General features: G+C 41.1%; 5 protein-coding genes across 5 annotated transcripts in view; all 5 read left to right on the forward strand.

Moving 5' to 3' along the window:
• The first annotated feature begins 2019 nt into the window (after window positions 1–2019).
• Window positions 2020–7540, forward strand: thap11 (THAP domain containing 11). Its single transcript, XM_003225353.4, has 2 exons — window positions 2020–2850; window positions 4233–7540. The coding sequence occupies exons 1-2, from the start codon at window positions 2155–2157 to the stop codon at window positions 4368–4370; spliced, it is 834 nt and encodes a 277-aa protein (XP_003225401.1). The 5' UTR covers window positions 2020–2154; the 3' UTR covers window positions 4371–7540.
• A 1960-nt stretch (window positions 7541–9500) lies between these two features.
• Window positions 9501–23677, forward strand: nutf2 (nuclear transport factor 2). The gene is made up of 5 exons (XM_003225374.4): window positions 9501–9658; window positions 15507–15625; window positions 16471–16542; window positions 16933–17031; window positions 23144–23677. Exons 2-5 carry the CDS (start codon window positions 15527–15529, stop codon window positions 23255–23257), a joined length of 384 nt encoding a protein of 127 aa, XP_003225422.1. The 5' UTR covers window positions 9501–9658; window positions 15507–15526; the 3' UTR covers window positions 23258–23677.
• Window positions 23678–29282: 5605 nt separating this feature from the next.
• Window positions 29283–76376, forward strand: edc4 (enhancer of mRNA decapping 4). The gene is made up of 29 exons (XM_062961517.1): window positions 29283–29443; window positions 33271–33427; window positions 34917–35028; window positions 35681–35780; window positions 35934–36123; window positions 37482–37629; window positions 38608–38712; window positions 40279–40388; window positions 40744–40827; window positions 41728–41823; window positions 42622–42724; window positions 43047–43227; window positions 44762–44834; window positions 45818–45909; window positions 47772–47968; window positions 49053–49141; window positions 50286–50439; window positions 53178–53641; window positions 55361–55456; window positions 56874–57026; window positions 59283–59325; window positions 60621–60801; window positions 62668–62823; window positions 64541–64656; window positions 67642–67807; window positions 69485–69671; window positions 72475–72694; window positions 73907–74070; window positions 75970–76376. Exons 1-29 carry the CDS (start codon window positions 29368–29370, stop codon window positions 76160–76162), a joined length of 4206 nt encoding a protein of 1401 aa, XP_062817587.1. The 5' UTR covers window positions 29283–29367; the 3' UTR covers window positions 76163–76376.
• Window positions 76377–81707: 5331 nt separating this feature from the next.
• Window positions 81708–103711, forward strand: nrn1l (neuritin 1 like). The gene is made up of 3 exons (XM_008117665.3): window positions 81708–81844; window positions 99067–99232; window positions 100785–103711. The coding sequence occupies exons 1-3, from the start codon at window positions 81790–81792 to the stop codon at window positions 101068–101070; spliced, it is 507 nt and encodes a 168-aa protein (XP_008115872.1). The 5' UTR covers window positions 81708–81789; the 3' UTR covers window positions 101071–103711.
• A 15934-nt stretch (window positions 103712–119645) lies between these two features.
• Window positions 119646–119655, forward strand: part of pskh1 (protein serine kinase H1) — a 22948-nt gene continuing 22938 nt past the window's right edge. Inside the window, exon 1 of the mRNA XM_003225372.3 lies at window positions 119646–119655. This exon is cut by the window's right edge and continues 146 nt beyond it. The gene's annotated coding sequence lies outside the window, so the exon portion shown is untranslated.

Consider the following 119655-nt stretch of genomic DNA (forward strand, 5'->3'; position numbering starts at 1 on the left):
GTTCTGCTGGCCTGTTTATGTTGGATAAGTGAGACTCTACTGTATTTGTAAGTTGTTCTGAGTCCCCTTCGGGGTGAGAAGGGCGGGATGTAAATGTCATAAATTAATTAAAAAAATATATTCCAGTTCAAAGCAGATAATGTGGGTTTTTTATTCAGCTGTGTAGAAGGCGCTCAAGACCCCAAGAGGGCCGAAGTTCGCTCATTTATTATTATTTCATGTCAAAAGCATTGCATAATAAATAAATTTAAAAAGTGATGAAATAAAGGAAATAACAAGCAGCTAAATACAGTAGTCTCTCACTTATCCAAGCTAAACGGGCCAGAAAAAGCTTGGATAAACGAATATCTTGAATAATATGGAGGGATTAAGGAAAAGCCCATAAAACATTAAACTAGGTTATGATTTTACAAATTAAGCACCAAAACATCATGTTAGACAACAAATTTGACAGAAAAAGCAGTTCAATACGCAGTAATGTTATGTTCTAATTACTGTGTTTACGAATTTAGCACCAAAATATCACGATATATTGAAAACATTGACTACGAAAATGGCTTGGATAATCCAAAAACTTGGATAAGCGAGGCTCTACTGTAGTTTTAGAGCAAAAGCGGGCAACAGCGTCCGCATTGTCCGTAGCTTTAAACAACTCCTCCGTACATGAGGCAGGACATTGTGGGCAAGCATACATATGCGGAGTTGTTTGTTCTGCTCCACAGTCACCCAAGGTGGAGGATTCCTCCAGGTCAGGGGTCCTCAAACTTTTAAAGCTGAGGGCCTGTCCACAATCCTTCAGACTGTTGAGGGGCCAGATTATCATTTGAAAAAAAAAATACAAACAAATTCCGATGCACACTGGATATGTCTTATTTGTAGTGCAAAAAAACAACAAGAACAATGAAAGAACAATACAATATTTAAAAATAAAAACAATTTTAACCAACATAAATTTATCAGGATTTCAATGGGAAGTGTGGTCCTGCTTCTGGCCAATGAGATAGTCAAGTTAATTAGGGTTGTTGTTGTGTGCCTTCAAGTCATTTCAGACTTTGGGCGAGCCTAAGTCTAAAATTTATTTATTTATTATTTACTGCATTTATTTACTACATTTGTATCACACCTTTCTCACCCCAAAGGGGACTCAGAGTGGCTTACAAGTTATATGTACATACAATATATTATTAGCATAGTACAATGTTAGCATTATGTATTACTATATTGAACTATACCACTATACTGTAATATTATTAGTAATATTATATGTAATATAGAATATATAATTAATATTATTATATGGTATTATTATTAGTGTTTTATTGTATTACATTATAATATTATCAATATTATATGTATACACAATATATTATACAGTAGAGTCTCACTTATCCAACATAAACGGGCCGGCAGAACATTGGATAAGCGAATATGTTGGATAATAAGGAGAGATTAAGGAGAAGCCTATTAAACATCAAATTAGGTGATGATTTTACAAATTAAGACCAAAACATCATGTTATACAACAAATCTGGCCGAAAAAGTAGTTCAATAGGCAGTAATGCTATGTAGTAATTACTGTATTTACGAATTTAGCACCAAAATATCATGATATATTGAAAACATTGACTACAAAAATGCGTTGGATAATCCAGAACGTTGGATAAGCGAGTGTTGGATAAGTGAGACTCTACTGTATTATAAAACTGAGGGCGGGGGCCAGGTAAATGACCTCGGAGGGCCACATCTGGCCCCCGGGCCTTAGTTTGGGGACCCCTGCTCCAGGTAGTGCCACCTTGCCAAGTTGTTTTTTGATCTGCCCACTCCGCTTCTTAGTCTGTTCAGTTCGCTCATGATCTTTGGGCCTCCAACTCCCAGAAGCCCTGGCCAGAGACTCCAATAGTCAGGCATTCTGGGAGCTGAAGTCCAAAACACCCGGAGGGCGGCGGGCGGAGGGGGAACGGAACGCCTGCGATTGGCTCGCCTGGGCACGACGTCAGAGGCGCGCGCCGCTCCTCGGTCCCCGCGGTGCCTTGTGGGGCGGGTAGTTCCGTTTCCTGCGCGGAGGGCGCGTCTCCTGCGTCGTGGTCGCCGTCGCGGCGGCGGAGGGGCCTGCGGGGCCTGTGGGTCCGGGAGCGCGCGCCAGGCGAGGCGAGGATGCCGGGCTTCACGTGCTGCGTGCCGGGCTGCTACAACAACTCCCACCGGGACAAGGCGCTGCACTTCTACACCTTCCCGAAGGACGCGGAGCTGCGCCGCCTGTGGCTGAAGAACGTGTCCCGGGCGGGCGTCTCGGGCTGCTTCTCCACCTTCCAGCCCACCACGGGCCACCGCGTCTGCTCCGAGCACTTCCCCGGCGGGAGGAAGAGCTACCTGGTGCGCGTGCCCACCATCTTCCCGCTGCGGGGCGTCAACGAGCGCAAGGGCGCCGGAGGAGGGAGGAGGCCGCGCGGGCACGCCCCCGTCCACGCCGCCCAGGCCGCCCAGGCCGCCGCCCAGGCCGCGGTGCTGCTCACCCTCCAGGAGGCCGCAGCAGGAGCGGGAAGTGGCGGCGGCGCGGCGGAGGCGGCGCAGGCCTTGAGGGCCGGGATGGGCGCCGGCAGCCCCGAGGACGTCAAGCCCATGGACCTGACGGTGCAGCTGGAGCTAGGCGGGCCGGCCGCCGCCGCTGCTGCCGCCGCCGCCGCGCTGGTGTCTCCCATGAGCCTGGCCAGCTTCCTGGCGCAGAACGGGCCCCTGGGCGCGGCCGAGGGCGGGCCCCCCGACCACTCCTACTCGCTCTCCTCCGGCACCACCTCCGAGGAACTGCTTAGGAAGCTCAACGAGCAGCGCGACATCATCGCCCTCCTGGAGGTCAAGATATAGATAAATATATATTTACATTTATTTCTAGACTAGCTTGGTTACTCAGCGTTGCCTGAATTATTTTTTAAATTTTACAGAACGCATAAGGTTGTGGGTGAACTACAACTCCCATCAAGCCAGGTGAACCCCGAGAAACTCCATCAGTAATTAAAGTTTGTTAGGTCGGGCAAGTTTGCTCTAAATCAGGCATGGGCAAACTTCGGCCACACAGGTGTTTTGGGCTACAACGCCCACAATTCCTATTTTTTTCCCAAGTATACTTCCTATAAAAGCTGCTGAACTTACGGACCAAAAGGTCCCGGGTTCAAATCCCAGGAGCGGAATGAACGCCCGCTGTTAGCCCCAGCTCCTGCCAACCTAGCAGTTCGAAAACATGCAAATGTGAGTAGATCAATAGGTACCGCTCCGGCAGGAAGGTAACGGTGCTCCATGCAGTCATGCCGGCCACATGACCTGGAGATGTCTATGGACAACACCGGCTCTTCAGCTTAGAAATAGAGATGAGCACCAACCCCCAGAGTCGGTCACGACTGGACTTAACGTCAGGGGAAACCTTTACCTTATACGCCAATAATTTCTTATAAATTTCCTTTCTTAATTTGGTTAAATTGTTTTTAATTCTTTTGTGATATTTATCCTTAAATATTTGTTTCTTTAATTTTTATATTCCCCTCCAATTTTATTTTTTATTTCTTCTTCTCAATAGTTAAATATCACCAATTCTGATTTGTTCTAATTAATTTGTAGACTTGTTATTAGTCCAAATTCTGTTAAATGAGCCTAAATTTCCTCCCATTAGTGCAGTGAACTTTAGTAAAATGCTGAGCTGCTGAACTTACTGACAGAAAGGTCGACAGTTCGAATCCGGGGAGCAGAATGAGCTCCTGCTGTTAGCCCCAGCTTCTGCCAACCTAGCAGTTAGAAAACATGCAATGTGAGCAGGTCAATAGGTACCGTTCCGGCAGGGAAGTAACGGCGCTCCATGCAGTCATACCGGCCACATGACCTTAGAGGTGTCTACGGACAGCGCTGGCTCTTTGGCTTAAAAATGGATATGAGCACCAACCCACAGAGTTGGACACGACTAGACCTAATGTCAGGGGGAAACCTTTACCTTTTACTTTTATTGGATGTTTCATTGATAAAAGGGTATCTATAAACGTATTTATTTTATATTTCTCTTTCATTCATATTCCTTTTATATTACTCTCTTCTCTTATTATGTTAACTAATAATTCTATTACAATTGTGAATAAGATTGGGGAAAGGGGACATCCTTTCCTTGTGCCTCGTGTTATATTTTTTTTCACTGTTAAACCATCATTCACTATTACTTGGACATAATTTTTTGAATATAATTTATCAATTAGGTGAAGATGAAGGAGATGAAGGGCAGCATCCGGCGCCTCCGCCTGGCCGAAGCCCAGCTGCGTGAGGAGGTCCGCGAGAAGGACCGCCTCCTCCATGCCGCCACCATGGGCGGCCACCGCAAGCGCCACGGCCTCTGAGCCTCACCAGCCCCTTCTCCCTCCGGAACGCGGGAAGGACAGAGCCGCCCACTCTTTCAGGAAGCCTCTCCCACTATTCCTAGGAGAACTGCGCACCTCAACACCGGTATCAAAAGGCGATCCTCTGCCAGCCAACTCCATACTCCTTGCATCATTATGTGCGATTACAACTCTGAGACAGACTTCGGATGCTGCAGTGTGGGCGATGCTGTTGCCACGGATGAGCGCCACTCTCCTGCTCTGCTCTACGTTTTACCGGCGGGACGCCGCTTTTCCCTCTCATTTCAAGAAACCCCAGCTGCTGTGTCCACCAGCGCATGCCGACCCTGGCTCTAAAACTCAAGTATCACCATGAGAGTGGCCCATCACGGCTTCCCTGGAATATTTTTTAGGAAAACAGTCTGGGCTGTTGTTCATTGGCTTGTACTCCTTGTATTATGATGAGTGATTACAACTCTGAGGCAGACCTTTAATGCCGTTCCATCTCTAGCAACAGCAGGAAATGCCTCCTGAAATGGAAAGACACTGGTCAATGTTTCCCTTCCCTATGTGTCCGCTAGCACAGACTGGGCCAGACCCAAAAACTCACTGTTCACATTTATGCCTATGAGACTTGTGCACTAAGACTTGTTAGAAGGACAGTCTGGGCTATTGTTTGTTGGCTTGTACTCCTTGTATTATTATTATTATTATTATTATTATGTCTTATTATAAGTCTGAGGCAGACGCCGGATGCTGTTGCAACAGATCTCCTTTTAGCATCATTAAGGAAATGTCTCTTGATCCCTTCAGCTCTACACTATGACAGACAGAATGCCAGTGGAAAGGCACTGGTCAACTTTTCCCTCTTATTTCAGGAAGCCTGGGCTGCTGTTTCCACCATGGCACATTGTCCCAGACTCAAAAATTCACTTTTCACGTCCACGCCTATGAGACTTGCCTGCCAAGGCTTCACAAACATATTTCTAGAAGGACACTCTGGTTGATCGCTGGGCAGCTTGTACCCCTTGTGTTATTATGTGTTATTAAAAGTCTGAGGCCGATGGTGGGGTCTGTTGAAACTGGTCCATCTGTAGCATCCATGAGGAAATGTCTTTTGTAAAGCTGGATAGTTCCATTCCGGTCATGTAGGACTCTGAGCTGCTGCCAAATACTGAGTACAAAGCCAATTTTGAGGAAAGATAGGTTACATATTTGATAAGCTCACGCTTGAGTAGTTTAAACTGCAATTCTCATTATACCAGGATTATTTTAGTAGATTTTTTTTTGTTTAACAGCACCATGGAAAATATTTTTTTTCTTTATCCTTCCATAATATGAAGGACCAGGAGGAAAATGGGATTGCGGATTTTTCTTCTGTCTCTCCCAATCTCTCAGAAAATTACTGATGGAGATTACTCCAAATATGATGTCATTTCTGGTGTGCAGATTCTGAACAGTCAAAGAGGGTAATAGACACATATGGCCTACATCACTATATTGCAGTTGTTGTTGTTACTGGTTTGCCTTTCTTCTGTAAACGGATAGGAGTTCTTGTGTTTGTGCCATAGTTGGATGGTCCCGAGCCCTTCAACAGTCGTGTCTTGTGTCACTTTTGCTAATGTTTTATTTAGCTTGATTTAAATCAGTACTGTGCAGTACATTTCCTTTTAACTTAAGTTGCAGTGCAGTCTGGCTAACATTAATGGAATTAGATTAATTTCTGATCACTGTGTCTGTATGTTAGCGCAGATGATCAGACCACTTTAATGGCACAGGTGTGGACTGACAACTCAGTTTGCAAGATTTTCAGATTGAAACAAATCCATGCTTGGAATGGATGAAAGTGAAAGAAGAGCCCGTCTTAATCTGATTCACTTTGATCAAAAAAGGATGGCACTCTTCAATCTGTTACTACATATATGTACAACTAAATAGATTCTTCTGTTTAATACTTTAGAGCAGGGTTTCTCAAACTATACCCCTCCAGGTGTTTTGCACTTCCACTCCCAGAAATCCCAGCCAGCTTCCCAGCTGTTAGAATTGTGGGAGCTGAAGTCCAAAACATCTTGAGGAGCACAGTTTGAGAAACACTGTTTTAGAGCATTTGATAAGAGTCCATTCACATAAAAGCCTACCACTATTATTACTGCCCAGCTTTTTAAAGAATGCCAGGTTCCATCCACTAAGAGGAAGGGAAAAATAGAACAATTTCTCAGATCCTTCTGTTTTAATCAAAAATCAGATTTGTATAAAGGACAATTGGCTCATCTGGTTTGATGGACTTCCTGTATTTTTAGTGTATCTTCAGTTGGAACTATTGTGACTTGCTGGAGTTGGCTAGTGTCAGGATGATGTTCTTTCCAGTTCATTCTTATTTTGGTTAAAGTGCTTTTTTATTTCATGTAATAATAATCTTTAAAAACCTACAAGCATATATTGCTTACATATATTGTACAATGAAGAAGAAAAAGAAATTACTTTGTGCAAATTAAAATGCTAGGTAAAGCACTGTATAGAATCCTCCGTGGGTTTTATGTGGCCCTTGTTCTTCTTTACCATGTATAGATGAGAAGACCTGTAAGCCTCTTTCTATAGTTCGGAGCTCGTGTCATTAGCAATGCAGTTCATTGGGAAATGTAGCAGCAGAATGTAAATCCTAATTGTGTTGGATTTTGTGGATGCCCTGCAGTAGGTATTGGGGAATTGATCTGTTCTTTGAACAAGATAGTAGACTGTATCCAGTTATTTGAGTAGAATTTGCAAGAGTATTGTCCATTATATACTTTTATTTTTGGAATTAATCTCTAACTTTTTTTCTGCTTGCTGTCTTGTGCTTCTTAGATAGGGAAGTGAAATGCAGGCACCCTGGTTACAGAGTGTGCCCTGAGGTTGTCTTTGGTCACACAGTTTTCAGTTTGGTCTGTGTGCGTCTGTTGAAACCTTAGAGAGCACGCCAGCTTTCTGACATTGTAAATAAGACTGCATTCTACTTGGATGAAAATGTTTCAAAGATGTGTGTCGTGACACTTGTGGTACTTTTCTACCATCATTATGCACTAAAATATGTTCAGTTGATTTAATTGCAGGACTGGTTATTTCCTGGACTGTTCTATTCTTGCTGGTTATCCTGAGGTGCTAACAAACAATGCTTAATTTGAATAAAGTCTATTTTGTTTTGTTATGCTACAGTATGTCGTTCATCTATGATGAATAACACATCTTCGTATACCTTTTCGTCCTCTATGACAATCTACTTGACTCTTGAAGAAAATACATTTCATGCATTTTACCTAGATTTGAATGCCTTATTTACTTGAATCTAATGCTCACCTTTTTTGGCTAAGTGACCTCGCCATCTGAAGGGTTCCATGACATTTTTGGTCATGGAACCCTTCAGAATACGTTTATATTCTGCCTAACCCTAACACTATCCCTGATTGGTTTAATCATAATATATTCCAAATCTTTTTACACTACTTCCAATACATTTCCCAATTTCCTATAGAACATCAGATTTCTGAGTAAATTTACTCTGATGTTTTATGGATTATTTATTTATTTACAGTATTTATATTCCGCCCTTCTCACCCCAAGTGTCATTTATCTTAAAAACCTTTCAAGAAAGAAAAAAAATCAAAAAGAAATGTGGAATCAACATGAAAAATCTGACTATGCAGGAGTTGTTCTCGATGTAAAATGTTGAAATATGTAGCCAGTATATGTATATGTGATAAAAATAGCCGTGCTATGAAATAGCTATTATGGAGACTGTTAATCCAATTGTTGGCCTCATGTAGTTTTATTTTAAAATCCATTTTAAGTTTGGAACCCCCCCCCCCCCTTTCTCACCCAGAGGGTACTCAAGGCGGCTTTACATACAAGTAATGATTGAATGCCTTAAAACACAATGTACACTTAAATAAATATTGAAATAGAAATTATAAGTACATTAAAACAATTAAAAATATAAAAACAAAACCATTGGACCAAATCACACCAAATTTGGCCACTAAATACATAGTCATCCAATCAATGCCGCATGCAGATTGATTGGATGATTATGTATTTTGTGGCCAAATTTGGTGTGATTTGGTCCAATGGTTTTGTTGTTTATTCCATGGGAATTATGCACATTACATTATATATATATATATATATACACACACATACACATATATATATATATACAGTAGAGTCTCACTTATCCAAGCCTCTGGATTATCCAAGCCATTTTTGTAGTCAATGTTTTCAATATATCATGATATTTTGGTTCTAAATTCGTAAATACAGTAATTATAACATAACATAACTGCCTATTGAACTACTTTTTCTGTCAAATTTGTTGTATAACATGATGTTTAGGTGCTTAATTTGTAAAATCATAACCTAATTTGATGTTTAATAGGCTTTTCCTTAATCCCTCCTTATTATCCAAGTTATTCGCTTATCCAAGCTTCTGCCGGCCTGTTTAGCTTGGATAAGTGAGACTGTATATAATTATGTCATTCTATTATTATTCTATTATTATTGTAGTATATTATCATATTATTACTAGTATATTGTTATTATATTATTTATTATTCATGACTATATTGAAACTAGAATTGAGAGAAATCAGTGTGGAAAGTGCACGAGGTACCATAGATTGTTGTACATGGAAATAAGGGTAATAAATAGTTTTTGATTTATTAAATACAGTTATATATTGCAATTATACATTTTTGTTATTTAAACTATACATATTGCGAAATTATGTTTTTTTTTCCTCAAAGTGACACACCACCCAAATTATGCTAGGGGTTTTTTTTGGTGAATTTTGACACACCAAGCGCAAAAGGTTGCCCATCGTCTCATAGACTTAGCATGGGAATTTGGTTAACCAGTTAAAATTCATGAGTAAACCAGGTTTTTTTTTTTAAATTGAAAAATTTCGGGGGGGGGGTTGAACTCCTAACACACACACACCCGCTACAGGCCTGCCCTTCCTTTTCCCCCTCAGCCGCTCATGGGCCTGAGGCTGTTAGGAATGGTGGGAGTTGAAGTCCAAAACACCTGAGGGGAAAGCCCACGCCTGCTCTGAAGGGAAGGGTCCCAGAGTGCCTTGCGGCCGATTCACCTACCAAAAGCTTGCTGGGAGCTGTAGTCGCCCCTCCCGTTTCCTCGGAAGCCGGCGTATGCGCATGTACGGCGGCCGAGGGGGCGTGGCCGGAAGAGGCGGGCCGGGCGGGGAGCGCTCGGAAGGTTTGTGCCGCGCTCGGTGCCTTCGCCGCCGCGCCTGCCGCCATTAGCCGAGTTGGAGCTGCGAGGTGAGAGAGCGCGGAGGAGCGGGGCGGGGGGAGAAGTGCGCGTGCGCGAGGGGCCCGAGCTCTCCCGGGGGGTCGCCTCGCCTCGTTCCCGCCTCGCGTCCCTCGGAGGGGAAGGGCGTGTCGCGGGCGGCGGGGCCTACAAGGCCCCCTCAGGAAATCGGGCGGGAGGCCTTTGCCGAGGGCTTCTCTCTAGGCGTCCCCGGAGGTTTCCTCTCCCTTTGTGCGCTTGGCAAAGCACATGTGCAGTCATAGAATAATTGAGTTGGAAGAGACCCATGTAGGGCCATCTAGTCCAAACTCATTCTGCCATGCAGGAAAACCACAATCAAAACATCCCCGACAGATGGCCATCCAATCTCTGTTTAAAAGCCTCCAAGGAAGGAGTTTCCACCACACTCCGAAGCAGAGAGTTCCACTGCTGAACAGCTCTTCTTACCGTCAGGAAGTCCTTTCTAACCTTCAGGTGGAATCTCCTTTCCTGTCATCTGAACCCCGAGTCCTACTTTTCAGGGCAGAAGAAAACAAGCCTGCTCCCTCTTCCTTATGACATCCTTTCACATGGCTTTCATGTCTCCTTTCAACCTTCTCTTCTTCAGGCTAAACATAAGTCAACTCTTTAAGACACTCCTCAGAGGGATTCATCATCTCCAGACCTTTGATTTTTTTAGTCTCCCACCTCTGGACACCTTCCAGCTTCTCAATATCTCTTTTGAGCTGTGGTTCCCAGAATTGGACACAGTATTCCAAGTACTTACTTACTTAAGCGATCCCTTGTAGGCCGAGGATGATGGTCCTCCAGTTATAGAGTCTTGGGGGTGAGTTCTTAGGTGGCTGAAGAGACCTATTCTTGATCTGCATGTTCTCCCACAATGAGGACATTGGTTTCCAGGTGGAAGGCGGTCCTGGTCAGGGTTGGCTTGACGCTCCTTCCTCTTGGCACGTTTCTCCTTTAAGCCCTCCATTCGTGCCTCTTCGAACTCCGCAGCACTGCTGGTCACAGCTGACCTCCAATTAGAGCGCTCAAGGGCCAGAGCTTCCCAGTGTCTATGCCACAGTTTTTAAGGTTGGCTTTAAGCCCATCTTTAAATCTCCAAGTGAGGTTTGACCGAAGCAGAATAGAGGGTCACTTTGACTTACCTTGATCTAAAGACACTACTCTCCTTTTGATGCAGCTCAAAATCCCATTGACTTTTTGAACTGCTGCATCACACTGTTGCCCGTGTTGGCTCAGCGGGTTAAACTGCTGAGCTGCTGAACTTGCTGACCGAAAGGTCGCTGGTTAAAATCCGGGGAGCGGGGTGGGCTCCTGCTGGTAGCCTCAACCAACATAACAGTTGGAAAACATGCAAATGTGAGTAGATCAGTATATACCACTCTGGCAGGAAGATAATGCAGTCATGCCGGTCAAATGACTTTAGAGGTGTCTGCAGACAATGCCGGCTCTTCGGTTTAGAAATGGAGATGAGCACCACCCCCCAGAGTCAGACATGATTAGTCTTAATGTCAGGGGAAAACCTTTACCTTCTATCATACTGTTGGCTCATGTTCACCTTGTCCACAAAGACTCCAAGATGTTTTTCACATGGACTGTTGTCGAGCCAGACATCACCCTTCCTGTATCTCTGCGTTTCACTTTTTTTCTGCCTAAGTGAAGTATCTTACATTTGTCCTTGTTGAAATTCATTTTGTTAGTTTTGGCCAATCTGATCTGTTAAGGTCATTTTGAATTCTGAACCTGTCCTCTGAAATATTAGCTATCTCTCCTAACTTGGTGTCATCTGCAAACTTGATAAGCAGGCCCTCTAAATGTTTGTCCAAGTCATTAATAAAGATATTGAATGGTATTGAGCCCAGGACTGAACCCGGCATTCCACTCGTCACTTCTTTCCAGGATGAAGAGGAACCATTGGTGAGCAGCCTTTGGGTTCCTGGGAGGGAGCTCTTGCCCTGCAGTTCCTAGCAGCCCCAGCCAGAAAGACCTATGGGGAGGGAGGGATGTTGGGAACCATAGCTGAACAGCACCAGGGACCTCATCACTAGAACAGGGCTCCTCAAACCTTTCAAGCCAAGGGCTAGTTCATGGTGCCTCAGTCTGTTGGGGGGCCAAGCCATAGTTTGAAAAAAGCATGAATTAATTCTTAGGCACACTGAATGTATCTTATATTTGGTGCAAAAAAACAAAACAAAAACGTGAGAGAACAATATAATATTTGAAATGAAGAACACTTTTGACAGACATGGACTTACCAATATTTCAATGGGCCTGCTTTTGATTGATGAAATATTCAAGTTAATTAGACTTGTTTTTGTTGTGTTTCAGGAGGGTGACCCTAAGTATAAAGTTTAGGGCAAGAGGCGGTCAATGACCTTGGAGGGCCACATCTGGCCCGCATGCCTTAGTTTGTGGAACCCTGGCTTAGTCACATGTATGTTTTAAGTTGATTAGGGGATAGAAAAGAGGCAGGGTACCTTAGACACCACCTACCAAAAATCTGTGGGTACTCAGGTCCCATTATATACAACAGTGTAGTAAAATTATGTCCGTTATATGTAACGGACATAGAGACTATGACATGGAGCAATAGATTCAAATTGCAGGATAATAAGAGTCCGCCTAAATGCTAGGAATAACTTTCTGGCAGTAAGAACTGTTTGACAGTAGAATAAGCTGCCTTGGAGCCTGGTGGAGTCTCCTTCTCTGGAGGTTTTTAAGCAGAAGCTGGATGGCCATCTGTTGGGAGCACTTTGATTGATTTTCCTGCACGACGGGATTGGACTGGATGGCCTTTGGGGTCTCTTCCAACTCTATGATTCTATGAATGTGAATTGGGAAATAATAGAGGGATTAGTCTGAATCCATGATGCATACAAATCGCAGTGTCATTCTTCTAGAGCAGTGGTTCTCAACCTGTGGGTCCCCTGATGTTTTGGCCTTCAACTCCCAGAAATCCTAACAGATGATAAACTGGCTGGAATTTCTGGGAGTTGTAGGCCAAAACACCTGGGGACCCACAGGTTGAGAACCACTGCTCTAGGGCAATGAATTAGAATTTGTAAGATGCTTTTCCTTATTTATATCTTGGTGACGAGGAATTATATCAATAGCACAATTCCTTACCTTTAAAATATTTTCAAAACTGGTTTTCTTCCTACTTGTCCTCGAAAATAATGCTTTTGGCAAATTGAGCGATATCGGGGGGGGGGGGGGTCTACTCAAAACAAGAAGAGAAAACGAGTATTTGGAAAATCTTTTTATGAGGGCCATAGTCACAGTATGAAACATATTGTACAAAATGTTCTTCCCTTCACCTTGCTGCTTTTTCTATTTTACCCACTGTTTTCATGGTGAGGCAACATTTGAGTGGATTTGTATAGGCTCATAGATTTCTGAGTGGGCTGGCTTCCCAAGTAGGACCCCGCTGTTAGTTAGAATAATGTTTGTGGCCAATTCATACTAGATGCAGCTATACCAAAATTACTCATTTTATTTTGAGCTCTGTGGTGAAAATGCAAGTGTCCTTCATATACTTTGAAAACAACATTTGAAGTTGAAAAACTATTGGTTGAAGTTATACTTGTTTATGTGGATGGTGTGAAACTTATTAGCGAAAAGGTGTGGTTGATGTTAGGAAATCCACCTTCACTGACCCTATCTTTGAAGGGAGCAACGAAAACTTGCATTGAAAACCACTCTATTTTTTCAGGCTGTCAGACTGTATAGAAATGGTAGCTGCCCATATACATTGAAAAACATTTTGCATTACGTTGGAAAAGAAGTTTATGAGGGTTAATATTTTGTTTGAATACTGTATATGGATTGTAATCAAATTATTTCTGCCCTCCTTTATATTTATGTGGAAAGATATTCTGGGGTAATGTTGTAATATCTGTATAATAATTATTGGTGTGTATATATACATTTTTAAATGCTGTCTTTAGAGCAGTGGTTTCCAACTTTTGGTCCTCTAGGTGTTTTGGACTTCAGTTCCCATAATTCTTAACAACTGGTACACTGGCTGGGATTTCTGCGAGTTCAAAGCAACTGGAGGACCAAAAGTTGGGAACCACTGCTTTAGAGGGTTTATGATTCCATATCAATTGGGGCAGTCTTTTTCATATTGTTGCTGAATAACGTAATCTATTGAAAACTTTCAGTAATATTTCAGAAAGACAGAAAAGGATGCTTCTTATATCCTATTGGCTGTATAATCCTAACTTGCCTTGTTGGCTCAATTTCAGTATGGAAACATTGTTTTTCCTTTTTACTAATGGGAAAATGGCAAAGAGGTTGAAATTTGCTCTTAATACTATTGTTATTTAGAAAGAACAGCCACTTGTCTGTGATAAACATGAATCTTCTGCAGAACACATAACGAAGCATAATGAATCTTGATTGTTATTTACAGAATCCCCCTAATCCCAAACTCGAAATACTTAAAAGCAACCCTCAAAAACTTTTTACCACCAGCTGCTTAGTCACATGCTGAGCTTTTCCTCAAGGAACTCAGATGAGGGTAAGAACAATGTGGAGGACCCGCTTGCACAAGACCTTTGTAAAAAAAAAGCCCAGATGCCTCTGTACTTGTCTCCTGTCCAACCAAAGGTGGGATGCTGACTCTAGAAAACAGTTGCAAGGGCCAGAATGGAGTGACTTCATTAGCCACTTCCTGTATCCAGCTCAGAGAAAAGGAAAAAGGCTCATGGGGCAGTGTGTATTTCTGACTACTTTTCTAAAAATGTGGACAGACATCTAAGATTTCTTCTCGCAAGGGCCTAGTAAGGTGGAAAACATTCAATGAATTCTAGGTATAGGCTATATTTCAGAGGAAGGAACTAGCAAAACCATGTCTGAAAAACCCTAAGAAATTCATGAGGTTGTCATAAGTTGGCAGCCAAGTAACTTGAAGGCACATACACACCTCTCCTTTTTGTGGTGCATCTGGAAAGGTTTGCCTCTAACCTTGGTATTGTGTTAACCTTGCTAATGTATCATAGCCTTTTTTTACTGTTGGAATTATTATTAAGCAAAAATTATATTAAAAGTTAAGAATAAATAACTGCTAGGGTACGAATACCAGTACCGTAGTCTATGTTTCAGAAAATGGAAAAGGCAATCAATCACTGAGTATATAAAAACCCTGTGAAATTCATGGGGTTGCCATAGATGACTTGAAGGCACGCACACACGCATACACAGGGAGGGAAAATTGTATAGCTGTTAACAATTTCATACAAACATTCTAAAAACTAAGTTGAAATGGAGTTCTGCTCTCTATAGCATGTCAAATGATAGTCCCATTCAAAATCCACAAACTCCTCTGAACTGCCTATGTTTCCATGGTCACATTAATCCCTGATTAAAATGAACATGCAAGTCAAGCTGAGTATAGTTGCTTTTGCAAAACATGGGACTGATGATCTCTCTGCTCTGAGCTTTCCCTCATCAGCATCATGTTCCTTTATGCCTAATTGCTTCTGGAACAATTTGCCACAGATCCTTTTTTCAGATAATAATGCTGGGGTGTTTTATTGTACACCCATATGGCTACTCAACAGGGTCAACTCTGGTTAATATTTCGGTGAGACCCCAACAGCAAATACAGGTTGAATCTCCCTTATCCAAAATGTTGTTTTTCTGATTTTTCTTCTTCTTTTATATTTGCATATGCATAATGAATGAGGGAAAGGGGGCTGTTTTCAGATCCAGACCCCACTGGGTTTCTTTTAAGGAGCTGTCGCTTCATCACAGTCAGAAATGTGCTGGGAGAAGGGGGGTGCTCTGGGTTCTGATGGTTTCAATCCATACTGAGTCACATTTCACTGGTCTCTCTTGTACTTTCATTGGCAGGCTCCAGCTAAGGATTCAGAATGGGAGACAAGCCTATTTGGGAACAGATCGGTTCCAGCTTTGTACAGCATTACTACCAGTTATTTGATACAGACAGAACTCAATTAGGAGCAATATACGTAAGTAGATACTAGAACAGGATTCTTTACTTATTTTAATTCTTTACTTATTTTTCGGTACTGCTTGCTTACATCTCTTTCATCCCCCAACCACAATTCTGTATATTTCCTTAAAATATCTAGGAATGCCTGTCAGTTATTGTGAGCTTGAGAAGCAGAATTACATTTACAATTATGTCACTAAAGCTTTTGCAGTGTGTGCTAGTTCTATTTACTCTCATTTGTTTAGTTGAAAACAGCCCAGAGTCCCTTTGGGGAAACAGGGCAGTCTACAAATATAGTATTATTGTTATCATCATCATCATATTGGAGTATCTCCACCAGATCAAAGACACCATAAAACTGGTGATCTCTGCAGGTGGTGACTTCCCTCTCGGGTGCTTACTAAAGGTAATGGCAACACTTTGCCATCTTGCAGAGAGGTTGCCCTTTATACAGTTTTCCTCCCTCTCATCGATTTACTAGATATTTGTTAAGATTTAATTTATTAACATGAGCACCCTACCCATTCTATTTTCCCTACCATATCCTCTGGGAAAAAATATTTGGAAATGACTAATAAAAATTATATACAAAAAAAGGGCTGAGGAGCAAAAGATTGAATTAGTGATCTCACAGCATTCTGGAGTAAGGAGCAGCCAGCATGAATTGTTAGGAAATGTCTCTTGAGGCATGTTTTTTGGCATCTGCCTGAGTTAGCTAACTTTGTGCTTAAGAAGCAATTGCTGTTTAATAATGGCTTGTATAGAGCCATTACATTTTCTATGGGGGATCAAGAATGGTTTGTACAAAGCAAAACCTTTCAGCCAGACTGTGACTGGATTTTCTTACTGTTATTATTTCAGATAGATGCCTCATGCCTTACGTGGGAAGGACAACAATTTCAGGGCAAAGCAGCTATTGTTGAAAAACTCTCAGTAAGTATTTGCAGTAGCAGTTAATGTGTGATAGATTTTTATTCAGTCTGAAATTTGATAGATTTGCTTCTCTGGGCGAGATAATCTCTAGCTTTACATCTGATGTCATATTCATTGCACATTCCTCATACAGTACAGTTGTCACTTCCTACGTGGTGGTTTCAATAGTGTTTATCTGTATGATTTCATTAACTTCTATAGCATCTCATGTAAGCAATACCTAGCTTTTGTGTGTACCTTAATCCTGAGGTTTTAATAAAAGCACACCTTTGGGTCATTGAATACCATATCTCCTTGTCTTGAACTTAGTCAATCAGATACACATTTCTTTCACATACAGAACTGAAATTGTGTGAGAGTGAGTTAAAGAGTTTCTTGTTTCCATTACAGAGCCTTCCCTTTCAGAAAATACAACACAGTATCACAGCGGAAGACCATCAACCCACACCTGACAGCTGTATACTCAGTATGGTAGTAGGGCAGCTTAAGGTATGTGCTACTTTCAACCTTGAACCCTATGAAATGGTGTTTTAGAGCTCCGTTAAGGCCCATTTTGGGTATAAACCATAGTTTGGGTGCCATAGATAGGATGTGGGCTTACATGTTTCCCTTTCATTATTTGATGATCTTGGCAGAAAAAGAATGAGTACCCATAGAGAAATGTGTGTAAAAGTTTGAAGGAAAGCTGCTGCTTTACATTTAAATCTTTGATCAATCTGGTATCAAATATCTACCCCCACTACCCCAAGCGAGACAATCTGTTTTTGATTGAATTGTGGAAACCAAGTGGCTTTTCCATTTGGTTGAAACAAAGGTGATAAACATTATGACTGAGGTATAAAGTTCCTCATAACCTCAGTGGTAGCTGTTGAGCAAGTCCCATCTATTGGTTGCAAGTAACTGAAAGTGGGACCAGTGCTTTTATATGCAGTTGTTGCCTCTCTGACAGCAGAGTTTAAACAGAAACCTGAACAAATATTGTAGGGATTTTGGTAAGAATGTGTCATGTAATTGTGAGCCTATGACTCAGACTGTAGACAGCAGCCATTTGGGAGCTTCGTTCATTCGAAAAGCTGTGTGATGCCTATGGTCACATCCTCTCACTTTATTTCAATGGGTGCCCTGTGAAAAAAGAAAACCAACAAAGAATCTTGTGTTGACAGTTTCAAAAAAACAAAGCATTTATGATGTGAAGAAACGACAGCAGCAGCAGTTTTAGCACATCAGAAGCTTCTTGAGCTAACAAGAGTGGAGTGAATGAGCTTCAGCAATATAGGAGCAGAGTCAAGCTTTAAAAGTTATAAAAGACATTATTCAAAGATCTGCATTTCTATATAGGAAAGTTAGGACCTAGTTATCTAGCTATATTGAGACATCTTGTCTCTCCATACTCACAGGAGAAGAACAAAATGGGATTGCCATGCCATCTGAAAACTTTGAATGAAAAGAGGCATGTCCCTGAGAAGTATCAGTACAAGAAACAAGAGAGAGAGTAGAGAAGCAGGCAGAGAGCAATGGGGGAAAGGCTTTCCCTGTCGGCTAACTCATTTGCCTTTCTATTTCCTTAATAAGGGCTATAAACCTGTGCAGGATATAGTTGAGTTCCAACACCTTGTAATACTGCAAATATTTTTTTGGGGGGGGGGGGGGGGGAATGGCAATTATAACCTTTTTGAAAAAGTTATTCAGTTTGTTTTCAATTGTCCTTTGCCCTGCTGATACTGCAAGGTCACAAATTCCCAGCCGTGAAACAGTGAGCAGGGGGAAACATAAGCACAAACACATTCCCTGACTGATAAAAGACTAGGGCAATAAACTACTTGGCTAATAAAAACAAGTAAATAAAATTAAAGCAGGAGCGCTCTGCCGAAGCAGCCTGCCTCGGCTCACGCCAACCGGAAGTCTGCCACCTTTTTGAAAAAGAAAAATGATGTCATATCCGTTTGGCAAATGTGAATCTCCATGAACATCTGAAGATACCTTTTGAAAACCACTAGTCAAGGAAAGGCATGACCTTGTTAGAAGTCAACCCTTTGAACAAGTGATGTTTATAATCATTCACATAATGGCACACAGATAACTCGGCTGTTAAACTGAAGAATCATGTCTTTGAACTACCAGGAAACAAAGACATGCCACTACAAAAATATATTTGGTTAGCAGAGTTTTCAAGATGTTTCTTTGAAGTTGAAATTGGAATTGTAGTTGCAGTTGCCCAAAAGATATACACTCCCTTGAAACTTATTAGTTTAAAATATGCATTCAGAGATTAAAAAAACAAAAGTCTTCCTTAGAAAAATAACGTATCTTGTTTACTCGCAAACATTTTGTATTAATTCACCATACATGCACATTTCTTATTAAAGTTCAGTTATAGATAGGATGTAGTTTCTCTGTGTTGAGAAACCATAGTCCAAAGTATAATTGTACTCACTGCTTCTCAAATTAAGCATATAGTAAACTGTTGCTGCATAAATTCAAATGACAGCTGCTTCCATTGAAGTCCAAACACATACTGATAACAAAATGGAGTTTTGAGTCTAAACATGCTCAATACAATCACATCTCTATCCCCTCCCACACCAAAGAGGTCAGTCAAACTGGAAAATCAACATATACATATAATACAGATTAGCAAACATACATTAACAAATAAATAGTGAAGGCTTAAAAAGTTGCTATTTCCAACAAAAATCACTTTGTTATGACCGAGAAATTTGTGCTGATAAATTAGTCTTACTGTCATTACAATTCTGTAATTTTAGTGCTACAGATATAACACAACTGCCTCTCTGGAAATTATTAAGACTGTAGTACAGCTCTGGGTGTAGAAGACTATCTTGTTCTCTGGAAGCAACTAGAAGCAGTGTTAAAAATCAGAGAAAACAGGTTCTCCCTCCATGCCTCTTCTCCCATTTTCCATCCGCAACATCTGTCCCCTTGAAAAAAATTGTTTAAGAAAGGGGGTATTTGATTTTTATTCTTGTTACCCAGTTTGAGTGACATAATTTGGACAGAAAAGTAAGTTGTATATTAAATAAATCATGTACTAACTGTGAAGCATTTATGGAATTTCAGGTCAGTATGGAGAGCAATGTATTTAGCTTATAGGTGACATATTTAACTGTGTAGAGTCGAGAGGTATATTGCAGTTTACCTAGGAAGACTGAGGAAGAATTAGGAATGAAAAGCATTGTATGAACATCCTTGGGACACAGAGTCCTTGTAGGTCTGTAAGTGGGCACTTTTAGCTAGCAAGACACATCTGTTGTATAGGTCCATTAATTTTGCGAAAACTGCCTTTAAATGACCTCACAGCTCCTTCTGCTCACTGCTAACTTCATCCTTCTGATAATGATGGTTCTGGCTGTCCTTTGATAAACTGCAACCTTCTCCTCATTTGGCCTGTTATTCCAAGGAGAGGAATGGCTTTTCAGCCCGCAATTCTCATGGCAACTTCTGGCCTCAGAGGGAAAACCAGCAGCATGTCCTTTGGTTGGGAAAAATACATGACATGACCTGGTATATTTTGATAACTAGTGTGACCACATTTGTGAGAATTCTTATCCATCAGTTAAAGGATGTTTATTTGTATTCATCTGTAATGTGCATCCATTATAATCTGTGTGTAATCAATAAAATCTGTTATTTTATCACACAGTCTTGTTTCGTTTTGGTAATTCTGTAATTTCTTATTGACTAGTGTTCAGTTTGTATGAACAGAAGGATATGCCAGCAGAGGATATGCCAATCTTGCATACAGAAACTAGATGAAACTTATTATCTCAAAGTTATATTTCTTCCTGAGTTTGTCCAAATATAATGTAGTAGAAAAGAGCTTGTGCTTCTGCAGTTTGTAAGAAATTTGTTTAATACATTTTCTCAGGCAGATCTAGAGAGGATGAGACAGCAGAGAGCATTGGTTTTTCCTTTACTTTCTGAATGTTCAGTTGAACACTGCCTCTAACGTTATTCATTATGCATTGTGTATTTATTGCATCACTAAACCTGGTTCAGTAGATCAGAAACACAAAGAAGGCATGTAGACAGCTGTTCAAAATGAGAAACCAGATTCATATCAACATACCAGAATATTAGTGTTACTTGGTGTATCTTTACAGATAAACAATTTTTAGTAGGCTTAAAACTCACTTTTCAGTTTATTTTTTTAAGTTAGGACCCAGTTCCACTCAATGGCATTTTATTTTTTAAAAGTTCTCTTATGTAAAGAGCTATGAAGAACTTTGGAGAATATATGCCAAATGGAGTAGATACTGCACTGTGCAAGAATTAACAAAAGTAATGCAGATTTATGTTTTCATAGTTTCAGAGAACAGAAGCTGCTAGTTTTTGCAAAATTGGTGGTCATTATTTAAAACACGAACAACCCATTATATAGGGAAACCTCTTGCAAAACAGTTAAGATGAAAAGATATAGCTTGTAGCTGTGATGTAAATATTAGACTAGTAAGTAACTGAATAGATTCCCTTTCCACTTGTTACATTGCTTCTTGTCTACTTGTCCATCAACAGTTCAAGTATCAGTGTGGCACATTCTGGGTACACACAGTAAATGCACTCTTAATAAACCCCAAGTGAAACAGGCATCCTGTGTTTTCAGAACCTGTCCATTTAATGGTTTCTCTCCTCTTCTGCTCAGGCAGATGATGACCAAGTTCTAGGTTTCCATCAGACCTTTTTGTTGAAAAGCTTGCAAGGTGCTTGGGTTTGTACCAATGAAGTCTTCAGGCTAGCGCTCCACAATCTTTAGCTTCTTGCCTCCTCCTCCCTCTGAACTCTGCAGTCCTCACTGAGTAAGAAGCCTTCTGCTTGCTCCTGTCTCCCAGTTGACCTTGAAGCCTGAATAGCATGACTGCTGCTTGTGTGTTATCAATGCAGGACTGCAGAATGAAAACTTTGCTTGACCCAGAATTGTGACTCCTGAATTAAGAAAGGTGTGGGTTCTCTTAGGAAGCAAATGCTGCAAAATTAATAAAGCATAACTGTTTTGTTTTCTGCCAGTCAGTTGCCTGCTTAACATATGCCAGACTTTAGAAACGTGGGACATACATGTGGCATACAGTGAATGCTTACCTCTATATGTCTGGAAATTTCTGTCTTCTCTAAAGCCTGTAGGCATATTTGCAGTTTATCTCGCAGAGCGAGGCAACAATCCACAAACAAAGGCAGAATACTTTCTAAAGTACCAGATGGTCCATGAGTAATAATAAAAAGTCAAGTCTCTGCTCCAAAATACCTAAATTACAACAGTACTTTAGAGATGGGAAAGCAAACAAAGGAGAAGCATCAGCATCAGAGCTGCAAATATACAAACTTTACTTGAAGTAAAGATGAAAATTAAAGGTCTAACCCAAAGGCTTCATAAAAAGTTGGGTTTTAAATAAAGAGTTGGCCTAGTGTTTTCAAACTGTAACTCTAAAAATATTATTGAATCACACAGCATGAATATGTGGTTATGCTACATTTATCTGATTTGAATTTTAATATGTAAGGGAAGGAACAAATGGTATCATTGTGTGAAATGCTTGCTTGTGAAAGGACTTGCTTCTTGGGAAGTAGTTTTATTTTTCTCCACCGCTCTATCAAGATGCACTTGTAAAGGATTTTCACTAATTTCAGTCTTAGCGGAAGTAGTTTACCTGAACTCTGGGTTGGGGGAAGAAAGGGGCCATGGATGGGCATTCAACACCTAAAAATTGCAATGGAATTCAGATCTAACAATAGTTTTTATAACAATATTTTTATAAGATAGACTTTATGGATGCAGTACAATATTTCCATTTCAGTGCAAGAGACAACCCACAATTAACTTGGAGAAAGCATGATATTCATGTGCAGATGTAACTGATAGTTTCCTCTTGTCTTTTCCAGAGTTTATGTGGTAGCCTAACAACAGATGTATTGAATTATTATCCATCTTTTGTAATTATGCAAAAAATACTATGGGACCAAAAAGTTATTTCAGGCATCCTTCTGTCTTATTTTTGGAAGCAGAAGCAATTTAGCCGTTTGCTTTTGTGATGACCATGGTAGAAGTCCCATTTTGTGACATGTGGTAGTGGAAAAATATGTAGCAGACTCCTCCTGTATTTTTTTATAATATATATCCTCTTGTACATCATAATCTTCAAGCTTGAACAGAAAATTATTATTTGTTTTAAATGACACTCTCTTGTGGAACTCAGAGCAAAGTGTTTCAGAATCTTAAGGCACAAAGGGAACCCTAGTTGATAAATTCTGTTTAAAATTTACATTGCAAAAAGAACAACACTTTCAAATTTCAATAAGCACAGATTATAGCTCAGTAGTAATTGCTACTGTGAGAAGGGATCACCTCTAAGTTTGCTAGTAGCTTGAATATTGTCCATGACATAATAATGATGCACTATTCAAACTGAGAATGCACGCCCAAATCCTAGGATATATTAAACCTTTTTGGTGGGTTGGCGGAAGGGTGTGTGATTGTTTTATATTGTTTTGCTGAATGGAGTCGTATGCATGACAAATCTGTCACTAGTGCCAGAATTCTCCTGCTAGAATATATCTGTTTCTAAAGTGTATTTTTCTTCTGTCTTCACAGGCTGATGAAGATCCTATTATGGGATTCCACCAGATCTTTCTATTAAAGAACATCAATGATGCTTGGGTTTGCACCAATGACATGTTCAGGCTAGCATTGCACAACTTTGGTTGAGACAGCATCCCTGAGGCATCTGTCCTTTTCTTTTCTCCTCTCCTCTTTGCAGATATTACTCACACTCATGGAACATTCCAAATATCATACACAAATTTGCAACACTATGGCAAGCCAGCAAGACCTGTGACGTGCCCCTCCGAAGAGTTTTTGTTGTATCACTAGAAGAGCTCCTTGTGCATGATGTTTGGAAGTTAGACTTAGCTGCATTTGACAAGGGAAATCTTTGTGTCACCGGCATGTCTTGGGAAGAATCCATAACACAAAAGGTTGTGTTTCTGTACTGACAAGTTTTCTAATACTCCAAAGAAACAAAAGGAAAGAAAAGAACAGCAGCTCGAATCCAGCTCAGATATTTTTTTTGTCGTTCAGATGTTTCAGTGCTACATAATACAATAAAACCATGCAATTTTCCTAACAGTTTAAATTGTTGGATGTTCAGTCTGTAACTAGAGAGTCCTTCATCTCCAACTATATCCAAATACCTGGTTTGGGAGCAGGTGGCTGGACATACATTTGAAGTTGTGAAAAATGTTCATAGCTGTTTTGTAGGACTTTTTTGGTAGTTGTGAAAGTTTTGGATATATCAATTGATGGATTGTTCAAGTACTGAACATTGCGTCCTCATGAAAATCACAACATGGATTTATATTGATTATGTGTATGCAGATCAGATCATTACACTGAAACTTTAGTATTTTCTTTTGTTTTTAGTACCAAATGGATTGAAAAGTGATGCATAAAAAGTGACAATGCAGGATGTACTGTGGATAGGTTTCCTTTTTATGGACTGTTTTCCAGACTACCATATTTACTGTTTTGTTCAAGAGCTGGGGACCTTTTTTCAAAGTAACGTGTAACTTTGTCCCCGAAGACATTGGCAACCACATTTTAATGCTCACCTGTGTCTTGCTCTGGGTAATATCCTGAGCTGTCCTTCAGATTTTTTGTTGTATCAGGGGCATGCATCAATAGTAGTGTCTTAATTAGTTAAAAAGCCTCAATACATATAAACAGCTCAAACAACTCTAGAAAAATATTCTTTCCCTCTGTGGAAAGCTTCAGAGAGGTAAATAATCCCCCCCTCCCCAAAATGGCCAGATCCTGGAAGGATATTTATTCAAGCATTGTTAAAGGCTTTCACAGCCAGAATCACTAGAATGTTATGGTTTCTGCCTATGTGTGTTTGTTTGAGTGTTTATTAGCGGGAGCTGAGCAGTCTTGTATTCACAGGCCTTTGACATTATTGTATTTTCTACAGAGCAGTTCCAACATATGCTGGGGACCTGAGCTGGCACACAGTCTTCTATTCAAGATGCTGATAAATACCAGAAGAAATGTGCCGTTTTTGGCTCTGCAAAAGAAATCTGTTTGATGTGCTCATTGATGATCTTGCATAAGGGCAGCTCTTGTCTGTACCTATATGGCTACAAACAATTCAAAGCAATGTTTTAAAGTGTGTTCAAATACAGAAGTTTATTTCTATACTACCCGAATGATCCAAGCTTTTTAAAAAGTCACTTTTGGATTTACTCTTCAGTGTGTCATGTAGATTCTTTGCACTGATGCTTCTGCATCCTTGTATTTTCATGGTGTTGTTTCCTTACTCAGGGAAAATCCAAATAATGGCTACTCTTCCCAGCAAGGACGCATTCTGAAGAACAACGGCTGGATCTACACTGCCATATAATGCAGTTTGAATCTGTACAATATGGTCAGTGTCGACCTATATAATGCAGTTAAACTGTATTGTATGAGTCCCCACTGACTATATAATTCAGATTCAAACTGCATTATATGGCAGTGTACATTCAACGTATAGCTCATACCACTAGCCCTGCTTGCCAGTGGTGTTGCTGGCCAGTTCTGGAAACTTGTTTGGGCAATGAGGCTTAGGCTGGCATCTATGTCTTAATATGTGTGTAGACTTCATTTGTGACCATCCCAATATTTGTGGAATATATTTCCAAGCTTGTTAAGGATTACAGCATTTTGGTCTTCAAAGCAGATGACAGAAAGAAGAAGATTTTCTCCTTGCAAACTCACTAGTAGGACACAGGCGTCTTCTGTGTGAATCTCAAATGACTTCACCTTGTAAGAAGGTTGGAGGAAAGAAGGTATTGCATTCTTCTGTGTTTTGAACTAATTGTTGTATAGGCCTTAATAAGAGCAGTGTCCAATAGCCATATAGACACAAAATGCCTTACAAAAATTAGTTAAATGTGACTTTCACGGGGAACACATTTTGTTTAAAAGGGGGCCTTACTCATTCTTTTTGATGGAACAGCTCAGGTGAGCTCAGGTGAGTTGTCCTGTTCACATGATCTTCAGCCTCCAAATACCAGCATGTGCTACTGTCTTCAAAATAATGTTCCTACTAAAGGAAATACTAAGGACTGTAGATGAATAGGTTATTCAAGAAACTAAGAGAGGCCATCCAGCCTGCTCTACTTAATCATAGAATCATAGAATAGTAGAGTTGGAAGAGACCACATGGGCCATCTAGTCCAACCCCCTGCTAAGAAGCAGGAAATCGCATTCAAAGCACCCCCGACAGATGGCCATCCAGCCTCTGCTTAAAAGCCTCCAAGGAAGGAGCCTCCACCACGGCCCCGGGGAGAGAGTTCCACTGTCGAACAGCTCTCACAGTGAGGAAGTTCTTCCTGATGTGAGAGCTGTTCGACAGTGGAACTCTCTCCCCGGGGCCGTGGTGGAGGCTCCTTCCTTGGAGGCTTTTAAGCAGAGGCTGGATGGCCACTTGTCGGGGGTGCTAATGGAAACCATTGCCTTGTAAATTGTATTCTTTGTAGGAGAGGGAGAAAAGCTTCCTCCAGAAGGGATGGTAGTGTTTCTGCTCTGAGATAATGAATGATGTCTAGATTGTGGCTATTAAAACTGCTGGTTCAAATAATGCAAATTCTTTCACCCGGATACAAATGTTAAATGAAATCAAATCATGTATTGGCACACAGAAACCTGTGCAGTTAGTGACGCTGCTTATGTGAAATAGTCTACCAGCCATATATTGACTTACTACTGGGTTGCCAGTTTTAGTCATTCTTGGAGAGCAGCAAAACCAGGACTATTTTGCTCCTTTTAGGACAGTGTCAGTCTTGGTGAGTCACAAGTTGTATAATTCTTGGGCTCATATGAGCCTTCTGTATAACTCCTACTGCCTGCTTCCTTTTTGGCTATGCAAAAACACATTGCATATTTTGCTTATGGATATGTATTTCAGCATGGGAGAGCCGTGAACTGTAAAAAGATTACATTTAGGTAAATACATTGCCTAATGCGCTGCATAATTGCAGTTTATAAACGGAGTGGAGTGCAGTCTTATTTTAGAGCTTGGATTGCAGAACAGCAATACATAAGCTGAAGTTATATATAGTAAGACTACCTATCCTTGTATAATTTTGCTTTGTCACGATTGTACCAGTAGTAAACGTATAAATAAAGGATCTTTAACTAATAGTGTTGCTTTAAAACTAAGCTTAAGGAATGGTGAAAACTAAGGAAGCAAGGTAAGATTGGTATTAAACTTCAAAAATCAAAAACAGTAGGAATAGGTGACCATTGCTATGTTTTGTTCATTAAGTAAGAGCCATTTGGTTCAGTGATAAAAGGGACAGGACAAAATTTCAAACCATCAGAGTATCCATATTGTTTATTGGGGTGGCCCTCTCTTCTCAGCTGAAAAATACCTGTCTGTTTCATTTTGGAAAGAGGCTTGTACTTTCAGAAGAGATGGATAAAAGAGTTCAAATCTTCACAGTTTAGTGATTTCTGGAAGGAAAGTAGAGTCTTGCTAGACTAGAGAAAGACATTTCCTTTTTTGTCATTGATGTATGTAAAAAAACAAAAACCCATGGAGAGTTGTTTTTCTTCGCCATTTACATCCTTCTGAGAGCCGGCATGGCGTGATGGTTTGAACACTAGGGTCTACTTGGTGGCGGGGTATAAATAATGTTTTATTATTATTATTATTATTATTATTATTATTATTATTATTATTATTATTATTATTATTATTATTATTATTATACACTGCTATAGGTAAAGGTTTCCCCTGGTGTTAAGTCCAGTCGTGTCTGACTCTGGGGGTTGGGGCTCATTTCCATTTCTAAGCCGAAGAGCCAGCGTTGTCCATAGACATCTCCAGGTCATGTGGCCATAGGCATGACTGCATGGAGCGCCGTTACCTTCCCGCCGGAGCGGTACCTATTGATCTACTCACATTGGCATGTTTTCGAACTGTTAGGTTGGCAGGAGCTGGGGCTAACAGCGGGTGCTCATTCCGCTCCCGGGATTTGAACCTGGGACCTTTTGGGTCCCTGGGATCTGCTATATAATCCAGATTATCAAGATAATCCACATTATCTGCTTTGAGCAAGATGATATGAGTCATTACTGCTAGATAATCCAGTTCAAAGTAGATGATCTGGATTTTATTTGGCGGTGTAGAAGGAGCCTCAGGCTGGATCTGCACTGCTCTATATCCCAGGATCTGATCCCAGATTATCTGATCACCCCGGATTGTCTGGCAATGTAGACTCGTAATCCAAATCAGATAATCTGGGACCAGGTCGTGGGATATCGGGTAGTGTAGATCCAGCCTCAGCCTCCTCGTACTCGGCAGGCCTTGCTCCCCAAGAAATACAAATCTCTCTCCAATCTTCATGGAAGGAGGATGGGGATGATGATTTTTTTTTGTGTGTGTGTCAGGAGCAACCGGAGTTGCTTCTGGAGTGAGAGAATTGGCCATCTGCAAGGATGTTGCCCAGGGGATGTTTTGATGTTTTACCATCCTTGTGAGAGGCTTCTCTCATGTCCCCGCATGGAGCTGGAGCTGATAGAGGGAGCTCCTCCACACTCTCCCCGGGTGGGATTCGAACCTGGCAGCTTTCAGGTCAGCAACCCAACCTTCAAGTCACGAGGCTTTTATCCCCTAGGCCACCAGAGGCATGAAAGATAGATGGCAGGAAAGAATGACAGATGGAAGGAAGAATAAGTGTAAGGAAAGAGGGATGGATGGATAAATAGAAGGCAAGGAATGGAAGGAGGGAGGAATGGAAAGAAGGCAAGAAGGTGGGATGGAAGGATGGAAGACAAGAAGTATAGATGGATGGAAAGAAAGAAGGGCCCGGGCTGTGGCGCAGGCTGGAGAGCAAGCCAGTTGCAATGAATCACTCTGACCAGGAGGTCATGAGTTCGAGGCCCGCTCGGAGCCTATGTTTGTCTTGTCTTTGTTCTATGTTAAAAGGCATTGAATGTTTGCCTATATGTGTAATGTGATCCACCCCGAGTCCTCTTCGGGGTGAGAAGGGCGGAATATAAATGCTGTAAATAAATAAGGAAGGAAAGAAGGCTAGATGGAAGGAAGGAGGGATAGATGGAAGAATAGATGGTAGATTAGATGTAAGGAAGGGAAAAAAAATGATAAATTGAAAGAAGAATAGACGGAAGGAAGGAGAAATGGATGGACGTAGAAGAAAGGATAGATGGAAGGAAGAATAGGTGTGAGGAAGGAAGGAAGGAAAAATAGATAGAAATAAGGAAGGAAAGAAGGCAGGCAAGGATAGATAGATAGATACGGTAGAGTCTCACTTATCCAACACTCACTTATCCAACGTTCTGGATTATCCAACGCATTTTTGTAGTCAATGTTTTCAATGCATTGTGATATTTTGGTGTTAAATTCGTAAATACAGTAATTACTACATAGCATTAATCTGTAATGAACTACTTTTTCTGTCAAATTTGTTGTCTAACATAATGTTTTGGTGCTTAATTTGTAAAATCATAACCTATTTTGATGTTTAATAGGCTTTTTCTTAATCTCTCCTTATTATCCAACATGTTTGCTTATCCAACGTTCCGCCGGCCCGTTTATGTTGGATAAGTGAGACTCTACTGTAGATAGAGCCGGGATGATGATGATTCCTGTGTTAAGCATCTGCTTTGAAGCGGAACTCAGTAGCCGTGCTGCTGTTTGCGGGGGGGAAGGAGCGGGAAGCAGTGACCGGAAGCGGAAGCGGGCTGCGCGTCGGGGTTTGGCCTATCTGGGTCGGCGAGAGCGGTGTGTTCCAGGCGGCCTGGCGAGGGGCTCCATGGCCTCGGCCAGCATCGACATCGAGGATGCGACGCAGCACCTGCGAGACATCCTCAAGCTGGACCGGCCCGCAGGTGAAGCCCGGGCCGGGAAAGAGGGCGGGAATGCGGCGGGCGGGGGGTCCGGGCCTCGCGGCCTTGCCTGGAGGCTGGAGCCCGGGAAGGAGAGGGAGACCCAAGCACGTCTGTGGAGGGAGTCCAGTCAGGCCTGGACTGGAGGAGTCGTGTTCCTGGGCTGCCCATTGGAGGGAAGGCTGAGAGGAGACATGACAGCCATGTACAGTATAGTCTCATTTATCCAACATAACCTGGCCGGCAGAATGTTGGATAAGCGAATATGTTGGATAATAAGGAGGGATTGGGGAAAAGCCTATTAAACATCAAATTAGATTATGATTTTTACAAATTAAGCACCAAAACATCATGTTATACAACAAATTTTACAGAAAAAGTAGTTCAATACGCAGTAATGTTATGTTGTAATTACTATATTTACAAATTCAGCACCAAAATATCATGATATATTGTAAACGTTGACTACAAAAATGTGTTGGATAATCCAGAACATTGGATAAGCGAGTGTTGGATAAGTGAGACTCTACTGTATAAATATGTGAGGGGAAGTCATAGGGAGGAGGGAGCAAGCTTGTTTTCTGCTGCCTAGAGACTAGGATGCGGAACAATGGCTTCAAACTACAAGAAAAGAGATTCCACCTGAACATCAAGAACTTCCTCACTGTGAGGGCTGTTCAGCAGTGGAATTCTCTGGTGGAGGCTCCTTTGGAGGCTTTTAAGCAGAGGCTGGATGGCCATCTGTCGGGGATGCTTTGAATGTTATTTTAATAATAATCTATATCAGGGGTCCCCAAACTAGGGGCCGGATGCGGCCCTCCAAGGTCATTTATCTGGCCCCTGCCCTCAGTTTTAGACTAAGTCTGAAATGACTTGAAGGCACACAAAAATAACAACAATCCTAATTAACTTGACTATCTCATCAGCAAGAAGCAGGCCCACACTTCCCATTGGCATCCTGGTAGGTTTATGTTGGTTAAAGTTGTTCTTATTTTTGAATATTGTATTGTTCTTTCATCATTTTTTGTTTTTGCATTACAAAGAAGATGTGCAGTGTGCGTAGGAATTTGTTTGTATTTTTTTTTCAAACTATAGTCCGGCACCACAACACTCTGAGGGACCGTGGACCGGCCCTCTGCTTTAAAAGTTTGAAGACCCCTGATCTATATATATAAAAGGAGAATGGCATCACTCCACCGGGCAAAACAACAAAACTAAAGACTCCCCAACCTAGAAAATTGACAACACAACCCCTCAGCCACGTCTCTACGTTCTTACAAACAAACTAGACATCCCCAACCTCCATGGGGCCTAAAAAATCCCAAAAACTGGAACGCTCCATCTGTGCCAAAGGCCAGCTCACGCACGGACAGAACAACCCCAACCCCCCCTCCCTCAACTGCCGACTGAGAAGGAAAAGGAAAGGCCCCGACTCCATCAGGCATGCTGGGAGTTGGAGTCCAAAGACACCCGGAGAGGCCTAGCCTGCCTTACCTCCTTCCACCCCTGCTACTTCAGGCTCCAGCAAGGCTATTCAGTCCTGTTCAACCTGCCCAACCAAGATTTCCCCTACATGGAAAACCCTCATATTTTGAAGCCATCAGGCCATTCCATCCCATTCAACCAGCCCAAGGAAGGAGGCCCCTATATACAAAGCGGCCAGACTTTGAAACAGCAAGGCTATTCAGTGCAATCCCAATTGGCCACAGCAACGCGTGGCAGGGCACAGCTAGTAATAATAATAAGTTTATTTATATCCCACCTCCATCTCCCCCAAAGGGGACTTGGGGCGGCTTACAAAATCAAAATACAAGTGATGATAAAATATGAAACATCAAAGGACAACAACAAGAACCAATAATAAAATATACACAATAGGCGAAAAAACACAACACAGAATTAAAACATCAAATTAAAGGCCCTCTCTCTCGTCCCCACCAACCGCACTTGTGATGCTGGCGGAAGCGAGAGGCATCATCAGAGGTTTTGAGCTTTGTTGGAAACTAGCCAAGCGGGGTTTATATATCTGTGAAATAATGTCCAGCGTGGGAGAAAGAACTCTTGTCTGTTGGAGGCAAGTGTGAATGTTTCAATTGGCCACCTTGATTGGCATTTAATGGCCTTGCAGCTTCAAGGACTGTCTGCTTACTTTCTGGGGGAATCCTTCTTTAGGTGGTGTAGCTGGCCCTAATTATTTTCTGTCTGGAATTATCCTTTTTTTTAAGTGTTGTTCTTTATTTACTGTCCTGATTTTAAAGGTTTTTTTAATAGTGGTAGCCATATCTTGTTCATTTTCATAGTTTCTTCCTTTCTGTTGAAATTGTCCAGTAATTCAACCAGAGAAGTCAGCCATAGCAGAGCAATTGATGAACCAACCTGGACGCAGCATTTTAATTGAGAACAAAGAAATGCGGGGCCACTCTGACAGCCATCATGTCAGACTACACAGAGAAGCCATTGAAATCCACAAGCATGTGGACAATTTCAACAGAAAGGAGGCAACCATGAAAATGAACAAAATCCTGCTACCAGTATTTAAAAAAACTCTAAAATCAGGACAGTAAAGAACAACACTCAGAAAACAGGAGAATTCAAGACAGAAAACAATCAGGGGCAGCTAACAACTCCTGACAAAGGATTCCCCTAGACAGTAAGCAGCCAGTCCTTGAAGCTGCAAGGCCATTAAATACTAATCAAGATAGCCAATTGCCACATTCACGCTGGCCTCCAAGAGTTCTTTCTCCCACCCTGAACATTCCACAAATAAATCCCACTTGCCTAGTTTCCAACAGAGCTCACAACCTCTGAGGATGCCTGTCATAGATGTAGGTGAAACGTCAGGAGAGGATGCTTCTAGAACATGGCCATACAGCTGGGAAAACTCACCGCAACCCGGTGATTCCAACCATGAAAGCCTTCGACAACACATTTATTCTAGTTGCTCAACTTTTTATAATTTATACTTTTATGCATTTTATTCCTTTTATGACTTTCATTTACATACTACTTACGAAATAAGAGTAAAATGTTCTGGAAACATTCTGAGTAAACAAATACTTTTGTAGCAACTCTGAGATTATGCTGGCCTTTTAATACTGAAGTATCTCTTTCCCCAACGGGAACCCACTCACCAGTTAAAGCCTTGTTTTATTTCCACTTCCAGTCTTTATGCAGGCCAGAATCACAGATGAGTTAAAGATGAGTTTCAGTTAAAATTTCAAATCCTTGGGGGTGAGGTATGGTTGCATTCTGTTTTTTGCCACATAAGACCCACTTTTACTTTAAGGTTTCATAGAGGACATAGAACCTGCTTCATCGTAGTCTTGTTTACATTAAACTTTCTGTGTTTTAAAAAAATAATGTTATTTTTGTTTGTACTATTTTTATATTTGTGCTTGTAACATTTTCCCGAATCCAACCTACATTGAACTACGAAGAATATTGTTGCTGACATATTGTAATACATTCTGAACTCATCTGTGTTAACTTATAGATTCAGTAGGTGAAGTCACAGGCTGAATTCTAGATGTTATTGGTTTGAAGTGATTGCTTAACTGACAGCCTGTGGCGTACAATAGACTAGTCAGATAGGATTACAAGCCATAGTTTGAAGTGTGTTCAGAAACATTTGTTTGTTTATGTTCCATAATTTTCCCAAGCTTACAAAACGTAAAACAGACAAAGCAAAAAAAATAATCTTATGTCCTATGCTAACTATGATTTCATTTCAGTTTTTATAACCTTGCAAATAACTTCAAAAAGGCAGTGAAAAACCTGTTGATACTGTCTTTGGTGCCCATGTAACCCTTGTTTTGTTTCATTTCATTCAGGTTCTGTAAATGAAAACCAAAGATCATCTAGTTCATACAATGGAGACCTCAATGGTTTGTTGGTACCAGATCCCATAGCAAGTGGAGATGGTGTTTCCTTGGCCAAGCCTATCCCTCAAACAGTTCCTCTGGGAGCACTGCAGGAGAAGCAAGTCATGTAAGTATCTTGTTGGATGGAAGATAGTCAAGGCTGAGAGCACTGTTTGTGTTTAACCTGGGTCTGTTACAATGAGCTTGGTTCGGAGTTACCTCTTCTTCAAATATTTCACTTCCAGCAGTATCCTAACTTCCTGTTCAACACATGTAGCTTTTCTGGAGAGCCCCAGATTTACATTATTTTGCTGCCCCCACAAATGAGCAAGGGTATTTTGACTGTTCGCCTAATGGGGGTAAATCTGTGCAGTTATAGATACTGTAATTCCAGGTTGGGTTTGTAAAATACAGTTATATTAATAGTTTACAAAATATGTTTCATTATACCTTCCACCATGAGTCCAAGTTGAATCAGACAGTTACTATCAATGATGAACAACAGCAACAGACCATAACACTATTTAACATGACTGCAAAAACATTGCTTTTGTGGGACATCCTACAGCACATTTTGCTATAGTTTTTCAATGGATATCTGATAGTCTCAACCAATTCATAATAGGGTTGCTGTGAGTTTTCTGGGCTGTATGGCCATGTTCCAGAAGCATTATCTCCCGATGTTTTGCCCACATCTATAGCAGGCATCTTCAGAGGTTGTGAGGTCTGCTTGGAAACTAGACAAGTGAGGTTTATATACCTGTGGAGTGTCCAGGGTGGGAGTCCAGGGTCTGTTTGAGGCAAGTGTGAGTGTTGCAGTTGGCCACCTTGATTAGCATTGAATGGCCTTGCAGTTTCCAGGCCTGGCTGCTTTTTGCCTGTGGGAATCCTTTCAACATAATTTGTGCCAGCCACAAAAATGAACTTTCTGGAATATAACAACTACTTTCAAAGTAAGTACCACATAATAAAACAGGAAATAACGCTTTCAAACTAGAAACAGAAAATCTTTCAAATTTTGTTATATAGTGTAATCAGTATCTAAAATGTACTTATCGTGATAGCTTCCAAAATGTAGTGTGATTCAGTGGTTGGCTATGTTTAGAATTTGCATATGTCATGTATGTTATAAGCAAATGCCATGTCATCTCAAAAGTGTCTTTGCTTGTTTTATCACAGTTTAGGCAAAGTTTGGATGTCAGTAGTTGAGTTTTTTGGTCTAGCATTATTTTCACGAGTGGGCTAAAGGAAAATCCTCTGCTAAATGGTCCCATCACAGTAGCACAAATGCCTTTTCAGTCTTGAGACTTTAGTGACCACCACCCAGATTTTTTAAAACTGTTCTCTTAGTATATTTATTTGCAAATAATTATATACATTAATAAAATGTAAAAAAGAAAACCCAAAATACCTGCCATTCAAGGCACATTCTTTTTGAGGTCCAGGAAACAAGTGTTGTGTTGGACCAAATCAGGAAGACTTGCTCAAATAAACATGTTTTTTAACATGAATGAAAACAAAACCAGTGGTAGCTGGAACATAGCAAACTGTACATAGCAAAAGTGTTACATACTTAAAGTTATTTTATTTGACTTTGTTTGCCTCTCCCCATTTAGCTGCCTCTCTGGAGATGATAGCTCCACTGGAATGGTTATCACTGCTAAAGATGTTGAAATAGTTGCCAGCAGTGACTCCAGCATCACCAGTAAAGCTCGAGGGAGCAACAAGGTAAAAATCGAAACATCTGTCTCTTCAGTATTATACTAACTGACTTTCCCCAGCCACTGCCTTCCAGATTTGTTGAACAGCCAGTTTACATTTTAGGTCCTATCAGTCAATAATTTATGAACGCAATAGTTTGAAGGAGCAAGCTTCTTTTGATTTTTAAGGCTCTTCATCCAGTGATCTATTCCCCCACGTCCAGCTTGTCTTGTGTACATTTCTTCATTGTTGCCAGAATAACTTCTGCTATAGATTTAGTTCTGATAATATTAATTAGGCATAGTAAATTTGACCAAGTTTATATTGTACTGTTTGAAACATTACTCATATCATGGTAAACTAAGCATTAGACATTTCCCCTCTCTTTCTGTATGCTTGTCTTGAAGGACATATTGTGGCTCTGATGACCGTGATCAGGAACACATGATTCTCCATAATGTTGTTAGACAGTAATTTCCATCAGCGGTAGCCAGCAGTGAGGAATGGTGGGGCTGCATTTCAGCAGCTTATAGAGAGCCACATGTTGTCATCCTCCTCCTCCATCCCCCACACACATACAAACACTTCTTGCCATAAAACTTTCTGCCACTATTTTTTTGCCAGTGTTGGAGTGACTTTGACACTTAGTTTGGTTTTGTGTTCCTTGTCCCCCACTTAGGTAAAAATCCAGCCAGTGGCCAGATATGATTGGGAGCAGAAATACTACTATGGGAATCTAATAGCTGTGTCAAATGCCTACCTGGCATATGCCATTAGAGGTAAGTCAGCTGTCCCACACTGCTTACCATGCAGCATAATGATTTTAGTTCATCTTTCTTCGCATTGTGTTTCCTTGTAATGGCCTTGTGTTGGGCTGAGGACATTGCTGTTCCTTCCCCGTGTTGACAAGCATTTTTCCTATTCCACAATAGGTGCCAGCAATGGCTCTGCCATGGTGCGAGTCCTGAGTGTCAGCACAGCGGAGCGGACTTTGCTGAAGGGCTTTACTGGTGGTGTTGCAGACTTGGCTTTTGCTCACCTCAACTCCAATCAGCTGGCCTGTCTGGATGAAGCTGGCAACCTTTTTGTTTGGCGCCTGGCCATGGAAAATGGAAAAATTCAGTATCCCAGTTAGGATTACACTTTGTGTGAAAGTGCTCTAGTGTTGGTAGATATGTGGGTCAGTCAAAGCAGCTGTCCAGTTAGCAAGCAGCAGCAGATTCTCGCGACTGGGAGTAGCTGGGGGAGCTTTGGAGGTCAGAGTTATATGTGCAGTGCAATTTGTCTTAGACCTCCTTAACTTAGGTATAGGAATGACACAGTTCCTTCGCTTGACTTATTGTCAGCTTCTGTACATGGGATGGGGAGAGTTGTCATCTTGCCATTGTCCTTAAGCAGTTGATTGTACTGTCCCTGCCCTGATCAGCTGATGCTATTTATAAGCAATAGCACCCTACTCATTAAGCAACATAGTGATGTATTAGAGTTCTAGCTATTTCTGTCAGCTAAGATCAGAGTTAAGACATGTCATCTACACAGCAAGCAAGACTGATTCACTGGTTGTCAAACTTTGATCCTCCAGATGATTTGCAGTGTTAAATCCCAGGAGCCCCAGGACAGCATGTTCAGGGACTCTGTTGAGCTGCGCTCCGTAATATCTGGGAAGCCAAAAGTTGAGCAGCAATGTTCTCAGAGAGTTGGTTCAGGCCTAACATTTTTGGCTTAATAAACCATGACCTGTTGAGCTGAGAACAAGCAGTGAGCTGATAACCAAATTTGAGCATTGTCTAGGAATGCTTAAAACACATTTATCTGTTACATTTGAATTGGGAAAGTGTGCTTTATTTCCAGTTTACTCACCAGCATGTTTGCTCCCATGCTGTTTTAGTAAAATAGCATTAAACAGTATTGGCTTAGTTCAGATATAAAAGAAATTATGTTTTGAATAAACCGAAGTACTGTAGATGCACCAAATCCAGTGCATGGACAAGGAGAGGTGGAGCCTGTAAGACTGGTAGAAAGGAGACAGCAGTAGAAAGGAGACACCAGTTGCAATCCATGAGTGGTTGTAAATTTTGGATCTTTAAAAAATAATGGGTCAAGCTAGTGGAAATCTAGATATTTTGAATTTGTTTTATGTTCAGTGAGTTGGGAGCAGGAAAGTATTGGAAGTGAGGAATAGCAAGTGGGCTGCTTCTGATGGGTTTGGGAGGGCATGAGAATGTTAGTAGCATTTAAAGCTAGATTATCATTAGAAGGAGTATTCCTCAAGGTCTTATGGTATATGAAGATTTGACAGAATTATAGGGTCACAATGCTACTTGCTGTGACTGTTTGGAAAACTTGATCCAGTTTGCTCTTGTCTGGATTAAGTGATGGGAAGTGTTTTAATAAAATTCCAAAATATCTGAAAGTTACATTTATTGGAGGTTTTATATATAAAAAAGAATTCTGTAGCTCTTCCTAAACATATTGCTCAGAGAAGAAATTTTAGTGAACATCAAACGACCCGATGGGACTCCTCTGAATAGCTTCAGGAGGATCATATGGTGTCCTTTCATCCCTGATGAGAATGAGGACGGCTGTGAAGAAGGCAGTCAAACTCTGGCTCTCTTGCATGAGGATCGGGTAAGTGGCTCTAATCTCCCCAAATCTCGAGAGGATATTGGGATACCAAGAAGAACAGTTCTGTGTAACACAAAGACTAAGTCAGGGCCCAGTATGCTTTAATTAAAGGCAAGGTTACTGTTAGAGCCGGCTCAAAACTGGTTAGATCTCAGTGGATTTTTTTCAACATGGCTTCAGTCATATTTAGATTCCTTTAAGGAGTATACATGAGGACCCATAGATTCACCCAGCACTTTACATGACTGATATTGATTATTGTTGCAGCTAATACCTGCAGCTATTGCTGTTTTTTTAACTGATTTTAACCAGGGAGTTTTGTGAAGTTAGATATTTATGTTGGCTGTTATTGTTTTCTGTTATTGTTTCTGCAATTTTTGTATTTTGTGTGTTTGTACCTTTGAGTGTTTTGTAAGACAGCCCAAGTCAGATGGTGGTGGGGTATAAATTAAAAAAATTGTAATTATTAATATTAATATTGCAGGTTAAACTTATGTGGTCCGAGGAGTGAGTCTCGATCATTCGTTGACACTTATACATAGACTGCATATGTGCTTTGTAAAGACAATTGTGAGATTATATTAAGTTAGTTTGTTCTTTGCTCATCTGTGTTTCATCAGGACCTGGCAGAACTAGAAGGTTCTGAATTCCCTCATTCTTACATTTTTAATTTTAAAAAAATCACATTTTTATAACTCAAAATGCTGTTTCTTACCTAAGGTATACAGGAGGAAATGGGGAGGAGGCCTCCAGGGTGCTTTAGGGCCAGGAAAAGGACTATTTGCTTAGGAAATGCATCTCTATAATTTGCTATTTTGTTTATGACCACATATGTATAGCAGAAAAAAGTAAGGATAATACGACTTCAAACAAACCCAGTGCTCTGTTTGCAATTATTGCAATGCAAGGCAATAACTGGGATGGAACACCCGATAGAACTGTAGCATGTGCTATGTGTCTATATTGCTCTCCATTCTGTAGGCAGAAGTCTGGGATCTTGATATAATCCGAGCCAACCATAACTCCTGGCCAGTGGAGGTGACTAACATCAAAGAAGGCTTCATTGTGGTGAAAGGTCACAGCACGGTAAGAGTTGTGCTGCTTTTCTGGTATAAGGGCTGATATTCAGTATTGGCATATGTGTACTTTAATTCTTTAAACACATGACATCCGATGTTCTATTCATTTGGCTGCTGAAGGCAGTAGCAAGAGGTTGTGTGAACTGGTGTCTTACTTGAGAATTAACAATATATAATAAGCCAGAAATCCTGGCCCATTAAACTGCAGTATAGATTAACTATCTGCTGGTATACGTAGCCTGCTTGTTCTGTATTTGTGTATGCAGAAGAATAAGCCAAGGAAAGAGGGTGGATGGTTTTGAACTTTGAACTGGAATTCTGAACAAGGGTTCCCAAACGAGCAAGTTTTATGTCTCCCTTTCTTTCTAGGCTGAATTACTGTTCATTTGTGTTTGGATGTCATCCAAAGCTTGTTTGTTTATCATTCCACATCAAAGCAGGAAAAGACAGTCTGTGTGTAGTAGTATGCAATATAAGTTCATTCACAGCGAATCTCTATGAAGACAGAATTCCTTTATTATTATGTGCAGACACAAGACTTTTGCTTTGACTTTGAACTTTAATATTCCCAAGAGCAGGTACCATAAGACACAAATCTCCATGACTAGACTAGCAGAGGGAAATATAGTTTCTGTCATTTTCATCTTGCACGTGCTGCAAAGTAATTTGCACCAATGTTTTTTATTGTTCTGATAATCATATGGATAGCAAGCTGGACTTTCCTGTGTCTCCTCATAGGGCTGGATAGTACAGGTTTATATCTTGGCTTAACTCTATTAATTGTACTGGGCATAAAATACAGCTTTTGAAAAATGGAAAGTCAGATAGTAGCACCCTGTAAATACAGTAGAGTCTCACTTATCCAACATTCACTTATCCAACGCATTTTTGTAGTCAATGTTTTCAATATATCGTGATATTTTGGTGCTAAATTCGTAAATACAGTAATTACTACATAGTATTACTGCATATTGAACTACTTTTTCTGTCAAATTTCTTGTTTAATGTGATGTTTTGGTGCTTAATTTGTAAAATCATAATTTGGTGTTTAATAGGCTTCTTAATCTCTTCTTGTTATCCAACATATTCGCTTATCCAACGTTCTGCCGGCCCGTTTACGTTGGATAAGTAAGACTCTACTGTACAAGCATGGCGATACTCAAAGTTATTGGTACAGAATGAAGTTACCCACTTTATTGGTGCAAATGTACTTCAATTATGGACATCAAAATCAGGGTTATTGATGGCAGCGATGTATCAGATGACACCAAAATGAATCTGGAATAGGAAAAGGGCTGATGCATTCCCCACCCCCATCTCACCTCCCCTCAGTTTCTGGTTTTATTTTCAGTTTTAACATTTGGATATCCTTTGAGATGCATTAGCAATTAGTATCACTACTAAAGTAAAGCCAGACTACTAATCTGTGAGAGAAATTGTATAATTAAACCAGTATGTTTAAGCTTTGCATCGAATATCAATTCTTTCATTGTATTCTCTATTGCCTCCAGTGAAGTTGCATTTCTAGGTTAAAGGTTTAAAAAAAAAACTATTTTTTATCGTTTCTGTTCAGCGCCTCAGTGAAGGAGCCCTTTCCCCTGATGGCACTGTCTTAGCCACAGCAAGCCATGATGGCTTTGTTAAGTTCTGGCAGATTTACATCGAAGGACAGGATGAGCCAAGGTAATTTCAGAAGCAGAGAATGGGCACCTGGTTGGTATGGCCCTGATTTTCCTTGGGTTACAGGGAAACTCTACAATAATTTATTTGGTTTTAAATGCTGTTTATGTTTTATTTTATAGATGGTTTTATGTGGTACATATATTGATTTTTGGATTCGTATAGTTTTTAATATGTTGTAAGTCGCTTGGGGTGCCTTTGTGGGAGAAAGACAGAATACAAATAAAGATTATTATTATTATTATTATTATTATTATTATTATTATTATTATTATTATTATTATTATTGCAGGAGGCTTTCAGCACTGCAGCTAAGGAGGAGCAGTCTTGTCAAATTGTCTTTTTGTTCCTTGCTTAGGTGTCTCCATGAATGGAAACCCCATGATGGCAAGCCCCTGTCTTGCTTGCTGTTCTGTGACAACCATAAAAAACAGGACCCAGAGTAAGAAGTGATCCTGGCTTTTTCCCCCATTTTCAGCAACTATTGAAACTGGCCTGCTTGGGAAAGTAGCTGCATGCATCTTGCATTTTGTCCTGGTGGTGGAGTGTTTGTGTCATTGTTTGTAGCGAAAGAACAGAATGTTGAAATGTGGGTTTTGCAGTGGTGATGCCCACTCTGTAGCCTTAAATATCCACAGTTGCTCTGTTTGGCCTTCAAGTGGATGCTTGCCAGAGAAGACCCTTTCTATTTACAGTCAACATTGGATGATATCTTTCTGTATTTCCAGTCTCCTGCTCTGCATTTAGCTTCAGTTCTGGATTAACATTGCTGATTTTGCAACAGAGATGGGGAACTTCTATGTGGCAGGTTATATTCCCTGAAGATTAGTCTTTTCAGCGGGCTGAAACCTGTAATCATAGAATCGTAGAGTTGTAAGAGACCTGCCAGTCAACCCTTTTCTGCCATTGAAGGAAAAGCTTAATTAAAGAACCCCTGAAAGATGGCAATACAGCGTCTGCTTAAAAGGCTCCAAAGAAGGCGCTTCCACCATACTCCAAGGCATAGAGTTCCACTGTTGAACAGCTATTGTGGACAGGAACATCTACCTAATGTTCAGGTGGAATCTCCTTTCCTGTAATTTGAACCCATTGCCCAATTGGTTTTGCTAGTTCCTTCCTCTAAAATATAGCTTACTGAACCTGGTATTCTTTCGTAATCGCCCATCTAAGTACTATATTTTTCATCTTGCTTAGATTTCAATATCAGATGGGATCTGGTGGCCTTGAAATATTTGTCACAAAATTTATGTTAGAATTCTGAGAAAAAGGCAGAGTTGAAATTAACACAATTGCCCTTTGCAATCTCCCTCATATTTTCCCATGCACCCATTCATTTCTACAGAGTTCCATTTTGGAGGTTTCTCGTCACAGGAGCAGACCAGAACCGAGAGCTGAAAATGTGGTGTACCGTGTCATGGACTTGTTTGCAGACTGTCCGGTGAGTATTGTCATGATCATCAAGCTATGTATTATAGGTGCCATTACTTTGGGGGTGGGCTTCAGTAGGCAAGGCCTTTGTTGCTATCTCTTTCTCCAGTGACCTTTCCCCCTTTTATGCTCAGTATTAGCATTGATCAGAATGAATTTCTATCTGTGCAAGTTCTGTTGATATTGCCCAACTTAGCTGCTCCTTTTAAAATGTGAAGCTACTCTGAGTGGCTTTAGTACATCTAAAAATATGCTCCTGGATGTGTAGAATCTTTCCCTAGCTTTTTTAGCCCTACTTTATATAAGAGCTAATATAGTGTAATTGCTAAAGCTAAAGGAAATCTTCAGTTCAAACCACAGCTTGGCCACAAATGTATAAAACCAGTAAAGAAGAGCACGTATTTTATCTCCTCCTTGTTGATATAGTGATATCCAAGGTGTGTTTCAAATGTGACACTGCTGGTTGTTGATTTGGAAGCAGTTTGAATGTTAAAGAAATGCTGTTTCAATGATTAGTTAAATGATTTATTTTCAGCTGTATAGGAATATACATTTCATAATAAATGTTGAGACAGAAGCAGGAAATTCTAGAATTACTTGAATGTTTTCAGGCTCTATTCAGTCTTGGAATGAAAGCTTGGATTTTAAGAGAAGCAATAGGAGGCAATTTTCATCTCTTTTAGACATTTATCAAAATTCTGAAAAAGGCACATATGTGGAAATTTTGACAGTTGGCACAGTTGCTTCAATGGAAAGCGATTGCAAACAACAGCCCAGAAATAATGTGTGCATGTTGTGTCAATTTCAGATTTTCGCCAGATATATTCAGCTCTATGAGTGTCCTACCTAGCCTGAAGGCTTGCCTGGATCTTTCTGCTGAGTATTTGATTTTGAGTGATGTGCAGCGAAAGGTAAGCATTAACATCTGTTCACTTACTTGGAGAATGCCTGAGTCTGGTAACAGCTTCTTGATTAATGTAAATACTTTCATTATTTTTACATTTTATATTTTAAGAGGCAACATTTGCTCATAGTATAAACTTTTCAAAAGTCCTCTTTTTGAAAATAGGAATAGATAGCCATCCAGAATTGATCTAGATCTGTTGGATATCTGAACTGCTGGTTTAGGGGCAGTTGTGTGTGTGTGTAAAGCTGGAGGTGTGTGTGTGTGTGTTTGTGTACTATTTGCAGCTTATATTTCCACAAGATGCCTTCATGATGCCTTCCTCCTAGGTCTTGTATGTGATGGAACTTGTCCAGAACCAAGAGGAGGGCAAAGCATTTTTCAGCTCCATCTCAGAGTTCCTGTTGACTCATCCAGTCTTAAGCTTTGGTATCCAGGTGGTCAGTCGCTGCCGGCTGAGACACACAGAAGTCCTGCCAGCAGAAGAGGAGAGCGATGGCCTGAGTTCAGGTGAGGGGCAGGGAAGCTCCCATTTCGAAGTTGGGGAAGGACAAGAATGTAAAGGAGGGTAGAGCACATAGAGTTGCTGTGAGTTTTCCGTGCTGTATGTCCATGTTCCAGAAGCATTCTCTCCAGACATTTCACCCACATCTATGGCAGGCATCCTCAGAGGTTGTGAGGTCTGTTGGAAACTAGGCAAGTGTTGTTTATATATCTGTGGAATGTCCAGGGTGGGAGAAAGAACTCTTGTCTGTTTGAGGCAAATGTGAATGTTACAATAGGCCACCTTGATTAGCATTGATGGGCCTTGCAGTTTTCAAGCCTGGCTGATTCCTGCCTGAGGGAATCCTTTGTTGGGAGGTGTTAGCTGGTCCTGATTGTTTCATATCTGGATTTCCCCCGTTTTCAGAGTGTTGTTCTTTATTTTTTAATACTGCACATACTTTTTATATAGAAGGACGCCGACTTAGTTTCTGGCATAAAATCCTTCTGCTTTATAGAGTTGCTGCCAGTCGGTATCAGCCATACTGAGCTTGATGGACCACTACTTTTAGCATGTTGTTGTTCATATTCTATTATTAGTGTAAATACCTGGCCTTATCTGAGTATACCTTTTTTCTTCCACTCAGAGGCGTCGCTTTGCCTCTCCCATGGCCCTGCCCAAGACACGGAAGCCAGGTCAGAGGGGCCACTTCCCACTCACTTCCATCTTTGCCTGGCCCTCTGAGAAGTCCTCCATTAGAAAAGTTTCCATGGCAAGAGAGGCTCTCTGAGAGGGACTCCCTGCTGATGCTTTAACCTTCTTCCATTGATCACTCTTTCTTTGAGCACTGCAGCGTGAGTGTCATCAGCTGCCAGTTTGGGTCATGTTAAAAATAAGGCAACAAACAAAAGGCATAGGTTTTTTTCCCATTTAAAACCTGCCAATATTTTAAATTATCCATGTACTAAGTTTGGTCAAGATCCATTAAACCATGTAGGAAATTTTGCACTTCAAATAATACATACATATATTATTTCTTGGCCTTAGCCATTGCAAAATACACTCAACACATTCTCTGTTCAGAGCTCTTAACATTCTTGATGCGTTGTGATATCCATTTTGCTACACCTGCCATAGATCTTGATGTTTCTGCTCTAAGCAGAACTACATTAATGTTGGATTTAACTCATAGTCTCTTTCCAAATACTGCAGTGGTTTGCCTTCCATTGTTTGATAAGGTAAATAGGCTTGTAGGACAAATATTTTGGACATGTTTTGCAGAATGTGCAGCTCTGTCATACCTGTCATGGGAGAACAACTAGGTTTTATTACTAAAGCACTTGTGGGAAATTTAGCAAAAAAAAAGTTGAATTCCTTTAAATATTACCCTGATTGCACTTACTGTGGTTGTATGTAAAAGATCCCATTTGATTTTAAGGCATTATAATTGTTTGGAAAGTCGAGGTCCTGTTATCATCTGCAGTCTTGGCTGGTTCATGCTCTGCTGCTGACAGCAAGCTAAGTGAGGAATCGAATTACATTTCTACTTATCTTTTCCAGAAGGCACGCAGGGTACAGGAGCAGTGGAATCAGCTGCAGGAGTGCTTATCAAACTCTTCTGTGTCCATACTAAGTGAGTGTTTTGATACCAGTTTCTGATTTCTTCGTTGACTTCAGGCAAGGAGACCCTGTCTGTGCATCTTCTTTGGTTTTTGACAGCCAGCAGAAAGGACATCTGCCTTTCAGCTTCTCTGATTTTTCCTCTGCGTTCCCTTCAGTATAGGATGTAAAGATGGCTTCCCCTAAAATAGAACAGGTCTGGCTTTGTATGTGTGGAATGTATACCATAAGTTTTGGGATATTATTTCCAAATGCAAACCACTGAATTGCATAGGATGTCAAATGAATACATCCATGGAAATACTCTGGAGTCATATCTAGTTCAGGAAAAATAAAAGCAAATTCTTCACATTTTCAGTTAGATTAGTATTTTTAATTTATTTGTCTCCCTTTCTCTCTGAAACCTTTATTACTGATATTCTTCCAAACAGAAAATTTGAGCTTGTTCCATTTCTATCAATCCTTATCTGTTCCGTTTCAACTCTTTAGATAATTATCTTGGAACACAGTTGAGTTTGTATTTGACAATATTATGCATAAAATATTATGGAGATATCTAATTTTCTGGATTTGAAAACCAGGTATCTCCATCAATTTAGTTTTCTCTTGTCAGATTCTTCATTTTAGTTTATTAATTTTTAAACCTACAACCTCATTATATTCTTCCAGCATCCTTAATAAGGGCCTCATACTTTCATTCCAACACTATCATTAAATTATGTGCAAAAGCTCTTGAATACACAAAAGTTATTTTATAATAAAATTCATTTGAGATCTAGAACCTCTGACTGTGGTCAGTGGGCTAGATGTAAGCTTTCCTTTCCACACTGCCTTATGAGGCAGTGCTGTGTACTATAAATATTCTGTGAAGCAGATGTCCTAGAAATATTTGTCCTGGCATGAAACAGCATCACAAATTTAGCAAAATATTGATGGGAACTTTAGCAGATTCAGGAGAAGTTTGTAAACTGAAAATATATGCCTGATTTTTGACAGAGCCCTTCAGGATGTACAGATCAGGTTCCAGCCTCTTCACAGTCCAGACACAGCTGCTCCAATGCCTTCCCATGGCTCCCACGAAGATTTTGGTGAGTATTTTTCTTTCAGTCACTGATTTCTGGGTAGACCCTTGTACGTGAGCCTGAACTTGTTGTCTGAACTTATACTTACAAGAAATTCTGCAACTGGAAAGCTGGTCAATTTTGTATCCATTTTTGTTTGCTTGACTACAAGCTTTGAGTTTGAGAGTTCATGTTTCTAACCATATACTGGGGAAGACATGTTCAGAAATTGAAGAAGTGCTTTAGCCTAAGGGAAGATTGTATGTTGTGATATCATGTAAGAGCATTCTGCTTTTCAAATCTTCCTTCTGGATAGATAACTTGTGAGAGTCCCCAATACTGCATTTCTCCACATCAACCTCCTCCTGCTTGGTGCCCTCCAGATGTCACGGGCTATAATTCATATGATGCATGGCCAGTGGCTTCATTGGCTAGCATTGATGGGACTATATATAAAAGCATGTGAAGTTGAGCAGGTTGAGCAAGGCTGCAATACCAACTTAGCCAGAAGTGTGTGTAGGCCTCATGGGATTCACTATGGCTTTCCTCTTGAAGGGACATATGAAGAGTTGTACTTTGAAGTTTTCATTTTAAAAGTGTCAGTCACTGAAATCTAGAGAACTTGTTCTTTATGTTAATTTATCTTTTTTGTTGGCAGTGTTAGCTTCAGGATCAGAGGGAAATCTTATGACTCCCCCATATTTCCCTTGCTGTCTTGCTTAGTAGAGTATAATGACAAATGTTCTCAACATTGGGGGTATAGTTAGTACTGCCTTTGATGGCTTCTAGAACACAGGCCTTGTGGCTTTTGTTCTTCAGGATTTTGTTGCCAAATGATCTCCAGCATTGCCAATTGAGATGATCATGTAGCAGTGTACGTTTTATTGATTAGCTTATCGGCCATATCAAAACATTTGACAAACACATTTAGCACATACAACCCACATTACAATCAAAGTTTTAAAAAGCTGTTAACAACAGGGGGTCAAGATCCTGAACCAGATCAAATATCTACATCACCCCTCCAATTTACACCAATTGACTCCAGATATGCTGTTCTCAGCTGAGTTGCTTTAAATATTAAAAGGACCATTTTGTATGTTATTTTAACATTCTGGTCAGCCAATGAAATGTAGTTTTAATATAATGATCCTAGTGTGTCTTTTGTATAATGTATGACCTGAGGGATTGGTTTCTCTCTTTCTTATGCAAGTTACAACTAAACAGTACAAGTGTGATATCTTCCACCTCTGCCACTCCACAGATACAAAATTGTTCATTATATGGAACTTGATTAAACCTTACATGTTTGAAAATTGCATCCAGCTGTTCAAAACTAATTCTGGTAAATACCCTCCTGAGGTGTTTAGACATTTCTGTCTATAGATATTGAGCTGTTTGAAAAGTATGTTTAAAATGACTCAGCCATTTCAATGAGCCAGCTTTCTGAGCTTCTATATCTAATATTTGTTGTGCAACAATATTTGGATCTAGTTCTTCTAGGAGATTTGGATTTAGGGTTGGAAGTCCACAACTCCTAATGTGTTTTGTCAGTTGAGCTAGCCAAGAGGTCTGATGTTGATTTTTTTTTTGTCTGCTCTAATCATGCAGCAGTGGTGGGAAAGGCTTTATTCCGCCCGAGACCTTAGGTTGCCACTGCATCATTACTGGATTGAGCAAGGGGTGACCTAGCATAAGACATCTTCCTACATTCAATATGCCATTTACTTAACCCTGACTTCAGCTACTGAGTATCCAGTAGCAGCCAGGGGGTGTATTTAATATGATTTTAGTTACATGCTAGCAGAACAGTGTGATTGTAAATAACTCCGATTTCTCTCCTTGCCCTTGGTTTGAATTGCTCTTGACCTGTATGGTGTGTTTTGAAGCATTCCCAGACCACCTCACTGACCTGGGTGCAGAAGGCCTGGGGTCAGAGAGAGGATCCGTGCATGGCTCACAGCCGGATTTACATCGCATTTCTGAGTTATCTGTGCCTGTGGACTTCCTCTCCCCGTCCAGCGATACCAAACCAAAGCTCATGACTCCAGATGCATTCATGACTCCCAGTACATCTCTGCAGCAGGTATCTGTCTTGGTCTGGCAGGATCAGAGGGGAAATTGTGTCTTCCTGCATACTTTTCTTGCTGCTTTCATTAGGAGGGACCGTGACCGTTTGCATATTTTCTTTGCTTATCAGGGGATTTTAACATTGTCTTTACCTAATCAGTGTGCAGACAGAATTCCAACTTCAAGGGTTTGTACTTGATTCGGTAAAGGCTTTAAGGGACTTGGCAGTTGGTCTGAGAAAAATAGTGATTTCAGATATTTTGGAGAAGGATATTGATCCAGCTTCTCTAGTAGTTTCCAAGTGCAAATACAGAAAAAAATATATGTGCTTACAGTAAAGCAGAGCTTGAATGGAAATTTGAATAGCATTTACCCAGAAAAAAATATTCTGAATAAACATTTGTTATTGTTTGTCTAAACATAAAACCTCAAGGTCATAACATAATTTTTTCCAAGATTGTACTGGTGTGGTTAGACTTGTGATTTTCTAGAACAGATGGCTATGAATGTATCTAAACAGGACTGGTATCATAATTTTAGATTTATTATTTTTATTTATGCTGCCCAAATTTCTTTTGGCACCTCACAAAATAAATATTAACAACCATATAATGAAACAGTTAAATCTTAAATTTCAGGAGCTACAAGGTAAATTCAACAGCAGAAGAGCAACATGCAGAAACCTAAGAAACACAAGCACATTTTTGAAACTGAAAAAAAACCCAGGAGAATGGTTCCAAAAAAAATTATATCGTAATCACAATGCTGGTTTTCTTAAAATTCTCTCTTGAGTTCATAGATAAAAGAATTTGGGAGAGAAAGGTTGACTCCCCATTGAGCTCAATGGTGAGGAGCTCTGGCCATTGAAGCGCACTGATCTTTGCAGGACTGCACAATTCCCAAGTGGAAATAGAAATAAGAATGTAGATTATGAACACTGAAGATTATTTTGGGAAGCACACAAGTCTTTAATTATTCTAATAGTGGTTGCAATCATGTATGTAATGCCATCATAAAGGGTAATGGTAGTTTTTATGGTGGATAAAAGTATGTTTACCTCAATAAAATGACAGCTAACCCTAATGCATTCCTTGCACCAGATCACAATGTCGCCTGGAAGCAGCATTAGTTCCCTCACAGCTGTCACTTCCATGAGCAGTTCTTCAGTCAGTGATCCTCCAGTTCCTAGGTGAGTCCCAGGTGAAGACTTCTTTCTGGTCTCTTATTGTTTTCTGTTACCCAGGGGATGAATATTCATTCAGAAGCCCCACTCAAAATGAACTAATTCTGTAGGATTCTGTTTAATGCAGATTGTTTCTCTTAGCCAAGTATTACATTGTCAAATATGCTGCCCTGGTCCCAGAGAGTAGTAGCCTTTCTATCCGGCCTCATTCTCCAAACTTTTCCTAGAACGAAGGAGGAATGGACTTTAAAGTGGAGGAATCTTGTTACTTATAACCTAGCTGTAATGCAAGAAAGAGAACATGATAATATGAGAGCGACTTGTTGTTAAACTATAATTCCCATCATCCCTACTGAGTAGAGCCAATAGTTAAGCGTCATAGAAGTTGCAACCGACAGTCTGCAGAACTGGCCTGATACAGTTGTTAGTTGCCCATCTCTGATACAGAAGAACACTGAAACAATTAGACATTATTTATCACATAAGGAATTTGTGAGCAAACAGACTAAGACTTGTTCGTGGTTAAGACCAAGTATCGTAGTTACTAGATTATGCAGTGATTGATTTAGATCTGCCACGTCTATTTAATTACTTACCTTTTTTGTCAGTTACTATAAGTTTGCATTGATGTGTCTGTTTACTGTTTTGATTTAGTTTGGTTTGTTTCTGTTGTTTATTATGTCATTGAATGTTTGCCATCTTTTGTTGGAAATCTTCCTAAGTCCCCCCAGGGAGATAGGACGGGTAATAAATAAAGGTTTATTATTTTATTATTATACACTAGCATTACAATGCAGATTTAACTGGATTATATGGCAATGTAGAATCATACAATCCAGTTCAATATTTTATTATATGACTTTACACTAACTATGTAATGTAGTTCAAACTGCATCATTTGGCAGTGTAGATGGACTTTAGGGGCAGGTTCAGCTCCATCAGAAAAGATGAAAGGCTCTCCTTCCCTCCCAACTGCCATCAATGTGGTCCTGTAGAAAGAGAAGAACTGGCAGTATCTGAAAGACTGAATGCCCTCCTCCTTGTGTGTCTTATTTCAATTGTAAGATTAAGAGAAAGCACCTCTTGTGTTTGGATTCCTTTGAATGCAAGCCTGATCTCTGTAAGTTTTCTGGCTTTGTTCCTACTGCAGGCCATCTGAAGAAGTATCTTCAAGTCCAAAGATGCAGTTGGATGCCAGCCTTGGATTGAGCAGCAGTAGTGGGAATCTACAAACAAGCCCACGAAGTCATTCGGTTCTTCTCCCTGGTCTTTCTGACAGGCTGACCCCAAAGGCCCCCATCTCGGTAAGGTGGCTTCTTTCTCTCTTGTTTTTTCTACTGTCCTTGCTGCAACTCTGGGAAACATCTGCTTCTACACTTTGCAGCTGAATGTGCTAGTCTCAATTTTACCCACTGATTTCCAGCCCACTAATCCTACCCACCTGCTGTTGCCACCTCCCTAAAGGAGCACTTTTAAAGCAGTTGGTCACTGCCTTTAAAAAAAATAAAGATCACATAGATCATCTAACCTGTCTCTTAGCACACAGCAACATCAAACTACAAAAGTGACCCGGGTTGCTGTACCTTTACTGTCCCTCATTGCATATTTACTTCTGTGCTTTAGTAGCTGCTGGTTTCCTCACCTATTGGTTAAAAATAATGTTTAGCCTATCTGCGAAGGTCAGAGGATCAACTTGGGTTAATCTCCCCTTCTTGTTCTGAAGATGTATGCACTGCTCTTGAGATCCAGATCAGAAAAACAGAATAAAGACTTTGAAACCTTCCCATCTGCTTAAGCTGTATAAATCTTTAAAATCTTGTGTTTTTGTATTGAGTTTTAATTGTATGCCACTTTGTAACCATCTGATTCTAAAGGCTATTACATATTAAAGTAAATACAGGATACAGTCAGTCCCCAAGTTACAAAGAGGGATGAGGGAATAGGAAGTGAGAGAAATCTACCGCTAGGAAGGGAAATTCATTCCCCCACTCTGTCCACCTTCCGCAAGGACTTGAAAACCTGGATGTTCCAGTGTGCCATTGAATAATGGTTTTAGTCTCTGATCAGTCTGCTCAGCCCTAATTTATTGATTAGGTTTTCTCAGCACTTTACCCCCAGCCCCGGACCTATACTCTGTCTTTTGCACAAGTCTTTGCCCTGCCCTCTAGAATCTGATCATGCCCACCATGTCCTGGTTTACTGGTTGTTGATGTTGGTTGATGATTTTTATGATGTTTTTACTCTGCTGTTTTTAATTATTTTAATTAGATTGTATTAGGTTTTTACTTGTGTTTTAGCTTGTAATCTTTGTTTATGCTGGGCTGGGTCCCCATGTGAGCCGTCCCGAGTCCCTTCGGGGAGATGATGGCGGGATATAAAAATAAAATAATAATTATAATGATAAAAGACTTATTATGGGAAAAAGGTGTCTTGGCGGAAGCTTTATCGTCAATCCTTTTTTTTACAACAAGTCAAATCTTTGAAAATCCAGTCATCACAGGGACAGAAAGTGAGGTGAAATCTCCTGAATAAGGGCACAGACAGCAAAATGAACAACATAGGGGTGTTAACCCTTCCCTATGCTATCCAAAGCTAATCTAAATCTAATCTAATCTAAATCCATAATAAAAGCGAAAATCCTTATGTGTGTATGTGACACAGGTGTCCGCTCACACAGGCAGCTTCCGTTCTCCACAAACAGGCTCCAGTTCCCAGGGCTCAGAATCCAGCAAGTCACTCCCGTCCACTGACATTGCGGTTACAGCGAGCTCCATGAACATGTAGCCCAAACCCTGCCAATGTCCTTCCCAAACACTACGACCAACCACCCAAGGAATGCTTTCATTTGGGGACCATTTCATCCTAGATTTTGCTTTTTCTTCCACCACAGGCAGGCATTCCAGGCTTCTCCATTGGTGTGGAATTTGCATGGCCCCGCTGCCCTTCCCTTTCAAATCTGTCTGCATAACAAACACAGCAGAACAGAGCAGCAACTAAACTTACTGGAGGACTTTCAGGATTGACTGCACATGGTGGAAGTTGTAGTTCACCCTACATCAAGTCACACCACTGTGACTCCTACTGGGAAATTAGAGGAGTTGTAGTTCACCTACACCCAGAACACTATGAACCCAAACAATGATAGGTCTGGGCCAAACTGGCCATGCATACCTGATATGCCCAGATTTGAATACTGGTGGGTTTTGGAGGGGAATTGCCCTAAACATTTGGGAGTAGTAGGTATTGGGATTTATAGTTCACCTGCAATGAATGAGTACTTCTAACCCTACTGATGATGCACCAGGACCACACTTGGCACACTGAGCCCCCATAACCAATACAACATATTGCAAAGTTTGGGAAAAAGAAAGTTATAGTTCACCTGTATCCACAGAAATAAAGCCCCCATGACTTACTTTACATCCGGGCAGTGTTGGGAGGGGGATGGGCTGTGTATGAAGGAACTTGCATATGGGAGTTGTAGTTTCCTGCACCAACTGAACCCAGCTGACACTGGATCTACACCAATGGTTCCTTGGAAAAGTGGTTTTAAGTAACTATATGTTTTAGCTGACTAATGTATTTTATGTATTTTATGTGTTGTATTTTATGAATAGTTGTTAATGGTTTTAAATGTGTTGTTGTTTTATTGATCTGTTTAGCATTGAATTTTGCCAGTTGTTGTAAGCCGCCCTGAGTCCCCTCGGGTGAGAAGGGCGGGGTAGAAATGTTGTAAATAAATAAATAAATAAACTTTGAACACAGGCAAACAATGCTTTTCTCAAATGACCCGGGCACCGCTGGGTCCCCAAGCTAGTGTATATATATATATTTGGCTGGAGTTACATTTTTAAAATGTACCTTTTCCAACTTACATGCAAATTCTACTTAAGAACAGAACCTATCTTGTTCGTAACTTGGGAACTGCCTTACATACAGTGGTGTGGAAGGGTTTAGCAAAGAAGGCAAGCAAGGAAGTTGGGTGTCTAATTCTTATGTGTCCAGAAGTATTGTTGCAAAATCTTGTGCTTCTCTGTTGAAGATTTCCCCAGAAAATGCCTCACATGCACTGGAGCGACAAGAAGTGGAGCCTCTGGTGGTCCCTCAGTCTTCTCCTACCCGCGAACGCTCCCCAGATGTCATTTCCTCAGCCTCCACGGCCATGTCTCAGGACATCCCCGAGATTGCCTCAGAGACTCTGCAACGCAGCTTTGCCGCTGCCCCTTCAGGGCTCCCCGTGGAAGTCCTGGACCCCAACCATCACACAGACAGCATGGCCTCGGCAGCATCAGCCTTGCACTTGCTGTCCCCCCGAAACCGGCACAGTTCCGAGCACAGCCACCACTCCTTAGACATGGCTCCCAATGAAGTGGACATGCTGACAGCACCCTCCCTGCTGGAGACAGTCTTGCCTCAGGAAACTTCAGCTTCTGACCCTACTGTGAGCCAGCCGTGGCCAGCTGCTCCTGACATCACCAGAGAAACTAGAAACAGCATGGCAGACAGGTAGTCTGTCCCTTCCTTCCTTCCTTCCTTCCTTCCTTCCTTCCTTCCTTCCTTCCTTCCTTCCTTCCTTCCTTGCCGATCCAAGGTGGTGTTCAACAGTTCTCTTTTATTAATTAACTAGCTTTGCCCAGCCACGCATTGCTGTGGCTCATGGAAATGATTTGTTGGTGAGGTGGAATATCAGTGAATAGCCTTGCTTCCTGAAATTCACCTGGCTGTTTTGTTGTTATGGAAGTCCTTGTTTGGTGACCTGGATTGCAATGAATAGTGTTGATGCGGCTGGTATGAATGGTGTTATTAGTCATTTTGATTAGCATTTAATAGCGTTGTAATCTGAAAGCCTATCTGCTCTGTGCCTGGGGAATTCATGTGTTTGGAGGTGTTAGCTGGCCCTGATTGTTTCGTGTCTTGTAGCTCCAAACCGTGGTTGATTCCTACCTGGTGGAATCCTTTGTTGGGCAGTGTTAGGTGGCACTGATTGTTTGGTGCTTTGTATGTTCGAAGTCTGGCTGATTCCTGCCTGGGGTAATCCTTTGTTGGGAGGTGTTAGGTGGTACTGATTGTTTGGTGCTTTGTATGTTCGAAGTCTGGCTGATTCCTGCCTGGGGTAAGTAATCCTTTGTTGGGAGGTGTTAAGTGGGACTGATTGTTTTCTGTCTGCGGTAGACCTGTTTTCAGAGTTGTTCTTTATGGGTTGCTGTAGGGAAGTGTGGCAATGTGGTGGTGGTGGGGGTTTGCTGGGCATGCGCCAGTTCATGTTTGACGCATGCGCAGATTGATTTTTTCCTGTTTTTTTGGCTTTTTTGGGTCCTTGTTAGTTTCCAGATGTTGGGTTTTGTTCCAGGAACCTAGCGGCAAGGCCGCTGGGTTCTGTTGCTGAGTTTCGAGGTTCTGGGGCATTTAGTTTTGTTGCTTACTTCACAGCCCCCAGGACATTACCTTTTTATATATATAGATGTTTTATTGTAAATACAGGTACAACAATATCCAAATCAGTCACCATTTCAAAATACATACAGAACGTTGTTGTTTTGCTGATTTCACATTTATCTCCCATCTGTGTCTTTCGATATTTCTCCCCCCTCTCCTCCCACTCTCAGGGAACAGTACTTTCCTTTGTTCAAATATTATTTTAATTCATCGATCGTGTAGAGAATTTGGTTCAATTTTTTATATTTTCCTTTTCCTTTGACTTTTATCAACCAATCTTCCACATTTCAGGTCCCAGTTCTTCTTGATTCGGCCTGATGTGATCCTCTTCAAGGATGTAATCCTGTAGCGCAAAAACCTCTAGATATTTGAACCATTTTTTAAACTTCCCACTTCCTATGCTCTTTCCAACCCAAGGCCATAGTTGCTTGGGTGGCGACTATCATGTATTTTATAATTTCTGCCCAATCCTTAGTGTTTTCATTCTTGTTTGGTTTCTGGGTGAAAAATTAGGAAAAATTCCTAATAATTCTCCTATTTCTTTCTTTACCTTGTTATAAAATTTTATACTTTGTCACATTCCCACCGCATATGCATACAAGAGCCAATTTGTCCACATCTGTGCCAACACAATTTTGAAATTGATTTAGATACATGAGCTAATTTAAATGGGGTGCTATGCCATTTAGTCAGTATTTTCCTTTGTGTTTCTTTAGTCCTTATGTATTTAATTTTTTTTAATTGAATTGATCCAATGGTCTGATGGAACGATCCCTTCTTTTTTCTTAGCCCCAGGAATGAAGTTGAAGAAAAACACAAGGGTCCTTATCACAGGCACAGTTACCACCTGTTGCATGATAGTCAAGATGCCAATGCTGAGCAAAGGTATGAACATGAAGATCTCTCTATTTCACCTCTCCTTCCATGTAGCAGTACTGAATTCAGTTGAAGCTAATGAACTTTGGGATTGTACAATTCAGAATCAAACTAAACAACACTGAATACATATGCTTATAGGTATGATTCAGGATCTTAACGAGTACGAACTTGGTTTTTAGTTTTTAAATGTAACTTCCAAGATGTAAGTTTTTCTTTCTTTACCAAAGACCTTAAGAATGTTTGTCTGTTGTGTGACAATGGCCAGGGAAATTGTGACTCTTTCATTACAGTCGAATCATCACTGGGGATTCACTGTGGGCACTAGATTATCTCTCTTTGCAAATTCAAAGTGAGGGGCTTGTATTAATTGCATTTATTCTATGCAGCCCTTATGCCACATATCTATACACGTAATAAAAGTGAAAATATGCATGTGTTTGTATGGCTGGGTTGTCCACTTAACACAGACAAGCTCCTGCTTCCACAAACAGCTATAGCTCCCACTACTTGGGAGACACCAATGGCCCTCTCTCCAATGACATTGCAGGTTATAGTGAGTGACATGAACATGTCCAAGGCCCTTGTCAGTGTTTTTCTCAAGAATCATCCTGCCCCCGAACCAAGTGAAGGCTTTCATACAGGGACAGTTTCTTCCTAGATTTTCTGTTTTTCCTCCACCACAGACATCCCAGTGTTTCTGACTCTATTGGTGTGGAATTTGCATGACCCCACCCATATCCTATATCCCTTTCCTATTCTTTTCTATGGCACACAGTAAACAGAGGAATTGATCAGCAATTGAAAATACTAGAGAGGTTTGGGGAGTATTCACCATGTTTTATAGGAGTTGTAGGGACTGGGATGTATAGTTCACCTGCAATCCAAGAGCACTCTGAACTCTTATCAATGATGGACCTGGAACTAACTTGGCACACAGCCCCCATGACCAAGAAAAAATACTGCCAGTCTTTGGTGGGATTTATAGGGGTTGTAGTTCACCTACATCCAGAGCTCACTATGAACCCAAACAATGATGGATCTGGACCAAACTTGCCATGCATACCCGATATGCCCAAATTTGAATACTGGTGGGTTTTGAGGGGAATTGGCCTGGACATTTTGGAGTTGTAGGTACTGAGATGTATAGTTCACCTGCAGTCAATGAGGAGTCCTCTGAACTCCACCAAAGATGGAATTGGACCAAACTTGGCACAAAGAGCCCTCATGACCAGCAAAAAATACTGGAGGTCTTTGGGGGAAATTCATCTTGATTTGGGGGAGTTGTAGTTCACCTACATCCAGAGCGCACTGTGAATCCAAACACCGATGGATCTGGACCAAACTTAGCACACATACCTGATATGCTGAAATTGGATTACTGGAGTTCTTTAGCAGTACTGCCATTTTCCCCTTTCCTCTGCAGTGATCATGACGATGAAGTTGCAGGCTTGGCCTCTGCATCAGGTGGATATAGTGCCAAAGCAGCTGCCCAGAGGCTGCCTGTGAAGGACTGGAAAGCCAAGGTCTCTCCACGCGTCTCCCCAAAGCTTAAGAGGAAAGGGAAGAAAGATGATGGGTAAGCATGTGGCCTCAAAGATTGGGAAGAAACACAACTTGCTACATTAACCGTTTTCCACACTTCTTACTTGAACAGTCAAAAGAACAGGAATCTACTCACATTTGCATGTTTTCGAACTGCTAGGTTGGCAGAAGCTGGGGCTAATAGCTGGCACTCACTCCGCTCCCCGGATTTGAACCTGCAATCTTTTGGTTCGCAAGTTCAGCAGCTCAGCACTTTAACATGCTGTGCCACTGGGGGCTCCAGACCACACATATCCCGTAATATATTGCTCACATTTAATCTGGGCTCTACTATATGAAAAAGAGTAAATGAATTACAACTCCTGCTTCTAAACAATTAAATGAGAATCTCACATGTATACTCGATACTCTGATTTTATATACTTCTAATGATGTTTGTATATTTTAAGTTGTTTTGCAATGCTTTTTGTTGTGAGCTGCTTTGAGTCTCCATATGGAGAGAAAAAGCGGAATAATAATAATAATAATAATAATAATAATAATAATAATAATAGGCTGCATCTATAGGTGTACAGGGTCTACAGCAACATAATTTCACTCTATTCTCTTCTGATTAAATTGCGCCTTAAACACCGTGTCCAGTTCTAGATACTACCATTCAAGAAGGATATTGTGACAAGCTGGAACATATTCAAAGAAGGGTGATCAAAATAGTCAGATTTGGAAACCATGCCCCATGAGCAGCAGCTTAGGGAACTCAATATATTTAGCTTGTAGAAGAGGAGGTTAAGAGGTAACATGTTCAACTATTTGAAAGGATTTCATATTGGAGAAGGAACAAACTGGTTTTCTGCTGTTCCAGTGACCAGGACATGAAGCAATGATGAAGTCAAATTACAAGAAAAGAAATTCTACCTAAACATTAAGAAAAAATCCTGTTTGTAAGAGCTGTATAATATGCTACTTCAGAGTGTGGTAGAGCCTCCTTCTCTTAAGATTTTATACAGAAGCTGGATGTCCATCTAGTGAGAGTGCTTTGATTGTGTATTCCTGCATGGCAGAAGGGAGAACCCTTGTGGTGCCTTCCAACTCTATGATTCTAGCCATTGCTGAATTGTGAGACAACACTCATGTCAGTCCCAGTGATCCTACATCTACCATGGTTAGGATTGCCAACAGTATTCAGGCCTATGAATTATTATTATTATTAATTCATTTCTATCCCACGTTTTTCCCGTGGGTGGGATTCAAAGTGGCGTACAACATATAAAATTCATACAAATACATCTGACAGCAATACATGATCAATTAAAACATATCCCGATATAAAAAACCCAATTAACATATTTATTTATTTATTTATTATTTACAGTATTTATATTCCGCCCTTCTCACCCCGAAGGGGACTCAGGCCGGATCACATTATGTACATATAGGGCAAACATTCAATGCCCATAAACACATTGAACCGAGACAGAGACAACAGACAGACGCAGAGGCAATTTAACTTTCTCCTGGGGGATGTTCTATTCTGGCCACAGGGGGGAGCAGCTGCTTCATCATCCACTCTGATGGCACTTCCTCACTTCCTCATTCCAACGTTGTAAATTAGTTAAACTTGCCTCCCCACTTTTATAAGTGGTACCTTATTTCCTACTTGATAGATGCAACTATATTTCGGGTTGCTAGGTCAGCAACGAGCAGGGGCTATATTTTATTTTTAATTGGCGGGTGCTCACCCCGCCACCGGCTGGCCTCGAACTCATGACCTCATGGTCAGAGTGATTTATTGCAGCAGCTGTTTACCAGCCTGCGCCACAGCCCAGCCCCATATCAAATAAAACAAATGTAAAACTTACAACAAACACTGTTTAAAGATATCCATAACCCCCTGAAGTTATTTGTCAAATATTTTCAAAAATTTATCCGACTGACCGTGCCTATTTTCATTTGTCTAGAAAGGCCTGGCTCCACGGAAAGGTTTTAATTTGCGAACAAAAAGCCAGTAAGAAGGGGGCTGATCATATCTCATTAGAGAGGGAGTTCCAGAGTCACGGGGTCACCACCAAAAATGCCCTCTCGTTCCCACCAAACGCGCCTGCGATGGTGGTGGGACCGAGAGAAGAGCCTCTCCTGAGGATCTCAGGGCTGGAGTGGGTTGGTAGAAGGAGATAAAGTCCCTCAAGTAGGCTGTATGGAATTTTTGTATGGATTTTATTTTTGTAAGAGTTGTTATAATTTGTGTTTCGTCGTTGTTGTTATTGATGGTGATCATGTATCTTCTCTTTAGTTCCAGGGATGTAACTCAGTCCCCAAGATCTTTTGATCAGCAGGTTAGTGTCTCTTCCTGAGTTTTTGTATATAACAAAGTGGCTCCGTCATCCTCTCCATGGATATACTTCTGATCTCTTTCTTCTAGAATTGCATAGTTTCAGGGCTCAAAAAGATAAAACAAAAGTGGGTAGAATAGTAAAGGACGTCTCTCCTTTGTATCTTAATTAGCTATGATATGTTATCATTCATTAGAATGTTGATAGATGATTCCATATCATTATCTTTATTTTGTTTTGGGAGTCCAGAAATGCAGGGGTGACCTTAAGGAGAGATCTTTTCAAATAATCCAAAAGCATTTTCTGCATCAAAGTATGACCTTGCATTGGCTCACTTTTCACAAACTACAGCTATGTCACGCTGGAAACTCACATGATCTGCATTTTAATATTTGCCTTATTATCCTCACTTCACCAACACACGCTAAACCCGAAAGTATCAGGCTGGTAACCTACTTAGTAAAATGTCAAACTATTGAAATCCATATTAAGGGAAGAAATCAGTCAATTAACTTGAATATTCTGTTGGATTATGGTTGTATGTGTATAAAATGTAAATCAAGTGTTTTCTGCTGTTAGGCAAGAGTGTGTGTTTCAGCAATGAAACAGTTAACAGCAGGCTAGTTAGACTGACAGCCTGCTATGACCTATCAGGCATGATTTCCGGCCTTTGGAGGTCGGAACTTTCTTCGGACTGAGGAATGTGCTTTCTTATCTCTGTGTGTGTTGAGCTGTGCTTGCCGAGGCGAGAGGCTATAGAAGAATGCCAGCTCAGAGCGATGGTTTTTGCTATGCTTTGTAAATATGTATTATAGATATTGAATAAATGTTTGGACTTTAGACTACTGATGTGTTTGAGTCTGACATTGAACAGGAATTGGTGAGACAGCCGGTTCACCAATTCATCAGGGTGCTGGCGTAGACGATCGATGGTGTTTGAAGAAACCCACCCAGCACGCACCCCGACCACCAAGTTGACATATTCTGTGCTGTTTTGCCCTGGTTTTTGACTTACCAAGTATCAAGACACTGTACTTTGAGACTGAGATTCTTTCTGAAATGCAACTTTGGATTCCACTTTCATTACATTTGCTTGCAGTTTGCATGATGTAGAACTCATTTGGGATAAACTCACGCAAACCTGGGGTTAGCATGTTGGTCTTAAACATTGCCATATCTTTGCCTTGAGATTTGTCAATTCCTTGCTAGTGAGTTTGAATTGCGTGTGTATTATTTCCTTCTGTACAACACCGCAGGATGTGCTAAAACTCACAGAGCATGGCCTCCTCTTTCCTCAGGTTGCTTCAGAGTACCAGGATGAACTGATATCGCTTCTGAGGAGCCAACAGAGGGAAATTGCTGAACTGAGACAGAACCAAATGGAGCTAATGCAGAGGTTAAGCGATCACTTGGATGCTGTGCAGAGCTCCCTTATGGGCCACATAGAGCGAGTGGCAGATTCCCAGCAAGAGCAGGAACGTATCCTTTCTAAGAAAATGCTTTTAACTTGTAGTTTGTCGTATTCAGTGAGAGTCTTTGGGGCCTGAGATTGCATTCTTTGCCCATGTCACCTTGCATCCCACCTTTTTAATGTTTTTGTGAGTACCGTATATACTTGAGTATAAACCGACCCGAATATAAGCCGAGGCACCTAATTTTATCACAAAAAAACTAGGAAAACCTATTGACTTAGGTATAAGCTGAGAGTGGGAAATGCAGCAGCTATTATTAAATTTCAAAATAAAAATAGATACCAATAAAATTACATCAATTGAGGCATCAGTAGATTAAATGTTTTTGAGTATTTACCGTATTTCAAAGAAAAATAGTAAACTTGCTCTGTAAGTGAAAAAGTAGGATCAACAAAAACAATATGGTATGAACAATAACTTTACAACAATAATAATAATAATAATAAAAACTACATTTGTATCCTGTCCTATCTCCCTATGGGGACTCAGGCCGGCTTCCAGCATAGTAACAGGGAAACATTTATTGCCTATATAAACAATGCAGAACTAGATATACAGTACATCTATAATTATATATACTAATTTCACATATGCATTTCCCCCTGATTCTCTGTTTATATGTGCATTCCCTCCTGCAGTATTTGCATGCCCTATATATCTATGTTTATATCTATCTAGACCAATGATGGGCAACCTTTTGCACTTGGTGAGTCAAAATTCACCAAAAAACTTAGCATGACTTGGGTGGTGTGTCACTTCGAGAAAAAAACCCCCATAATTTCACAATATATATAGTTTAAATAACAAAAATATATAAATGTAATATATAACTGTATTTAATTAAAAACTATTTACTACCATTATTTCCATGTACAACAATCTATGGTACCTCTTGCAGTTTCCACGCTGATTTCTCTCTATTTTAGTTTCAATGTAGTCATGAATAATGAATAATATAATAATAATATAATAGTAATAATATAATAATATACTACAATAATAATAGAATAATAATAGAATGATTATATTTATATATAAATGTAATGTGCATAATTCCCATGGAGTAAACAACAAAACCACTGGACCAAATCACACCAAATTTGGCCACAAAAGACATAGTCATCCAATCAATCTGCATGCGGCAGCGTGTCAGCAAAAATGGCTAGGCGTGTCAGTGCTGACACGCATGTCATAGGTTGGCCATCACTGATCTAGACATCTCTATATATCTATAGGAGAGATTAACAAATATTTCAGAGGAAAATGCTTTTATAAGATTAATGGATATATATTTTCCTTCTTCCTCCCTCTCCTTTCCCTTTTCAAAACATTCCCTTGGTTAAAAGCAAAGGAGGCTTTGGAAAAGAAAACACACTGTTAAGGGAGGAGAAGAGGAGAGAGAAATATATCAAGCAATAGCCTCCAGGCTCCGCTGCCCAGCCTTGACCCCATTATAAACCAAGGGAGGCTTTTTCTGCCCTCAAAAAGGACTGAAAAACTCATTTTATCTTCGAGTATATATGGTAAATTTTTCTAGGCAAGGAAAATATTGGATTCTTGATAGTTATATTTCCAAGCAGGTCATCTATAGGTTGCTCCTCCAACTTGCTCCAACAGACAGGGAGTACAAGACCTTCTGATGTTCCCATTTAGGGAGATCAGTCCTCGTCCTCCTTCCACTCCAACAGGGCATATTTGCGAATCCTTTCACTTGTCACAGCAGCTACTCCATTCTCTTTCCCCCTTTCATTCTACAAACCCCTCTTCTTTTCCCTTGGAACCTTTACAACTGAACAGGCTAGAAGATGTTAGCCAGGATTTGAACCTGAGTCCTTGCCAGTTTCTTTGTGTTCCTTAATTCTGTTGGTTCCAGAGCGGAGGCTGGACCAGGCCTTAGCTGAAGGGCAGCAGCGCGGTGGGCAACTGCAGGAGCATCTCTTCCAACAACTTTCCCAGTCCCTCTCCACGGCTGCTTGCAATCGGCTGGAAAGATGCATCCGTGAAGAGATGAAGAAGGTGGTGCCGCCCTGTAAGTGGCACACTGCGGCTTTTTCTAGCAGTCATTTTGGAGGTTGGGTTGCTGTGAGTTTTCTGGGCTGTGTGGCCATGTTCCAGAAGCATTCTCTCCTGGCGTTTCACCCACATCTATGGCAGGCATCCTCAAGAGGTTGTGAGGTCTGTTGGAAACTAGGCAAGTGAGGTTTATATACTGTATCTGTGGAATGCCCAGGGCGGGAGAAAGAACTCTTGTCTGCTTGAGACAAGTGAGAATGTTGCAATTGACTACATTGATTAGCATTGAATGGCCTTTCAGCTTCAAAGCGTGGCTGCTTCCTGCCTGGGGAAATCTTTTGACCCAGTGATTCCTGCCATGAAAGCCTGTGACATAACATTTTGGAGCTTGTTTTGAAAGTAGAGGTGACCTTGGGATGTCTGCAAAAAAGATGGAACCAACTCCTGGTTTCCAAATTTTTCACAAAGAAGAGGATGCAATTCTCTTCCCTTCTCAGTTTCTCTCTCCTCTTGAGATGGTTTCGTGCCAGCAATGAAAGGGCAAACTGCCTGAAATTGGATGGGTTGCTCTTCTTTATCTCACCAGGAGTGATAGAGATGACTATCAACAGATGCAACGTCTCAAGACGTTTCAACTGTTGGGTAATTTTTAAAAAGAAAAATTATTTTAAAATATAATAATAATAACTTAATAATAACTTTATTTTTATACCCCGCCCCATCTCCCCGAAGGGACTCGGGGCGGCTTACATGGGGCCAGGCCCGATAAAACAAACAAATAACAGTAACAAAGCAATAAAACAATTATCCCAGTAAAAAACATCAACATCAATAAAAACAATCATTAAAATCAACAAGCAGGATACAGTGTTAAAAACAGGAGACTAATTCGTAGATCCCAGGTGAAATGCAGAGTATTACGAAATGAGAAAGGAAATCTCAAGTTGAATGGACAATAAAGTGCTGTATAAAATGGCAAGACAACAACAATGGGACTATTATGGAATGGACAGATAGATCAATCCAGCAACAACTATATAAATATAAAGCAGCAACAACAGCAGTTTCAGCACAACAGAAGCTTCTTGAGCTAGCAGTAGAGTGAATGAGCTTCAGCAATATTCAAACACAGTCAAGCTTTAAAGCTTATGAAAGACTATTGAAAGAACTCCATTTCTGTATGGGTAAGTAAGGGCCTAGCTATCTCACTATCTAGTTCTCTAGAGACATCTTGCCTCTCTTCATGCTCACAGGAGAAGAACAAAACACGACTCGGGCTTGCCATGAGGTCAGGAAATTTTGAATAAAAAAGGTGTGTCCCTGAGAAGTATCAGTCTAACCAACAAATTAGGAGGAGATAATGGAGGAACAGGCAGACAGGCAATAGTTGCTGTGATGAGGACTATAAACTTGTGCAGGGGATTTCCAGCATTAACTATACAGGAAAGATAAATGCTGTAATTTACAATAAGGTTAGTAAATATGTGGATCCACACATTTGAGTATGGAAGTTGCACTATAGCTCCCACCAGCCATAGCCAGCAAAGCCAGGAGTGAGGGACGATGAGAGCTGCAGTCTATATGTATGGGGAAGGCTACCTGTTTCCTATCACTTAATTTACAGGAATGGCTCATCTGTTTTTGCTCCCATCATCCTATGCCTTGCCATTTACAGGGAAAAGAGTGGGAGTGGGAAGCTGATCACTTTATTTTTGCCATCTTACGATAACCAGGCATTTCCAAGACCTTGGATCCTGTCACTGGGCAGCTGAGTAACACCATTGCAAACAAGCTGACTGCCATTGAGGGGACATTGAAGGAGAATGTCACCAAACTAGTGAAATCAAAGGTAACAAATGGGGTTGAATTGCGGCAAACAAGTTCCCTTTGTCTGTTAGCTTGGAAATAGGAGAAATCTAGTCTGTGGTTTGGTATAGTCTTCTAACAATGTTGTCAGCCTATCTACCTTGTCAGCCTATACTTTCTCTTATTGCCTGTGTCACCGTGATATTGATAAGGATATTACAGTGTTTCCCCGAAAATAAGACAGTGTCTTATATTAATTTTGGCTCCCAAAGTTGCGCTAGGTCTTATTTTCAGGGGATGTCTTATTTTTTCATGGAGAAGAATTCACATTTATTGTTGAACAAAAAATGAACATTTATTATATACTGTACAGTAGTTGTCATCACAGACCAGCATAACCAGAATCCTACCAAGAATTTCTTGTTACTACCATTATTTCCATGTACAACAATCTATGTACCTTTTCCGATCCTGCATGCTCTGGTGTTCTGTTCAGCGGGCATGTTTCCAAACAAGGTCTTATTTTCGGGGGAGGCCTTATATTTAGCAATTCAGCAAAACCTCTACTAGGTCTTATTTTATGGGGATGTCTTATTTTCGGGGAAACAGGGTAGCAAACTAGAACATATCTAGGGAAGGGAAATCTAGATAACCAAAGCTTTGTCATGAATACTTTTTAAAACAAAGGTTCTTTTTATTGCAATTTCCAGTGTGAGAGGGTATATCAGAACGTTTACACAAAGAATGACATTAGACATACAGATTCTAGGTAACTACATTGGATTCACAGACTACAGTTACATCGGCTAACAAACAGACAAAAGAGGGTTTACATTTTTACTCAGCGTTCACACACAACATCTAAGCATTCAGTCATCGTTGTGCATCTAAATATTACCATATCCTTTTTGGCCAGGCCCTGCTTCCTTTGCAACCTGCCAACGTACCAAAGCTTCTAAAACTTCATAAAACACCAAAGTGCATCCTTTCCCTAAGAAGAATGCCAAGGATCAGAATCCCTGTTTCTCCTGTAGCAGAAACTGACTTCCTGCAATGTAAAATGACTCCAAAACACACTCCTTTATCTCCTCTTGATAAAAGGAGGCAAGTCACCAGAATTCTGCTTTTCCTTGCAGATCTGACACTCTTCAAAGTACATTATCTCACTCCTTCCCAATGGAGCAGAGCATAGCGGGTTGGCCAGATACCTCTGGTCTGCCACCCTTTTTGGATTGTCATAAGATCTGTTATATAGCAATATGTCACTGATTTTGTCCCAAAGTTGTAAATTATGATAAACTTCTTCCATCCTGGAACATGTTGATTCCATCTCAGTTTTTTGGCAGATGTTGACTCTCCTTGATTGGTGTTGGTAACAACGTAAACTTGTGTTGACTTCCTTCTTAACATTGTAAACATTTCCTTAACTTAAAAGAGTCATTGTCTCTAATTAATGTAAACAGGTTGTTTTTCCCCAAAAGTTCATCAAGTCAGCAAATGTTGACAGTTGTAAATATATGTAAACATTTCTCTTATCACTGTCACAGTTCTTATCATAGTTCGGCAATTTTTAATAGTTCATCAAGCAGGCAGTTAGTCGTTGCAGGCCTTAATCTTTTAGAATGGTGTCTTCAAAATTATTAGCTCTCATTCATTCATTCATTCCATACATTTCATTCATTCCCACATTTATTAAATCTGCACATCATATTTTCATGACAGCTTTATGAGGAATAACTTGTTTAGCTTGAAGTAGAGGAGCCTTAGAGGTAACATGACAGTCATGAATCAATATCTGAAGAATATGGAAGACGGAGTGAGGTTGTTTTCTGTTGCTCCAGGGACTACAACATAAACTATTGGATTAACATTTTTTTAAAAAAGAGGTTCAGCCTTGAACATTCTTTGCTCTAAGAACTGTTCAACTGTGGAGATCTCATGCAGGGGGATTACTTTTTAATCCCACCTCTGACACCGATTGCGGAGATGTGGAGAAGGATGATGTTTTTATTTAAAAGCTGCCACCAAATTATAGAGGTTTTATAATGCTGCCACCAAATTACAAAGGGGATCATCGGATTTAGCCACTGGCTACTTAGAGAGGAGACTTTTTAAATTTTGTTTTTCTTTCTTTCTTCTTGTTTATTCTTGACAGAGACTGAGATGTTTGAGAGAACAACAACAAGTTTATTCAGGCACAAGCTTAATAGTTACAATTCTCACTTACAGGCACTTTCCTTAACAATTGCAATAACAGAATGAGGTGATTCAAACTTCCTAAAATTCCACTTCAATCACAGAATATCTGTTCCTAGTCAGGAGACAGACTACCTTAAAATAAGCCACCAAACTTATTTTAAACTGACTCAAATCCAACCTTTGAGCCACCCTGATTCTCCAACTGAGAATCAGTCCTAACTGCAATTCCTCCAATTACAGACTACCTTAAAATAAGTCACCAAACTTATTTTATCCCTGATCCCCTAACTTAGGATCAGCCTTCCCTGAGCTTCAACAGAGCCCACACTAAAATCAACTTTCTCTGTGGTTCTCTGACCACGCACACTGACTGACTGAGTTTCCTTTCAAATTCTGCTCTCTCTTCATCTAACCCAGTTGGCTCCGCCCCCTTCTCCATGGCAACCAACTCATGGTGCAGAGTAACTGAAATATTAACCCCCATTTTTTTAAACACAGTTAAACATGACTTTTAAAACACAATTAAACATGACATCTGTAAACTAAAATTCATACTTCTTTACAAGCCCGTCTTAGAGGGATGAGTACTCCTTCCTTGGAGGCCTTTCAATGGCGGTTGAGTGGGCATCTTTCATGTTCACTGTAGTGCATGTTTCTGCATGACCGGGAGAGGGATTTTCAAAGGTGGAGGAAGTACAGACCTTTGATCACATCTGGCCCTTCAGTGACTCTTATGTTCCTCTTTATGCTCCTGCTGTCCTTCAGGAATAAGGAGGGACAGGAATAAACCATCTTGAATACATAGGCTGAGCCTGTGCTTTTATTTCAGAACTTAACGGATGCTATTGCCCGGGCAGCAGCTGATACCTTGCAAGGACCCATGCAATCTGCATATCGGGAAGCGTTTCAGAGTGTGGTGCTGCCTGCTTTTGAGAAGAGCTGTCAGTCAATGTTCCAGCAAATCAATGACACCTTTAAGCAAGGCACCCAAGAATGTATGTCATTCACACACAGCCTGACCTGGTGCACTGGGCAATCAGTTGTAGAGTAAAGTAGGAAGGAGTGTCTTTTTAATTACACCATGTATGGCCTCTCTGGGGGGATGTTCTCAACAATTCCTTCACAACTATGAAATTTTCCCCCCTTTGAGAATTTGTATTTTTAGAAAGCTTTGAGAGACTTGTAGGGTTTACAGTTAATTGGGAGGTTCAGGAGGCCTAATATCTTTTTAAAGAGCCAAAGTGGAGTTCTGGTGACATTTTAGAGGGGATATTGATTGATTTTCGTTGCCCTGAATCTTTGGAAATGGAGCTGGCCATATAGATGTCTAATAAAGCATGTTACAGGGTGTTTAATTTGAGCAGTGTTGTAAAGCTTCCTAGGTGGTTGCTGCTGGTTCATCCAGGTCAGTATTGTAACACAGTAGAAATAAAATAGACCACAGGGCTGTCAAACCTATTTCCATTGAGGGCCACATCTGTCTTATGGTTATTTATTTATTATTTATTTGCTACATTTATATGCCGCCCTTCTCACCCCGAAGGGGACTCAGAGCGGCTTACAAATTAAATTTACATACAATATTATATTAGCAATAGTACAATACTGGTAATAAATTACTATATTGTACTGTATCAATATATTGTAATATTATTAGTAATATTACATGTAAAATATAATATATAATTAATATTATTATATTGTATTATTAGTATTATATCATATTACAATACAATATTATGAATATTATATGTATATACAATATGTTATAATTATTATATATTATTGTAAATTATATTGTATATATATATAAACACACACACATATATATATGTATGTGTATATATATATATACATATGTGTGTGTGTGTGTGTGTGTGTGTGTGTGTATATATATATATATATACACACACACATACATACCGTATATACATATACAGTAGAGTCTCACTTATCCAAGCTAAACGGGCCGGCAGAAGCTTGGATAAGTGAATATCTTGGATAATAAGGAGAGATTAAGGAAAAGCCTATTAAACATCAAATTAGGTTATGATTTTACAAATTAAGCACCAAAACTTCATGTTATACAACAAATTTGACAGAAAAAGTAGTTCAATACGCACCAATGTTATGTTGTAATTACTGTATTTACGAATTTAGCGCCAAAATATCATGATATATTGACAACATTGACTACAAAAATGGCTTGGATTATCCAGAGGCTTGGATAAGCGAGGCTTGGATAAGTTTTACATAATGGCCAGTTGCTCTTTACCCAGTTTGGGTCTCCAGATGTTATTGAACTGCACTTTCAACTCTCTGCCCGTGTGGATTGGGGATAATGGGACATACAACCCAATAGCACTTACGGTTCTGAGGTTGGGGAAAAGTTAAAGGACATTTAAAAGTCATGCATCCTGTCCACAAGCCTTATATCTAAATCCAAACCTCAGAGTCATGACTAAATAGATGTTACTGTATCCCAGCTCTAGTCATGTCTAATGAGTCTACAGGAGTTGTAGTCCAGCATCTGGAGGGCCACACCAAATGACATGGCAGGCCAGATTTGGCCTGCGGGCCATGAGTTTGATACATGTGCATTAGATTAAGTTGTATGCCTGTTCTCTTATGGTACCCACCCTAAGATTGAGTGTTTTTAAATCCTTGCATAGATATTCAGCAGTTGGAGACTCATATGAAGACTAAGAAGGCCCGGGACCAGGATGCCCGAGACTCGCAGCTGGGCCAGCTACGACAGCTGATCACCACATTTCAGAGCACCACTGACCAAATGGCGTCCACCATTGCAGCTAGTGTGCACACTGAGGTGCAACATCAGCTCCATGTGATCGTGGGCAAGTGAGTTTCGAGTGGGTGGGTGACATGCACATCTCCGTGTGAAAGGTATTCCTAATATTCAGGTGAAATCGCATTCCTTGTAATTTGAATCCATTGTTCCATGTCCTAGTCTCTAGGGTATCAGAAAACAAGCCTGCTCCCTCTTCCTTGTGGCATTTTTTCAGATATTGAAGCATGGCTCTAATGTCTCCTCTCAGCCTTCTCTTCTGCAGGCTAAGCAGACCCAGCTCTTTTAGCCTCATAGGGCATTTGTTTAATTTATATCCTGCCCTTCTTCCAATATGTCTCATCCAAGGTGGGCCACAATATTAGAACAGTGAAAATAGAGCAATGTGTTGTCGAAGGCTTTCATGGCCGGAATCACTGGACTGCTGTGAGGTTTCTGGGCTGTATGGCCATGTTCTAGAAGCATTCTCTCCTGACGTTTTGCCCACATCTGTGGCAGGCATCCTCAGAGGATGTGAGGTATGTTGGAAACTACCATATTTTCCAGTGTATAAGACAACTTTTTAACCCAGGAAAATCTTCTCCAAAGTCAGGGGGTCGTCTTATACGGCAGCTATGGATTTATGGGAGTTGGAGTTTGCTGAGGGCCAGACCTCCAATTGCCTTGCCAAGCTCCACCTCCTCCAAGGCCTCACCTCGTCCCAGGATCCCATAGCAAAGACCTCTGCCGGTTGGAGGGCGGCCGGGGGGGGGGGGGCAGGGGCCACCAGTGGGGCTTGCTGCCTTTTTGTTTTGTCAACCAAAAACCGAGGCCCGCCCCTGGCTTTCATGAGGGTTGTAGGGTGGCAAGAGGCAGGGACCAAAAACCACCTCCATGCTTCGCCAGAGGCTCCTTCCTTCCTGCCGCAGCTGAGGCCTGCCCCTAGTTTTCATGAGGGTTAGAGGGTGGTGGCAAGGAAGGAGCCTCTGGCAAAACATGGAGGTTTTTGGCTGACAAAACAAAAAGGCATCAAGCCCCACTGGTGGTCCCTACTCCCCACCGCCCTCCAACTCCCGGAAGGTTGGAGGGCGGAGGTTGGATGGCTGCCGCTACACCAGGCACAGGCAAACTTGGAAGGGTAGCCTTATATGGTGAATATCTGAAAACTGTTATTTTAACTCGAAAAGTTGGGGATTGTCTTATACACACCGGAAAATATGGTAGGCAAGTGGAGTTTATATATCTGTGGAATGTCCAGGGTGGGAGAAAGGACTCTTGTCTATCTGAGGCAAGTGTGAATGTTACAATTGGCCACCTTGATTAGCATTGAATGACCTTTCAGCTTCAAAGCCTGGCTGCTTCCTGCCTGGAGGGATCCTTCGTTAATACAATGTTAATACATTTCAAGATGTGATCCTGCTTTGTTAGACTCCTTAATGTGCTATTTAATTCCATACCTATCCCTATATGGATAGACCTACTCTTCACACAGAACGAAAAAAATATGAATACATGAATTTAACCCGTGCATTATATACTTGAGCATAAAAATTTAATAGGACAAATAGGATACAAAGATTCTCTTTGTTTGCCTACATGTGGCATCATTTGATAAAATACTTGCCTGTAAATGTGGTTCACGCATTCTTCGGGATGTGGTGCAAGGTGCTATTCTGTATTCTTTGTTCTTTCCCAAACCTCCCCTTGCAACACCTGCCAAGCCTGGTCAAGGCCTGCTGCTTTCTCTAGGGCGAAGCTCCTTTCTTGGAGGCTTTTAAACAGACGTTGGGTGGCCATCTGTCAGGGATACATTGATTGTGCTTTTCTTGCATGGCAAGGGGTTGGACAAGATGGCCCATGTGCTGGTACGGCTGTACCAGAAGCTCCGACTTTATTTTCTTGCTGCTAATGTTTGCAATCATAGGACAGGCCCCCTGTCAATCATCAAGTTTGTTTCCGCCCCTTGTTCAGGGCTCTGGGAGGGAAGGAGCCATTTTTAAGTCTATCTCACTTAAGGAAGTTAAGCTATAGGACGTAGACCAGCTCGTTCCGTAGAAAAGCTTCATATCTCAATAACATAACATAACAATATAGAACATCCGAGAAAACAGAAACGGAAATTCAGGGGAAAAGGTCTCAAAGGTTCTGGCTAAGAGCTCACAGCCTCTCAGCCTCACAGCTCCTGAGGGAAACAGCCCTAAAGTTTCCAAAGAAACCTCAGAGAGAGAAGAACACCACAGATCCACGGAACCCCAGCTGAAACATATACAAGCCTTGGTTGGTAGGTCCACTTGATACCCAGACGCATTTGGAATCTGTAGTGGGTCCCACATCAGCTAGGCCCATATAATAGCCTGGGAGAGGTTATAAGAGGGTTTTCACAGTTATCCAAAGCCAAATGCCTGTCCCCTGGGGACAAGACTGAAAGGGCCAACAGTTTATTAAGGAAACCTTGAAATGTTATTTGACTCCTTGAAGATTTATTATTTGTTCAACAATAAAGACTTTGTTATCTCATTAAAGACTCAAAGGACTATCCTTCTTCAGGAAAATCCTCAAGAACCTCTCTTTGAGGTGCCCTGGCTTCCCGCTGGGCATAAAGTATACGTCCTATACAAAGACAATAGTTACAGGCCCAGCACGTGTCAGAACAGCCCATGTAATCTCTTCCAACTCTGTGATTCTAGATCTGGCTTTAAAGAGAAGGAGGGTTCTCTGGGGGGTTTGCTTTGTGCTTGACTTTGACCATGTTTTGTGTCCAAATCAAGACATGCCACACCTGAAGGGGTGCACAACATATATCCTTACTGCTTATGCATCACACACACATGGCAGTGTAAGATCTTCCCAAGTGTTCTTATTTCCCTTTGCTTTCAGCATGCAAGACTCCATCCTGGCTCAGGTGCAGCGCGTGATCAAGGGAGAAGTGAGCACGGCCATGAAGGAGCAGCAGGCGGCCGTCACCTCCAGCATCATGCAGGCCATGCGCTCTGCGGCAGGCACCCCCATCCCTGCCACTCATCTAGACTTTCAATCCCAGCAAGCGCATGTACTGCAACTGTTACAGCAGGGGCATCTGAATCAAGCCTTCCAGCAGGTACTTATTCATCCTCCCACGAAAGATGTGAGCGGCCGATCAGGTCTTCAAAGGGAAGTTTCTCCCATGATACTTTCAGTATTCCTCAGATCAATACACTGACAGGTGGTAGATTCAAAGAGCACAAAAGGGAACACTTACTTACATAGTACTCCATTAATTTATGAAGTCTGCTACTATACTATTTGACGATAGTCACTGATTTTAGCTTCATTTGTATGTCACTTTCCACAGGACTTCCCAAAGCAACTTGCAATATTTACAAATGAAAAGGAGATGAGCAATAATTACAAGTTACTGGGTTAAGCATAATTAAATCAGTATGTTAAATGTATTATTGAAGGCTTTCATGGCCAGAATCACTGGGTTGCTGTGCGTTTTACAAGTTTCAGAAGCATTTTTTCCTGACGTTTTAGCTGCATCTATGGCAGGCAGCCTCAGAGGTTGTGAGGTCTGTTGGAAACTAAGCAAGAGGGGTTTATGTATCTCTGGAATGTCCCAGATGAGAGAAAGAACTCTTGTCTGTTTGATTAGCATTGAATAGCCTTTCAAGGTCTGGCTGATTGCTGCCTGGGGGAATCCTTTGTTGGGAGGTGTTAGCTGGCCCTGATTGATTCATGACTGGAATTCCTCTGGTTTCTGAGTGGTGTTCAACAATTTCTGTTGAAATTGTCCACAAGCATGAAAATGAACAAAATCTGGCTTCTGGTATTTAAAAACTCTAAAATCAGGACAGTAAATAAAGAACTACACTCAGAAAACAGGGGAATTCCAGACATTAATCAATCAGGGCCAGTTAACACCTCCCAACAAAGGATTTCCCCAGGCAGGACCTTGAAACTGAAAGGCTGTTCAATGCTAATCAAGGTAGCCAATTGAAACATTCACACCTGCCTCAAACAAACAAGAGGTTTTTCTCCCACCCTGAACATTCCAGATATATAAACCCCACTTGCATCATTTCCAACATACCTCACAACCTCTGAAGATACCTGCCATAGATGCAGGTGAAACATCAGGAGAAAATGCTTATGGAACATGGCCATACAACCCGGAAATCTCACAACAACCCAGAGTTAAATGCAATTCAAAACTACCGATTAATCTGTAAAACATTACAAATAAAATGACCTGATCCAGTAGCTTAATGCTATACAGAGATACAGATTTCCCGTCATGCAGTTGGGTTGTGCACTCCCTTCTGTCTTGCAGGCTCTCACTGCAGCAGATTTGAACCTGGTCCTCTATGTTTGTGAGATGGTTGACCCTCAGCAAGTGTTTGGGCAGCATCCCTGTCCATTGTCCCAGCCTGTCCTCCTGTCCCTCATCCAGCAGCTTTCTTCAGATTTAGGAGCTCGGACAGAACTTAAACTTAAGTGAGTATGGCGAAATGGTGAGAAATTGCTTCTTTCAGTAAAAGACATAATTGCATTTCTGTAACTTTGTGTTTTGTTAGTTGTGGACATATAAAAGTGCTGTAAAGGATGCTGAAACCCCTATTTTATTTCATCGCATATTATTCATACTCCCCTTTTTTTCAAAGGTGTGACTATTTTGTGGTGAAATATGGTGTCTATTTTGTTTCAGAGATTAACAAACTTTGCCCACATTTCACTGTCATGCACAGCATTGCATTAATAAAAGCCAGAAACCTGTTTCTTCCTTTATTTTTTGGGAAACACCAAGATATTGTGGAGTCTTCCTCTTTCCAGTACTTTAGTCATAATCCGTTGCTTCTAAATCTTTTGGATTATAGCTTTCCATAACCCATAACTTTGGCTCTGTATCTTTGTTGGATATCTCCTTTCCTGCAATTTGAACCAGTTGCTCCTGGAGATTAGGACACAAAGCAATGGGTTCAAATTATAGGGAAGGTGATTCCACCTGAACGTTAGAAAGAACTTCCTAACCATAAGAACTGTTCAACAGTGGGACTCTCTGCCTTGGAGTCAAGTAGATGCTCCTTCTTTAATAAAATAATAATAAAACTTTATTTATATCCCACCCTAACTCCCCGAGGGGACTCAAGGCAGTTTATAACAGATATCAGCAAACATTCAATGCCGTGGGAAGTTGAACAAAGACAAAAATAACCAACACCCGAAATCCCAAAAACAAATCCACATCTATATCAAAAATAATAACACATTATACTGCAATATTACTAGTAATATTATATGTGATATATAATATACAATTATCATATTATATATTATTATATTGTACGATATTATTATATTGCAATATATATAACACACTACCAGTACTTTTTTTGGGAGCCTCCGGTGGCACAATGTGTTAAAGCGCTGAGCTGCTGAATTTGCAGATCGGAAGGTCCCAGGTTCAAATCCCGGGAGCGGAATGAGCACCCGCTGTTAGCCCCAGCTCCTGCCAACCTAGCAGTTCGAAAACATGCAAATGTGAGTAGATAAATAGGTACAGCTCCAGCAGGAAGGTAAGGGTGCTCCATGCAGTCATGCCGGCCACATGACCTTGGAGGTGTCTACGGACAACGCCGGCTCTTCGGCTTAGAAATGGAGATGAGCACCAACCCCCAGAGTCGGACACAACTGGACTTAACGTCAGGGGAAACCTTTACCTTTACCTACCAGTACTTTATACTATTAGTATTACATGTTGTACCATATCATAAGTTGTAGTATATGCAATATATTATATTACGGCATTATTAATACTACATACAATATACCAGAACTACGTATTACATTATGATGTTATTATTTCTGTATATTATATATGATAATAGGTATATCATATATGAATATATGACCTACTGACAATCCCCACCTGGACACGGAAAGTGCCTTAAATGTACATTTAAATGTATAATTATGTATATTTTAATGTATATTCTTAATTTTATTGTAATTTTTAATCTTGATGGATTTTTAAATTTGATGAAAACTGTTTTTTGATATGTATGCTTATATTGTAAGCCGCCCTGAGTCCCCTGATGGGTGAGAAGGGCGGGGTAGAAGTGATGTAATAAAAATAAATAAATAAATAAATTATTATATTGTATATATTGAGAGGCTCCCAAGTGATGTTGCAGGAGACATGGTGGAGCTGTGTCATTGGAGGCTTTTAAATACAGGCTGGATGGCCATCTGTCGAGGGTGCTTGGATTGTGCTTTTCCTGGATGGCAAAAGGGGTTGGACTCTTGGGATCTCTTCCTGTGTCTCTAATCTCTGTGTGGTTTTGGAACCCATGTTCACGCACTCTCAACGCATGCATTGTGTTATTTTGTATGCAGTTACCTGGAGGAGGCGGTGATGCACCTAGACCACAGCGACCCCATCACGCGTGACCACATGGGCTCAGTGATGAACCAGGTGCGACAGAAGCTCTTCCAGTTCCTGCAGGCCGAGCCTCATAACAGCCTGAGCAAGCCTGCTCGCCGGCTCATGATCATGCTCCAAGGCCTGGTCACGCCTAACATCTCCTAACAAGGCCTTTTGACCAGTCTTGTGTGATGGCACCCACCATTGCTAACCAAATGTGGCTGCTTTTTTCCTTTTCGTTTTCTAAAAGTTCAAGTAAGGAGAAAAATGCACCCACGCGACATGTATAAATGGATATAAGGGGCTGTCCAAGTCCAGCTGTGTTACTTGTATAACCTGAAGTACATTTTATTTCTCTGTGCAAGCAACCCCCCCCCCCCCCCAAAAAAAACCCACCCTACATCTGCCTCTCTTTGTACAATTTAATGTTGGGGAGAGAAAGAGAGATTAAATCCAGTCCTCCCATTTTATAGCACGAGACCCTTCTTAAGGATTTGGGGGGATAGAGAGGAGTGTGCTCTGCAAATTTGCCCTCTCATATCATGGGGAAAGGGGTAGATGTGCCCAATGAAAGGAAAAAGGCCAGAAGTTCCCGTCCAAAGTAAGAACAGGGTGTAGAATTGCAGCAGCCCTGGTGAGGCTTGGTTTTTGAATTGAGGAAGCAGTGTGACCAGTTCATGAAGCCCACTCATCTTGGAAAGCTGCATCCATTCTGGGAGAGGGGAGGGGGTGAGCTTGTTCATGGGTCAGAATAAGTCCTTTAGGTTTTATTTTGTTTTTGCCTTTTACACCATGATATTATTTCCCCCTTCTTTTTATCTACAATCTTAACCTTTCATTTTTGAATAATGTTTAAAAAAAGTTCAATAAATGACTTTTTGAAGGAAAAAAAATGCTGCTGCTGCTTCTGTTCCTTAATGTGTTACGGTCAGGACTCCTCAGTTACTGTCTCGATCATTGCTGGCTGTCAAACAAGAGGGAAACTTTTCCAACAAAATGAGATTTCTGGCATCACACCTGATTAGAAATAGAACAGAAATATAGCCAAACTAGCTGTGCCTGGCCATGCGTTGCTGTGGCATAGTCCTAAGTGGCGTTTTCTTGGTGGCTTCAAGGTGGCCTAGAGGGGATTCCCTTAGGGATGAAACAGCCAGGCTTTGAAGTTGCAAGGCTATTCAATGGTATTCAGGCTGGCTAACAAGAGAGTCCCCTAGGTATGAAGCAGCCAAGCTTTGAAGCTGCAAGGTCACTCCTTGGAAAGTGATAAGTGTTGTGGCCAAGTTTGGTGTGATTTGGCCCAGTGGTTTTGTTGTTAACTTGGTCCTAATTATGCACATTACATTTGTTTGTAAGAACGTAGAGACGTGGATTAGGTGTTGTGTTGTCAATTTTCTAGGTTGGGGGGCCTTTAGTTTTGTTGTTTTGCCCGGTGGAGCAACACCATTATCCTTTTATATATATATACTAGCTGTGCCCGGCCACGCGTTGCTGTGGCAAAGTGTTGGTGGTATTGGTTAAAAATTGTTGTGTAATTTTTATGTGACGTTATTTGTATTTTTTAATTAATTTTATTGTAAGTTATCTTTTTATTTATTATATTTTATTATTTTCTTGTATTAGTTTTAGTTATTTTCTGTTATTATAGTATTTCATTGTATTAATTTTTTTGTGTTTTTAATTATTTTTAGTGTTTTTTATTGTTTTTTATTGGGTTGCTAGGAGACCAAGTTGGAGGAGCTTAGCCTTCTAACTGGCAGCAATTGGATAAAAGCAATTATTCCTCTCACTCTAATTAGGACTTTATTTTTCTTTTCTTTTTGTTGTATCAACCTAGAGGCATGGATGATGGGTTGTGTTGTCAAATTTTGAGGTTGGGGGGGCTGTAGTTTTGCTGTTTTGTGGGTCGCCGTGATGCCATCACTCTTTTATATAGATAGATAGATAGATAGATAGATAGATAGATAGATAGATAAAGAAGAGACCTGTTACCAAGATGAAGGGATTCTGACCTTTTCCCCACCCCACACTATTGCCCCGATCAGGAGATGAAGCCCCCCTGTGTTTTGGGGAATCCAATGGCTATGCTGGCAAGGAATTTGGGAGTTTTCCCAAATTTTAGGTTTGATTCCATTCTAATTTCAGAAGTGCCTTTTTATCAATCAGTTCAGTTATTTTGCAAGAAGTATCTCTCTTTTGCCTCTGAAAGCATTCTAGGCAGAGAAGAAAGAACACTTTTCTTCTGGCTCTGTCCCCTTTGGTTGTTCTGCCTATTCAAAGCTTACAGTTCTCAGTTCCCACTCCAAAAACAGTTCTATCCTTTGATGAAGAACATGGACATTTATTCTTCATCAAGCGAAGATGGTCACCAGAAAAAAACACAGTTATTGTTTCCAAGACAGATACTCAACAGATTTTGTAGTGTGTTTGTTGAAGGTTTTGGAATCACTGGTTTGCTGTGAGTTTTCTGGGCTGTGTGGCCATGTTTCAGAAGCATTCTCTCCTGATGTTTCACCCACATCTATGGCAGGCATCCTCGGACGTTGTGAGGTCTGTTGGAAACTAATGCACTTTGCATTGTTTTAAACTTTGTATATTGTATTTTATGGAGCCCCGGTGGCAAAGTGAGTTAAAGCAATGAGCTGCTGAACTTGCAGACCGAAAGGTCCCAGGTTCAAATCCTGGGAGTGGCTTGAGCAGCCGCTGTTAGCTCCAGCTCCTGCCAACCTAGCAGTTCAAAAACATGCAAATGTGAGTAGATCAATAGGTACCGCTCCGGCGGGAAGGTAACGGGGCTCCATGTAGTCATGCCGGCCACATGACCTTGGAGGTGTCTACGGACAACGCCGGCTCTTCGGCTTAGAAATGGAGATGAGCACCAACCCCCAGAGTCAGACATGACTGGACCTAACGTCAAGGGAAACCTTTACCTTTACTATATTGTATTTTATGACTGTTTTAACTGTTTTAACATTTTAGTTCATTGTATAACAGTGTAACGGCATCAATTGCCACTTGTAAGCCGCCCTGAGTCCCCTCGGGTGAGAAGGGTGGGGTATAAATAATTGAAATAAATAAATAAACTAAGCAAGTGGGCAAGTGTTGGAAACTAGGCAAGTGCCCAAACACGAATCAAGGAACATGAAAGGCACTGCAGACTAATTCAACCAGAGAAGTCAGCCATAGCAGAGCACTTGATGAACCAACCTGAACACAGGATATTATTTGAGAACACAGAAATGCTGGACTACTCTGACTACACAGAGAAGCCATTGAAATTCACAAGCATGTGGGCAATTTCAACAGAAAGGAGGAAACCATGAAAATGAACAAAACCTGGCTATAGGTATTTTTTAAATTCTCAAATTAGGACAGTAAATAAAGAACAACACTCAAAAGGGGGAATTCCAGACATGATACAATCAGGGCCAGCTAACACCTCCTGACAAAGGATTCCTCCAGGCAGGAAGCAGCCAGGCTTTGAAGCTGCAAGCCCATTCAGTGCTAAGGCCCGGGCTGTGGTGCAGGCTGGTGAGCAAGCCAGCTGCCAGGTGCAACAAATCACTCTGACCAAGAGGTCATGAGTTCGAGGCCAGCTCGGAGCCTGCGTTTGTCTTCTGTCTTTGTTCTATGTTAAGGCATTGAATGTTTGCCTAATATGTGTAATGTGATCCGCCCTGAGTCCCCTTCGGGGTGAGAAGGGCGGAATATAAATACTGTAAGTAAATAAATAAAAACAAATAATCAAGGTGGCCAATTGCAACACTCACACTTCCCTCAAACAGACAAAGAGTTCTTTCTCACACCCTGGACATTATTCCACAGATATATAGACCTCACTTGCCTCGGGCCCCTTCCTTTTCCCCCTCAGCTTTTTTCTTCCTCTTGGCCCATTTTGCCCTCGATTTGTGCCTTTTCAAAACCCACTGCACTGTTCGTAACAGCTGATCTCCAATTACAACGCTTGGGTGCCAAGGAGTCCCAGTTCTCAGTCTTTATGCCACCGTTTTTAAGGTTAGCTTTAAACCCATATTTAAATCTCTTTTGCTCCCTGCAAACATTTTCCATGATGATCTGTGTGGGATTGAGGCACATCCTGGGAAGGTATGGAAGGGCTTAGCTCTTTCTTGGATTCCAGGGAGAGGTCAAGGCAGCCAGCTGTTGCGGCCCGGCCTGGGCACCAATGAGCTGCAGGCGCCTTATTCCAACCCCCCTCCTCCACGGCTATTGCTCCAGTTGTGACTTGATACCCAAAAGGGCTTTAGAGATTAAAGCACTGTGAATTTAAATATTTCCTTCCTCGCTGGCGCTTGGAGCAAGGCGGGGACTGAGAGGGCCCTTTCTTGCACTGCTTTTAAGCAAGACCCCTTTGAGTCTCTTTGGTGGAGAGAAAAGGCAGGGTATAAATAAACACGTGCTGTCTGGCTGTGGGTGAATTAAAAATTCCAGAAAGAAAAATTAAAATACACGGCCGCAACTGATATCAGAGAGAACTGGTATAAGATGAAATACAGGTGGTACAGTAGACTCGCTTATCCAACGTAAACGGGCCGGCAAAACGTTGGATAAGTGAATATGTTGGATAATAAGGAGAGATTAAGGAAAAGCCTATTAAACATCAAATTAGGTTATGATTTTACAAATTAAGCGCCAAAACATCATGTTAGACAACAAATTTGGCAGAAAAAGTAGTTCAATACGCAGTAATGCTATGTAGTAATTACTGTACAGTAGATTCTCACTTACCCAACACTCGCTTATCCAATGTTCTGGATTATCCAACGCATTTTTGTAGTCAATGTTTTCAATATATCGTGATATTTTGGTGCTAAATTCATAAATACAGTAATTACTACATAGCATTACTGCATATTGAACTACTTTTTCTGCCAAATTTGTTGTCTAACATGATGTTTTGGTGCTTAATTTGTAAGATCATAACCTAATTTGATGTTTAATAGGCTTTTCCTTAATGCCTCCTCATTATCCAACATATTCGCTTATCCAACATTCTGCCAGCCCGTTTATGTTGGATAAGTGAGACTCGACTGTACTTACAAATTTAGCACCAAAATATCACGATGTATTGAAAACATTGACTACAAAAATGCATTGGATAATCCAGAACGTTGGATAAGCGAGTGTTGGATAAGTGAGACTCTACTGTACTACACACCAGAAAAACTATCAAAATTTAATAAAAAGAAATCTAACATGTGCTGGAAATGCAGGAAAAAAATTGGAACATTTTTTTATCAATAGTAGTCCTGTGAGAAAATTAAAGAATTTTGGAAGACTGTTCACGAAATGACACAAGAAATTGTAGGAATTAAATTTAAATCAGAACCGGAAATGTATTTATTAAGTTTCACGACAGGAAGCAGCCAGGCTTTGAAACTGCAAGGCCATTCAATGCTAATCAAGGTGGCCAGTTGCAACTCACACTCGGCTCAGACAAGAGTCCTTTCTCCCACCCTGGGCATAAACCCCACTTGCTTAGTCTCACACAGACCTCACAACCTCTGAGTATGCCTGCTACAGATGCAGGCGAAACGTCAGGAGAGAATGCTTCTGGAAGATGTCCATACAGCCCGGAAAACTCACAGCAACCCAGACCTATTAAGTGTTGGAAAGTCAGCTGCAAAGGCTGCCCGAGTTCCGCGGGGGCGGGGCGAGGGGCGGGGCCGTGGGCGGGGCCTGCGCGAGGGGCGGGGCCTGCGGGCACGGGCTTTTCTGCCGCCGCGCTGTCCCCGGGCGGGCAGAGGCGGAGGCCGGGCGGCGCGGTCTTCCTCGCCATGGGCTGCCGGGCGCTGCTGGGCTCCGTGGCGCTGCTCCTCCCGCTCCACCTGGGTGAGTCCCTCCGCTTTCCCTACCGACTGACTCGGGGACGCTAGATCTTTTGGAGGGCTGTTTCTCAGAGAGAGTCGTCGTTTGCTTGGGTTTTCATGAATGCTCGCATTAGAAAATGCATAAGGATGTGGTGGGAGAACTACAACTTCCATGATCACGGAATGTCCCGGGTGGGAGAAAGAGCTCTTGTCTGTTTGGGGAAAGCGTGAATGTTGCAATTGGCCAGCTGGATTAGCATTGAGTGACACTCAAGAACAACACTCAAAGACGGGAACTCCAGAAAGGAACAAAATCAGGGCCAGCTAATCACCTCCCAACAAAGGATTCCCCCAGGCAGGAAGCAGCCAGGCTTTGAGGCTGCAAGGCCATTCAGTGCTAATCAAGCTGGCCAATTGCAACATTCACACTTCCCTCAAACAGACAAGAGTTTTTCTTCCCCCCTGGACATTATTCCACCGATATTTAAACCATGCAAATGTGAGTAGATCAATATGTACCACTCCAGCTGGAAGATAATGGTGCTCCATGCACACATGGTGTTTGCGTGGGCTTAGAAATGGAGATGAGCACCAACCGCCATAGACACCTCCAAGGTCATGTGGCCAGCATGACTGCATGGAGCCCCATTACTTTCCTACCTATTGATCTACTCACGTTTGCACGTTTTCGAACTGCTAGGTTGGCAGAAGCTGGGGCTAACAGCAGGAGCTCACCCTGCTCCCCGAATCTGAACCTGTGACCTTTCGGTCTGCAAGTTCAGCAGCTCAGTGCTTTAACACACTTCGCCACCGGGGTTGCCTGAGTAGATAAATAGGTACCACTTAAAAGCATGGAAGATATTTTAAGACTCCCCTAAAGGAAAAAAAATAGGGGCCCCTGGTGGCACAGTACGTTAAAGTGCTGAGCTGCTGAACTTGCGAACCAAAAGGTGCCAGGTTCAAATCCTGGGAGCGGAATGAGCACCCACTGTTAGCCCCAGCTCCTGCCAACCTAGCAGTTCGAAAACATGCAAATGTGAGTAGATCAATAGGTACCGCTCCGGTGGGAAAGTAATGGCGCTCCATGCAGTCATGCCAGCCACATGACCTTGGAGATGTCTATGGACAACGCCGGCTCTTTGGCTTAAAAATGAAGATGAGCACCAACTCCCAGAGTCAACTTAACGTCAGGGGAAAACCTTTACCTTTACCTAAAAGAAAAATGCCAAAAAATGCTGGCGATCAACCAAAAAAAGGAGGGGAAGTAGGGAGATGGAGGGACAGCACACACACACACACACACCCTTCAGTGGCTGGAACTGAGCACAAGCCTCCCAGATGCCGAGGATGGAAAAAGTCTATATATACCTCCTATGTACAATTGTCTGTTTTGTCTGTGTATAAAAACGGCATTGAATGTTTGCCGTATATGTATGTTCTGTGAGCTGCCCCAAGTCCCCTTTGGGGTGAGAAGGGCGGAACATAAATACTGTAAATAAATAAAGAGAACAAACATCCGCCTTCTAGATGTTCCTGTATCCCAACTCCCATCAGTCCTAGTTATGATGTCCAAGGAGGAGGAATACAGCATCTGAAGGACCATGTTGAATTTTTTTTTTCATGTCAGGAGCGACTTGAGAAACTGCAAGTTGCTTCTGGAGTGAGAGAATTGGCTGTCTGCAAGGACGTTGCCCAGGGGACGCCTGGATGTTTTGATGTTTTACCATCCTTGTGGGAGGCTTCTCTCATGTCCCTGCATGGAGCTGGAGCTGATAGAAGGAGCTCATCCGCGCTCTCCCCGGGTGGGATTCGAACCTGGAAGCTTGCAGATCAGCAACCCAACCATCAAGTCACAAGGCTTTTTAAAAAAATATATAATGTTTATTTATTTTCATTCATTCAAATATACATACATTGCAGGTGTTTGTTGCATACAATACAATACTTTCATCTATTAGTCTTTCATAATCATTTCTCAGACAATATATTTTCAATAAGAGGTCACAGGCTTCTATTTGTATACTACATATAAAAATATTATACGTTCCAAATTTATATCCGTTTCCTCCTTGCCTTCAGTCTATTAGCTTCCTCTATGTACATTTTTAGATTAATTTTACATTGAAATGTTGGATCATTGGTTGCCATTCATTAACAAAGTTCTCTAAAGGTTCTCCTCTTAAGTGCATTGTTATTTTGTCCATCATCAGCAACTCTATAATATACTAGCTGTGCCCGGCCACGCGTTGCTGTGGCAAAGTGGTGGTGGTATCGGTTAAAACTTGTTGTGGAATTTTTATTTGACGTTATTTGTATTTTTTAAAATTAATTTTATTGTCACTTATCTTTTTTATTTATTATATTTTATTATTTTGTTGTATTATTTTTAGTCATTTTGTTATAGTATTTTATTGTATTAATTATTTTAGTGTTTTTCATAATTTTTATTGTATTATTTGTATTTATTTTTTATCATTATTTTATTAACACTGGGCTGAGTGGGTTGCTAGGAGACCAAGTGGGCGGAGCTTAGCCTTCTAACTGGCAGCAATTGGATAAAAACAATTATTCCTCTCCCTCTAATTAGGAATTTATTTTTCTTTTCTTTTTGTTGTATCAACCTAGAGGCATGGATGAGGGGTTGTGATGTCAATTTTCGAGGTTGTGGGGTGTTTACTTTTGTTGTTTTGTCCGCTGCCGTGATGCCATCACTCTTTTATATATATAGATTGTTCCAGTTCTGCTAAGGGAGGTACCTCTGAGGTCACAAGGCTTTAATCCACTACTCCACGTTGAAATGACATGGCGGGACGCATTTGCTCCGCAGGCCTTGAGTTTGACACGTGTGATAGAAGAAAAAGTGAGAAGCTTATGAACTTGATCACTGAATGGGGATCAGATCCCAATTCCACTTGGAACTAGTTCATTTCAGTGGCCTGTTAAACAAGGGCGTGTCTCTCAGGTCTTCACCATCATCCGGGTCCTCACCCTTATTTAACAGGCCTTGGCGCTTTCTCCAGGCAAAGTGGGTGAAGTTCTCTGCATTCAAACCTAAACTGCAGGCCTGGTTAATTAGAGAATATCTGTTGTCATTAGTTATCTGTGACCCATAACAATCCAAAGTATGAGCCTCGTGGAGGAGTGATCACATGTGGATTGAAATGCAGGGTGGACATGATTCCAAGGTCCATCCATGGTGCTTCTTGCCCTCTATTATATCCTCTCCCCGAGCTGTCTTGTCTTTTCTCTGTTCCCGTGCACATCTCACTCCTGGCTGCTTAAAAGCCCATGGCGTTTATTTATTTATTTATATACAACATTTTTATCCCGCCTTTCTCACCCGAGGGGACTCAAGGCAGCTTACAACAACTGGCAAAACTCAATGCCCAAATACAATCAATGAAAATCAATAACACATCTAAAATGATTAACAGTAATTAATAAAAAACACATTATACAAGCTTAAAATATATAACTACTCAATTCCATTCTTCCAAGAGTCTTGTACATAGACCTTAGATCAGACCATGTCAAATGTAATGCAGGATAATAAAAAAAAAATAGTAATCTAGTAATGTAATTTAAATATGTATTCCACATTTCTCCCAATATGAGATTGAAGCTTACAGTAAAGGTTAAAACAAAACAAAGTTAAACCCATATAAAGTAAAGAATTTTAAAAAGAAGCAATCAAACACTGAGGTTACAGGCAGCATTCAATTGATGGCAGTAACAAAAACAAAATCACAATACACAGAACACTTCTTATTATAATCAGACAGTGTTTCCTTAGATTACAGGGATAATGCAGTTCCCCAGGAATGGAATTGATACATTTGGGATGGAACACAATAAAATATATTATGGACTTTGCTCAGCAGATGCGTAACATCATAAAACAACCTCCTCTAAGTAGACTCATATTTGATTTGCTAGTCCAAACACGAATGCACAGATGTTTTTTCACACTAAGGTGGTTCAGTCATCACAGCCAAATCATCATCATCATGATGCCATGAAGCCAATGTTTTACAATTATGAATATCCTCTGCCTTTACTGCCTTGCATGTTCCAGTTTTCCCAACTTCCTAGTTTATGACAACTGCAATTTGTCATGCTATTTAGATGGGGTAAACGACTCTATAATTTTGGATTCAAGGCACCATATGATATGAATTTAACTTAACTTGGCGTTAACCTCTTGGCTGCTTTCATCAAAATTGGTCTTTACAAAGTACACTGTCAGGAGAATTCCTTAAATCTATGGGGAAGTGATATTTGTCATGATTGCCTCTTTACAGATTCTTTACATGGCTCTTCCAGCAGGCCTTCGATAACTGATCTAGTAAGATCGACCTGTTGCCTTTCCATTAACAGTCCCGTATTTACGCCTCTTCCAGGACCTTGAAGGCGACGACAATTTGGATAATCCACCCCTTCCTGATGATTTCGACATAGCTAGCACTTTTGGCCCAGGTTTCTCTAGATTTTATCCAAGATTTTATCTTTTGTCCTTGTATGTGATTTTTTATGACTTGTTTTTATTGTTGTTTGATTTGTTTTATTGCTTTGTTTTATTCTTGTTGACTGGGCTTGGCCCCATGTAAGCCGCCCCGAGATGGGGCGGGGTATAAAAATAAAATTATTATTATTATTTTATGACACAGCAAACAAGATAGATATGCTGGATTTCATATCACAAAATCACAAGTCGAACACTTCCCAAGTGTCTAGGATTGTGTGATGTATTTTCAGATGATGCGTGCAGATCCCAGCAGGGTGGCCTTTTGCAGCTGGCAGATCGTAATTTTGTCAATGTCTATTGTTTCCAAATGCTGGCTGAGATCTTTTGGCACGGCACCCAGTGTGCCGATCACCACTGGGACCATCTGCACTGGTTTCTGCCAGAGTCTTTGCAGTTCAATCTTGAGGTCCTGATAGCGGCTGAGTTTTTCCTGTTGTTTTTCATCAATGCGACTGTCACCTGGGATGGCAACATCAATGATCCAAACCTTTTTCTTTTCCACAACTGTGATGTCTGGTGTGTTGTGCTCCAGAACTTTGTCAGTCTGGATTTGGAAGTTCCACATTATTATTATTACTATTATTATTATTATTATTATTATTATTATTATTATTATTACAGCCACAATCACACGCACCTCACGCTCTGTTCGCTAATGAGCGGAATGCTCAACTTTTGTATCCTGTTTATGTTTTTGGATGCTCTGCTATATTTTAGGGTGGTTTTCCCTAACAATATTAAGGGTCCTAAGTGAAGTTAGAGGTGTGTCAAAGTTTGGGATGGGGATACACTCCCCCTGAAAGACTGTGTTTGCAGCTTGAGACAAGGGATCCTGGATTAGTCCCTCCAAATGCTGGGAAACATCTCTGTACCAAGTTCAGAATCTCCACTTAGGGCAGGTACATCTTTAATTAACTATATTAAAGTTACTTCACCGGTTGCCAATCGGTTACTAGCCAAAGTACAAAGTGTTGGTTTTGACTTTTAAAGTTCTCAATCTTCCTAATGCTGCAATTCCTTAAAACAGTTCCTCATGTTATGGTGACCCCCAGCCATAACATTATTTTCGTTGCTACTTCATCACTGTCATTTTGCTACTGTTATGAATCGTAATGTAAATATCTGATATGCAGGATGTATTTTCATTCACTGGACCAAATTTGGCACAAATACCTGATATGTCCAAATTTGAATACTAGTGGGATTGGGGGGGGGGGGATGATGATGTCATTTGCTGGGATTTATAGTTCACCTGGTGGCACAGTGTGTTAAAGCGCTGGGCTGCTGAACTTGTGGACCAAAAGGTCCCAGGTTCAAATCCCGGGAGCAGAGTGAGCACCCAATGTTAACTCCAGCTTCTGCCAACCTAGCAGTTCGAAAACATGCAAATGTGAGTAGATCGATAGGTACTGTTCCGGTGGGAAGGTAACGGCGCTCCATGCAGTCATGCCAGCCACATGACCTTGGAGGTGTCTATGGTCAACGCCGGCTCTTCGGCTTAGAAATGAAGATGAGCACCAACTCCCAGAGTCAGTCACGACTGGACTTAACGTCAGGGGAAACCTTTATCTACCTTTACTACAATCAAAGAGCATTCTGAACTCCACCAATGATGGAACTGTACCAAACTTGGCACACAGAACTCCCATGACCAACAGAAAATACTGGAAGAGTTTGGTGGGCATTGACTTTGAGTTTTGGAGTTGTAGTTCACCTATATCCAGAGAGCACTGTGGAGAAAAGCAGGATATAAATAAGGTAAATAAATAAATAATAGTGGTAGTTGAAATGCTGGAAGTGTCTTGCTGTTACAGCTAGACACGAAAAGTCTCTTTCCCCAAATCCCCAATATCTTCCTTGTGGCAACAGTACTTAAAAACTTCTGGCTAGGCAATAAGGAGAAGAGGGGGATCTGGGCAAATATAGAAAATATATATTAAAAAGGAGTATCTAGTAGAGTTTTTGTTAACTGAGACATGCCTGTGTATATATTTTAAGTATATAAAAGTATTTAAAAGGTAATATGCTAGTAATGAGCAAGGCAGCAGGGCCAGACTAAAACAAAAACTACACCAGAGATTGACATGCTAATTGTTAGGATTTTCTGGGTGTTAGGGAAAACTACCCCAAAACAGCAGAGCATCCAAAACTATGCAAACACAGGATATTTAGCAGAGCGTGAAGTGCCATGTGGATGTAAAAAAATTTAGAACTTAGGAGGCAAAGATGTAGAGTTCTGTCTTTAAAATCACAACAGGTTTATTTACAAAAATAATATCTACATTTCTTAACAGTAAAGAACTGGGTCCTAGCTACTCTAAACTCCATCTCTTCTAAAGTTCAAAAGAGAGGGGAAAATCTCCAAGCATTGCATCTCTCCTGACACACAAGCAGAGAGGTCTCAATACATACAGCATGCACTAAGATATAAAAAGCAGAATGTCAAAGACAAAAGGCATGCACCTGCAAGTATCCATTCTACATAACTAATTGGAATGAGAGCAGAAACAGAAAGGAGAGAAGAAATAAATACATTCCAACTGTCATTCATGTAGGAAATATTAAAAATTAACTAGGTATTTTTAATTACAAAAATGTGAGTCAAGCACTGAAAGGGCCAAAACTGGTGTCATCCTGAGGAGTGTGAGAAGGTCTCAGTGTGACAAGGTTCGGTGAGAGAAGCCCCAGTGTGAAGGCTGCTGTGTGTAAAGCTACTGTGTGAATCTCAGCTCCTGTGTAAGTTCGGTGTGAGAGGAGGCTCTGTGAGAGCGAAGCTGTTTATCTGCATGAGAAAGAAGCCCAGCGTGGAAGCAAAGAAGAAAGTATAAAGAACTTTATTTGTGTTATGGAAACCTTGTTCTTGTAAAGAGTGCAACCATAATATTTTGCTATAAAGAAAAGCCTCCAAAGGAAGCAATAACATTGGTCTGTGTGTTTTGGTTCTTTTTATCACTTTTGGCTAATGAGTCACTGCTAATATGTTACTCTTTTATACGTTTATGGAGAAGGTCTTTTGTTAATAAGCCCACTTGCCAAACAATTCAGGAGATGGGGGAAGGGATTTCCCTCTGCCTATTCTGGGCTAACTAACTATTACTCATTGAGGACTGCCAACTTGGGCACTAATATGGTTCTATGTATAGACTTCCATCAGTTTAAGTGTCTCAATAAATTTAGAGTTGGAAGAGACCAAAGGCTGGGGTTGTTGTATGTTTTCCGGGCTGTATGGTCATGTTCTAGAAGTATTCTGAAAAACAGGCATGGGAACCAAGAGCAGCTAACAACTCTGAACAAAGGATGCCCCCAGGCAGGAAGCCAGGAGATGAATCTATTCAATGTTAATTGAGGTGATTAACTACAACATTCACACTGGCCTCCAACTGACAGTTCTTCTCTCACCCTGGACTTTCCACAGATATATATAAACCTTCCTTGCTTAGTTTCTCCATACCTCACAACCTTTGAGGATGCCTGCCATAGATGTGGGCGAAACGTCAGGAGAGAATACTTCTAGAACATGGCCATACAGCCTGGAAAACATACAACAACCCTGTGATCCTGGCCATGAAAGCCTTCGACAACACATAGACCAAAGGCTTCTTCCAGACAATACCAGGAATTGCAGTTTTGATGGTAGTGTAGAAAACTATTTTGTAATGGTATCTGTTTTATATGAACTGTTGTTTTGTAGATTGTTTTATGTGAATTGTTGTTTTTACATTGTTTTTAGGCATTGAATTTTTGCCTATTTACTGTAAGCTGCTTTGAGTCTCCTCGGAGAGAAAGGCGGGGTAAAAGTGATGTAAATAAATAAACAATTTTTTTTCGTGTCAGAAGCAACCAGAGTTGCTTCTGGAGTGAGAGAATTGGCCATCTACAAGGACGTTGCCCAGGAGATGCCCGGATGTTTTTGATGTTTTAGCATCCTTGTGGGAGGCTTCTCTCATGTCCCTGCATGGAGCTGGAGCTGATAGAGGGAGCTCATCCGCGCTCTCCCCGGGTGGGATTCGAACCTGGCAGCTTTCAGGTCAGCAACCCAACCTTCAAGTCACGAGGCATTTATCCCCTTGGCCACAAACAAATAAACTATCTGGTTGGGAACTCAGGCAGAAAATTGAAATGCACAGATACAGAATGGGTGACGCCTAGATCAACAACATTTGAAAAAGATCTTGGAGTCTTAGAGGAGAACAAGTTGAATATCAGCCAACGGTGCAATGCAGCAGCTTAGAAAACCAATGGGATTTTGGGCTGCATCAAAAAGAGTAAAGTGTCTGGATCAAGGAAAGTAATGGTGTGGTCAGACCTCACCTGGAATCGCACTGTGTCCTATTCTGGGAACCACAAGTCAAGAAAGATATTCACAAACTGGAAAGTGTCCAGAAGGGGACAATTAAAATGATCAAAGAACTGGAGGCCATGAGTTCCTCTGAGGAGCGGCTTAAAGAGCTGGGTCTGTTTAGCCTGCAGAAGAGAAGGTTGAGAGGAGACATGACAGCCATGTAGAAATATTTGAAAAGATGCTATAGGGAAGAAGGAGCAGGCTAGTTTTCTAGGACTCGGTGGAGGCATGGGTTCAAATGACAGAAAAGGATATTCCACCTGAACATTAGGAAGAACTTTCTGACTTTATGAAGAGCTGTTCAGCAGTGCAACTCTGCCTTGGACCCCGGTGGAAGCTCCGTCCTTGGAGGCTTTACAGCAGAGGCTGACTGGCCATCTGTTGGGGGGTCCTTTGATTGTGCTTTTCTGCATGGCAGAAGGGGGTTGGTCTAGATGGCCTTTGGGGTCTCTTCCAACTCCATGAGCCAATGATCTCTCAGACTACGGCTTCTCAATTAGTGTTTTTCTTAACGCTGGCATACTGTGAGAGGTCACTAATGGTTCTAATTAGAGATTGCGATTGTAAAATAATGAACTGTAGATATGATACTTCTTTATGCAGGGCATCCCTGAGACGTAGAAACTAGTTCAATGGTTCCTTCGGGGTAAAAAGACTGAGAAAGGCTGCCTCATACTTTTCCCTGTCAGAATTAGAAAACCGGAGGGGATGATGGCTCAAATATATGATATAGCTATATGTGCTATTTTGAGTTCTTTGGTTCCAGCTTCCTTTTAAAATGAAGTTTAATATCATGCACATAAGATTTCTATTCTCTTTCAGTGCTGCCATAAGGCTGCCTTTCCTTTCATTATTTCACACAATAACAGGACTCGAACAAGGACTCAAAGGGCACTTTCAGCCTTTTATAGAGAGGGCAAGCCTCATGATCTTTAATAAAGTTTTCATCCCAAGTGAGACTAGAATTAATAAATAATGACAAAAAGAAGAAAAAGTATGGGGTATGAATGCAATCTCAGCAGAACCTTCAGCTATTGAAATGTTTGCTTTCAGGGCGATCTTGCGTCTTATTGGGTAATGGAACTTTATTTTAAGAGGATCTATATATTGTGTTGTCAAAGACTTTCATGGACAGAATTACTGGGTTGCTGTGAGTTTTCCGGGCTGTATGGCCATGTTCCAGAAGCATTCTCTCCTGACGTTTCGCCCACATCTGTGGCAGGCATGCTCAGAGGTTGTGATGTCTGTTGGAAACTAGGCAAGTGGGGTTTATAAATTTGTAGAATGTCCAGGGTGGGAGAAAGAAAGAACTCTTGTCTGTTGGAGGCAAGTGTGAATGCTGCAGTTGGCCATCTTGATTAGCATTGTCTGGCTTTTCAGCTTCAAAGTCTGGCTGCTTCCTGCCTGGGGGAATCCTTTGTTGGGAAGTGTTAACTGGCCCTGATTGTTTCAAGCCTGGAATTCCCCTGTTTTCCGAGAGATGTGGCATTCCTCACAACCTCTGAGGATGCCCACCATAGATGTGGGTGAAATGTCAGGAGAGAATGCTTCTGGAACATGGCCATACAGCTTGGAAAACTCACAGCAACCCAGGATGTATATAGTTTTCAGTTTTCCCGATTAGCTCCTCTCCTTTATCTCACCCGTTCCATATATTAATGGGTATGCTTTTGACATCAAAAGTAATTTTGTGTATTGAAAATTCAATCCATGCAGTGGGAGAAAGAAATCAACTTGTCCTATTCAGGCAGCAAAATTTCCCAATCCCAGATCAAGTTTCTTTCTCAAATACTTAAAAAAATTAATGTAATCATTGAAATTGCTTTTTTAATATTTATGGGAAACAGGGAACATACACATATAATGAAAAACAATAAAAACACCATCATAAAAATTGATTTTTAACAGCAGGTGCAATAAAACATGTAGGACTGGCCAGTTAAGACACCCTGGCAAGCAAGAATGGTTTTGTGCTGGTGCTGAAATGACTGTGGTGCTGGCACTAGTAGCAGAGACAGAACTGTATATTAAGGATTTTAACTGTTAATTTTTAATTAATATAATTGATGTTTAATTCTATTTTAATGTTTTTAATAATTGTGAGTTTTAAATTGTATTGAAATGCTTTTAATGTAAACCTCTTTGAGACTCCTTTGTGAAGAGAAAAAGCGGGGTATAAATAATAATATCCTCAGAAAGGAGGAAACCATGAAAATGAACAAAATCTGACTGTCATTATTTGAAAAACTCTAAAATCAGGACAGTAAATAAAGAACAACAGAAAACAGGGGAATTCCCAGACAAGAAACAATCAGGGCCAGTTAACACCTCTCAACAATGGATCCCCCCAGGCAGTAAGCAGCCAGGCTTTGAAGCTACAAGGCTATTCAGTGCTGATTAAGCTAGCCAATTGCAACATTCACACTTGCCTCAAGCAGACAAGAGTTCTGCCAACCTGAACATTCCATAGATACATAAATCCCACTTGACTAGGTTCCAATGGTCCTCACAACATCTGAGGATGCCTGCCATAGATGTGGGCAAAACATCAGAAGAGAATGCTTCTGGAACATGGCCAGACAGCCTGGAAAACTCACAGCAACCCAATAATATCATAATCATAATAATAGGTACCGTAAACAAAATAGATTTCTCCTTTCTGGACAGATAATACACTTGACGTTCTTGGAGTAGTCCATTCTCAAAAATCTTGCAGAGGAGAGATTTGCAGAGGAAAAATCTTTGCAGAGGAGAGAGTTTCTGTGATGTAGTGGTTTGTGCTGGACTAGGTCTCTCAAGGCCAGGATTTGAATCTCCACTCGCCCATGGAAAGGTCCCTTGGGGAAAAGGTTGCAAAAGGTTGCCACGCTTGTGCTGGCAGACGGTCTGTGTGTCATAATAATAATAATAATAATAATAATAATAATAATAATAATAATAATAATAATTTTATTCTTATACCCCACCCCATCTCCCCGAAGGGACTCGGGGCGGCTTACATGGGGCCAAGCCCGAGCAGAACAATAAAAACAAAACAATAAAACCAATAATCAAACAATAAAAGCAAGTCATAAAAACCTCATACAAGATAAAATGTTAAAATCATGGATTAGGTTCAAAGAATCTAGGTCAAAGTGCTAAAAGTGCAAATATATCGTGTCTTTGAGATCCTATTGGAATGTGTTTCCATTCTGTAGTAGCTATGACATTCTGGCTCTGATCGTGGTCATGACAAGATCTGGAGCTTCAGATAACCTTGAACTAGTCATTCTTTTTCAGTCTCACCTACTTCAAGTTGCTGAAAGAATAAACTGTAGACAAGGCGAGCCGCAAGTGCTACCATGTTTTCATTGGAGGAAAAAGCAGAACATAAATCTAACTAACGTACACATGGGACAAGACCTGGGTTGAATCTAGATTTTGCTGGCAACTTTTTGGTACTGACTTCCAAAGTAAGGTTGGATTATGTGATCAATTAATAACAGCTGCAATTGTAAGGATGGAAGGGGCAATTGACTTGTTGGAAGAGGCTGCTTTCCTTTCTTAGGCGATCTACACTCCCAAGCTATTCCTTCTTTTGCTTTGCAAGAATGCAGCCATATGTCAAATGCCAGAGTAACTTGGGAGGCTCGGTTGCTGTGGAGTGAAGCTGAGACAGGACATTGGAGTTGCTGGGAATGTGTTGAGCTGCTCCGCCTTGCAGGACACTTGCCCTGTGGCTTTTAGCCTCCTGGATCCACATGGAGTAGAGTCATGTGGAACAAGAAAAGCTGGATTGACCTTGAAAAGCTTTTGCCAGAATAGCATGTTTTGTTCTCTAAATAAAAAAACAAAGTGCCTTTTGAGTAGAATCCCATGAGCCCCAGCTTTGGATAAGTATCAGAAGTTCTTCAGGCTAAACTAACCTGTGTATTTATTTATGATAGTTTGGTTTTTCTGTATTTCTGGTCAATCAAATATGTGTACATCAAATACAAGGAGTGCTGCTGTTTGGGTCATAATAGGAGGATCTATGGTGGTGGAGCAGTGACTAAGAACTGTGTGATCCAGAACTTGATCCTAGGCAAACAATCCAACTTTGCATTTATAATGAAGGAATTAATGAATTTTATTGTAACATCACAGACCAGGAGTAATTTATAACTGGAGTCTGTAGACTTGACCCAATTAGGCCCATTGGGGGCCCTTCCACACAACCATATAACCCAGAATATCAAGGCAGAAAATCCACAATAGCTGCTTTGAATTGGGTCCAACACTGCCATATGATCCAGTTCAAAGCAGATAATGTGGGATTTTATATAGCTGTGTGGAAGGGGGTGTGGATTGTTTGCATTTTGTAGTTATTGAGTTTTTTATGTTTAGGATGTGATGGCATTCTAGAAAAATATTTTTAATCTTTTGTTGTTGATGATGTTGTTTTGTATTTTTGTATGCTTGTATGTAGGCTTTGTTTTAAACTGTTTAAATAAAAACATTTGTTACAAAAATTATATTGCATACCGTATATATACATATGAACAAATAAAATAATTCCATATAAAATAATCCCATAATATTCCCATCCCTGCCAACTAAAACCAGCAACTCAACCCTATCCCCACTTTTGTAAAAATTTGTGCCTTAGTTTATTTATGGAATAAGGAAATGAGCCAGGCAACGTATACACTGACTCCTAAGTGTCCTCTACTTAGGCGCAGAGCATGGACTCCTTGGTTTCTTCATCGTGGTGTTTGAAAAGCGCATATGGTATTGCCTGTTTAAAATTATTTCGATCAAGCACCAGGTTAAAACCCATTTTAGCACCTAGCAGCGAGGGTAGCAATTAAACAACGAGTTGCTGCCACTGTTACATCAGCTCAATCTTGTTTAGTGCAAATCTTCTTAATAATTAAAGGGTTATTACATTCTAGTCCGAGGAGAAGCCCTTGGAAAAGTATTGTGATGATTTTTGCTGAATACTTTGCAGAGAAAATTGCTTGGATTTATTCAGATTTAGACTACACATTGAAGAAAGAGTCTGAGGAAGTAACTGAAATGCTTGTCCAGTTCTAATGGATGAGTTAGAGATTGTTCAGCATGATGAGGATCAGTTGCTTGGAGAGGTGAAGCCAACCACTGGTTTGTTAGATCTTTGTCTTGGCAAACTAAACTTTCCAGAAATAGGACTGGTTGTCTGGGTGGTAGAGTGTGTAAAGGCCTCTTTGAAAGAAGGGTATGTTCCAATCTCGGTAGAAGAAGTGATTGAAAAACAATAACTTCATTGGACCCCACCTCCTTAAGTCGCTATCAGTCTGGCTGCTGTATTTTGCAATAGCTGCAATTTCTAAACTCATTTCAAGGGCAGCCCCATGTAGCGCATATTACAGTGGTCATCTCAAAGAAGGTAGATCTGTCCACAGTGATTCATACCGTAGTTCCCTTTCAATTAGATGATTGTAAATCGTTCTTTGTAGGGCTGCCCTTGAAAAATGTTCATACGCTGCAGCTATTGCAAAATGCAACAGCCAGGCCGATACTAGGCATGCATTTTAGAGACTGGTCCTGCAAGAATTACACTGGTTTCTAATTTGTTTCTGAGCTTAGTCAAGGTACTGGTGTTGGCCTACAAAACCCTAAATGGGTCGTGTAGTTGGGTCTAGGGTAGAAATTTGAGATCTTCAGGGGAGGCGCTGCTGCACGTCTTAACACCTGATGAAGTTAAGTTGGTGGCCTGGCTAACAGGGCAGCACCAGGATTATGGAATAGCCTAGGAACATAGACAGGTGCAGCCAAAACAGTGCTTCTCTGCCTGATGTTTAAGGTTTTGAAATGCTCTTTCAATTATTTTTATCTTTGTATTGTTTTGTTGTTGTTAATTGCATAGGAAACCCTTGTGATTTGAGATACAGTACAGAAATACCTATAAATAAAATATATTCTTGGCATGTCATGTCAGCTTTACAAGATCCCAGCAGAGCTGGCATTAGGTTTTTTAGGTGCAAGACATAGAAAGTCTCATGACAACGCAAATCTTTTTGCCATGAATAAAAAAAAGGTAAAGGTTTCCCCTGACGTTAAGTCCAGTCATGTCTGACTCTGGGGTGTGGTGCTCATCTCCATTTCTAAGCCGAAGAGCCAGCGTTGTCCGTAGACACCTCCAAGGTCATGTGGCCGGCATGACTGCATGGAGCACCGTTACCTTCCCGCCGGAGCAGTACCTATTGATCTACTCACATTGGCATGTTTTCGAACTGCTAGGTTGGCAGGAGCTGGAGCTAACAGCGGCCACTCCCGCCGCTCCCAGGATTTGAACCTGGGACCTTTCAGTCTGCAGCTCAGTGCTTTAACGCACTTTGCCACCGGGGCTCCATGAATAGGAAATACCTATTACTACTGCTATGCTTTTGAGCGATTCTAAGATATTTTTCTCCAGAGAAGGCCACAAGAAATTGCCCCTTGTGTCCAATCTGTCTGCCTGCGCCATGGAGACGTCCAAATTCTGCCTTTCAAGAGAGAGGTTTTAACATTTGGAGGGACTGTGCCCACCTCATTTCCTTTCTGGACCAAATTGGCCACAAAAAGAGAAGCTAAGTCAGGTAGACGCTTTTGTGGAAGGAGTCTTTCTGAAAAGCAAGTTCCTCAGGGACATTTACGAGTCTGAAGCAACACTGGTAGGAATCATTTTGCAGCCTCGTGGATACTGCAGTACAGATGCATTGGAATGTAGAGTCCTTGAGTGTGACTTTCAATTAATTCTAATCTCATGGTGAGCCTATGGGCTTGGGCTCGCATATGGCTTGCCACCTGTGGGTGCCACACACTTCTCATCCTAGATTGGCAAGTTGCCCTGGATGACCAGGATGTGACCCTACAAAGGTTGTTCTGAAAGGTTATTTGAAATGTGAGTGACAACAGGCCCTGTTTTCATGTTTTTTTCAGAGGGCATTTTAGGCTCAGTACAAGCCTCCTTTGAAATTATATGTATCTATATATGTGTGTGTATAGATTTGTTTCATTGGTTTTTAATGGATACTTAAATTTAAAAATAAAAATAAGAAAAAGCTTTTTAGTAAAAATGAATAAATGAGGTAGGAGCGGAATCCTATGGATTGCTAATGTACACATACACTTCATCTGCAGATTAAATTAAAGGTGGATAGACTTCTTGGTCTCCATGGGTCACATATAGTACTGTAAGTGTTGCCAAATTTCAAAATACATTTCCAGGTCAAGCATTTGTGGAGTTGCTTCTGCATGAGTTGCTGTATTTGTCACCACATGCAATGCAACCGAAAAAAATATGTTTTCTCTAGGCATGTGTAAGCCCTCCAACGCAATTTTACATTACCCAATTTTGTACTTCATGATGACCATAGGATCGTGCTGGAGAACTTACAGATGCCCAGAGAAGTGTTCTCTTGGCTTAAAAAATACTGTAGGATGCCCATATTTGCATTTTTTTTTTCATTTCCACAGGGTCCTGTGTCTTTAGCCTTGAAATTGTGGAAGCCTTACTGTGGCAATAAGGGACAAACAGAATTTGGACATTTGGGGCTGACAATCAGTTTGTGTTCTACAACATAATAAGTGTGATAGGGGCTCCTTCTTTGGAGGCTTTGAAACAGAGGCTGGATGGCCATCTGTTGGGGTGCTTTGATTGTGCTTTTTTTACATGGCAGGGACTTAGACTGGATGGCCATTGGGACCTCTTCCAACTCTATGATTCTGTGAATCCAGTTTGCTTAACCAGGAATTTCTCTGGGAAATGTAGACATTATCCACATTGATAAATTACATTTCTGTCCTTCTGTAAGATCCATGCCCTATATACAAGGTTTTTATTTGCATCCTGTTTATATAAAAGGCAGTGTTTTCAGAAATTGTGGTTTCCAAAGTACATGCCAGGGAACAGACTGTTTTTAGAATGGGAAGCAGACCATTATACTTTTATTTATATGCAATTCTGTCAAAAAAAACCCCTCATGATAAATTTGCCATAAGTCAGAGATTACATAAAGGTACATGACAAGAACAAGTCCTTCATTCTTTTCTTTTACTAACCCTTGAAAAAAAACCATTCAGGTATTTCTTATGCAAAATAAGTTGAGCTACTTTGTAGAATAACACCGTTTTCATACATTAGCCTCAGCTTCTTTTGTTTCTGTGTTTATATATATCCTGTTTTAAGAGATGGCATATGTAGCCTTTATATTCTCAGAATAGCCTTGTGGGGTAGATTAGGCTCAGGAATAATGGGCCCAAGAACAAAAGCTTCATCCTGACTGAATATGCATTTGATTTTGGAACTCCCTGGTTCAGCATCCTAATCCAGGCTGCCTTTTTGATCCTGAAGATGATACAAAACCCCGTGTTTTGCTTTTGCATCTGCTTGCAGTGTTCTCTGAGGAGCCCGTGACTCCAGCCAGCCAGAAGTGCAACACCATCTACAAGGGATTTGCCGAATGCCTGATCCGACTCGGAGACAGCATGGCACAAAGCGTTCAGCAGCAGCAGGGCCAGGACAGCAACCAAGAGCAGCAGGAGCTGGATACCATCTGCAAGTGAGTGCACTCTCCTTTCTCCTCGATCAGGGCTCCTCAAACCTTTTACACAGACTATAGTTTGAAGAAACCATGAATGAATTCCTATGCATACTTCACATTTCTTATTTGTAGTGCAAAATAAAAACATGAAGAAACAATACAATATTTAAAATGAAAAACAATTTTCACCAACATACGCTTTTGATTGGAAGTTTGGGCCTGCTTTTGGCTGATGAGAGAAAGAGTCAAGTTAACTAGGATTTTCATTGTTGTGTGCCTTCAAATTCTTTCAGACTTAAGGCAACTCTAAATCTAAAGTTTAGGGTAGGAGGCAGGTAAATGACCTTGGAGGACCGCATCCAGCACGCGGACCCTATCCTTGATTATCTGTAATTAAGAGTTTAACTCCTGGAAAAGTTTCTTTTTTGAACTATAGCTCCAGACATTCCGCAGCAGAATCCCTGAATCTGATGACTGTAAGGAATAGAGCAATTCTAGATTTTTTTTAAAAAAAGTTTCCCAAACCATATGGAATGCTTGAACAACAAGACCTTTCTGATGCAGTGTCAGAAATATTAAGAATTAACTAGGTATTTTTAATTACAAAAATGTGAGTCAAGCACTGAAAGCGTTAAATGGATCAAATAACTCAGCAAACCCTGCAGTTCAATATTATTTATTTATTTACAGTATTTATATTCTGCCCTTCTCACCCCGAAGGGGACTCAGGGCGGATCACATTGCACACATATAAGGCAAACATTCAATGCCATAACATAGAACAGAGACAGACGCAGGCATGGGCTAGCCTCGAACTCATGACCTCTTGGTCAGAGTGGTTTGTTGCAGCTGGCTGCTATCCAGCCTGCGCCACAGCTTTGTTGGCCTCTGTGTGAGAGAGGGCTCAGTATGAGAAAAGCCTGGTGTGAGAAGCTTCGGTGAGAAAAGCCCCAGGTTGGAGGCCTCATGTGTGAAGCTCCAGTGTAAAGGCTGCTATTTGTAAAAAGCTACTGTGTGAAGCTCCTGTGTAAGTTCGGTGTGAGAGGAGGTTCTGTGAGAGTGAAGCTGTTTATCTACATGAGAAAGAAGCCCAGCGTGGAAGCAAAGAAGGAAGTATAAAGAGCTTTATTTGTGTTATGGAAATCTTGTTTTTGTAAATAGTGCAACCATATTATTTTACTACAAAGAAAAGCCTCCTAAGAAGAGATAACATTGGTTTGTGTGTTTTTGTTCTTTTTATCACTTTCGGCTACCTGGTGCTGGGTCACACTGCTGCTAATAAGTTACTCTGCTATACGTTTATGGGGACAGTCTTTTGTTAATAAGCCTGCTTGTCCAACAACATCATGCATATAATTAATATCTTACAGTTTCTTTGTGCCCATTGTTTTTTTATTAGTGGACACCTTTTACATTAGCTCATTCTCATAGCTTGTTATTTTCAAGGCCAGAAATGATGCACACAGCATAGGAGAGAGAAGATACAGTTCCTAGCTTCTAACAAAATTGGGCACTTGGCAGGGTGAGTGCTTATCAGCTTAGGCCTTACTCTCGGTTCTCTTTCCTTCAGATCCTGGGACGACTTCCACACCTGTGCAACACAAGTGTTGTCCAGCTGTCCTGAGGAAGCAGCCAACATCTGGGAGTCCCTTCGACAAGATTCCAGGAAGACCCAGTTCCAGGGTAATCTGCACGACTTGTGCAGCTCCCGAACCCAGCTGGCAGGCAATGGGAGAGCTTCGGATATGGATGAGACCAACAAGGAGACCTTGCGGGGAGCGGCCCCGCTGCCCCAGTCCAGCCTTGTGGGCGCCCTGACTCTTGTGGCTCTTACAGCTCTTGTGTCATGCGCCTAACCTGGAAGCAAGGAGGAGACTTCCTCCCACTCTTGCTCACTGTGGTGCAGAGTGCTGGTCCAGCACTCCCCGCTTCCAGGGACAATACTGATGCATTCTGATGGCAGGGATGGGGTGGCCCATTGTGTGGAAGAGGCTGGGGGCTTACCTGTGTTGTACCTGCCCTGCCGGAGAAGCTGTGTTGTGTAAAAGGTGATGCTCCTATCCCTATGCACTTTGTCTTTCAAGCTGGCACTTCTAACAGCTTAAACACTCTGCTCTCCTCTCCCCAAGCTTCTCCATCCCTTCTTCTCTACCAGCTACTCCAAGCAGATTTTGGGTGTCATGAAAAAGCTACACATTCTAAGCTATGAATTTACTCTGGCCAAGTTGGATCCAGATTGACATAAATCCCAGTAGTTTCAACGTGTCTGCTCTAAAAATAACTAAATATGTATTCAGTCCAGGGGGATTGGGGGTATTTTTACTGCCAGGGAAGCAGAGAGATACTTTTGGATTTTTTGCCTCAACTACCAAATTAATTTGGTTGACTTAGCATACTAAGCTTTGCCTCACATAACAGAGTATCTTAGGTTTCCATTGCCTACGTCACTTTCCGGCATATACTCCCCCTTCCTCAGAGACTTCCCCAGGAATCTAGTGTCAAAGATATTGTTCTTCACTGGGATCTTACTTGTTTTGGCTCCAATTCCCATTGGGCAGAATTCTATTCAGAATCCAGAATTCTTCATATTAATATATTTATTTAATTTATATACTGCTCTTCTCCCCCAGGGGGACCCAGAGCAGTTTTACACAATGGCAGAATTAGATGCCACATATAATACAAATGTAGTAAAACCAAAAATAAAATACTATTAAAAGCTGGTATCGAAATAAATTAAAACAATAAAAACCATGTGACCATTACAACAGAGGCAGTAGAATTGAGCCAAAGTCAGAGCCAGTCCGTGTTCGACTTCATATTAATCCACAGAATCCGTCAGGTCATATCAACTCATATCCTAGGATGGGCCAAAAGCTTGGTCCCACATCCAGGTTTTCAGCTGCTTCCTAAAAGCCGCGGAGCCACCACCGAAAAAGCCCTGTCTCTCATCCCTGCCAACTGCACCTGTGACAGTGGTGGGACTGAGAGCAGGGCCTCACTCGGAGATCTTAATCTGCAGGACGGTCCATAGAGGGAGATACATTCTGAGAAGTAAGTTGGCCTAGAGCCATTTAAGGTTTTGTAGGCCAAAGCCAGCATCTTTGAAGTCATATATGAAGTCATCTTATAGGAAGTCAGACCACAGATCCATTGAGCCTGGTGTTGTCAATTCTGACAGGCAGGAATGTTTGTCTAGGGTTTCAGGGAGGATCATTTCCTAGTTTCACACAGATATTCCTGGTTTTCCCTTCCAGCACTAACCAGGCCTGATCCTGCTGAGTTTATGAAATCAGATGAGGTCCCATGTGTTCAAAGCAGTATGGTAGTTAAATTTGGGAAGTTCCAGTCTTTAAAAAAAGTTATTGAAGAGCTGGAGTCCCAGTTCTGCAGCAAAAATGCTGAGTGTGACTGACAGAATTAACAACCTCTTAAGACCCTTCTACACTGTCATATAATCCAGATTATCTAATAAAATGATCCACAATAACTGCTTTGAACTTGATTATATGAGTCTACACTGCCATGTAATCCAGTTCAAAGCAGATAATCTGGATTTTATATGGCAGTGTAGAAGGGGCCTTAGACTAAGGGAGTGACTCTGGCTGTTCAAATTGAACAATGCTCCTCTGTTTGTGACCAAATGAACCCCAGATGTCCCCAATGAATTTGGGCAAGTGAGGATCAGCATGAGCAATGTGCGCAGCATGAGCAATGTGCCGGAACATTCTCCTGTGTATTTATTTGGTGTTTGGCCGTCCTGTGAGATGTCCTGGAAGGAAAAGTTGCATTTTTTGTTGGATAGCATCCCTTTCCTTTTCATCTCTTCACTTTGCTTTTCTGCTGTCTGTAGTGTTCTCCCATTTGGAGAGCGCCTTACAGCTTCAAAGAGCCAGATATCCTCACTGGTAGGTATTTATTTTATTTATTATATTTATTATATTTATTTATATCCCAATTTATCTCTTGATTGAGACCCAAAGGGGTACACTTGATGTGTGCTTTTTATATCATGATGCATTCTGAAGCTTAGAGATGTTACTTTTTTGGGATTACAGCTGTCAGAATCCACTGGGCGAGTTGTCATCCAAAAAAGTATTTATTTTTTTCAAGCTCTCATGCCTTTTATCCACTGGACTCAACAGGAGAATGGACCTGCACAGAAGATGATAAGTGAAAAGAATCACTTATCTATCATCTCAGTTGGCATTTTCTGTCCCTGCATATGCTTAAATGTACCTTCTGTGCACACTTCTGCACCAACCTGATAGTGGAAAAGAGTGTAGGAAGTCTTGACCATCCAGTTAGAAAACACCCACAAGAGATGTTCAGGGTGCCTTCCTACGGGGGTCTGGTCTTCTATCACAAAACAGTTCTGTTATTGTTCTATAGAGAAAGCGAAAGAAGTGAGCTGGTGAAAGTCTAAGGCCACCTGTTCACTGTTGCTAGCTGTTCAGATGTATCTCTATATTTCTATTAAAGGGCACTTTTACATTTCTTTTGCCTGCTCCTGTCTTGTATGTCACAGGTCACACTGGTGTTGCCAGTTAGTTTCGCCACATCCCTTGTCTGTCTGTCATGTTGGTATTCCCCATCACACTTACCTGGAAATCAATAATATATACTTAGATGTGTTTTGAAAACAACACGTAAGTTGTGCCATGGCTCATCAAGCAAGAACATAACTTTCTTAGACTTCTTGTTTAAATAAGGTAAGGTACCAAACACACACAAGTTGGAAGCACAAATACATTAGTCAGCCATAGCAGAGCACTTGATGTACCAACTTGGACACAGCATATTATTTGAGAACACAGAAATGCTGGACCATTCTAACTACCACCATGTCAGACTACACAGAGAAGCCAGTGAAATCCACAAGCATGTGGACAACTTCAAAAGAAAGGAGGAAATCATGAAAATGAACAAAATTTGGCTACCAGTATTTAAAAAAACTCTAAAATCGAGACAATAAATTTAAAAAAATACTCCGAAAATCAGGGGAATTCCAGGCATGAAACAATCAGAGCCAGTTAATACCTCCCAACAAAGGATTCCCCCAGGCAGGAAGCAGCCAGGCTTTGAAGCTGCGAGGCTAATCAAGGTGGCTAACTGCAACAGTCACACTTGCCTCAAACAAACAAGAGTTCTCCCGCCCTGGACCTTTCACAGATATATAAACCCCACTTGCCTAGTTTCCAACATACCTCACGACCTCTGAGGATGCCTGCCATAGATGTGGGTGAAACGTCAGGAGATAGTGCTTCTAGAACATGGCCATACAGCCTGGAAAACTCACAGCAACCCAGTGATTCTGGCCATGAAAGCCTTCAACAATACATAATTTTCTTTCCAATTACAGGTTATGAGTGCTGTTACCTACATAGCCAATATGGCACCATTGGGAGAAGTGAGTATATCAAAAGCAATATCAGCCTTTAGGAGGGGAAAACCCTAGAAAGCCTGACAGAACCTGCTGTTTTATAGGTTGACCCTTTGGCTCCTGCCACTCATTTCACCTTTTCACCATTTTCACCTTTTTCCTGGCTCTGATCTTTGTGCCTTAAGTGGCTATAACCGTATTTCTTCAACTGCAAGACACTATCGATTGTACGATGCGACCTAATTTCAGGACCATCACCACCTTGAAAAATACATTAGATACACCTGTGATTCTAAGATGTATCCAAATTTTAGAGATGTTTTAGAGTGTGTCTTAGAACTGAAAAAATACAGTATTATGAACAAGTGACTATGTTCAGGAGGTAAACTAACCATCTGTAGGTAAACACAGTTTCTCCTTAACGCTTCCTAAAATAAAACATGCAGTCAAGAGATGTAGAAAAAGAAAGCAGAAAAGATTGATTATAAGAGCGACAACAGAAACATTTAGCCTTATGATGGTTCCATAAACACTGTGCACAGTAATCCTTTTGGTTCAAATCAAGCAACATTTCTCTCTAAACTCTCTCCACACTCTCCCAAACAGGGGTCCTCAAACTACGTCCCGGGGGGCACATGCGGCCCATCGAAGTCATTTATCCGGCATTATTCCTCCACCGAGGAAGGTGCATGTGGCGCGAGGGAGGAGGGAAAGGTGTGCGCCTTTCCTGCTTCCTCCATCACCCTATGTGCTCAATCCAAACCCTCTCTGTTTCCTCACGCTGTGTTGTGGGGATGGTGGGCAAGATGGTTGGCGCGGCGGGGAATGGCTTGTGCGCGAGCAGTGGTTGTGGAGTGTGCGAAGGCCTCGCGCAGAGTCCAGGTTGGCGCAGGCGCACATCGTTTTTTCTCAGTTTTGAGGTTTTTTGGGGCAAGTTTCCGTTCGTGATGTGTCGTTTTGTTGTACGAACCTTGGGGCAAGAATTTTGGGTTGTGTTGCCAAGTTTCGTGTGTTTGGGTCATATAGTTTTGTTGTTTCTATCTAGATAAAAAGTCCATTACCCTTTTATATATATAGATTTTTGAAGGTCCTGACTTCTCTAGCTCTTCCCTTGTTTCCATTGTTGACAGAACCTAAGAATCAGAGTGAAATGGTTTTGATGACTTTGGCACACACATCTATGATATCAACCCACATTTTTTTTAAAAAAAATGCATCCCAGCATTGGCTTGTGGGGAGAAATGGAAGAGAGGGTGTGTAAACTGGCACATGGTCCCCCCTTAAGGGTATTAACGGCTTTGCATGGATTTCGGCTCAGTGTTCCCAGTGCTACTTGTCCATAATGTAATTAATCTGCCTTTTTGCTTAAAGCCTCCACTGAGTGCTCAGCATCACCTCCGTCCGTCTCAGCCCAATTAAGCCTATGCATCAGGTCTGTGGCTGTGCTGCGGATCTCTTGGCACCTGTTCTACATTTCCCACTTTTTGGGGGGGGGGGAATTTGTTCGGAGGGGGTTTCTCTTTACTGTACTTTCCTCTGAGGGTGGGAGAGTGTGACATGCCCAAGCTCACACAGAGGCTTTCTGTGACAAAGCACAGATCCCAGTCCAGGTCTCAAGAGTCCACTGCTGAAACTACTATTTAATGCTGGATCTCCACATTGGGAGTTTATTACGTTTTTAAAAATCCTTTGCCAGAGAATTCTGGCGCCTCACCGAAGAACAAACTCCTGCATTCTATAGGATGTTGACATGGCAATAGTGCAACATCATTGTGAAATATGAAAAATCAGATTTTCATTGTAATCTACCTCAAATCCCAATCTTGCGGGGGGGGGGGGGTATCAGTAAAGTGATTGATTGGTTGGTTTCACCTTATGATAAATTGGGCAGTGGTCACAGAGCTCTCCTAGGAGTGCACAGATGCTGGTCTCGTCTCCATTGATGCATCAGGAAGATTGGATAGATGAACCAACCCTTGGATTTGTGACTCTCAATGTTCTATGTGAATGTGAATGTAGCAACAATATGGGGTTGCAAGCAAGTTATACTCTCCGTCTCTCTGGAGGAAGAAGCTCTGCACTTTCTGAAAGGCACAAACAAGACTCAGGAGCCTCCTGAGAACCTGAGCCCCAAAGGCCCTTCCTGACTTTCCATCTCAAGCTCTGGGCTGCTGCGCTTTGGGGACCAACAGTCCCTTCCTTGTTAAGTGCCAACATAGGACCCTGAGAAGCATGGTGAAATGTGTGTGGAGGACATGGCAGACACACACTGCATCCAATTAGATTGTTTTAAGCAGAGCCTGAGGTTCCTTTTTGCACTACATCTCCCAGAATCCCTGAGCCAGCATGGCTGTAGGGCCTTCCCCAATGCAATTTCCTCCAATTGTATTGGACTATAACTCCCATCACTCTGAAGCAGGGTAGTCTATATGCTTTTGCTGACACCTGCTCCCGATTGCCTTTTAAGACTGGAAAAGCCCAGTAATTGAAAAAGGCATATTATTATATCAAAAGTGTGATCCAGTCCCGACATTCTTTGGGAAGAAAACTGCAGAACCATGGCTGAATATCCAGTCTCCCACAACAAAGTACACGCTATCCTTCCTCCAAAAGCATTTCTAAAGGGGAAGAGAATGTGAAGCTGCCCCCCCCCCCCTCCGTTGCCTCACTCCCCAGCATCCCCCTCCCCAACACAACAATTTGGCTATATGAAATCCTTCACTGTCTCAAGAGGGCTTAGGTTAGAACACTAGGCTGTACATACTTAAACATTTTTTAAAATCACACTGTACGTTTGCCCCAGCTGTTATTTGCATAATTGAGGGAAAATGCATTCATAGAACAAATTAATAAATAGAAATAAAGGTATTTATGGTCAAGAAACACCAGTGTGTGATTAAGGTGGCAAAAGTTATTGACAGAGAAGAAGCTCCAGTAATGTGCATCTGCCTAAATCTACTAATTCTGAGCCCTCTGTTCTCCCACTGAGTTACTTGGATGCAAACGACTATTGCACCTTGAACTTATTCTGTAGCAACAGAAGTCAGACAAAAATGAAGGGGGAAAGTGCAAGAAGGAGAGAGAAACTGGAGTGTTTGAAAATAGGCTGAAAAATTGGGACAACAGATGGTTAATAGGGATTTCATGTAGGCACTGGTAAAATTTTTACTGAAATGGTTATACACAACGTCCTCACAGGGATTTCAATACAGGTCAGGAAAAGCTCTCTCCTAATTCAAGGGGAAAGGAGAAAAGTGGAATCTCGAGTCTACTCTGTAAGTACTATACTCTTGGCTCACACTGGGGTAGGCATTTAACTCAGTGCACGAATGCAATGTACTCTTCTGTCAGACACCATACAGGTGGCATGGGTCACATGTACATCACTTGCTCTACCACCTTGATATCGTGACTTATAGATGAATAGATCAGCAGCTTTGTAAATGTCCATGTCTGACCATTCCTCTGTATTTAGAAGCAACCAGCAGGGCTGATAAGCTGCCTAGTCTACATTTACAATTTCGACAATCCTGTGTTTAAGAGTGAATTAGTGCTAGATCTCTGCAGGATTCACATCAGAGGATAAGCCAGGCTGCAAGTCAAGTGTGAATAACAGAGGATACGCGGCTCAGCCTGAGTGGTTGCCACACAAATGTATGGATATATCATTACAATTCAGCAACTAAATAGTGGCAGTTACACCACAAAAGGAATGAAGTTTGGAAGCTACGATTGCACAATAATGTATTTATTCTACTTTTTATTATGTAAGGGGAATGAATTAAGGAAAATGAACTATTTTGATTTTTGCCTGCATATTTATGATTTTGCATCCAAATTCTCCCATGAAATATCCATTACTCCTCCCCGCCCCCCTTTTCCTATATGAATAGGTCCTTAATTGTCCTGAAGAATGAGAATAAATGCTGGGAATTCCCGGAGAAGACTTCAGGATAAGGGAAATGTCACATGGATTAAAACAAAACAGAACAGAAAGGATAGGAACAAAACCAAGGACTTTCTGCTTTTCCCAGTCCACCCGGATAGACCCCAGGTCAACGTGGAAATCACCAAAACCAGACATTTGGCACACAATGTAGAAAATTCTACAGACATGTCTTCTGGACTCTCTGAATTTTATCATAACCAAATTCCTAAGTCTGTGGGTGATGGTTTGTGTCCAAAAGGAGAAATGCAATGAGGAGATAGTAGGAGGGGAACCTACATTCCAAAAGCAAGAGGCTAATGAGTGCCCTTCTTCTGTCCTAAACAAGCAACCACTTCTCTGGCACCACGCTTTCTAATGCTCGTTCATCGACCTGTTTGTTGTGTGCTCCACATCCTCATCGAATGCTATTCAGAGGTGGCCCAACAAACACTCTCTCATTAGCTGCCTTTGTTTTGTTTCATTTGAGTTTAATTTTATATTGACATGGAAGGAAAGTGCTGCAGAGGAAGTAAGAGGAATCCTGATGGAAAGAGGCTGTTGCTAGGTATGGAAAAGGCACAGTTTCTCTGAATGGTGCTTCATTAAATAGTCACAGAACAAATATATGCCAAGGGTAATAAACAGCAACTGTAATGACTGAAAAACCTGGTAATCCACTCAGACAATTTGCTGCGGCTAAGACACAATCTTGCACTGAAATTAGATGACCTGAAAGAAAGCAATCAATGGTCCCGTCTGCACTGACACTGTAATATGGCATCAAGACAGTGTGCATTTCCTGGCCTCATTTTGTGGTTGCGGGTCATCTTGATGCCACATTATAGTGTCAGTGTAGATGGGCTCATTGATTGCTTTCTTTCAGGTCATCTAATTTCAGAGCAAGACTTCATAAAACAAAACAAAAAACCCTTTACCACACTGATGTTGCTTGGCTTTTCATCTGTGAAATGTTGGAAGGTATGAAATATGAACATCCCTCCCTTTCACTTTTGAAATTCTAAAAAGAAAATCTTCCAAATATTAGACTATTGGATTATGACCTGTTAGGATCAAAACCTAATGGGGATTATGACCTGTTAGGATCATAACCTATTGGGTAGCAGAGTTTCAGAAATGTTCCTTTAGTTTATTGGGTAATGGAAGATCACTGAGCACATAAATATCTTGTTTCTATTTGACGCCCTCAGCAGACAAAGATTCAAGTAGACTTCTTTTAAATAACATGTTTGTTTTACTCATAACTTCGTGTATTTAAATATACAGGTACATTTCTTGTCAAGTTAAGCTTTAAAAATGTTTCAGTTTGTATCTTTAATTTATAGTCCTGAACAGTCTCTTCAAAACTATATTGCTCTGTACAGCTCTCTTTTATAAGAGTCTACTTCCAAGGAACTCAAGCCTTAACTGACTTCCAGCTTCTAACAATGGCTTCTGTACTCAAACAGACTCAAGCTTCAACTGACTTCTAACTTCTAACACTGGCTTCTGTACCCAAACAGACTCAAGCCTCAACTGACTTCTAACTTCTAACACTGGCTTCTGTACCCAAACAGACTCAAGCCTCAACTGACTTCTAACTTCTAACACTGGCTTCTGTACTCAAATAGACTTAAGCCTCAGCTGACTTCTAACTTCTAACACTGGCTTCTGTACTCAAACAGACTTAAGCCTCAGCTGACTTCTAACTTCTAACACTGGCTTCTGTACTCAAACAGACTTAAGCCTCAGCTGACTTCTAACTTCTAACACTGGCTTCTGTACTCAAACAGACTTAAGCCTCAGCTGACTTCTAACTTCTAACACTGGCTTCTGTACTCAAACAGACTCAAGCCTCAATTATCATTCTTTAACTGTCCTCCGTTTAAACTGCATTCTAAACTGTCACTGAACCAGTCACATGATCTGCAGCCCCTACACAGCCTCAAGTACATAGAGCTAGGAAAACTGCAAACCAAAGAAGACATACACTTCAGGAAATAAATTACACATTATAAACAGACAATACATTAGTAGATAGAGGAGGCTTGAGAAAGTTGCTATCTCCAAAACCAAACCTCAGAATTGTTGCCAGAAGGAAAACAAAACATTTCAGAAAACAAATTAAATTTGTACAAATGTTTGGATTTGACTTGGTTTGCAAATCTTTGGTGTTTTCACTCAAAGATCTGGGAGGTTCCTTGTCTTTTGCATTTCAGCCCCTTGCTTTAAATGAATGAATGAAATTTATTACACAGTCACAGACCATGAGTTTAAAACATTAAAAACAAGTTCAAAACATTACAAGTAGACAGTCTAGAATACTACTTTTCAAATTATCTGATGTGGCAGACTGAGGGGTTAGTTTTTTTCCAATGCACCAGAGACAAGACCTATATTTATGAAATGTTTACAAATGTTTCTTCCCTTCTTCAAAGGTTGCCATAGAACACCATTTCTAGAGACAGTTTCGAGTCATTATTTTAGCAAGGAGGGAGTATAATAGCCAGATCAAAGCCAGGAAGTTTGGTTCTTGATTCAAACTTCACCTCAGGTGACCCCAGCTCACATAAGGCAAAATCAATTACCCTGCTTCAGAAAAGAGGAATCTATTTGAAAGCATTAAAGTATCTTATACCTGAAAGGCCATTCTTCCCAAGATCAGATGGCATGCTCAAACTCTTCAAAGGCTCTTGAGCAAACACTCAAGATTTATTCTATTTTTATTGGAATTGTATTAATCAAGCCTACACGTACATTTACTCATATAAATCAATATGTACACCTTTCATGAAGGTGTAAACTTCCTTTGTCTTCTTTTTGGTGAAGTGTTTTAGCCACCATATATCACAACTATCTTTCAGCATTGATTTGGCTGATGGGCAGAACTCCTGAAATGCGCAGAACTCCTGGATTTGGTAGTTTCGGGCTTTGGATTTGAGCTAAGCCATTCACACGGAGCCTCACACCTTCTAGTTAAGCATTTGGACTAACACAAATCTGATGGACCATATTGTAGCTTTTGGGGTCCAGGTATATAGATTCATCATGCCTGATTGACACTCTCAATAGCGTTCTCTGGAACCATCTATTCAGGCCAATTAGGACAGCATCAAAAGGAGGCAAATCAATATTTATTTATGATTGTTCCATTTTACTGGAAAGAGAAGATAACATTTGAGAGATTTTTTTGCATCTTGTGCAAGATAACATGACTGTCCAAAATCATGCACCTGGATTTGAATGCACATATTTCTCAATATCAAGCAATGATATACCTTTGGAAAAGCCTAGACTAGATCAGCCTAGACCTCAGAAAAGCTAGGGGTTTTTTTTTACATTAAGTCCCAGAATCCTCTAGTTTTTTGGACCACAACTCTAGAATCCTGTAAACAAAGGCCACTCAGCTGAAGATTCTGGAAATTTCAGTCCAAAAAAAGGCAAAGGAATAACATTTCCGAGTCACTGTTAGTCTAATCATTTACTTGCCCACACTAACTTTTCCATTGACTTGGTGGGTCTGCTTGGCTTTCAGTTACATAGTCTTGTCTCGCCACGGTCAATGGGAAGACGGGCACCTTCAGAGCACCCTAGAGAATCTATAGGGAGGACCCGTCCATTATGAAACCCTCCAGCGACCTACTTTAGGCTCCCAGGCTTTGTTCTTAATTCCTAGAAATGGCTCTGCTCCAGATTTTGCCCATCAAAGCAAATTAATTGGAGTCAATCCTAATTTGCTCTCTGCTGCTTTTCGGGCAGAAGATTAAATGCTTTGCAGACATTATCCCTCCCTGCCACCCTCCCCGCAGCCACTCTCTTTCTCTTCCTGAAAGGACAAGCCTCTCTGAATGGAGAGGGACGAGGAGAGGAAGGGAGAAAGGATAAAAGAAGGGAGAGCTAAAAGAAGGAGATGATATTTTAAATTCGCTCTTTGTAATCCCAGCAGAGGGAGGGAGGGAGATGCTGCATCGGAGCCATTGTTGTGGAGCTGGGCACCAGATGGTGAGCCTATTCTGGGCAGCTGTGTGACAGCCGTGGACACACGTGGAATAGGGATGTGAGGGCCAAGGCTGCTCCTACGCCAGAGAGCATGGAAGATTATGTCCGAAAGGCGATCAGACTTATAGGGCTGTCATAGTAGTCTCTGAAGAAGAGAGCTGGATTGAGAACTCAGAGGGCCCTAGGATGGCATTGCAGCTGCCCCAAGGTATATTGTGGATTGAGGCAGAGCAGCAAAGGGCACTTCTTTCCCTGTCAAGGTACATCGCTGCCAAGGCTGATTTCTGTTGCATCCTTTGGGTTTCAGAAGGCTTTCTTTCGTGAAACCCAAAAGAGAAAGGTAAAGCTGGAAGAGAATATAGATGGCTGGGAATGTGTTAGCAGGTTATCCACAACTTATTATCTGAGAAATATTATTTATTTCTTCTTAAAAAAAGGTTCCTCAGAAAAATACTGGAGGCAGATAATTCTACAAGCACCTTTTGTATTTGTGTGAGTGCTCTCTCACACACACTCATTCAAGTTGCTAATTGAATTAGGGGAACCCCATACATTTCATATGGTTTTCTTAGGCAAAGAAGTTATTCGCCACAACCTTCATCTGAAATTTTGGCTGGATCTACACTGCCATGTAATGCAGTTTGAAATTATATTCTATGGTCAGTATAGAGCAGGCCTGAACAACATTTGAGTCACAGGCCTGATGTGGCCTGCAAAGGGCTTCCCTGCAGCCCATGAAAAGCAGGCTGGGGACGGGCAGATTAGCGGGGTGGAAACCCAGTCGCTTCTCCAGCCTTGCGGCAGCAGTGAACACAAAATAGAAAGGTGGTGGGGATAACTGGAAGTTATGTGACGAGTTGCAGCTAATCGTGATTAAACATGGAGAAAGAGGTGGAGTGGTCCGCATAATATTTAAAATTATTATTATTATTATTATTATTATTATTATTATTATTATTATTATTATTTTGGCTCTTTACAACTGCCAAGTTGTGCAGGCCTGGTGATCCATTTAATGCAATTTAACTCCTATTGGGCAGGAGGATGTTATCAGGACATCATTGATGAAGGTGTATTGGGAAAATATAATACTTGTATTGGAAACTAAATATTAAATGTAATCATATTAGAAACGGGAATAGAAAATATATATAATCACAAGCAGAATGTGTGCATATATTCCCCAAAATACATTATGCTCCTCATAGCAGAGACCAAGGTTCAACCCTAAGTGACAGAGACCATCTTTTAAAGTGTCAACAAGACCAGATAAGCTTCCGTACCAGGCAACGGGAAATTAACCAAGGGTTTGGGATGTCAAAATGAGCTTAAGGTAACCTGACGCCATGAGGGGTGCTAATGAGTCCCTAAAAGCTTAGATAGAGGGAATTCCTCAGCAAATGGAACCCCTAAAAGCCAAGCTAGAGATTCCTTAGATAAGGCCTAATGGAAGGGTCAGAGGTCTTGAAAGTAGTCTATGTTTTAGAAAAATGCAAAAGTAGCTTTTACTAAAGTGCAAAAGTAAGACTTTTTGACACTAATTGGTGATGGATAATGCCTAATGACACATGCATATCATGGTAAAAGATAGAAAAGGTCCGGTGTTTCTTTGTTCGGTACCCTTGCTTTCCTGATTACAGGAAAGGGTCCTTCCTATGCTTATTCTCTCTGGCCACTGAGAATAAACGTCATTTTTCTGCAGCAACCGGAACTCTCTTTGTCTCATTATCTCAAACCTTTGTCTGCTGTTTCATCGTGACCCCAAAATGGCTTCAAGCCAGAGTAAAGTCCTTGTGTGGATGGGGCCTGAGGCTGAGACCCAATCTATACTGGTATGTAGTGCAGTTTCATAATGCAATTTAACTACATTGAACTGAATCTACAATGTAGTTCAGAACAGTTAAACTGTATTGTGAAATTGCATTTTGAAAGTGTATTATATGGCAGTGCAGGTGGGGCCTCAATCTACAAAATGCATTATACGGTCAGTTTAGACCAGGCATGGGCAAACTTCAGCCATTCAGGTGATTTGGACTTCAACTCCCACAATTCCTAACAACCGGCTGTTAGGAATTGTGGGAGTTGAAATCAAAACACCTGGAGGGCCGAAGTTTGCCCATACCTGGTGTAGACCCATATGATGGGTCTTCACTGAACATATAATGCAGTTCCAGACTGTGTTATATGATAGTGTAGAGCCAGCCTCAGAAAGTAAAATTATGTAAAATTATGGAATTATGAAAACATTGCAGAATTATGGAAAATTAATCAGGACTTTCCCTTCCAAACCGGGGTGAGTCAAGTGGGAATGCTTACATATGTTCCACTGTTGTAGGGTGGCAAAGCTGATCTCAAGACTTATTTATGACTTCGGCCTTTTTGGGTAACTTGCTTTCAGGAATCTTGGTCTCTGGGAATTTGGTTTTATATATCTTTCTGGATTTGTTTTCTTTACAGTCTGACTTAAAGCCCAAGTATTGTGTCCTTACAGGCTCCCAGATTAACTTGCTTTCTTCCCCCATAATTTGTGTGAATGTAGGCATTCTTAGAATAGCCTCTAACTCTGAACCAACAAGAGCCTGTTCTGTTTCATCCTGATAATTGTTACTAGGTAATTTGTTCTCTAAGGGCTTGAACTTCTCGCAGTTACTTTCTTCAGCATCTCTGGATGTTGAAACCTCAGTATATTAAGCAACAGAAAAATCTTTGTTCTCAGGTCACAGGGGACCAAGAGGAATGAGATGTTGTGATCATAAATGCATAGCTTCCATCATAATTATTTTTGCCATTTGGGCTTGATAAATACAAGAGGTTTGTTTATGTTTTAAAATAAGTTGACAATTCCTGTACCTTATTGTTTCAGGTTGGAGGAGGTTGGAAGACAATAATAATGTAGCCTCAGCAAGGTGAGTTGAGGTTATAAGGGGCATAATTAGGGAATTGCCCCTCAAAAGATTTCTTCCTCTAATTAACTTTTCTTTCAGTCTCAAATTACTATGAGCCAAAAATTCTCTAAAGGCACTTGATCCTATCTGATCTTGGAAACTTAGCAGGGTCAGTTCTGGTTAGTACTTGGATGAGAGATCACCAAGAGATAATACATACTGTAGGCTATGGTTCCATCTACACTGGAATATAAAGGAAAAGAGATTCCACCTGAACACTAGGAAGAACTTCCTAACTGTGGGAGCTGTTCAGCAATGGAACTCTCTGGCCCAGAGTGTGTGGGAGGCTCCTTCTTTGGAGGCTTTTAAGCAGAGGCTGGATGGCCATCTGTCAGGGGTCCCTTGAATGCGATTTTCCTGCTTCTTGGCAGGGGGTTGGACTGGATGGCCCATGAGGTCTCTTCTGATTCTACGATTCTATGCTCAGTTAAGTATCTTGTTTTGTATTTTTAAATACTTTGGAACATGGCCATACAGCCCGGAAAACATACAACAAATACTCTTCTGTTTTGGAGATTTCTTTAACACATTTAATGCAGTTTCAAACTGCATTATATAGAAGTATAGATCATGGATCCTATTATTTCAAAAGAAGGAATTACCAAATACAGTTATGGGGTATTTCTTGCTGAAGAAATTCCAAGAGGAAAACCTCCAAACACTACATCTCTTCAAACATATAGAGTAGAGAGAAGTCTGAGTGCAAAGATGGAAAAAAGAAATCTTAAACGAAGGTATGCAACCTGAAGAGTATCCATTCTATACCACCAATCAGGATGGGAGCAGAAAGAGAGAAAGGAGAACAAATAGATATATTCCAACTGACATTCAGGAGCCGGGGGGAAAGGATTACCTCAGCCTATTCTAAAGCTAACAAACTGTTCCTCATTGAGGACTGCAGACTTGAGCAGTGTGAGGTTGACTTCCAACACTTATATTCAATCGTGTCATAAAATAATGTCCCTTATATAAAATGGCAAAATCAAGGCTTACTCCTTTTATTTTGGGGCGGGGGAGATATTTTCAAGCCATAGATGAATGAATCCGTGGATACGGTGGGCTGTCTGCACTAAATTGTAATAAAATCTGTTAATCCAGCCATAAGGCTGCAATCCTCTTACACCAAATTAGCCTCCTTAAAGTAAACTGTAGTAATCTTTAGCAAGAAGTTAGAAGATGACAATTTTAAAAGCAAACTTAAAGGAAGTGTAGGAATTGGGGGAAAAAGCAACCCAGGACGGTTGTCTTTTCCCATAGCCTCCTGGCTTTAGCAATTGTCCCAGATGCCTTCAGGCCAGCCCTTGAGGCATCTCATACCCTCCAACTCCAAATTTGGCAGGGACACTTCTACTGAATCCTATCACCACACATTTCCAGTTGCTTTGAAAATGACAAAATTTCTCTTGCCTCCTTCTGCTTTCTTTTTTTTCTTCTTTCAATTTATTGAGTGAATTTCAGCAACCGTGAAATAGTGGTTTTGGAGGCCTGTTGCGCCTAGCTAGCCTGGAGGCCGAATCAGAACACAGACGGCTAGAAGGCAAAAGCAGAAAGGACGTCAGCAGAATCTGCGTTCCCAAAGACTGATATAACCAATTTCATAATACATTGCATTTTGATTTCATTTTACATCAATTCACGAAACCCATGCCAGCCCCTGATTGGCTGAAAACAGACCAGCTAGGGCTGCACTCCAGTTGGATGAAGACTCTGTGGAGTGGCTTTGCTGATTGGATCTTGTGGGAAATTCAATAAACTGTAATTGGAGTATTTGAAGTGTCAGTCCGTTTAATGGTCCACCTTTGAGAGAGGCGCTCAGAAAGGAATACGGTGTAGCAATATGCCAGAGTCTGTGACAGACTCAATGGGTTAATTCTAGTGGGCACAATAGAGTGAGTCCAGTGAACACAATGGATACTTGTGGGTGATAACTATTTCAATGAGTTGGCTCAGGGCATGGGTGCCAGCTCCTTTCCCACAGATAACCTCGATCTCATCAATGGGAGCAGCAAGCACTCTGACGTCCATTCATTGAGTAATTTCTCCTCTGTCTCGCAATCCATTGTGAGGAGATCGTGGAGATTAAGACAGGGAGGGGTCTTGTGTGTGACCAGACAATATTCTAGAGGTGGTTTATGATAAAGGTTAAGGACAAGCTTTTGAGAATGCCTACTCCCTAGTTGATCGATGAATTTGTTATGCAGCCTTGCACCTTATCCCATGCCCTCATTTCATGGTTGCAGCTCTATACTTACTCCCATTCCCTGGCCCTATTATTTACAGCCTGGCCATGTTTACATTAACTATCGCCACTGATGGCGATAGTGCGGTTTTATTCTGAGTTTTATGCTGTTATTGATGAGGAACTGAAAAATATGGATTTTTAGACATATATTGTATGCACATTAGAAGCAGTGAAATGTAGAAAAATCAGGCTCTCTCTGTGTTAAATTTTAGGGATGCACAAGCTGACAGGACAAGCTGGGAGAAGGGGGGGCCAGTTTTCTATACATTCCAGTGTGAATTGGTTCCTAGTACAGCTTGACAGGTCAAGAGTGGCCTCTTGATGGATCTCCCTTTTGGCGTCTGTGACTTACTACACGCTTTTAAGAGTGCTTAGATAGGAAAATGCTGATTGTGCATATTTATGCCCATGTATGTAAGCATGTGAAGTGACATACTAATGACGAGATTATGTAAAAGCATGTTCTTTGTCTGAAAATGTATAAAAGGCAAGTCCACGCCTTGATTGTCTCTCTGGTTTTGCTTTTTGGAAGAGATTCCACTTCCAGGGACTCAGCTGAAATAATAAACCGGACTTTTTGGCCTCTCAAAAGGATCTCTCTTTGCGTTATCTCTCCCTTCATCTACAACATTATTAAATGCTTATGTGTTTTATTCAATTGTATTTTATATTATGTTTTATCTCATGTCCTGCTTTTAGGCATTTTGTGCCTTGTGTTAGCCGCCCCGAGTCCCTTTGGGGAGATGGTGGCATGATACAAGAATAAAGTTATTATTATTATTATTATTATTATTATTATTAGTGATTTACGGTGAGCTGTCAATTTTTCCAGCTGGATTGAACAGAATTACTTACCTCGGTGGCTTCTTCAACTGCTGAGACTTCTTGACTGGGGAACATTGGGTTGTAGCTTCTTAGTCTCACCAGGCACGGATCCACGAGTGACCTGTTATCTGCTTAATGGAGCTCGGTATCAGTGTATTGGGTTTCGCTATGCACAGTCTGGATCTTGCTATCCGTGACTCCTTTAAATTGCTCTATTTCGTTAGGAAGAGAGAAAGAAAGACAGGCAGACAAAGAAGCAAATGATGGGAGGGCTTCCCTTGTCAACCCATCTGCCTATCTAAGGCCCCTTCCACACGGCTGAATAAAATCCCACATTATCTGCTTTGAACTGGAATATATGGCAGTGTGGACTCAGATATCCCAGTTCAAAGCAGATATTGTCGGATTTTCTGCCTTGATATTCTGGGTTATATGACTGTGTGGAAGGGCCCTGGATACCTCAGCCTTTCTCAAGAAATACGCCGGTGCCTTTTATTTCACACAGGGCCCTTCCACACAGCCCTATAACCCAGAATATCAAGGCAGAAAATCCCACAATATTTGCTTTGAACTGGGATATCTGAGTCCACACTGCCATATATTCTAGTTCAAAGCATATACAGTAGAGTCTCACTTATCCAACATTCTGGATTATCCAACGCATTTTTGTAGTCAATGTTTTCAAAACGTTGTGATATTTTGGAGCTAAATTCGTAAATACCGTAATTACTACATAGCATTACTGCATATTGAACTACTTTTTCTGTCAAATTTGTTGTATAACATGATGTTTTGGTGCTTAATTTATAAAATCATAACCTAATTTGATGTTTAATAGGCTTTTAATTAATCTCTCATTATCCAACATATTCGCTTATCCAACGTTTTGCCGCCCGTTTACGTTGGATAAGTGAGACTCTACTGTAGTGTGGGATTTTATTCAGCTGTGTGGAAGGGGCCACGAACAACTAGAAACTCTAGGCAAGAAGACAGGCTGGGCCTACAGGGGACCACTACTTCCCTGCCCAGCCGTTTCTATAGCAACAGCGGCCATCTCTCCCCGCTTACCCCCCCTCCCCCCCCCGGCTCTGATAGGTCCGCCCATGACTCGCTCCCGCCAAT

Source organism: Anolis carolinensis, unplaced genomic scaffold, assembly GCF_035594765.1.
Source record: "Anolis carolinensis isolate JA03-04 unplaced genomic scaffold, rAnoCar3.1.pri scaffold_9, whole genome shotgun sequence".
NCBI lineage: Eukaryota > Metazoa > Chordata > Lepidosauria > Squamata > Dactyloidae > Anolis > Anolis carolinensis.

Excerpts from the sequence above, each read along its gene's own strand:
- thap11 (XM_003225353.4), top strand. The coding sequence starts at position 2,155 with ATGCCGGGCTTCACGTGCTGCGTGCCGGGCTGCTACAACAACTCCCAC. Across the intron at positions 2,851-4,232 it reads ACATCATCGCCCTCCTGGAG|GTGAAGATGAAGGAGATGAA; the intron begins GTCAAGATATAG and ends TTTATCAATTAG.
- nutf2 (XM_003225374.4), top strand. The coding sequence starts at position 15,527 with ATGGGAGACAAGCCTATTTGGGAACAGATCGGTTCCAGCTTTGTACAG. Across the intron at positions 15,626-16,470 it reads CTCAATTAGGAGCAATATAC|ATAGATGCCTCATGCCTTAC; the intron begins GTAAGTAGATAC and ends TTATTATTTCAG. Across the intron at positions 16,543-16,932 it reads CTATTGTTGAAAAACTCTCA|AGCCTTCCCTTTCAGAAAAT; the intron begins GTAAGTATTTGC and ends TTTCCATTACAG.
- edc4 (XM_062961517.1), top strand. The coding sequence starts at position 29,368 with ATGGCCTCGGCCAGCATCGACATCGAGGATGCGACGCAGCACCTGCGA. Across the intron at positions 36,124-37,481 it reads ATGGAAAATGGAAAAATTCA|AGAAGAAATTTTAGTGAACA; the intron begins GTATCCCAGTTA and ends CATATTGCTCAG. Across the intron at positions 62,824-64,540 it reads GAAGAAGGTGGTGCCGCCCT|GCATTTCCAAGACCTTGGAT; the intron begins GTAAGTGGCACA and ends TACGATAACCAG.
- nrn1l (XM_008117665.3), top strand. The coding sequence starts at position 81,790 with ATGGGCTGCCGGGCGCTGCTGGGCTCCGTGGCGCTGCTCCTCCCGCTC. Across the intron at positions 81,845-99,066 it reads GCTCCTCCCGCTCCACCTGG|TGTTCTCTGAGGAGCCCGTG; the intron begins GTGAGTCCCTCC and ends ATCTGCTTGCAG. Across the intron at positions 99,233-100,784 it reads GAGCTGGATACCATCTGCAA|ATCCTGGGACGACTTCCACA; the intron begins GTGAGTGCACTC and ends TCTTTCCTTCAG.